Below are 144,179 nucleotides of genomic sequence, written 5' to 3' on the forward strand. Positions count from 1 at the left end.
AAATGGTATGTACATGACTCTAGCTATAGCATACAATCTAAGATAAATGGTATGTACATGACTCTAGCTATAGGACACAATCTAAGATAAATGGTATGTACATGGCTCTAGCTATAGCATACAATCTAAGATAAATGGTATGTACATGACTCTATCTATAGCACACAATCTAAGATAAATGGTATGTACATGACTCTAACTATAGCACACAATCTAAGATAAATGGTATGTACATGACTCTAGCTATAGCACACAATCTAAGATAAATGGTATGTACATGATTCTAACTATAGCACACAATCTAAGATAAATGGTATGTACATTATTCTAGCTATAGCACACAATCTATATAACATATGATTCTAAGATTTCTGATAACTATAACATTACTATCACATACAATAATTAATGGTAACATTATAACATTTTCCGTAAAATACACATTTGTTGGAGAAATGTTGCCTCAACATTCAATCAGAAACAGGACAACAACTTGGATAGACTTTTTACTTGGACCCCGTTCAGGCATCTTTAGCATTTCCAATGATAGTTTTCTGAGTCTAGTTTATGAAATGAGTTTAAAAAATCTGTTTATTTGTTTCCTTCAATTAACTATTGGCAAATTTGTTAACTTCTATTAAGTATTTGTTAAATTGTTAACTTATATTAGCTATTTGTTAACTTATATTAGTTATTTATTATATTCTTAACTTCATTAAATAGATTTGATAGATGGTTTTAATTTGATATTAAAATATTCCTGTAAAGCCATCCTACAGAAATTGTAATTGTCTCCCCTTATGTGAAATTACCTTGGGCATTATTGGTACACACTCAAACAGATACAAACCTCGAGGCAGGAATTGAATTTGTACTCTGCCTCAAGCCAACCTTCCTCAGAGGCATATGCTGGGTACTTCCTCTCGCAGTCTGCCACCTCCGACTGTATGTCGTCTAACTTACCGCGGAGAATGTCTAAACTAACTAAATAATCTTTATCAGCATTTGTGCTGGAATCCATAATAGGAACTGAGAGTGGCTCCTTACCTACAGCAACAATAGCGACAATATGTACTATAACTTTAATTTCACTTAATAGAATGTGTAAGATATTCAAATTTGCAAAAATATAGTTTTCGGGTACCTATGACAACTACTATGTGTACAACTCTAAGTACTGCATGAACCTTTTTAAGTATAATTATTTACTTGTACAGTATACAGATAATTGAAGTTAAGTTATAACATGATACTCTACCCATGATTACTAGTATGTATATCATCTGAGCTATAATATGATACTCTACCTATGATTACTAGTATGTATATCATCTAAGCTACATGTATAACATGATACTCTCCCTATGATTACTAGTATGTATATCATCTAAGCTACATGTATAACATGATACTCTACCTATGATTACTAGTATGTATATCATCTAAGCTATAATATGATACTCTACCTATGATTACTGGTATGTATATTATCTGAGCTATAGTATGATACTCTACCCATGATTACTAGTATGTATATCATCTGAGCTATAACATGATACTCTACCCATGATTACTAGTATGTATATCATCTGAGCTATAACATGATACTCTACCCTTGATTACTAGTATGTATATCATATAAACTATAACATGATACTCTACCCATGATTACTAGTATGTATATCATCTGAGCTATAGCATGATACTCTACCTATGATTACTGGTATGTATATCATCTGAGCTGTAACATGATACTCTACCCATGATTACTAGTATGTATATCATCTGAGCTATAACATGATACTCTACCCATGATTACTGGTATGTATATCATCTGAGCTATAGCATGATACTCTACCTATGATTACTGGTATGTATATCATCTGAGCTATAGCATGATACTCTATTTATGATTACTGGTATGTATATCATCTGAGCTATAATATGATCTCTACCTATGATTACTGGTATGTTTATTAATGCATGTTAATGCATCATGAACTTGTTTGACTAAGTATATTTTGTAACAAGAATCCTCCAGTGGAAGGAGTGACTACCAACATTGCTTATAGACAAACAAAGTGCGGTACAGCCATATTCACAAAGAAATTTTTTTCCCTCAGGTCATATACATTATGGTTGACTTGTAAAAGGTAGTCATAGACCCTTTGCTGCTGTCATGTACCTGGTTAACATTGCTTTATATGCTGTTCATTCAATCAGTCATGTGAAATAACATAAACTGCACAGAAAGTGTCTCATTTCATAGAATAGATCTGATTGAAGGAATCCGACTGTGCACAAGGTATTTAGAGCCATGTAAACAAAATGACACTACGTTAGATATTCAAGCTATCTTTGCCTTGTTAGACTACTACAGTATAATCTATACTGTTCTACACACGCTCTTGCATTGCAGCGTCCCGAAGTATGTTACAAAATCCAAATCCTTGAGGATCCTAGCAGCTGTATGACAACACTCGCTAGGTGCTCATAAGTACACAGCTTGTAGATGGGTATATACATAATGACATACAGTAGCTCCGTGTCAAGAAACAGAGACCAATGTTCTGTTAGACGTTAAAATGTTAACAATGACCATTTGGTAACAGCAGATGATGTCCAGCTAGGCCTTTACTAAAACCATGGGTTATTCAAGTTGAAAACACAGCTTACATACTCAGAGGAAACTCTACGAAGTTATTAAATGCAACATCAACCAGGCTTCATGGACAACATGAACCACTCACAAACTTCCACTTGGGCCAACTGTGCGTTCCGGTATGGCTTATGTGTAGCATACTTTAAATGTTACAGGCACATACGGTATAGCTTACTGCTATGCAAATACTAGCCATAAGTTAGGTAAATAAACAATTACCTTGAAAAGCTCGCTAGTAGTAAACCAGCCTACCTCAAGTAATGTGATGTAAGTCAAAACCTGGTGATGACTTACTGCGAGGGCACAGTTGCTCGACAAGAACTTACTTCCAGGTTTTCAAGCCTTAAACATAGATTCACAATGTACTGCTAGAGCTCAAATCATTTGTTGCTAGTGAAACGTACAGGCAGCGGAACCTGCATTTAGGATTTGTCAAAACAAGAGTTCCGCATAAGCTTTGAGTATGAGCAGAGTCAAAACTTAAACTAAGGCTAACATTTGTCACAAAAACTGTTTTATATAGACATAAGGCTAACTACTGAAGGCTACATACCCAATCTGTGTTAATAGATCCAGGAGTTCACCATGAAATAAGACCAACAGCAGATCGTCTTGTAGTCCATCTAATGGCTTCAATTAAATGTTTATTATTGGCATATCAAGCATCGGACATTCCTTATCCATTCAGATTGTAAACACGAAGATAACGTGACTTTGTTCACCGCAGCAATACTCAATGGCAGCTCACAATATGAAATCGTTATGTCAACTTCTTAATCTCTTGCATACACTTGTAAATCTAGCCTCATAATCCGAGCAATTGGACAGCGGTACGAAACGCTACTGCATTTCTCTCACTAATGTGCTTGTGGCTATGTTCTACACCTACATACATACTATGGAGAATTCTTCAATAACAGAGCAAACAATGCTAAACAATAGATTAAAGGGAGCTGGTTTCTGTATGAAACAGTTTCTTTCAGCTGCCTATTTCCAAAACTTTGTTAACAAGTTAATACCACTTAAATTAAGCAGCAACAAAGAAACACATTGTTACCTCTGCAAAGGCACATATTAGCACTTTTTCATATGTCGGTTAAATAGAGCAGCGTATTCTTTTCACCTATGAACTAAGTCAATATGACCGAGAGGCGACCTGTGAGGAGTTGTGCTACCGCATTCAGTTTTATAATCGGCTACAGCGCTCTAAAAAAATACAACACCACCTCTTATTTTGAGAGAATTGCTGGTAGCCATGATTTGCTTCTTTGGACTTGCCAGAAACTGCATGGCATTAGATGCAGAATACTTTAGTGAAAAATCTATAGAGAAAGCTTTCAATGTCTATGCTATTAATATTGATTAGGAACTCAAGTTCTGTCTCCATGTCTATGAAGATTTCTAATTTTCAATTTTGTGATAGTTCTGCGATATGATTTGAAGAACTCTTAGAAATATTTTGTGGCCTTGAAACATGTCATTTGAGGGTCGCCAGGTCAATTGAATTGCGAACAAATTTTAAAATGCCAGTCTTTGTTTGCTTACCAAATGTTACAATTTTCCTATGGCTACAAGGTGGTGCCATACCCTAATTATATTCTCTAGTAGTCATATTTTGCTGGTGAGCGCTTCTCTTGTTATGGCAGAGCTTACCTTCTGACATAACTGTTTTGTAGGTCAAGGTCACAGGATTGTGCTGACCATCTTATAGTTCACCGTTCATTCTACCTACAGAGTATAGACTCAGTGTAGTCTGTAGAGGTACGGTGGCAGTACAGAGCTGTAATAAGTACTTTTATCCTCGTATAGTCCACCAGCTAATTTTATACCAAGACCGCTTGTATTCGAAAGACACAATAATAGGTATGACATAATGAATGACGTAACAGATGACGTAATGAATGACCTAACCGCTAGGTAGTAAACACAAAGACAGCAATCCACACTTGTCCACAATCCACTTGTACACAGAAATGAGTAATAGTATTACATGCAGTACACAAGAGTAAATGATATAGGCTTGTAAAATAATACATTCACACATAGGTTACTATATATACATAGACTACAACTCCCCCTGATCACAAAGATCAATTAAAACCAGCTACATAAAAATCTGGGGTTTCCTAGCCCTACCTGGTCTAGTGGCATTGTTAGCTGCGGTTGAATAGTTGTCGTGACTGTCTTTAGTTACAGGTAGAGTTTCAACGTTCACTAAACCCTCAGTTGATTCGTATGTGTTAGTATTAGCTATGTCTAACTCAGTCTGCAGTAGCTGGCTGTTTATCAACTCTTCCAAAAACCTTGTCTCTTATATGGCGAGTCATGTCATCCACTTTAACTGCTGTGCTGGAGACCAAGGAAGTTACCTTGCCAGTTTTTCACACTGATATGCACTTGGTGTTACCTGGTTTTACATATACCTGGTCGCCCACCTTGTAAGGGTTTAAACTAATGTCCAGTTTAGCAGATATTCTAGTCATTTCCGAGGATTGTAATTAAACAATCTCCTAAGTGGCACAACACCATCGGCATTAGGAGAATTGTTGTACCATATAACATTTCATGGACAGTGCCAGAGGGCAAGCATGCGCTTGGTAGTACGATGCTCCATCCATCTTTATACTAATTTTGCACAATGACAAAAGGGCATTATCTTCCCCTGAACCATCCAAAAATCCATTTGAAATGGTATTGACAGGTGACAGTTTTTGAAGGAGCCATTCCATGGTGTGATCTTTGCATTTAGTAAAGGTTAGTTTTTCCTTTGTCAGATATCTCATCCAATCCATCGTTTTTCAGCCATCATTCAACGATAGTGTTGGCAATATTTTGGAGCATCCAACATCTTACATAATCTTCCGCTCAACATGTCTAGACTTGTTAATATGGATAACCAGATATCATTGCTCTTGTGTAATCTTTACGACATTCTGATGCATATGGCGTAGCAAGCAATTTCTGAGTTTAATATTGAGTACTGTGAAAAAGACCACAAGCAATCAGAATGAGTCCCATAAACCAGTCACATGACGCTGTGATTACAGAACGTTCAAGACGAAGTAATGAAATTTTATGACGTTTTATGACTAACAGGATTTGTGATCAGACGCTGAAGAGATAACATGGTAGCATAACTCTGTTATATCTGCTGAACAAGGAAAATGAAAGACTTCTTTACTAATGAAGTGAAATTATATAGATGAAGACCGTTCGACCTAGACTGTCATATACTGTTCCGTACTGTTTGACCTAGACTATCAATTAATATGTTATTATTTTATTTTTATTGTAATAGTATAGCCGTAAGTACCTTTTATAATTGTTTTAATCTAGCGATGGCAATTTCTTTACGCATTACTCTCGTATTTAACGCATGATATCCTCTCGTATTTAATCTACATTTTATCCACCCAGACTGAAGAGCTCAAGACCGGATATAAGAAAAAAGCGCTTTTTCTTGAGTAACTTTAGATTTTGATCACGAGCTTACACTGGATTATCAACTACGAATCATATTATTACTGCATCACTACGGTTATACGCATATAATATTATTATTATCGTTACTACAATTTTGACTTATAATACAAACATTATCGCTTCTATACAAGACACTGTCTACGCTTGTTGGCTAATTTCTGTGAAGGTTGGGGCAATTTCGCTGAATTTAAACAAATTCCCTTTACTAACAAGTTTTCATTCTTCCAAGTCATTTTTTTTTCTAGAATGAACGATTTTAGAATCTAATTAATGGTAGCTAACAGAATAAGCATGGCTCTAGCTGTGCTACAAATATGAAGAAAGGGGAGAGTAATCTGTTAGTCTGAATTTCTGACTTCGGTGTGATTTAGTCAGATGCCTTCGAATGATATCTTCATACATTTCGCCAACTCTCCTCTCTATTTGTTCAAAGTTGAAAAGACAGTCCTGAAAAGCAGCCTGCTAAGGAATTAAATGAAGCACACCAGTATAACCACAGTTATGGCAGCATTACCAGAATATTAAGATGGACATCCTCTGCGGTAAAAGGAAGTTGTCAAGACAGACAAGATTCGAGCAATTGCGGTGACGATGAACCATTACCCCGAAAAACCAACCTCTCTACAGTACATCTCCATCCAATAAACAGCCAATACCTCAGTATCACAGAAAGTACACCATGAATCAAACAGCTTGTGCAACTTGTACAACTGGGTTAAATGGTTCTGGGACAGCATGACTTGCTTATCCAGTTGGTTGAAATCAAGGCATAAACTTCTCTTCGATCTAAACAGGCACCTTAATGTAAACAGACAAAATTATAAAAATCACCTTTTTTATTGCATACCATACCCTTAAGGGTGCAGAGTGCTTGCAGCAGGTACAAGCGTGCAGATATCACCCATCTGAGTTTATACATCGAGAGAGCCTTTGTTCCGAAAATTCATGAAAAACAAAGGTCAAGCTCACAGGGGAGACCAGCTGATGAAGCTTGTAGGAACTATGACTACAATACTTGAAGGATGCGCGACTAAGATACATAAATATTCCTGTGTATGTCACAGAGTCACAAATCGATTATGAATGTTAGACTTAGAGGTGTCTACACCTCCGCCATAATGTTGCGCAAATGTTACTCCTAATGAAGTGCTCCACGCTCGGTGAGCAGACGGACGATTCAAGGCAAGGTGAAGATTATGAGCTAGGAAACATGATATTATCAGCCGAAACTGAGGCTTTCTAACTCTTCTATAATTTCATCCTCCTTCTGCAGTTTCACCAACTACAATAGAGTGATGAGTGTTTGAAAACCATAGAGATACATATACATAGACATACCTGCTAGATATACATAACAAGGACTATCTTATATCTGTGACAATGTATATACCTACTAGATATACATAATAAGGACTATCTTATATCTGTGACAATGTATATACCTACTAGATATACATAATAAGGGCTATATTATATCTGTGACAATGTATATACCTACTAGATATACATAACAAGGACTATCTTATATATGTGACAATGTATATACCTACTAGATATACATAATAAGGACTATCTTATATCTGTGACAATGTATATACCTACTAGATATACATAATAAGGACTATCTTATATCTGTGACAATGTATATGCCTACTAGATATACATAATAAGGGCTATATTATATCTGTGACAATGTATATGCCTACTAGATATACATAATAAGGGCTATATTATATCTGTGACAATGTATATACCTGCTAGATATACATAACAAGGGCTATATTATATCTGTGACAATGTATATACCTACTAGATATACATAATAAGGGCTATATTATATCTGTGACAATGTATATACCTACTAGATATACATAACAAGGACTATCTTATATCTGTGACAATGTATATACCTACTAGATATACATAATAAGGGCTATATTATATCTGTGACAATGTATATACCTACTAGATATACATAACAAGGACTATCTTATATCTGTGACAATGTATATACCTACTAGATATACATAATAAGGGCTATATTATATCTGTGACAATGTATATACCTACTAGATATACATAATAAGGGCTATATTATATCTGTGACAATGTATATACCTACTAGATATACATAACAAGGGCTATCTTATATCTGTGACAATGTATATACCTACTAGATATACATAACAAGGGCTATCTTATATCTGTGACAATGTATATACCTGCTAGATATACATAGTAAAGACTATCTTGTATCTAAGGCGATGTATAGGCTAGCTAAAGATACATAGGAAAGACTAGGGATGTACGTATGACAATATGTATGCATGCTAGAGCTACATAGCAGAGGTTAAGTTACAGCATCAGATCGAAGGGCACATATCTCATACATCTCCAGTGATCATTCTGAGCCCTCTTCAAAATACTTAAACAGTCTCTATGGGATTTAACGAGTTTTTTGAAATCAAGAAAAAACTTTTGGAAGGTGGGAAGGGGCCTAATGTAAAACTTTATTATTTAAAGTACATATGCAGGTTGGTTTAAAGTACATCTGCAGGTTGGTTTAAAGTAAACCTGCAGGTTGGTTTAAAGTACATCTGCAGGTTGGTTTAAAGTATATCTGCAGGTTGGTTTAAAGTACATCTGCAGGTTGGTTTAAAGTACATCTGCAGGTTGGTTTAAAGTACATCTGCAGGTTGGTTTAAAGTACATCTGCAGGTTGGTTTAAAGTATATCTGCAGGTTGGTTTAAAGTACATCTGCAGGTTGGTTTAAAGTACATCTGCAGGTTGGTTTAAAGTACATCTGCAGGTTGGTTTAAAGTACATCTGCAGGTTGGTTTAAAGTACATCTGCAGGTTGGTTTAAAGTACATCTGCAGGTTGGTTTAAAGTACATCTGCAGGTTGGTTTAAAGTACATCTGCAGGTTGGTTTAAAGTACATCTGCAGGTTGGTTTAAAGTACATCTGCAGGTTGGTTTAAAGTACATCTGCAGGTTGGTTTAAAGTACATCTGCAGGTTGGTTTAAAGTACATCTGCAGGTTGGTTTAAAGTACATCTGCAGGTTGGTTTAAAGTACATCTGCAGGTTGGTTTAAAGTATATCTGCAGGTTGGTTTAAAGTACATCTGCAGGTTGGTTTAAAGTACATCTGCAGGTTGGTTTAAAGTACATCTGCAGGTTGGTTTAAAGTACATCTGCAGGTTGGTTTAAAGTACATCTGCAGGTTGGTTTAAAGTATATCTGCAGGTTGGTTTAAAGTACATCTGCAGGTTGGTTTAAAGTACATCTGCAGGTTGGTTTAAAGTACATCTGCAGGTTGGTTTAAAGTACATCTGCAGGTTGGTTTAAAGTACATCTGCAGGTTGGTTTAAAGTACATCTGCAGGTTGGTTTAAAGTATATCTGCAGGTTGGTTTAAAGTACATCTGCAGGTTGGTTTAAAGTACATCTGCAGGTTGGTTTAAAGTATATCTGCAGGTTGGTTTAAAGTACATCTGCAGGTTGGTTTAAAGTACACCTGCAGGTTGGTTTAAAGTACACCTGCAGGTTGGTTTAAAGTACATCTGCAGGTTGGTTTAAAGTACATCTGCAGGTTGGTTTAAAGTACATCTGCAGGTTGGTTTAAAGTATATCTGCAGGTTGGTTTAAAGTACATCTGCAGGTTGGTTTAAAGTACATCTGCAGGTTGGTTTAAAGTACATCTGCAGGTTGGTTTAAAGTACATCTGCAGGTTGGTTTAAAGTACATCTGCAGGTTGGTTTAAAGTACATCTGCAGGTTGGTTTAAAGTACATCTGCAGGTTGGTTTAAAGTATATCTGCAGGTTGGTTTAAAGTACATCTGCAGGTTGGTTTAAAGTACACCTGCAGGTTGGTTTAAAGTACATCTGCAGGTTGGTTTAAAGTACATCTGCAGGTTGGTTTAAAGTACATCTGCAGGTTGGTTTAAAGTACATCTACAGGCTGGTTTAAAGTACACCTGCAGGTTGGTTTAAAGTACATCTGCAGGTTGGTTTAAAGTACATCTGCAGGTTGGTTTAAAGTACATCTGCAGGTTGGTTTAAAGTACACCTGCAGGTTGGTTTAAAGTACACCTGCAGGTTGGTTTAAAGTACATCTGCAGGTTGGTTTAAAGTACACCTGCAGGTTGGTTTAAAGTACATCTGCAGGTTGGTTTAAAGTACATCTGCAGGTTGGTGTAAAGTACACCTGCAGGTTGGTTTGAAGTACACCTGCAGGTTGGTTTAAAGTACACCTGCAGGTTGGTTTAAAGTATATCTGCAGGTTGGTTTAAAGTACACCTGCAGGTTGGTTTAAAGTACACCTGCAGGTTGGTTTAAAGTACATATGCAGGTTGGTTTAAAGTACATCTGCAGGTTGGTTTAAAGTACATCTGCAGGTTGGTTTAAAGTACATCTGCAGGTTGGTTTAAAGTACATCTACAGGCTGGTTTAAAGTACACCTGCAGGTTGGTTTGAAGTACACCTGCAGGTTGGTTTAAAGTACACCTGCAGGTTGGTTTAAAGTATATCTGCAGGTTGGTTTAAAGTACACCTGCAGGTTGGTTTAAAGTACACCTGCAGGTTGGTTTAAAGTACATATGCAGGTTGGTTTAAAGTACATCTACAGGCTGGTTTAAAGTACACCTGCAGGTTGGTTTAAAGTACACCTGCAGGTTGGTTTAAAGTACATCTGCAGGTTGGTTTAAAGTACATCTGCAGGTTGGTTTAAAGTACATCTGCAGGTTGGTTTAAAGTACATCTACAGGCTGGTTTAAAGTACACCTGCAGGTTGGTTTAAAGTACATCTGAAGGTTAGTTTAAAGTACACCTGCAGGTTGGTTTAAAGTACATCTGCAGGTTGGTTTAAAGTACACCTGCAGGTTGGTTTAAAGTACACCTGCAGGTTGGTTTAAAGTACACCTGCAGGTTGGTTTAAAGTACACCTGCAGGTTGGTTTAAAGTACATCTGCAGGTTGGTTTACAGTACATCTGCAGGTTGGTTTAAAGTACATCTGCAGGTTGGTTTAAAGTACATATGCAGGTTGGTTTAAAGTACATCTGCAGGTTGGTTTAAAGCACATCTGCAGGTTGGTTTACAGTACATCTGCAGGTTGGTTTAAAGTACATCTGCAGGTTGGTTTAAAGTACATCTGCAGGTTGGTTTAAAGTACATCTACAGGCTGGTTTAAAGTACACCTGCAGGTTGGTTTGAAGTACACCTGCAGGTTGGTTTAAAGTACACCTGCAGGTTGGTTTAAAGTATATCTGCAGGTTGGTTTAAAGTACACCTGCAGGTTGGTTTAAAGTACATCTGCAGGTTGATTTAAAGTACATCTGCAGGTTGGTTTAAAATACATCTGCAGGTTGGTTTAAAATACATCTGCAGGTTGGTTTAAAGTACATCTGCAGGTTGGTTTAAAGTATATCTGCAGGTTGGTTTAAAGTACATCTGCAGGTTGGTTTAAAGTACATCTGCAGGTTGGTTTAAAGTATATCTGCAGGTTGGTTTAAAGTACACCTGCAGGTTGGTTTAAAGTACACCTGCAGGTTGGTTTAAAGTACATCTGCAGGTTGGTTTAAAGTACACCTGCAGGTTGGTTTAAAGTACACCTGCAGGTTGGTTTAAAGTACACCTGCAGGTTGGTTTAAAGTACACCTGCAGGTTGGTTTAAAGTACACCTGCAGGTTGGTTTAAAGTACACCTGCAGGTTGGTTTAAAATACATCTGCAGGTTGGTTTAAAATACATCTGCAGGTTGGTTTAAAGTACATCTGCAGGTTGGTTTAAAGTATATCTGCAGGTTGGTTTAAAGTACATCTGCAGGTTGGTTTAAAGTACATCTGCAGGTTGGTTTAAAGTATATCTGCAGGTTGGTTTAAAGTACACCTGCAGGTTGGTTTAAAGTACACCTGCAGGTTGGTTTAAAGTACATCTGCAGGTTGGTTTAAAGTACACCTGCAGGTTGGTTTAAAGTACACCTGCAGGTTGGTTTAAAGTACACCTGCAGGTTGGTTTAAAGTACACCTGCAGGTTGGTTTAAAGTACACCTGCAGGTTGGTTTAAAGTACACCTGCAGGTTGGTTTAAAGTACACCTGCAGGTTGGTTTAAAGTACACCTGCAGGTTGGTTTAAAGCACATCTGCAGGTTGGTTTAAAGTACATCTGCAGGTTGGTTTAAAGTACATCTGCAGGTTGGTTTAAAGTACATCTGCAGGTTGGTTTAAAGTACATCTGCAGGTTGGTTTAAAGTACATATGCAGGTTGGTTTAAAGTACATCTGCAGGTTGGTTTAAAGCACATCTGCAGGTTGGTTTACAGTACATCTGCAGGTTGGTTTAAAGTACATCTGCAGGTTGGTTTAAAGTACATATGCAGGTTGGTTTAAAGTACATCTGCAGGTTGGTTTAAAGTACATCTGCAGGTTGGTTTAAAGCACATCTGCAGGTTGGTTTAAAGTACATCTGCAGGTTGGTTTAAAGTACATCTGCAGGTTGGTTTAAAGTACATCTGCAGGTTGGTTTAAAGTACATCTGCAGGTTGGTTTAAAGTACATCTGCAGGTTGGTTTAAAGTACATCTGCAGGTTGGTTTAAAGTACACCTGCAGGTTGGTTTGAAGTACACCTGCAGGTTGGTTTAAAGTACACCTGCAGGTTGGTTTAAAGTACATCTGCAGGTTGGTTTAAAGTACACCTGCAGGTTGGTTTAAAGTACATCTGCAGGTTGGTTTAAAGTACATCTGCAGGTTGGTTTAAAGTACATCTGCAGGTTGGTTTAAAGTACACCTGCAGGTTGGTTTAAAGTACATATGCAGGTTGGTTTAAAGTACACCTGCAGGTTGGTTTAAAGTACATCTGCAGGTTGGTTTAAAGTACATCTGCAGGTTGGTTTAAAGTACATCTGCAGGTTGGTTTAAAGTACACCTGCAGGTTGGTTTAAAGTACACCTGCAGGTTGGTTTAAAGTACACCTGCAGGTTGGTTTAAAGTACATCTGCAGGTTGGTTTAAAGTACATCTGCAGGTTGGTTTAAAGTACATCTGCAGGTTGGTTTAAAGTACACCTGCAGGTTGGTTTAAAGTACACCTGCAGGTTGGTTTAAAGTACACCTGCAGGTTGGTTTAAAGTACATCTGCAGGTTGGTTTAAAGTACATATGCAGGTTGGTTTAAAGTACATCTGCAGGTTGGTTTAAAGTACATATGCAGGTTGGTTTAAAGTACATCTGCAGGTTGGTTTAAAGTACACCTGCAGGTTGGTTTAAAGTACATCTGCAGGTTGGTTTAAAGTACATCTGCAGGTTGGTTTAAAGTACATCTGCAGGTTGGTTTAAAGTACACCTGCAGGTTGGTTTAAAGTACACCTGCAGGTTGGTTTAAAGTACATATGCAGGTTGGTTTAAAGTACACCTGCAGGTTGGTTTAAAGTACACCTGCAGGTTGGTTTAAAGTACATCTGCAGGTTGGTTTAAAGTACATCTGCAGGTTGGTTTAAAGTACACCTGCAGGTTGGTTTAAAGTACATCTGCAGGTTGGTTTAAAGTACACCTGCAGGTTGGTTTAAAGTACATCTGCAGGTTGGTTTAAAGTACATCTGCAGGTTGGTTTAAAGTACATCTGCAGGTTGGTTTAAAGTACATCTGCAGGTTGGTTTAAAGTACATCTGCAGGTTGGTTTAAAGTACATCTGCAGGTTGGTTTAAAGTACACCTGCAGGTTGGTTTAAAGTACACCTGCAGGTTGGTTTAAAGTACACCTGCAGGTTGGTTTAAAGTACATATGCAGGTTGGTTTAAAGTACACCTGCAGGTTGGTTTAAAGTACACCTGCAGGTTAGTTTAAAGTACATCTGCAGGTTGGTTTAAAGTACATCTGCAGGTTGGTTTTGCTGTTCAGCAATAAAAAGGTGAGGTGCCTTCAAAATAAACTTGCACAAAATGTTAGTAGATTTTATTAGTAATCGTAAATTTATTAGAAAGTATCGGCGTTGTTCTATCATCTGCGATTGTTTTTGATGTTTGAGGTGATCTGACTGCCAGGATGTTTTAAGAATAAAATCAACAAAACTTGATCATGGTTAAAAAGCTTAGAGAAAAACTACAGGCAAAATTGCATCACTAGTTGCTATCACTGCTATACAGTAGACGCTCCTGTAACGTAAATTCCAGATAACCTAAAAAATTTATGAGAAGTTTTTGCTTCCTACTATGTACAAATTCCATGTAACATGAAGTGTCAAGTCAGGAAAGTTTTCAAAACCTTCCTTGGTTTTGAAATGGATTTGAATGGTAGTTTATTTTGCCGCCCTTGCAGAAGAAAAACCGCCGTGCGTTTAACGGCATATCAATTATATATAACTTTCGCGACATTCTAGTTTGTCGTAATAGATCGTTAAAAGTGTCAACAAAAAGGACAATAGAATAGCTTCGCAATTTTTGATAAATCCAAAGGCGATCGATTGGTGCAGGTGTTACAGCGTCGGTCTACCAGTCTTAATGTCACGAGTTGGAGTATCGTCAAAAATTATCTTAATCCTAACCTTGACCCCTGGATAGCGATAGACGATGAAAAGGTAGAACTGCTTATTATTGTAAAAATATTTTGTTGTTTTGCCTTATTGTAGACGTACAGAATATTTGTTATTAGCTTTACTTTGCAGAATAGACTTTGCTGTTTAGAAAAATAAGCAAATCGTTGTAAATGAACGTTGAAAATGTGCAGTCCCCATCAACTTGTTGTAAATTTACCGTAATAATGGTCTATAACACCAGCAAGATTGATCGTAAAAAGGAGACAAGTTGTTGATGCAAACCAATAATGCTGCAGTTACGGTACAGCCTACAAACTAGAAGAGTTAAGTAAGTTGTTCCTTTTTGCATGCCAAAAGGTTGAGTTTGGAAAGATCTTAGAATGGATTAGGCAATTTACATGTATTTTACTGTTCTTATAACGTAAATGCTCCTGGAACGGATTGTTTACGTTATAGGAGCGTCTACTGTAGTTGATATCGGCTGTTGCATTCAAGTTGTGGTGTTACGTGTCTCTATTCTGTAGGTCTCTTTGCAACTTTGATCTGAGCATTACAAAATTCTGTCGATTTTAATCTGGAAACATCCTGGCAGTCAGATCTTCTCAAACATCAAAAACAATCATGAATGATAGGAAAACGCCGATTACTACTTTCTAATAAAATCGACTAAAATTTTACGCAAGATCATCTCTAATAATAATTTTTAAACGGAGCCATATAGGATCATGCTAGCATATGTGGACAGTAAATAGATTGTAGACGAACAAGTATTTCCAAAGTTTGGCCCAGGAGCTACTTCAGAATCCAACAATGTAAAGAGTATCATGTGACCGTACCAACAAACTTCTGCTTGGGTTTCTTAGGAAGCCAAAGAAAATAACATAGTCAGTATAGATTGCAGTTTCACATGAACAATTTAAACATGCCTCTATATGTGACTGCAAATGGGACAGATATTATATACATATCATTGGCAATTAACTGTGTATACGAAAAGGAAGAGATATGTAAGGGATGACGTGGATGACTTGTTATGACAAGCAGGTATTGCTCACCTGGTTGTTTTGAAGAACAACGCCTGATGCCTGGTCTTCCCGCAGCTTTTGAATCTGTTGAAGCTTCTAGAACCAAAACAATAATAGCTGTATGAGTGTGGCACAAAGAGTGGCTGACAGACAAGTACTTCACGAGCTGCCACAGCCGTGATTGAGTGAAGCCCACGCTGTGGCAGCCACGAACAAGTGTCACCTGCGAGGTGGCAGACATGAGCACCCTGTAGCACAAGCTGTGGCAGTTAAGAACAAGTGAAATTTCACAAGTAGCTGACAAGAACAAGCGATCCACAAGCAGTGGCAGACAAGAACAAGTGCTTCACAAGCTGTGGCAGACAAGAACAAGTGTTTCACAAGCTATGACAGGTATGAATGAAAAGTAGTAAACATGAGTGAATATCCCCAAACAAAGCAGATCCACGGTTAACAATACTCACAGCTTCTCAATATTTGGAGAAGTCAACACCAAATATTTATCAAAAATATGTGTGAATGAAAGCAAGAGTGAAGCACGAATTAAATACATAACTAACTTATACCGTACAGGATGAAATTATTCGCAGAGTTATATTTCGCGAAAATTGTCTTTTCATGCAAATTCGCGGATGAATTTATTCGCGGCTGAAAACTGCCACTCTCTAGGAAAAGTTAACTATATTACGCCTAGCGATAGAGTTAACCTTACGCATGCGCGACTACGCGCATATCGCATTTTGTTTTCTAGTTAGCTTACAACTACGGGTGGATCGAACGAAGCTATAAATTCTTTGCTGCGTTCAGAGGTTTTCACGAATATTCATAGATTTGGAGGCCTTTGATGAACCAACAATTTGTGGTAAGTAATGAGTTTTTCACATTTACTAAATTAGTTGAATTTTACTTTGGTTCATCAGTAAAACGCAATATTTATTTTTCCATCCCTACCGCTTCATTATTTGTTTTAGTGTGAGAGAGAAATTTTTCATCAAACACGGAAGAACAATGATTGCAAGGGTGGTGGATGTCATTCTTAGAAGATCACCAATCATTCAGGGAGGTCTTGAAATTGAAGTAGAAGTGGCCGCAGCTGCTAACGAGGAGAATATATCTGTTTTAAAAAAGGAACAAAAACGCCTTTACGAGCACAAATCTTTGGCCAACCGGCAGAACTTTACAATAGTAAGCCACGAGGAGAGTTCTGATGATAACTTCCTTACCAGTCATGTAGTAGCGAGAGAATCGCCTTTAACATCTACCCAAGAAAGTGACAGAGCTGCTATTACCAAAATAACTAGTCAGAGAGCACCATTACACGCTAGTATTCACTTATCAAGAGTACCAGTTTAATTTTATTGCTAGATAACCGCCATAATGACTAAACTGTTTATATTTACTCCATTCATCGTTTGTAAAATTTTATTTGTATTTGAAACATTTTATTTGTACACTCAAGTTTGTAATAAATTATAATATATCTATACATGAATAAAATATATAATTTAATCATGTTTGCTGCAACGATATCAATGAGTTGTTGTCGATGAAGGGGCCTAAGTTGACTAGTTGCTTCTCTGCCAATATTCCTGCCTTGATGAATATTACTACTTGTCTCTAGTTTTCGTACTCGGAGTAGGTTGTTTCATTCTCAATCTGCAGTAAACACAAAAAAGAAAAAATATTAGCAAGTGTAAAAGAAGTACAAAAACAATAGCTGAAGTATTTAATGAAAGCGATCAGTTTTTAAACAAAAGAATTAACTAATGCAGTTAATTATGGAAAAACCTATCTGCACTGCAAATCAATTACATACCATAATGTCCAGATCAGAATCATGATCGTCCTCAACTTCAGTATTGGAGATTGATTTCAATGTAAAAAAACTAGGAAAGATTTTTGCAATGACGAAGCCATGCCAAATAACTTGTGAAAACCTTGAATAATTTTGTAAAGTTTGATGCAATGGCAATAAAACTTGAAGCCCGGCGATGATTTTAAAGAAATTTTGGAACTCGGCTACGTTTAGTACTTCTGCCTAGTGGCTATTTTTGCGATGACGCCATTCTGCATATCTTGTGACAACCTTGAATAATTTTGTAAAGAAATGTGATGCATTGGCAATGGTGTTAGCTCAAAGCCCAGGCAATGATTTTAACAATGTTTTGAAACTCAACTACGTTTAGTATTTATATTAAAAACCAGCCTAGCGGCTAGTTTTTAATTTGATGCAGTAGTTATTCTCCCTTGTGATTAAAAATAGAACTAATTATTCACGGAATTTTATAATTCGCGGAGTTGTCTGTTCGCAAAATCGCGAATTTTTATAACCAACGAATATTTTCATCCTGTACGGTATTTGTTTCTACTATCTCTAGTAACTACTATATCTAATACAGGGTAACTCATTGTTCCTCTCAAGGCATCTATAGAAAACCTCTGCCATAAGACAAAATCTTTGGGAGTAAATTGTTGCCACAGTGTGGCCAGAGCTGTTAAAGATTAATTTGATGATTGATTTAATGTTATAAACTTCCAATCAGCAAGCAGATGATATGATAAAATACTCTCCGCTTGGAGAGCCATTATAAACCTCCCTAATACAGTGTCTAGTATAACCTAGATTTCAGGCTACAAAAAGATCTGTTAATTGTAACCTGCATTGAAAATAAAAGCAATAAGTGGCAACTTACTTTTGATAAGTTTTTGATGCGTTTGTCTTTCTCGGGGTCCCCAGTCAGCTCAACGTAGCGAGCTGTAGAATTGCTTGCCCCTGATGAATTACTAGGAGGAAGACTAACTGATGCTGGGGTGGTAGGAGCTGCTGGAGAGGGTGCAACTTTAGCTGTTTCAGGCAAGGCAGCATCACTTGCCTCCTTCGCTGCAGCCTGTCATTACACAGATCAACAATCAGTGTCAATTTGTTGGACCTCCTCACAGATGCAAATTTAACATAACTGCTTCTGAATTTTTGACAAGTTTTCAACAGCATTACATCAAAAGGTGACACCCAGTCAGCAACATGTGACACCCAGTCAGCAGTATGTGACACCATTCAGCAGTGTGTAACACCCAGTCAGCAGTGTGTGACACCCAGTCAGCAGTATGTGACACCCAGTCAGTAATGTATGACACCCAGTCAACAGTGTGTGACACCTAGTCGGCAGTGTGTGACACCCAGTCGGCAATGTGTGGCACCCAGTCAACAGTGTGTGACACCTAGTCGGCAGTGTGTGGCACCCAGTCGGCAATGTGTGACACCCCGTCAGTAATGTATGACACCCAGTCAACAGTGTGTGACACCTTGTCGGCAGTGTGTGATACCCAGTCGGCAATGTGTGACACCTGGTCAGCCATGTGGGACACCCAGTCAGCAGTATGTGACACCCAATCAGCAGTTTATGACACCCAGTCAGCAGTGTGTGACACCTAGCCAGCAGTGTGTGACACCTAGTCGGCAGTGTGTGACACCCAGTCAGCAGTGTGTGACACCTGGTCAGCAGTGTGTGACACCTGGTCAGCCATGTGTGACACCAAGTCAGCAGTGTATGACATGATACAGAAATAAATTTCCGGCAGATTCTTAGAAGTAGCCATGTACTCATAATATTATATCCAAAATTATCCCGAGTTCACCTTAGCTCTTTTTCGTTTTTGGTTTTTTGATAGTGGAGCTGCGCTCGCCACATCTTCTGCTGGCTTCTTCTGATTGGATGGAGGTTCATATTCATGTATCTTTGTAATGGCGGCTTTACCTCTGGCCCCTGGAGGTCTGTATGCGGGAGCAGCATCTACCGGGTGCAAAGCCAGAAATGACTAAACTTGACATTGTTCAGATAGAATTCTTGATGAGCAGCACCTTTGGTTTGGATTTTGATTATGGCAAGCATTTGTAGTTGTCTTCTCTTATAGGAAAATATTAAAACAATATGAGCAACTAATAGCAATGGCAAATCAACTGAGATATTATAAGCATTCAAAGCAACAGCAACATATGCTAAAGCTGATTTGCAAATAACAAGATCTTCTTACAATTGTTCTGTTATTACAATTAAGTATATATATAAATAATACATATATATATATATATATATATATACATACAGTATTAAAGGATATTAAAATATGAAATACGCATAATAGAATAGCAGATCATTAATAATGTGTGATGACCGGATCTGACACAAGAGAAGATAATTCTTAGTTTCATCCACCATTTAATGTTTGATGAGACAATACAAATATGCTATATACAGAAAAAGCTATGATGCATACTCAGAGAAGCAAAGTTCAACATCGCTTCTCTAAGTATGACTGGAGTCACATGACGAGTATTATAGGATAGGGAAGACAACTCACTAGTAGCTGGGACTTTCTCCTTGGTCTCGATAGGTGTGTATGAAATGGTCGGAGGAGCAAAGGTGCCAGCAGGCACAGGGGACCACTCTGCCTGCCAAAGCTCCATATTGGCTGAAAGCGTTTCCTGTTTCATGAGGCTGCCCGTGTAGTGCCAAATTTTGTACCTGCATCAGAATGTCAACATGACTTACCAGCCACCTGCACACACTTTCCTAACTGCATTCACTTCATGCTGTTCAATCACACGATAATTAACAGCAAAACTAAACAATTTAAGATTTTCATGCAAAGTAGACTAAAGCTTTCCAAGTTGATCAAAGCTTTCAGCACAACCAAAAAGAATGGAATAACAAAAACCCCATTTAATTTTTTTAGTTTTAATTATCTTAGTGAGTTTTAATTATCTTAGTGATTGGAATGCGCAAATCAGAGCATTGTTTGGTTATTTCTAGCTGCTTTGCTTATTTTTAGCTTATAACATGTTAACAAATTTAATAGTCAAATGTGATAAATAAAATTTAATTCCAAATTTCTGACATGAAATACTAGGCAATCATGTTAGCATTTGTTATGAGCAGCTAACCCACAGCTCATAATGATCTCTGCAGTGATAATTCTGTCAGCACCAACATCTTGTTACATCTAGCAAACCGCATCGCTAGAGATGCAAAACGCTGTCAAGCTCAGCAACATAGACATTTAATTTTACAGCTAATATATGCAAACTAGCTTATATACAAGTACTAGTGGAAGATCCGGCGTTGCATGAGTATTAGAAATCACCTTATAAACAGTGAAAGGTAATGTAGTTGCCTGCCACTTGCCATTAGCCGAGGACATCGCCAATGGCAAATTTGAGTAAGATTACTAATAAGAGCCATGAGGGCAAGCATAAAATTATGTTGCGTCGTAACAGAGAGCGGTAGCGTATGTTCACCCACATAGTGACATATATTGCCCAATGAATTCATTCATTTCACGTAGCTTAATAGGTAAGGTATTAGCGTGGTGAATGGGAGGTTCTGAGATCAAATCATCTGTGATATGTATTCTTCTTTCCAATATTTTAATAGCTATAGCTGGACAAACTGACGTATACACAGACACAAACTTTGAGATATATATAAACTAGACTGTGTTTGTCGGTAATTCAAATGCTTCATTACAAGAGTAGACAATCACAAAATTAAAAACTAAAGATATGATCTAAGTTTGATAAAAAATAGCCTTTAAAAGCCGGCAATAATAACTTCATTATTCACCTAACAACACACGCCAGTTGTCAGACTAGTGATTTCTAGGTATATTGGGTGAAACAAATGTTTAAATACAAATAACATTTCGCATAATGCAACTCTGAACAGCTCTACCCTTTCCATCATTAAATTCTTGGGTGGAGCACCATAAGCATGGAGATATCTTAAAGTATCCACTCCACTCTAACTTCTGGAACATTCATTTCCAGGAGCAGCTAATGCTGTCACGTATTATACAGGTACTCAGTGGTGAGAGAGTGATTTCCTAGTCATTGCAAGACTCCTCGCAGAAATGGCCTATCATAGGTTTTAATGAAGCGGTTAGTTCACAAGTTTGCATGCGCAAGATGGGAATGAGCCATAAGTAAAGCGAGTTTTGTTACTCGTAAATTTTATTGAATGTTTCATGTTTGCGAAAGATGGAAACAGTACCGGCGAAGGATGCGCAAAAAATGCCACGCAAGCTACTCCATTTCAAACATTTTCTCCACTTCTGTCCCTCTTGTTTCAATTTGGGCATTTCTGAAAGCGCCGCTACGACCTCTGGTATAGAAATCTTTATCTTTTGTAACAAAACGCCAGAGCTAATCCACAACAAGTACGTGTCCACTGAAACACTTAGCGCACGATAACTCAATGTGTGCACAACTCCACATTCACATCATACGCACAATAGAAACAGTGATTGCTATTGCAAAAGTTCTAGCTATGAATTCCGACTCACCCGTTGCCAACACGAATGCGAGGGGAAAGAGTAGCTGTCAGGGCATGACAGCCATCGGCTGACCATAGAAAGCAGGTGGCATCCTTGGCTGACACGGATGATATGAGCTTCTTTGCCTCCACATCCCAGAACTCGAGGTTCCCCTGAAGGTTACCAAACCCAGCCAGGCAAAGTATGTTACCTGCGGTAGAGCGGGTTAGAATAAAAGACAAGTCAGCGATGCCTGCTGACTTCACAGAAACAATACTTCAGAGTCTCTCACCAAATGGGTTATAGAAGAGCTGGTTTCTTGGTCCAGTGCCAAAATCGAATACAACATCATTTTTCATGTTGAATATAGTGCACTTGGCGGGCATGTAGCCATAGAGAACCGTGAACTCTGTGCCAGATGGATGCCAAGCTATGTTGTACACCGGACCATTTTTATCTGCAAGCACAATGATAGCAGCTTATGACCTATGATGGTAGAAAGTCCAATACCAAATCACCGTAAAACCTCTATTTGAACGCCACTCTCAATAAAGCACATCTCTAAAGGAAGGGTTGCAAGATAAAACACTGTGGCGTTCAAATAAAGGTTTTATGGTATGTAGGAATACATTTCACAAGTGGTCAGAATCATTGCGATAGTCAAATGAGAAATATAGCTAAAGCTAATAGTGATTAGGGAACAACCCACTCCCCAGGATTTGAAATGTATAAGATGTATACAATATAGCAAAAGCGGAGTTGTCCTTCCAAAAACCTGTTTAGGAAACTATAACTTTTTACTCCTCTAGGAAATGTTAAACTCCGTTTCACCCAGGTATAATATGGTATTTGCTGGGCACAAGAAAAACATAAATAGAATAGCCTTACAAGCGCTCCTAAATCATACAGGTAGAGTAAGACGCCTCTCGCATTACCAGCGTTACAGAAAACTCTAGTCAGAAGAGTGATGATTTTACAAATGTTCTGATTGCTTGGAAGGTGTCAATACAAATCTTATTTACAACGGACATAAATTTACTCTTATATACATTAAATGACGGCTAACATACTCAATTATATTAAACTGGACTCTAGCAGCAAGATAGAGAAGACGACTCCATTCACGCAGACAGTATTGCATAGCGAGTATTGTATCGATGGGTATGCAGCAAAGGATGTTTGCTGGAAACTGGAAGCTATCATATAACCCTATATATTTTCCATTCACTGGTAGAGTCAGTGTGAATTATGCCTGTACAGCTATTCAAGCAAACTCAAAATTATCAAAACTTCTCAATATTTCAACCCCAAACAAAGTCAGCATCTGAACTGAATGCTGATGAGGAAACAAGTGAGAGTAAATCGAGTAGATAAATACAACAAACAGCGACAGGTGACAGCAAGTGAAATGACCTTTCTTGAGACTTACTTAAAGGAACCACACAGCTGTCACCATTGACAGCTAGAAAGTGTAGACCCTGCTCTCCGTAGTATGACGAATCACTGGACTCCGTTGAGGTCAGTATCAACATGGCAGTGCCTGCAAGACAGTCAGACGCTAAAAATCTAAACTATTATTTTCTTTAAAAACATATTGGCAGCATAATAAACCATCAAGGATCCTTAATCAACGCATCGTCAACAAACTAATCTTTTTGACTCCAGCATCTGGTCAGGGTGAAGGTGGTGATAGTAAAGTTTGACATTGATAGTAAATCCCAGCATAATTTACTGTAAAACCTCTAAATGAATGCCACCTCTAATAGAAATATAAAAACATACAATTAGAGCTCCATGGCATTCAATTAGAGGTTTTACTGTGAAAATGGTAAAATATGAATTCTTTAAAGCACATAAATTACATAATTTTTTTATTGTATATTTCAATACATCAGAGTCTTGGCTTTCGAACGAGCTATTGTTTGCCATGGTGAGACAGACATTGGTTGGTGTTTATAGGATTTCCCCAGAGCTCTACCGCGAAAAAGTTTACTGGCATAGTCTCGAAAATTGTGACGTCACAATTCTCATATTCGTTGTTGTGTGCTCTTACCGCTTATTTATCAACTACGAAAGTGACGATAATGACGCTAGTGGCAGGCGAAGGTAGGACAACTCCAGAGAACGAATGAAGATGACAAAGGAATCAGTGTCATTAGTTCTCCTTGTAAATATTATTTCTATGATAAGCACCTCAGACTCCAAGAACCATACTATATTTTCCTGATGATATTATGCACTAGCTCTTTATTTTTAATGCGATGTTAAAAGTGACGACTGAGACTAATTAATTTCAAGCATTGCGTGATCTCACGAAAGTGCGATTGACATTTAGTCTTAGGGCCACGCAACCGCAGGTCATAATTTAATCGATGTGATTTCATTACCTTTATCAACGACAGTACATTTATTAAAGCACAATTAATTAACCCAGAACATGTGTTTGTATTGGTCGGGCGGATCGTGCTAACGCCCGCCCGACCAATACAAACACATGTTGATTATCTAGAATCTTAGTTTATTATTGGCGCTCTCCGGGTTTGACAGCACCAAATGTCACAGAAAAACGCAGCCTCAATGGCAGCGAAAGGGATTGACGACCTAAGGCTAAATGAGAACTATGACGCCACATTTTGAGTACTTGAACCGAGTGTTTTTTTTTGCAGGACCTACTTTTGACACCCTGTTTTTCATAGTTCTATTATTCTTTGTGTATTGAATATAGGCTCATTCGAAAGCCAAGACTCTGATGTATTAAAATATAAAATAAAAAAATTATGTAATTTATGTGCTTTGAACTTTATTTGGCATTAGTATCACCTCCGAAAAACTTAGTTTCTGATATTATTATAGTCTTATAATCTTGGTAGTTGCACCTTATGGTGTTGAACACTAAGTATGTGCTCTTTAAGTGGTTTTTTAGAATTTATATGAAGTAACAAGTGTTTTGTTGATCTTGAAGAACTGTCTTCAAGATCAACAAAACACCTGTTACTTCATATAAATTATACAAAACAAGTTGAAGGGTACATACCTAGTGTTCAACACCATAAGGTGCAACTACAGCGACTATATAAACAAAAATTCGAACTTGGACTGGTCTCTCAGGTTTGATGTCAATTGTTGGCACCCATCTGCCTTTTATAAAACACACTCCGCCATTAAACAGACATTTTATATTAGAACTTAGTGTTGTAATTAAAAAAAGTATGAATACAACATAAAACCTATTAATTTTCTGTATCAGAAATTCATTTTCTAAACAATGTTTTATTCATTGTACGAAATTCTAGAGAGAAGATATCTTCTGATAGCAATTGTTTGACTAGCATGCAGTATGGTATTATAATAATATCGTGAACAGCCGAACACGTGACACTACCAGGATTGAGAAGGCACCACAATGGTAAAGAAATTAACTGCAGCTGCAGGGTTGTTGGTCAGTATCCATAGAAGCGCGTAAAACCCTCTTAAGTTCAGTTCACGGTGTCACATCACCTGATAGCCAGGTCACGGTGAACATTGCTGAAGAAGGCTTCTAAATGTCATTAACTCCTATTATAACACAATGCATTTAGACAACATGGGCAAGTAAGAAAAACTCACCAAGGGAATTCCACTCCAGTGTAGCTCTGTCTGCTTTGAAGAAACTTTTGCTAGCAATAGCAGCACTGTGCCCCCCAAAGTTGGGGTACCTGTATATCTGAACAGATAGTACAAAGAGATGTTATACCTTTATCTCTATATGTATAAACCTCAAAGTTTGTGTGTCTGTGTGTCCAGATATAGTTATTAAAATCCTGGAATGAAGATTCCATATCGCAGAAGATTTGATCTCGGAACCACCCATTACACAGGCGATATGCTAACCAATTGAGCTACGTGAAATAGATGGAATCATTGAGCGATATTAGTAGTTAAATTACGCACAGGGACTCTGCATCAAGTTACAATGCAACGTCAGTAAAGCTTGCTCTCACGGCTCATATTAGTAAGTTTAGCAATACAGACAGCAGCTTACTCAAATTAACCATTGGCGATGTGCCAGACTAATGGCAAGTGGCAGAGAACTACATTACCTGCAACTGTTTATAAGCTTTTTTTAATACCAATGCAACGTCGGACATTTGGCTAGTCTAAACATATAGTACGAGGAGTTACTATACCTGTATATCTAGACAGAACAAGGAGTTGTTATACCTGTATATCTAAGCAGAACAAGAGTTGTGATACCTGTATATATACACAGAACAAAGAGTTGTGATACTTGTATATATACACAGAACAAGGAGTTGTGATACCTGTATATCTAAGCAGAACAAGGGTTGTGATACCAGTTTAGCTGGATTAAAACAAACTAGGTGTTGTTTTACAAGTGCACAAAATATTGCTAATTATATCACCTTTATTTATTCGCTTTTGAAAACGCCCAACACATGTTTTGATTGTAACAACGGAAGAGATAAATGAATGACTTTCTTCCAGTTTCTTGAAGTTAATAATGGAAAGTAAGACTTACTCTTATATTACTAGGTAATCCCTTGACTCCAGGTACATAAGCAGCGACAGCATACGGGGGTTTGCACTTGGCCAGACTGTACTGAGCGACTTTTTGCAGGTGAAGCTTAGTCTTGATCTCATCTATAAATCAATGAACAATCAGATAATCAAGGCTTGCTAGGCATACAGTAATATACTTGAATGTATACAGTAATATACTTGAATGTATACAGTAATAGACTTGAATGTATACAGTAATATACTTGAATGTATACAGTAATATACTTGAATGTATACAGTAATATACTTGAATGTATACAGTAATATACTTGAATGTATACAGTAATATACTTGAATGTATACAGTAATATACTTGAATGTATACAGTAATATACTTGAATGTATACAGTAATATACTTGAATGTATACAGTAATATACTTGAATGTATACAGTAATATACTTGAATGTATACAGCAATATACTTGAATGTATACAGTAATATACTTGAATGTATACAGTCATAGACTTAAATGATAGGCGAATTGATAATCTTTGTACACCAGAATTGTAAAAGTAGATGCTGCGACAGTTATACACTATAATATACTATACCTGGTACAGTTATACATAGCCATTATACTGCACTAAACCTGCTACAGTTATACGTTAACAGTGAAGAATTCATCGTAGTTGAAATTATGAGAATTTGAGTTGCTGTGTTTTGTCAGATCAGGGCAGCATAGCCACTATACTGTAGTATTCCTGATACGGTTATACACTGTATTATACCTGATACAGTTATACCCTATACTGTACTATACCTGATACAGTTATACACTATACTGTACTATACCTGATACAGTTTTACACTATTCTATACTATACCTGATACAATTATACACTATTCTATACTCTACCTGATACAATTATACTACACTATTCTATACATATAGGTGACTATAAACGAAACAAAAGAAAAACTTTCTGACTGTAATCTGTCTACTTGAACTAATGATGTTAAGTGTGACTCTTGTATCAACATCGAGAACACCAACAAAGGAAAGACAACTGCTACTTTGAATCTTTTGATAAACCGGTAGTCCTGACAACACGTGAAAACTGTAAAAACTGTCAAAAATATATCTAAAGAAACAAGCTTAAAACCTCGAGTAAGCGCCATGGTGCTGCATTTTCAACCCTTCTCTTGTAGTGGTATTCTATTAGATGTGTTTTTCCAATAAAGATGGCATTAAATGAAAATTTTATGGTATATAAAAATAAAATATGTTTCTTAAAACCATTAAAGTAACCATGAATATATAGATACCAGACAAGTATGCTAGCCATGACATTGGTTTGATGTACATATAGTACTGGGTGTTAGGCTAATATCTGTCATTTAGACACATGGTACCAGGTTTTAGGTTAATATCTACCACTTAGACACATGGTACCAAGTGTTAGGTTAATATCTACCATTTAGACACATGGTACCAGGTGTTAGGTTAATATCTGCCATTTAGACACATGGTACCAAGTGTTAGGTTAATATCTGTCATTTAGACACATATGGTACCAAGTGTTAGGTTAATATCTGCCATTTAGACACATATGGTACCAGGTGTTAGGTTAATATCGGCCATTTATACACAAGTGGTACCAAGTGTTAGGTTAATATCTGCCATTTAGACACATGGTACCAAGTGTTAGGTTAATATCTATTATTTAGAGATATGGTACCAAGTGTTAGGTTAATATCTACCATTTAGACACATGGTACCAAGTGTTAGGTTAATATCTGTCATTTAGACACATGGTACCAAGTACAGTCAAACATGGATAACTCGCCCACGGATAGCTCGAACACAGGGTTAATTCGAACAGTTTATTTGGTCCGTTCCCACGCAATGCTAAATTGCTTTAGATAACTCGACCTTAACTTCGTTAACTTGAACAGTTTTTTGCCCAACGGCTACCGAGACGGTTGTTATCGCTTTAGAACATCACTTTATTCCAAGCCATAGAGATAAACCTCAACTTTTAGTCGTTCTTAGGCATAATTATTACCACTGTCGGCAAAATATTTCTGTCAACGACTTTTTTAAAGGTTTGGTGAAATTTGATTTATACCAAACATCCGCTTAGCGATCGCCCTTCGGAAGCGAGGTAACGTGAGGTAATCTTTGCATAAACTTCAAGAAAAATCGGCAAAATTGATCGTGGGTAAAACGCTCAAAAGAAAAAGATGTCTTTTCTTTTGAGCATTTCAACAACGATCAAGTTTTGCCAATGTCAATCTAAAAAACGTCCTGGCAATAACATCACTTCAAACAACGAACCAATTTCAAGTGATAGAAAAATCTCTATACTTTTTGATAAAAACGTTTTAAACTTTACATTAGAAGCATTTAATTTGAAACAAGCCATTTGTGCTTTTGATTTATATTATAGTTTGTATATGTACATGTATCTACTAATAAATAAGTGAATACATGGACTTGTGACAGTGCTCTGATAACTTGGACGCTCTGATAATTCGAACACTTTTGCTCGGTCCCGTGAAGTTCGAATTATCCATGTTTGACTGTATTAGGTTAATATCTACCATTTAGACACATATGGTACCAGGTGTTAGGTTAATATCTGCCATTTAGACACATATGGTACCAGGTGTTAGGTTAATATCTATCATTTAGACACACATGGTACCAGGTGTTAGGTTAATATCTACCATTTAGACACATATGGTACCAGGTGTTAGGTTAATATCTGCCATTTAGACACATATGGTATCAAGTGTTAGGTTAATATCTATCATTTAGACACATATGGTACCAGGTGTTAGGTTAATATCTGCCATTTAGACACATATGGTACCAGGTGTTAGGTTAATATCTGCCATTTAGACACACATGGTACCAGGTATTAGGTTAATATCTACCATTTAGACACACATGGTACCAGGTATTAGGTTAATATCTACCATTTAGACACATATGGTACCAGGTGTTAGGTTAATATCTGTCAATTAGACACACATGGTACCAGGTATTAGGTTAATATCTACCATTTAGACATATGGTACCAACTGTTAGGTTAATATCTGCCATTTAGACACATATGGTACCGGGTGTTAGGTTAATATCTACCATTTAGACACATATGGTACCAGGTGTTAGGTTAATATCTGCCATTTAGACACATATGGTACCAGGTGTTAGGTTAATATCTACCATTTAGACATATGGTACCAGGTGTTAGGTTAATATCTACCATTTAGACATATGGTACCAGGTGTTAGGTTAATATCTGCCATTTAGACACATATGGTACCAGGTGTTAGGTTAATATCTGTTGTAGTTGAAGCATTGTAAAAGGACCCATGGTCTATAGAAATGCTAAATGAAAAGAGAAATATCAAGTAAACATAAGGAGTAAGTAAGAGGACTGTAGTGACCATACTCTATGGTAGCTTAACATTTGTTTACATGCTGGAGCGCGCGCTAAGGCTATACAAAAAGAAAAAGTTAAATTAAACTGGCAAAGATTTTACACTTATTACTAAAAAACTGATAGTTACAGGAAGAGAAAAGAGAAAGGGAGAAGTACAGTACAGTGTAAATAGCCTATATGTATGCAATGGAGGCTCCGACAGGATTTATTTAATGGCGAGTCACTTAACGACAGGATCTTCAGAACCTAACCCTGTAGTTAAGTAAGGACTACCTGTACACAGGATCACAGGATACAGAGCTAAGATCACAGGCTAGAAAGCTGGTTGCAATAAATCAACCTTTTTGAGTGAACTCCTGTCAAGCTAGAAACTATCTTCGGTATAGAAAGTGAAGTTTCCTAAGTGACGAGAGACTATATTCTGTTGACAATATGACCTAGCTAGCCAAAAACAATGATATTATTATTATTGCTCTTCGTATTATATCTTAAAAAGAAGAAACAATAGTCTAACAGTGCCCCAGTCACTTACTAAAACAGTATCAATATTACGTAAGCTGATATTTTCTGATGTCACATCTGGTAGCCAATTTACACGAGACGATTGTATTTAATAGCTATTTGTTGATATTGCTGTTTGTAATAACACGGATCATATGATAGGACAAAACTACTGACCAAAGTTGTTCTTCTCATGAAATCGCAGCTCATTGTTCACATTTCTAGCGCATATCTCCTCGTCAACAGACCACTGCGGGTGCCTACAAATGCAGCCAAATTTAAAACTAGTGATACGACAAATGACAAAAACAGTCTGAATCAAAAGGCAGACAACTCTCACTTGACAATCTTGATGACATACATATTTGTGAGGCCTATGGCACCTGGTAAGATTAGGCAATTGCACCAAGTCATTGGAGTATCTCTGTTAGTCATACTGTTGATCTAAACTGTCAATTTTCCAAACTTCCTGTTTAGCTTTTAAAAAAGGTGAAAGGAGGGAGTCGCCAACTAAATGGATCGAGATTAGTAGCTGATGTACTAGCTAGAACTGCTAGATGGAGGTACTAGCTACAACTGGTAGATGGAGGTACTAGCTACAACTGCTAGATAGAGGTACTAGCTAGAACTGCTAGATGGAGGTACTAGCTACAACTGCTAGATGGAGGTACTGGCTACAACTGCTAGATGGAGGTACTAGCTACACCTGCTAGATGGAGGTACTAGCTACAACTGCTAGATGGAGGTACTAGCTACAACTGCTAGATGGAGGTACTAGCTAGAACTGCTAGATGGAGGTACTAGCTACAACTGCTAGATGGAGGTACTAGCTAGAACTGCTAGATGGAGGTACTGGCTACAACTGCTAGATGGAGGTACTAGCTACAACTGCTAGATGGAGGTACTAGCTACAAATGCTAGATGGAGGTACTAGCTACAACTGCTAGATGGAGGTACTAGCTACAACTGCTAGATGGAGATACTAGCTACAACTGCTAGATGGAGGTACTAGCTACAACTGCTAGATGGAGGTACTAGCTACAACTGCTAGATAGAGGTACTAGCCACAACTGCTAGATGGAGGTACTAGCTACAACTGCTAGATGGAGGTACTGGCTACATCTGCTAGATGGAGGTACTGGCTACAACTGCTAGATGGAGGTACTAGCTACAACTGCTAGATGGAGGTACTAGCTACAACTGCTAGATGGAGGTACTAGCTACAACTGCTAGATGGAGGTACTAGCTACAACTGCTAGATGGAGGTACTGGCTACAACTGCTAGATGGAAGTACTAGCTAGAACTGCTAGATAGAGGTACTAGCTACAAATGCTAGATGGAGGTACTAGCTACAACAGCTAGATGGAGGTACTAGCTACAACTGCTAGATAAAGGTACTAGCTACAACTGCTAGATGGAGGTACTAGCTACAACTGCTAGATAGAGGTACTAGCTACAACTGCTAGATGGAGGTACTAGCTACAACTGCTAGATGGAGGTACTGGCTACAACTGCTAGATGGAGGTACTAGCTAGAACTGCTAGATGGAAGTATTAATTGGAGGCATTAACTTGAAAAACGAGTTAGATGTACTAAGTACAAGACCTAGCTAGAGGTCTTAGGTGAAGTTGAGGGCAGCATACCAGAGCTGAGCTTTCTTCTGGATATAGCTGGCTACTTGCTGACCAGACTCCACATTGTAAATGAACATGTTGGGTCTTGGCTGCTTGTCCTTGCCTGCAACAGGATGGTTACAATCTGAGACAGACCAAGAAGTAAATAATCCATATGAGAGAGAGAGAGAACAGTCGATGAGGGCACTCTATTCTTTATACCTCCTAGTATTGATGATGACACTACTAAGCCTAAGACAAACTGTATAATTATAGTGAAAAAATAACCACACCAAAACAGATGCATGTTTACCAAGAGTTGTCCGTCCTATATTGACAGTAGTGCCGCTGTCCAAACACCATATACTAGCTGCTAAAACCTCGTATATAAAGTTTTCTTACTGACAGGTGTACAGAATGGCCGAAAAACTGTTTTATTACGGTAAACTTGACTGCCAGTGGTGTAATAAGGGTAACATCTTGTGGTAGTCCTGTTTGTTATCAAGAAGATATATGTGTTTCGGAAGATAACATTCGTCTGGTTTTACCTTTAACACACAGTAGGCTGCACCATAGTAAGCATAGAGTTGTTCTGTAGAAGTCATAGAGTGGTACTAAACCTTGCCTAGTTATAATGAGCCAAAGTTAATCATTGAACAAGAATAAATTATGATAGCCAATCATTTACCTTTGAAACTGTTAAAATTTGTCTTCATTTAGCCTTTCAATGGCACAACAGCATACAACATACAAAGAACAATTTGACAAGGATAAACAACTCCGAAAATTGTTGTAAGTTCCGCACTTGATAGGGCGTGTTGACTAGACAAACTAAACTACTAAATCTGTTAGATTGAGCAGCTCTAGCAGCAATGACACTGTTGAACACTCATCTAACTAGATATGACAATGTATGGCTAGAGTGACCTCCAGGAAACTGTAAAGCAAGTTTCGTACATCTCAGCTAATGATCTATAAGTCTGCTTGGTTGTTTTAGCTTGGGTTATGCATGTTCACTCGCACTCAAAGGACTAGCGCTTATAATCCATGAATGTAATCATATTAATAAGCATAATAATATTAATAACCATAATAATAATAATAACCATAATAATACTAATAACCATAATAATATTAATAAGCATAATATTAATAACCATAATACGTCTAACCATAATAATATTAATAAGCATAATATTAATAACCATAATACGTCTAACCATAATAATATTAATAAGCATAATATTAATAACCATAATACGTCTAACCATAATAATACTAATAACCATAATAATACTAATAACCATAATAATATTAATAACCCTAATAATACTAATAACCATAATAATACTAATAACCATAATAATACTAATAACCATAATAATATTAATAACCATAATAATACTAATAACCATAATAATACTAATAACCATAATATTACTAATAACCATAATAATACTAATAACCATAATAATACTAATAACCATAATAATATTAATAACCATAATAATATTAATAACCATAATAATACTAATAACCATAACAATACTAATAACCATAATAATACTAATAACCATAATATTACTAATAACCATAATAATACTAATAACCATAATAATACTAATAACCATAATAATACTAATAACCATAATATTACTAATAACCATACTAATACTAATAACCATAATAATACGTATTAATAAGCATAATAATATTAATAACTTGTCCAACTCATAGCGAAAAGTACAAATAAGTAGCCTTTTTATGGCATCAGTTGATGTAAAATCTTGTGTCGATTAATTTGGTATCGAAATATTTCTCAAAGGCTTTCTGGTCCATAAGTTATCACAATTTATATGTCAAATATTAGATCTTACCGAATATTTAACTATGTCTTGGTACAAAAGTTAATTTGGTAGCGAAAGTGTTAAGAGTAAAACAACAGAGAATTTGTAATTCTCCGTCTTTATATTATACACAGTTTCATGTAAGCTCTGAAACTAAGAGCGATAGGAGAATGAAAAAAATTCTTATTCGCGTAATCTCTAGCATACATTCACACTTATTACCAGAAATCAGCCATTTTGAAATGATGAAGTGTGATATACAAATCAGCACTTGGTTTTTTTCTAATCTTTAACAATTGGGGAACGATTTCAATTTAAAGGGTGTGATAAATCGTCAAATATCTAAATCTGAAGTTGACCCGTTTCTGTTATTGAAAGACATTGTAATTCGTCTATTTCTTTGCAAAGCCCTAAAAACCTACATTAATTCTTTCACAATTATTGCAGGCAAATACACACAGTATTAAACACATACATTATATAAAGCATGTAAAAAACTAAAATGCTAGAAGTCAATAAAAAAGGTATTTAAGACCCCGAAGACACGTGAACGGAGTAAAGGCTCAGCCATGCGTAGAAGCACCTTATAAACTACCTTACGTATCTTTTAACATGGCTTACATTTTAATTTTTTTATTTGCACCAGTCTCCTGACCTTCCCTTACAAAACTGAGATGCTTTGTGAAAAACGGCGCGTTGTATGTTGAACATTGCTCAAGGTTTAGAATCAAATACTTACTTTTATTTTCTTATTATTTCCATTTATTTTATCACTATACTTTTATTTCACTATTTATTATTAATCTGCATTTTGAAAAATTATAGGCCAACGTAAGCAGAGATTTGACTGTAATTTGAGATAAGAATATCAAATAGTTACATCTATAATTACTACGATATACTGTACCTGTACTATAAACCTGCCAGGTGGCAAGAGTAGACGACTTAGGAGAGAAGAGCATGAAAGAGAGAGAAGCGCATTCAATAGAGTGCAAGAGCTTGTCATTCACTGTATCATATATGTTAAGTGCCCGGCCATTGCTCCACGCCAGCCTATCACCAGCGGGAGAAAACTCCAAGCAAGAACAGTCCTTGGAGGAATCTCTACAATAAACATGAAGACATACGTATGTACTGGCTGTAGGACAAGTAGAGCCGTTATAAATCCTCCTGTCTATTTACTTATAAAATACTAATCGCCTGGTAATCTTGCTCAATACCGCCGACCTCTTGCCAACCTGAAGAAATAACATACCCAGTAACTAAAGTGATTATAAAAGATCGCTGTGTACGAGTTGGACCCGTGAAAATCAGCTTAGAATACCAACACTACCAACTGCAGCACCCAGATTTGTAGAATAATTTTACTATAATAGAGTGGTTGTCAGGGATGTTAGTAAATTCTCAGGTGAAGGAAATGTTATACCCTAGGACACTTATATTTCGCTAGTATTTAGTTTCGTGAGTAGCACACAGAGTAAAATTTCGCTGCAACTTAATTTCGTGGCTCTGATGAGTGCGAAAATATATTGGTGTGAAAATAAATGCAGTGGAAAAAACATTACATTCCTCAGGTCCAGTTCACTAATAAGAAAAAAATTCAATTTGGGAATAGTTCGTATTTGTAAACCACAGGTTGAAATGTGTGGGTGAGATCGACAATTCAATTTGATCACTTGCTGCCATTTGTTTCTTAGACTATCAATGACGTCTAGGTCCCTCCTGCCGTGACTTTCACACTCTAATCCCAAGAAGAAGAAAATAGATAGGTAACAACCAACTTCACAACCAAAAATGTATAACCCTTACAACGCCATAAACGCATTTATGCGTTTTCTAGGGGTCACTGACATAAACGCATTTTCTGACTTTCTCAGCAATTGTCTGGTAACCTGATTTTATTATTTGTTGACCACATAACCCACGGTCTTTAAGTGTTTTATGAAATTGACTGTGTTGTCCGAAGATTTCTCTATAAAATCAGCCTAAAACAACGAAGCAAGTTTAAACTTTTGTTTGAGAATTTCTAATCTAAAAACGAACATTTTTCTGGGAGTTCATTAACTACCCCGCGCGAGTCATAAAACAGGTAATTAGTTGTTGATGGCATAATAGCCAGTTTAGATTTTCGTGATTATACAGATAGTTAAAGTAGAACTTAAAAAATACTGTATACATATCATGAAGCAATATCGGCAATTTCGGTAAAATGGCTGGCACTAGGCCGGTAACGAATTTGTACATGATTGGCAGTGAAAGAGATAATGTGGTTGGACCTGATGAGGGTTGATATTGTTTTTGGATGGTAATAAAATTCATCACTGCAATAATTATTCTTCAATTTTACGACTTCACCTACCAGACTTTCATTCTCACCAGTTACAAATTCGGTGACTAACCTGATATTGCTTTGCCATGCTGCTCAGTTGGTGTATTAGCTATAATGAGTTTACCAGAAATTTCCCATTTATCCTAACCACAGACGAAAGTTGCCTGCATTTCTAATATTACGATTTTATTGTGGATATCAATGAACAAAGCTATTTAACTTCGCGTTTTCGCTCGTTCGTTATGATAGTTTAGTTTCGCTCATTAAATTTTCGCGAAAGGATTACACCGCGAAAACGCGAAAGTTAGATGCCGCGAATACATAAGTGTCCTAGGGTAAGAGTAGACCCACTACAACTTATTTAATGTATAAAATCATTCCTACTCTGAGCAGCACCGAGTTCAATTATCAATCTTAAAACTTTCTATTTTAACATAAATTTAAATTAAATTAGCCACAAAATATCTGATTAGAAACGCAAGATTACATCTCACATATAAAAACTCAGACAATTGCCTTCAATGAACACATTCATAGATTGTTGTAGTGAAAGCGGTGTAGCAATTTGTGTTAAAGATGAAAGAAATCGTGAACAGTGCCAGGCTTACTACTAGTATATAATAAATATAATATAATAAATGTAATGAGTGTAAAGTTACTAGATCGAACAACTTTAATCGTTAAAAACATTTAGCCAGTTTAAATCGATGAACCTGTTTGGATAAAATTCTAAAAAACTAAATAAAGGTTCTGCAAAAGAATTACCATCTGTCAACCATTTTTTCTATTGAGAGTAAGAAACATTTTCAGATTAGGATTAAAAGAATTTTGTTAGCAAAGGTGATCAAAGCCCACGAGAGGTAATACCTAAATAGGAACTCTTTCATCTTCAAGTTCATCTGTAAGACATACTTAAAGGTTGACTTGCAACAAAATTCACATTACCGCTATTTGATATAAAAAGATTCACCATGTCTTACTCTGTTGTGTTGTAGGTGCAAAATATGTGGAAAGGTGATTACAAGCTCTTAAAAGCTTAAAAACAAACAGAAAATCGCAGCCACACGAGACCGCCGTAGTTTGGATTCGCTTTCCAAAACGGCTCAAATGTGATGTAGTTGTGAGAGATGGTTTCTGTTTACACTTTCTTGCAACCTAATTCGTCGAAATATTTTCACAAATATACTTCACGCATTCAATAAAACTATGTCTATTGTTCTTACACGTCTGTTTTATCGTCATTGTAATGCTGTCACTTTTAGCACTGATATCTTATAACTTACCGTAAAAAATTGTTAAATTTTTTAACCTTAGCTCGAAGGAGTACATATCATTGTCTGATAATCATGACGAGCCTGTTGGTCACCTGTGATAATCAAAAAGTGCTGCAAAAATTATTTGCGAAGTATTGGGTCACATGATCAGAGAACGACTTGACAATTGAATAATGCCGAAACAAAACTGTAAAGTAGCGAGCATCTATATTTGATACAGGGTCTTCGGTAAAACCCGAAGTGTTTGTCATAAACTAGTACTACGATAAGTTTTATATTGAGCTTTTTATTGGCCTTTCAATTCACGTGAGAACATACGTGACAAGACGACAACCAAATTTCGTGGCTACGTCATCGAAATAAAGAGATTCCAATCTATGGCGGCTTTTCGTTTTTGAGCTATTAAGAGCTTGTAATCACATTTCCACATATTTGGCACTTACAACACAACAGAGTAAGCCATGGTGAATCTTTTGATAGCAAATAACTGTAGTGTGAATTTTGTTTCAAGTCAACCTTTAAGTAATCATACGAAGCTTGAAATAAAAATGAACAGTTTTAATAATTACATTTTTAATGTATCTTGATGGCCCATACTTGTTTTGTGGTGAAAGTAACATTGCGCTAACCAAGGAAGACAGAGTTGAGTAACAAAAAAAGGGAACACGAGCAGTTTTGACATCATCAAACAAAGTAGGTAACATCACTGCATATTTTCGCCAGTTACCAACAAACCCGCTAAAAGAAGCATCTTTGCTGTAGGGCTCTGATGTGCCATTCACTCTCCAGATTCCCTGATTTCCTCGACCTGCAATAATAAATATCTTAATTAAATAAAAATTATAACAGATAGTTCGTATATTTATATCTATGGGTTTAGAAACCTGAACCATGAAATTTTGAAAAAGGCTTAATATTATATTTTGAAAGGCCTAGTGTTACACAGCTAGGCGTTTGGCTTGTGACACCTTGGTTACCAATTAAACACCTTACGCATAGAAAACTTATTCGAAATCTGAATTACTGTAAAGTATTAAGTTTCCTTTGCCATTAACAACAGCCAAAAACACAAACGACAACAGCGCTGAATCAACGACTAATTTGCTCAACCTTTTGCTACTCGTATTCAATGTGAATTGGAAATTAAATTCGCTTTCGGCCTGAAATTCTTTCTTTTTGCCCAATAGGTGGTCAGCAACTAAATCACTACATTAGCGATAAAAACTCGGATCAAATTTACGACCATTACGAGAAACAGTTAATATAACTTTGATGCAGTAGATAAAATAAAACGTCATAGCCATTAACGTCGTGCTTGTTTGACTTGACTAGGGATACGGCCAAAGCTCACTCTCACTTAACCTTCAAAACGCGATCCTTCTTCGTATAAAAAATAACAGAGCTTGCGCTGAAACAGACGCTATTAATGATATGCTATACCATTATTCGCAATTGAAAAGGATAGTATGGCCAAACTGTCTATTAACTATGTATATTTGTATCTCCAAGATATCCTCAAGCTCAACAAAGCATCATGTGCATTTAGATATATAACAAAATAGCTATTTTACGGAGGTCATTTAAGAATTTCAGTTGATTTCTAACAATTACATACAATAAAACTTCACGTGGCTGGACATCTTCTACTTTAAATAAAAATTCGCATTAGTCGGTGGCTTTCACGGTTATGTTTCGGCGATTAGACACTGCACAAACGTCTTAACAGGATCCAGGATCGCAGGCAAACATCAGTTTCCGCTGGCGATTTAGTGAGCCCTCTTTCATTAACTTTTTAGTTGTATGGAAATCCTGTAGGCCTGCGCTACTGTATGTCTATACCTCGTATACCTCAACTTTGTATTGTTGAAGGATTTTTGAAGTGCACTGGATATCTTTTTATATACTTCGTTTTTGGTTTGACGTCCACAAGGCAGTAAGTAATGTATTATCAGTTACTTTAAAATAGGATGACCACGTCATGATCAAATGAACCAGCTTTAGTAGGCTATTGTATGCTTGATTGAGAACTGAAAGTAGTGCTCTAGATTGTGTACGAAAAGCAACTGTTCATGATAGTGTGTTTAACCTCTCAGTTTGTGAATATCTGGTAACTTGTGTTTGAAACAAACAATTGTAGTTGTGGTAACTGTGCTATGTGGCTGGCTCAAACCATCTAATTTGATGGCTTTGGGGATTCAAGGTCATCGAGCAAATTTTTCTGCCATCACAAAAGGGTTTTTGAAAAGTAATCAAATCTTTTAAAAAGTTTTAATCGTTTTGACAATCGTCTATGAATAGCTCATTCTCACTGATATGCACAGTATTTGTGGGAAAATGTTGTGTTTGATAACTTATTATTTTATCGAGCGTTGTTTTTGATGTAGGGCCTGTACTCCTAAAATATTTTGTGGGTTTGTGGGCAACTAGCAACTGGAATAAAATTGCTTTCCAGAAAGCATTAGTATAGCAAAGAAGAAACTATTAGTAAATTTATGAGTATGGCCTATGTAATGACCCTTTATATTCAACCTAAGATTAAAACTCATTAAGTAAATTCTGTTTTCAGACTAGATTTATTGTATGGGTATGGTGCTTTCAGCTGAAAGGATCCTGTTTCAAGAAATGGTGATAAAAGTCTCTGTTGGTTCTCTATGATTGCATTCAGGGGTTTGAATAAACCTTATGACTTTCAGTTCTTCAAGTGATTTGGAGATCTTGGGTTGAAGGTTACATTTGATAAACTTGCTCTGGGCTGTGACAAGGCCTGTAACTGCACTCTATCACCCAGAAACTAATTACACCTACCTTTATTTGAACGCCATGGCGCTCTATTCTCAACTCTTCCATTAGAGGTCGCGTTCAAATAAAGGTTGTGTTCAAATACAGGTTTTACGATAGTTCCATTTACTTGTAGGTTTTTATAGTTAGCACCACTTTAAAGTGTGGCAAACATGGTAATCTAATTGTCGGTTCTCATTTCATTTCAGATACTCAAATCTAAGAATCTACAAATTACAATGTAAGCTTTTTTGTTTACAGGCCTGTCAGTGAAGTATGAAATCTGCTTTTTTAAAATCCAAGGTGCACATATAGGGTTTATAAAAACATTATTTTTTAAAAGCTCAATTAGAACTTAAATTTGCTTCAGGATAGTGTAATCTAACTAAAATATTGTTAAATAAGACCCACCAGTTGCACTCACTCAAATGATTCAATGTAAACAGTTTTTATAAGAGATTTAGCACGCTTGGCAAATTGTTTGTATTTCTTTAGGCCTACTAGATCATGCTCTAGACATTGGTTAAAGTTCCCTAGTCTGAACAGATCTCTTGCACATTTCAGCAAAAACAGTCACATTGCAGACAGAATTTAGACTTCAGAATCATTATGATGAAAAGTATCCATCATAATATTAGTTGTTATCCGCGTGATCCTACACTGATAAGCAAAGGTCATGGCAAGTGCCACTAGCGATACTTATCTATTGTGTCAGTTTACTAAAGTAATGACCTGAACAGAGGAGAAGCGCGATTTGATCCTTTCTACGAGCATTCAGCCAATCGCCCATCAGCTATTCTTCTATTCAAACTACTAAAAGATTGCAGAACTCGTTGTTTTGTGGTTGATTCATTAATCTGTGTCACATGAGTAGTTCACACAAACGTGTATAAAATTTAGCCGTCTGTGACGCGATCAGGCTTGACGCCGGATGCGGCTTTCAATTCCTTATTTTATTGTTGTCAGAGTTAGGGCAAGATCCCTGTTTAAAAGTTATCATTTCTTTGAAAGTTTTTTGCCCAGCATATTTGCAAACAGTCAGAAACGATGGTGCCCAAACTAAATTTCCTTACTTAAGGGTGATGACTGTAGTAAGAAGCTTGCTTAACAACCGATTAGCAGATACGATTAGCAGATACGTTGAACTTTTGTTGGTAAGTTTAGTTGTTTATGATTTCAGTGATTCATTTTGAAGCTTATGAACTGTTGAAAGATATAGCAGTGATCAGTTTCGCTCCAGCAACAACAAAACCGACCGTAATTAGAGCTAAAAATTATATGCAATCTTTAATATAGACAAATAATCATTGGTAGCTTTCGATGTCATAAGTAACTGTTGATGTCATGAGTATATCAGTATTTAACACTCTATATAATCTCGGACTACAACCAAATAGGTGCTGTATCGCTGCATTATTCAAGTGTTTTAGCGGACATCCGTAGCGAGAGGGAACACTGACATTTACTGTTTACATTGTTTTAAGCTTGTCATTCTCATCTGTGGCCATTTATCAGCAATATGATGAACAGCGATTTGTGTGTGTGATTTATTTTATCATTTAGTAAAAATATAACATTAAGCCAAAATAAAGATATAGTAGGCCTAATAATATTGATTAGGTTGAACAAAAAATGAAGCCTAGTTTCTGTTGTTAAGGCGTGATGAGGCCCACATGCGCAGTAGCACTGCAGCTAGTCGAGGCGCTGAGCCCAGTTCTGTGGTTTTAAACATTAAATGAACACTTCACTTCATACACTTTGTTTCCATGGTGCGGATGATGTGGATTCGGAATCGCGCACACGTTGAGTTACCGTGCGATGATTGTTTCGATTGACATTCGCATGTTGCGCATTAACTCAGGCTTATTGGTAAAAATATGAGCATTTCTACAACAGAAGTCATAGCAGTGCACTACTGTCTCACTTAGCAGCATGCTTTCTATTACAGAAGTCATAGCAGTGCACTACTGTCTCACTTAGCAGCATGCTTTCTATTACAGAAGTCATAGCAGTGCACTACTGTCTCACTTAGCAGCATGCTTTCTATTACAGAAGTCATAGCAGTGCACTACTGTCTCACTTAGCAGCATGCTTTCTATAATAGAAGTCATAGCAGTGCACTACTGTCTCGCTTAGCAGCATGCTTTCTACAACAGAAGTCATAGCAGTGCACTACTGTCTCGCTTAGCAGCATGCTTTCGAAATAAGAATGACGGAAGTGTGGAAATGTTTAAAATGGAATAGCTAGTGTGGCATTTTTGTGCGCATCACTCGCAAGTGCCGTTTCTATCTTTTGCATATGTGAAACATTTGATAACGACTTGTGAGTACTAAAGGTCGCTTGATTTGTGGCTTGATGCCATTTCTATCTTGCTCATGATTTGGATTAACAGCGTCATGGAAACATAGTGACATGGAAACATAGTGACATGGAAACATAGTGACGTAAACTGCTATAGAATTCTTCTCTGATAATAAGATTAGTGTTGGATCATTATTGTCCATATTTGCTTGTGTTCATGGGGTCTCGAGATAACACCATTTTATTATGATACTTTCTCAATGCTCTAGGTTGTTTCTACCATCACTATCACCGCTATCACTGATGGAAAGTGCTTTGATGGGATATAATAACTAGAACATTGTTAGCCAGTCGAGGGTTTGTCACCATTTTACTAGGTATATCTATGTATATGCGATAAAATAGTGACCAAGTTCTGGTCAAATTAAGTAAAAGTAGCATCTTCTTGATCAGAACTTCACGCTTTTTCACATGGAACGGTTCAAAGTTGTATATTTTCAAATTTAAAAACAGAGTTTAGTAAAAACCTCTCTGACTATCACGCCATAAATTTTGGACTTTCCCATACATATAATGCATAAGTTATCAGCCCTACAGTGAACAACAGTTACACATTAAAAATGTAGAGTGGTAATACAGCTATAGTGTTACAGTCACCTGATGAGTGCTGTCACAAGAAACTGACCTATCGTGACAACATCAGGAGAAATATCAACTCTAGTTATCTATACAAATATATATAGGCCTACAGTTAGTAGTACTGAAATGCTCACTAAACAGAACTCTACATCTTCCTGTTGGCATGCTAGGCGTTGTATTCCCGGGATTACCTACATACAAATACAACATAGAGTCCATTTCAGACATTTGTACCAACAAAAACTATTAAGTCAATCATTCACAGCTTCTCAGCTGAAGAGTGTGGTTGCGTGAAACACATTTGTAGTGACTTTTAGCAAAGTATTTTCTCTTTTTACCCTTTTATGGATAAGACAAAAGACCATATCCTTTAAACTGACTATTTTTTAGACACTTTAGATATTTAACTTCACACTTCGTGTTGAGCTAAAGCTATGAATTGTTGAGAACTCTTTATTATCTTTACTAAACTAATTGTCCTTTAGTTAATTATCTACTTCAGCAGTATATATATATATATTTATATATATATAGCAGGACAGATAGCGCAATTGGTAAGGTATCGGGACAGTGATCATTAGATCCTAGGTTCAAACCCCAACAGCTGCACCCTTCTGGTGGTCCTTAGACAAGACCCTTGCTTGTGTAATGTCTATAACCCTATGATGAGTGCAATAACCAATATATATATCTACATTACATGATTATTGTTTAACCTCCTCAAACACTTAAGGTGTATTGTGAGTTGAACGTATATCAAATATATACCAGTTATCTATCTACGTATGATGGCAGGTAAATGGAAATTTGCTTAATTGTGAAAGCGACACCTCTGTACATTCTTTTGCACAGCTCACCGTTGCGATATTTTAACGCTTTCCTAGTGCCACTTATTTCCTTATTGCAAAATTATTGATAATTTATGCTACCCAGACTATGACTATGACTGACCCAACCTTTTACGTGCGATAATGTTCATAACTGTTTGATGAGTTAAAAGTGGCTAGAAATGTTGACACTACTGATCTTGGTACTGCTTTCAGGTTTGTGCTCATTTTCATTAATCCTATATATTCTGTGTGTCATCGTTTTTTGTTGTTTGAGATGGTTTAGGGTACATTAAGAAATCATATTTAGCACTCGCCCTAAACTTTGATACCTTTATGGGAACTTTGCCAGTTCATAGAGTTTTAATTTATTTGTGAAACACAAAACCCACCCAACAACTAGCATCTAAGTAATCTAGTTGTTTGCAGTGGGTTAATATCCACCACATGTCAAGGTACAAAGGGCAGAGCATGCCCGTTAATAAATGGATTTGTAGAGGAGTAATTTTCCACTGCTCTACGAACATGTGATCGCACTTTATCTCAGGCTGTTTTCACTTATTGTCATTAAAATGAGGAAAATAAATAACTATTGGAGTGGCCCCTGCGTCAATAAATAAAGTTTCTTTCAAATGCATACGCTTTTGTGCACTAGCGAAACCAGTCCACTTCTTAAAAGTGTCCGGCACATCACATGTTGCAGTGTCACATGACTGCCTAGCTTTGTGTGCTAATGATACCCATTATACTGCTATAAACCAGCCCTTCCAGCTGCACTTAGCCGTATCTCGCAGGTACTTCCTTGATGTGACGATGTGACGACTAGTGAATGAGTCAGTACATTCAAGAATGTGTTACATCTGTTTTGTATTTTTCAAGACTAGTACAGTTCCTGATACCTACTCATCCTCCAGCTAATGCTTTTGGATATCGGTTACAGTAACAATGTAAAGTAGAATATAAAGATTCTTTGACACATTGATGCGGGCCTGAGATGGTCCGGGAATCGTTTCCCTCTGAATCCTGTGTCCTAATCAACTCGGCCACATAGTTTCGCTTTTATTCTTCATTTCTGCAGGATACAAAAGTTGGTTATTTTGTGCTTAATACCTGTTCAGGATAATTCTGACATTTCGTAGTACGTTTCAGGTTGTTTAGACCATTAGTTCTTGAGATATCGTAGCAATACTGGAGGGCATTTCTAACCGACAGAAAAATGAAAACGGCTGACAGAACCCTAGTTTCTAATGATACACTGATTGAACTTTTTAGTAATGAGTATCAAAAATAGTCGAAGCTAGAAGTTTTCTTCTCCTCGGCAACAAGAGCTTTACTGCAATTATTCCATTTCTTCAGTTACCTCTAAGACACAGGTGTCAAACACTGGCCCGCGGGCCACATGTGGCCCGCCACCTCATTTTATGTGGCCCGCGAGGGCTTAATTACTCATTCGCACGAGACTCATTCTCCTGTATTTATAACGTTGCTAGGCACACCAACGCGAGTTATCTTGCCTCTGAAATTTATCTATTCCTTGTGTTGTTATTTTTACATTACATAAGAATAATCTTGATTAGTCAGAAAAACATTTTTCTGGCCATCAAACAACGTACATATATACCTCAATGGTCTCTCTGGCAAAAGTTATAACTAAATTACTATGCCCATTGCGACATCTAACTGAACCGAAAATCATCGCTGTCACTTTAAAATTTATCGTTCGCGATCAATTTTTTTCAACTCCAGAAGTAAATATGCATATTCAGAAGGGTAAGACAGTGAAAGACTGCATAAATCAAATTGAAAAAATTATTTTTAATGTTTCCAAGTTTTTACTAACTTAATTTTGTCAATTTGAATCGTTACACTCGAATAAAAATGCACTTTTTAGGCTGTCAACCGTAGTCAGACAAAAGTTATTATTCAATCTCGATAGGATCATATTCATTCTTAGAGCGGCCCCTGAAGTCTGAAAAGTCAAGAACAGAGTTACTGAACATAATGTTATTGTTTGAAACATGTTTATGAAAGTTTATTTGAGTTATATTGAGATGTAGATTTGCTATGCTTTGAAGATAATGCTCGCGAGGAAAAATTCGAAATTATAGTTTCGTGATTTTCATGTTCATGACTAACTGTACATGTATAAATAATATTCATAACTTTGTATTGTATGTAATAAATTACTAATTTTAGTCAAACACTGTATATTTTGTAATTTCTTTGGTGCAAGTCTAACTTTGTTTCAGCAAATAGCAAATAATTTTTTGATTTTTTGCTGCTTACGTATTGATTTTGTGTTGCTGCTGTTGCAATTATTTAGTGTTTGCAGATTTAATGTGTGTATGCCAACAAATTAATGTTCTTAGCAGCTCACAATTTTTGATTTTACTGAAAGTATGCCCATGTTGATGGGTATTGTGTAACTTTTCTGATTTTTTTTCGAAAACAAGTGTTCTGCATGTTTTGCTGTGCAACTGTTCTGTTTGCAACTTTAAGTAATAAAGTCAGAGTTATTTAATATCAAAGACTAGTTTAAGTTATTTTATATTAATGGATTACATTTCATTACAATTATAAGTTACATCTGGCCCTTTGAGGACAGCCATTACGCTGATGTGGCCCTCGGTGAAAATGAGTTTGACACCCCTGCTGTAAGACATCACATCTTTGAGAGAGTGTAAAAAACTATTCACTCTATTTGATTTCTGTTTTTTCATCGAGTTCTACAAGCTTGGAGCTTCTAAATGATATTCAGCTCAAAATGTAGTTGTGTTATTCTAAATGCTTTGCCAGTCAGTAGAATGTTGTTAGTATGGTCTAGGATCAGGGATACAGGGTATATAGGAGTATGTATGAATGGTCTAGGATCAGGGGTACGGGGTATATCAGGGTATCTAGGATCAGGGGTACAGGGTATATGGGGGTATGTATAGCATTTTATTGGCATTGGTAATCTTCAACAAAATTATGTTTTTCGCTATTTGTCGAAAGAAAATAAAAAACCAAAACAACACAAATCGGTTAGTATTAAGTGAGTCGAACAAACGTGTCTAGAATTTGGTAATATGCACTGCGTAGGAATCAGGATAGTGAATTTGGTCGTAGTTGTAGAAAGGTTGTAGTAATAGAAAGTTCATGGACTCATACACGCGACGGTTGATATAGTATGTCGGTGCCACGAAATATAAGACGATGTTTGTCATATGTGTGGAAGGATAAATACATCACACATGTATATTAAATACATATGCGTGGAAGGGGGTCCTGTCTGTATATGCAAGATCAGGCATCAGGGTGTTAACGATACAGTACATCTCCTCGAAGCTTTTTTCACTATCCCTTCTACTTATTAAACTACACACATATTTAAGCTTTTGCCTGTTCCCAACCCTGCTGCCAAAAATTGAATTTGAGTTAATCGCTCCTCTTCCTAATCACTCTCAGTAATCACTCAAGTTTCGTAACTACCTCTGTACATAACTACCTGTGTGCGTATCAAAGTACAGAGGTAGTTGCGGAAGTTATTCTCACTTTCTATAATTACCTCTATACTTTCTTAATCTGTTTGCAGACCCTCAGCGATCACTATGCAACATTTATAAATAGATTACAATGCAATATATTTCTTTCTCTTTTGTGTGTTGTTATTCATAGGCCTAATATAGAATATGCCTAGATAGTTAAGGCATTTATTTATTTAGGTTGCTGATATTAAAAAATCTCACGAAGTATCGGAAAAAGTTGTTGGCCTTTTTTGGCAGGCCTGGCTTTCTCTAAGTGGAATAAAGTATTACCCCCCCCTCTGAGAGCTGTTCTGAGACTACCATTGTGGTTAAAATGTGGCTTACTAAAATGTTGATGCCTTTTATCATCTAAACTCTTATTAAAGTGCTTATTACAAATGTATAAAATGAAAGCATTCAATTTAGGTACACAAAGGGTTGGCAAGGCAGCTATGATAATCAATAATCAGTATCACTTTGATTTCATTATTATTTGTCTTTTTTGTTTTACATCTCTCGATAGAAGAGTTTTCCTACGCAGGAGATGCATATGCTACCACTGAGCGAATATTTCTCCATCCAACTTTTCAGATCTCTGCTATTGAAACAATTTCATTACATATGAGAAGCTATGCTTTCTAGTTGATCGCTGTGCTTGTCTATAGATATAAATCTCTGTGTTTATCTTTTTGTTAAAATTAAAATCTAGCGATGAAAAATCTGCATGGCATTGGATTTGATCTCGGGACCTCCAGACCTGGAGGCGGCAAACTCAACCATTAAACTACACGAAATACATGAATTCATCCCGCAAATAGTCATTACATTGGTTAGGGTACTCACGCTGCTTGCTTGGTTAATAACTAGCACTTTCCAAAATGTGGGTATTGTTTTAGTAAAGATTTTAGTAAAGATTTTAGTAAAGATCTAGTTTTCCAGGTAAGTTACTCAAATTCATTAGGTAATTATTCTATTACCTGTGCAACGCCAGAGATTCAGTAGTATAGGCCTATATATAGATTTGACTTCCACTGTGCATCTGATCTGAGATTGGTGTGGTGGGCCATAAAAGAGAATCTGAATCATCAGTGAATTACTGTCGGTGTAATTACTGTGGGCATTCAGTAGTACGCCCATAAATCACAGCAAGCGTCTCTATTTCGAATATGTCACTACTAGAAGTCTTAAACTTATGAATTGTTTCACAGAAACTTGTCATAATCTCCGAGGCTCTGAATGTGTACCATCAACCATTGCGGTTATCGTCAAACTCACAGACAAGGCTGCAGCTATGCCTGCGGGTGAAGAACAGCGACCCCTTCTTAATGATGACTCTTCACCATCTCAGGATGAACTGTTCTCAGAGGATGAAGTTTCACACTTCCCGGGTGGATCATCTTCCTCCGTAAACTCCCAGCCTGCGCGGATGAGAGCAGCGGGCACCACGTGAGTGTTTCATGACCTGTTTAAGTTGACCTTTTACTGGTGCGACAGCGGTTACTTTAGTTCCTCTGCAGCAGTGGGGCTAAAACTATCTTTTTTTCGCCAAGATATTTGTACTGAGATGTATGAAGTAGTCAACTAATGTGCACTTACACTAAGTGATTCTATCTGAAAATATTTGTATGTTTTTATCATTTGTGATTATTAACCGATGCTTTTAGATAAAATCTACTAAAGGTTTTTGCTACTTTCAAACGCTAGGCTCCGCCTATAATTGTGTGTCAACAGGAAGTCATGTGTCCTACATGTATTGGGAGCTCCGAAAGCCTCTAGTAAAGCTCAACAGATGGTCTGATTAACTTGTAGTTCTTTATTAATCATAACACATTATGCTGTCAAACATGTTAGTAGTACATACATCGACAGAATAGTTAGATTCATATGAGTTCCAAAACTTGATAAAACTAAGAAAATTTGTTTCAAAATACAAAAATTACTGGTCCTTTTAGAGTGGTTTTGAGCAATTGTAATTGAATTCAAATAAACTGATAGGCAGCAGCTTACAAATTCTTTGTTATTTCCAACACTAAATGAACGCCCCCTCTATTTGAACGCCGCTTCTATTTGAGCGCCACTTTTATCTGACCGATACTATTTGATATTCTTGATGTTTGCAAGCCGATAATGGCGAGTAATCAGTAGAAAAGTGTCCACAGAAACTGTACCATAACGACTCGATTACCTAAATAACAATTAATCGGTTCCTTGTTTCTGTTCGTATCTAAGTCGGTTTTCCAACTCCAGGTCTTTAAGTTTTTTGTTAAAAACTTGAATTGCAACATAATTGTCATATCATTGATACAATCATTACATAGTAATGATTAATAACTGGATCAGGCTAATAGTAGTTCCATTTTTAATGCGGCCTAGATACTTCGATGTATGTGGGAAAAGGTTTTCGTATTTACGATAAAAATTGTGCTACTATGTATTTTGAGGCTAATATTTTGAGGCAACTTTGATTACACCGCCGTGTCTCTTTATTTGTTCTTGAAGTTTCTACTCAAAAGCTTTGCTCTGCTAAAAAATTGTTGGAACGCTCATATTGACTAGCTTAGCTGTGCAGAAGATAGGTTGAGGTCAAAAGACCTTGTGGATTGATATTGAACAGCCAGAAGAACATGAAATGGTTCCAAACAGAAGCAAAATTTATCTTCTCAGTATTCTGATGAGGTGTTTGAAAAATACAACGCCACCCTTTATTTTAATGTCATTTCAATGAAGGGCCAATCTTAGAGAAGGGTTGAAAAATAGAGTACCATGGCGTTCAAATAAAGGTTTACAGTAATGTTCGTTCGTTACTGGTTTATCTACACAGACGCTTGTTGTTCGCTTTAGCCGATGATAATGTCCATAGTATTCAAATTTCTTGCTCGCTGCACAATAGAGTCCTTATCCAAAATGAATGTTAACTAGCCTTCAAATTCATCATGTTATAACATGTACTAACCATTATAACTTTTAAACTTCATATCTTGAGAAAAGTGTTTTGTGCAGTTCAAACAAATTAGGAGAAAAAATAAAATAATTGTAGCGCCTAAAGGTTTTCAAACAACACCAACTTTTTAAATTGATATCATGAAAAAAGTGTTTTGTGCATTTTGAAATAAATTAAGAGAAAGAATAAAACAATTGTGAAGGTGTTTAAATGTAAATGTAAAATAATTACTTAATTAACATATAGTTCTAAAAAAGTCTGTGTTGCTATGATTATGATGAAAAATTATTTGGTACCAAATTATATGATTTTAATTCATTTCAGTGTTGGCATAGTCAGACGGAAATGTGGTATAGACCTATAGTATAGAAACCCATAGTAATTATCTAACGCAAACATCCCCTGATGAATATCGCCAAAATTTTGTATACATACTGTACACATTTGAAATTAGTAACAAAACAATATGTTAACCTTACTAATTACCTACAGTAACTTTAGTGTATTTAGTGGTTATGATCTGCAAAAATATATTTGTAGGAAGAAAGTTGAAAAAATTTCGTTCTCGCAGCCAGGACAAAAAACATCGTTTTCCATGTAGCAAAGTAAAACAAAACTTATAACACGGACATTGTAGCCCGAAAGCGCATTGTATCAATTAATAATTTATCATATGCAATCGCGAAAAGAATATACAATATATTGTAAGAGTGATGGATGTGATAAAATTGGTTTCGCTTTGTGGTTACGCATGTTTGTTAGTAGACTCGCGATTTGAATGTCCCGAGTTCAAATCCAGTATGAAGGCGATTTTTTGTTGCCAAAACTTTATCCCTATAACTGGACAGACAAATGACAGACAAACATTGAGATTTATATATAGATCATAATCTATATATTATAATAATTTATGTATATTTATATATATATAGATCATAATCTATTATGTATTATTGTATGCTATTGCTTTACATATATTCTATTTATATGGATGCAAATCAGCTGCCTCTAGTCCTATCAATATCAAGTCAGTTGACTCTAGTCCTATCAGTATGAAGTCAGTTGACTCTAGTCCTATCAATATGAAGTCAGTTGACTCTAGTCCTATCAATATCAAGTCAGTTGACTCTAGTCCTATCAATATCAAATCAGTTGACTCTAGTCTTATCGATATGAAGTCAGTTGACTCTAGTCCTATCAATATCAAGTCAGTTGACTCTAGTTCTATCAATATCAAGTCAGTTGACTCTAGTCCTATCAATATCAAGTCAGTTGACTCTAGTCCTATCAATATGAAGTCAGTTGACTCTAGTCCTATCAATATCAAGTCAGTTGACTCTAGTCCTATCAATATCAAGTCAGTTGACTCTAGTCTTATCGATATGAAGTCAGTTGACTCTAGTCCTATCAATATCAAGTCAGTTGACTCTAGTTCTATCAATATCAAGTCAGTTGACTCTAGTCCTATCAATATCAAGTCAGTTGACTCTAGTCCTATCAATATCAAGTCAGTTGACTCTAGTCCTATCAATATCAAGTCAGTTGACTGTAGTCCTATCAATATCAAGTCAGTTGACTGTAGTCCTATCAATATCAAGTCAGTTGACTCTAGTCCGATCAATATCAAGTCAGTTGACTGTAGTCCTATCAATATCAAGTCAGTTGACTCTAGTCCTATAAATATCAAGTCAGTTGACTGTAGTCCTATCAATATCAAGTCAGTTGACTCTAGTCCTATCAATATCAAGTCAGTTGACTCTAGTCCTATCAATATCAAGTCAGTTGACTGTAGTCCTATCAATATCAAGTCAGTTGACTGTAGTCCTATCAATATCAAGTCAGTTGACTCTAGTCCTATCAATATCAAGTTAGTTGACTCTACTTGTGTCAATATCAAGTTAGTTGACTCTACTTGTGTCAATATCAAGTCAGTTGACTATACTTGTGTCAATATCTAGCTAGTTGACTCTAGTTGTGTCAATATCAAGTTAGTTGACTCTGGTTGTGTCCATATCAAGTCAGTTGACTCTAGTTGTGTCAATATTTAGCTAGTTGACAGGACCAATAAATAAGGACTATGGGATAAGTAACACATGTTTGTTATCTCCGTCAGCTGGGTTGAGTCATTGTACTATCTGATGCCTAACTGATGTTAGTCTTCAGCGCATTGTAGTTTGAGGAATTCTAAGGTCTGGCTACACACGCCCGAAATGCATCGGTAACAAAATGAACATGCTAGTCTAAGTCGGTAGAGATAGAATAAAAGAGAGAGAAGAACATTTATTGCAAACAGATAATGCATAATTAAATGTTTTATGATAGACGGCTGGTTTAGCAGTAGAATCTATAACATCGTAGCTTGGTTTACTCCTTCATAGGAAATGCAACTAGACGTTTGATTTTATTAAAGTTAACATTTCAGCGTGCTAGTAACCAGGCTTATAGTTAACATTCTGTTTAATTTGGAATGCATTTGCCAACATACCTCCGGTAAATACGTTCTCAGGAAAACATAATTTTACAGTGAATGTTCTCTCTTCTCATGTTCAGTATATTGCCAACATAAAAAACTTGTTTCAGTTGAAGAGCCGTTTTTTAGTAAACACACACACCACACCACGCACACACACACACACATGAGGATTGTGGGGTGGACTAAGTCTTAACTCTTTTGTTCACACCGCATGAAACAAATAGCAATGAAGTATTTTCTAGTAGTCATTTTTACATCTTCATTTTATTAATTATTTTAGACCACATCTTTGCCTTTTTATTAAAGTAATATATATTTTGCTTCTATAAGCAGCAGTTTCTTGTTTCTTCGGAGTCGAGTACCATTTTATACACTGGTACTCTTGCTTTTTGGCCTTGCTTCTTGGAGGCTTGCCGGATTTTCTTTGGTGAGGCAGTTACCTATGTGTTTGTATGTATACCGCTGTGCGATACCTATATATATATATATATACTGATGAAGAAGGTTGCAGTTGTCTTTTCTAACTCGAAAAAAAAAGCAACTCGAAGTTGTCTTTTCCAACAACTGTTATAAACAATACATTAAAGAAGAAAGTGCCCATAAAGCAGCGTTTAGATATTATCTATCTACTATCTATAGAATGTATATATATATATACATTCATATATACATTCACGGAGAGTTCATCACGTATTTTGTGTTTCAAATGCCGAACAAAAAAGAAGTCTAACTTTAAATTAAGCAATTAGATACTTAGGAGATTGCCCAGATTCAAATTGTGTTTTCTAGCTTTGTTACCTACAGGCCATTATATCACTTATCTAATATAACTAACCAGAAAGTCATGTGACGTTATCATGTGAGGTAACTAACCAGGAAGTCACCCCGTCCCTTTTATAGATTATTTATTTACTATGACTTCGAATCAATGACCATTTTATTTGTTTTTGTTGAACAGCTTTTGTTGAAGTCGTATGGGCAGACAGATCTATGACTGCTCTATAACGCACGAGCATAGTAAATATACTATAAAAGCCAACTAGCAGATATTATTATTTCTCAATGTTGTCTACTGACACTAACAGCTTCATGGTGAGCAAAAGCGGGTGTGATGTTAGCCATTCGTGATATCTTGATCCAATCAGCTCACAAAATACAATTTTCTGACGCCTGTTTGAATTAGTTGGTTTGATGTTGCAGGAACTTTGAGACAATTATGCACATCATAAAGGGAAACCTTGGAACAGGTATTCTGGCCATGCCCCTCGCAATATCCAATGCTGGAATCCTGGTGAGATGTAGCACCTTTCTCTTTTCTTCTCAATTTAAAGTTATATAATTTGTTAAATTGCGCTTACTTTCAGCTCTAACCATTTTGACAAATAGTGATGTAAAATTTGCTGGTTTTTTATCACTGTTAAACTGTTGATATAAAAATAGCCAACTTATCATGAAGGAATCGTTGGTCATGGCACTCTCCCTTAGCATGTGGACCAGGTCAGACTGCTCAGGATTATATCATCATCATCAGAGTTTTCACCACTCATATAAGCAACCGCAAAAACTTCCATTTGAACGCCACCTCTATTTGAACACGCCACTACGAAAGAAAAGTTGAAAAATAGAGCGCCACCCTTTAATTGAACACCACCTCCATTTGACTGCCACATTGACACTTTGCCACTTTAATCTTTATTAACCCATAATAGCAAGTGATCAGTAGAAAAGTGTCCACAAAATTGTACTAATAATGGCTCGGTTATATAAATAACAATTAATTCTTTCATCATTTCTGTTCATATCCAAGTCCGGTTTTCAGCTACAAAGCTTTTCTCTAAAGTTTTTTGTTCAAACTCTGAAACCAATGCCATAGAAATAGTTAATAGCTGTAACAGGTTAGTAGTATTTCCTTGTTTAACGCGGTCTTGATTGTATTGTTTCCAATGTATGTGACAAAGGTTTTACCATTTACGTTGGAATCCATACTATTACGTATTTGGAGGCTAAAATTTTAAGGCTATTGTGATTAGTTCTCATTATTTGCATGAGAAGTGTATATAGACGCTAATATTGGCTAGCTCAGCTGTGCAGAAGTAGAGTTTAGGTCCGAAGACACTGTGAAATGGATTGGACAGCCTGAAGAATCTGAAAGGGTTCCAATTAAAGCAACAATCAGAATGCAACTAGCTAAGCGAATGATGCTAATATTTTTGATTCTAAAATGTTAATTTTTATTTCTGAATGTATTATAAATATGGTTTGTTTATGTCACTTGTTCTAGAGTATATATTTGTAGCAGTTTATAGATCATCATCATATAACTTATAAGTTTGCAGATTTACAGCATATTATTTGATAGCATCATTGTGGTAATCTGATCTTAGCTTACAATGAATCGACACTTGTAACTCCTTTTCTTTTGCGCATAAAAAAGCCAGTTTTGGCTGCAAACTGTGGCAAAAATATTGATGAGTGCAACAACCTTTTATGCAACTTTGTTAAATATAGTTATAAAATGAAAATATGCCTTCAATTTTAGAACAAAAACGATAGAAATCTCCAACCAATTGCAACGCAGGCTATAAGATCGTTGTAGGCTAATTGCAAGCAATAGATACCAACCGGTAGAGACATGTATCAGCTTCCTTGCGCATATTTATGTAGAGGTCTATGACAAGTTGGAGGTAATTTAGCAAATTTCTTGCATCCAAAAGGGTTAATGTCGCACCTCCCGAAGGAGAGTGCCAAATATACCGTAGGTGACATTCGATTCGCTTGCGAAAGGGTCATGTAGCCATCTTATGAATTCTGATGTCAGCAAGTTACCTGAACTTGTGGCTGGTATATTTGGTAAAATATTGTGTTGTTTTTGTTATGACGTGATTCTTATGCGTCACATTTCGTTTTGTTAGTGATAACAAATTATAACAAGCAATTGAAAGGATTAATTGTTAACCATGTTATCAACCAAAACTGCAGAATAATACTTCTATTTTTTATTCATTTATATTTTCTACAAGATTAAACTCATTTGTTTGTTTTTTAACTGCTAATAAATAAATGAATATATATTTTATTTTCTCTGGCAAAAAACAAGCAGCCTTGCAACACACAAGATCTAGATTAAGTATCAATGTATCAGATTCGTATCTTGTGTTTTGGGTTGATCCTTCTTTACCATAAATACATATATATATATATATATATATATATATATATATATATATATACCCATATTTCCGAGTTAGGAGTTGAATAAATATATACCAGTTAGGAGGTTGCGGAATATAAGGGATTAGGAGTTAACGCAAATATATATGGGTAAGCCTCCTATATGGTCTAATTTATCTACATTGTAGATATATATATATTTATTCACCTCCTAATTATTATATATTTTTATGGAAATTTTAGGAGAATATGGTATCATACAATATATATTCATCGCCTTATCATACTTTGTATATATGCATACTAGAAAAACTGTCAAAACTTGGAGAATGTCTAGATGGTTGTTGTAAATTACATATCAATTTGAAGGTAAAATAATTCATACCTCAATGAGTAAGCAAAAATAATGATTACCAGTTAGCAGATTGCTACAAATTACACATAAATTAGAATGTTACCATTGTAACTTATGTAATAGTTACAATGGAAACATTACATAGCATGGCATAGCTTACATACCCTTTAGTAAGATGCTGTAACGTATATCATTTAGGAGTTTGCTATAACTTGTTTCTTTTAGAAGCTGCTCTGATTTACATATAATAAAGTATGTTGCTATAACTTATAGATCATTTGAGAAATTGATATAATTTGAATTTCACATAGTTGGTAGCAATTATCTATATATCAGTTAGGAGGCTGCTATGGATTATATATTAATTAGGAGGTAGCTGATATTTATATATCATTTAGGAGGTTGCTATAACTTACATATCATTGCAGAGGCTGCTATGAGTTACATATAATTTAGGATGTTGCTATCACTTATAGATCACCTAAGACCTTGCTATAATTTGAATTTTCCATAGTTGATAGCAGTTATTTATATATCAGTTAGTAGGCTGCTATGAATTATATATTAATTAGGAGGCTGCTGCTATTTATATATCATTTAGGAGGTTGCTATAACTTAAATATCATTGCAGAGGCTGGTATGAGTTACATATGATTTAGGATGATGCTGTCACTTATAGATCACCTAAGACCTTGCTATAATTTGAATTTTCCATAGTTGATAGCTATTATTTATATATCAGTTAGGAGGCTGCTATGGATTATATATTAATTAGGAGGCTGCTGATATTTATATATCATTTAGGAGGTTGCTATATCTTACATATCATTGCAGAGGTTGCTATGAGTTACATAGAATTTAGGATGTTGCTATGACTTATAGATCACATAAGAGTTTACTACAATTTGAATTTCATATAGTTGGTAGCTACTATTTATATATCAGTTAGGATGCTGCAATGAATTATATATTAATTAGGAGGCTGCTGCTATTTATATATCATTTAAGAGGTTTCTATAACTTACATATCATTGCAGTGGTTGCTATGGGTTACATAGAATTTAGGATGTTGCTATGACTTATAGATCACAAAAGAGTTTACTATAATTTGAATTTTATATAGTTGGTAGCTACTATTTATATATCAGTTAGGAGGCTACAATGAATTATATAGTAATTAGGAAGCTGCTTTTATTTATATATCATTTAGGAGGTTGCTATAACTTACATATCAATGCAGAGGTGCCATGGCTTACATATAATTTGGGATGTTGCTATCACTTATAGATCAACTAAGAGTCTGCTATAATCTGTACAATAAAACAACAATCTGTATAAAACAACAATAATTGTTGTTAGAACCTACATATTGTATAGTATGTTAAACTTTAACATAGGAATCAATAAATTTGTATTTAAAACAACAACAGCCACCATGCTTGATACTAAAAAATTCAACTAGTCAAGTACCATAGAATGGTCATTGCTTAGTCACCAAACGGAGTAAATTTATTCAGACGTCAAGTTTAATGCGATATTACAAAAGCCTCAACAACAAGAAGACCCTGCTGCCAGTTTAATTTTGCAGCTTCTTGAGTAAGTTGTCGGCTCGGGCATAAGTCATCATTATAATTTTCAAACACCAATTTCTTTTAACAGTATACAGCTCTGGCATTTTTGGTAGTTTGCCTCAATCTTCCGATCATGGCTTTTTGAACTCTCAATTTTCTTTTAGGCTGCATAACTTTCTGCTCACTAATATAAACGAATAATGTAACTCAATATTTGTAAATATGGTCTATGTTATAGTTTCTTATTCAGTCACATATCGCTGCTGCACTGCATACAAAAACTTAAAAAAAATTAGTTGGTAACAATGCATGGACGCAACTCAGTTACTGTGATTGCTAAAATGAAACACACACATTTTTGCTTGCTGTGCATATTATCTACAGTAATAATATGAATTACTTGCACAACATACTTAGTTACTCAATCTAACATACAATAACAGCAATGTCTTTCTATTCATCTTAAGCCACTCTTAGAACGTTAAGTAAAAACATTTCCCCACTCGGGAATGGAGTGTCAGGTTGCAAAACCTGCGCAATACCACAGCACCATAAATTGGGTAGATTCCAAACAAGCCCATTGTGCCTATGTAGAACCCAGGGAAAAACTTAATGTCACATAGAGAGCCAATAAAAATACAATAACATTCTATCTTGAGGGCATTTTCGCTTTTCAAAACTTCTTTCTTACTGCAATTTATTGTTAGCAATGATCAGTCGGGCTGGACCCAGCACAATACCAAATTTTTTCTAACTTTAGATCTCTTGACTTTGGGTGGTTTTATTGATCAATAGTAATACTGAGTGCTATTATTCACATTTTACCAGTAATAATAATGCCCTGAACTGACAAGAAATTAGATAGAACATTCTACTCAGACACATTCACTTAAATTTGGAAAATGACCCAAAAAGATATATTTCTCATTGTGTAGTGAATTTCTGATTGTTTTTAGTCAAGCACAGCGTTCTAAGTAATTTTTTGGGCTTGTCGGTTTGACAGTAAGTTGTCAGTAGACTGGCTGCTGCGGCATATTTCCTTATATTTAGTTTTTCTTTAAAAGAATTATTATAATTTATCTTAGAGCTTGTTTCTTGAATAATACATCATAGTGTAAAGTGCAGTACAACAGATAATATCTATTGTCGGTATTGTATTATCTATCATAGTCATTGTTTTATGCACATTTTCTGTACATAAAATAATAGCTAAGACTGCTTGATACAAAATAACTATACAAGTGCATTACTGCGGAGTTGGTCTCTTTTAGTCTTCAAAAAGAGCACATTTATTGACAAATACAACGCAATGATAATAAGAAGGTTCAACAACATAAAAAATTCAGCTGGCATTTTTTTTCGCAGCCTTCTTTAGCAAGTTGTTGGCTCGAGCCCGAATCACTGTAACACTTCTGTTAGGCAGCGTTGAGTGTTTAGCATCCAACACTGATCTTGTTGGCAGTTTGCCTGATTTTTCAGTCCAGTACTTGTCAAATTCTGCTATTTCCTCTGCACTTTACCGTTTTCTGCTGACTGAAATAGTAAATAATGCGAATTATCATTTATAAAAATCTGATAAGCTATGGCTTTGATGAATCACATATCATTGCTCAGCTCCATTCAAAAGTTAAATAAGCTGGTTTACGTGCTGCAAGTCAAAACAGAATTGATGGTTTCTAAGATACAAGTGAACAATAAGGACATTAATGCTCGTTAGTGTCATTTCTCATTTAGTAATATAATACTTAACCAATGTATTGTTATTCAAAACACACATATACTGTAGAAGGTACTTTGATGACCACTTCTATATACTACTTTAGTAGCTAATTATGAAACTAAATGGTGTGCCACTTGCATGCATGCGATAGAGCAGTTTGGATTTCTATTTGCTTCAAATTATTAGAGAAATGATCAGGATTAACATTCATTTAGCAGTCTCAATGGCCAGTGTTCAGAACGATTGCTGCTAAGCTTAGTGTGACCTGACTGGGTAGCTATTTATTGAGTCATTAATTAGGCTAATACTTGACCTATGGGGTCAAACAATGTGGTTAAACACCATTGTTCAGGTGTTCATTGAAACCACTAATGCCTAGATTGCTCTAGATACCTAAATGCCTCTGACTAGGAGAGCTATGTTTTGTAACCTGACAGCAGCAGAACACAAAGACTAGTGTCAGCATTTATGTAGGCAACGAATTTGACTGAAATACTTGAAAAGTTAGACACCTTTATTTTTTCTACTGCATTTGAGCTACAGCAAAATAATCACGCTTGGTTCCCTAGTACATTGTGTTAGTTTAAAGCCACTTATCATAGCATCACCGACATTTAATCTGATGTCTGAAAATCACTCTTCGGTGTTGATAATCCATGTATGTCACTCTGCACTTATTTGAAATCAATGCATTTTTGATTAGATGCTACTACACAAAGAGAAATATACCCTTGGGTTCTTTTTTTAAATTCATGCATTAGTGATTTGCAAATATATGAAAGCAGAGCCTTATTTAAAACTAAAATCTTGTTGCGTCAATATTTGCAAAGTTATGCTTGCTATTTTAACCTTGACCCAAAACTCCAATATTATAACATTCTGAAATACAGCTAAATTGACATAAGGTAGAATCTTAATTTGAAGGCCATGTTCATTCGAGTGCTATTCTAGAAGTGTTGAAAACTAGAGTGTCACCCTTTAATTGACAACCACATCCAGCTGACTGCGACTTCAACATTCTTTGATCTTTGGATCCGATTTTGGATAGGATGGATAGAAAAATGTTGACAAATTTTTACTAACAATGACTCAGTTACAACAATAGCAATTAATACTTTTGTCAATGCATATTGAAGCGAGTTTTCTAACTTCTAAGCTTTACAGTGTTTTCGTTAAAGCTTTGAAAGCAGCACCGTGGAAATAATTAATAACTCTATCAGGCTGATAATAATTTTATTGTTTAAGCGGCCTTGATAGTTCGGCATATATGAAAAAACGGTTTAGCAAATATGATGAAATCTGTACTACTATTTGAGGCTAAAATTTCTTGCACATGCTACAGCATTAGAATAAGCAGTTAACGATGGCATTTTGCAAGCTCAACGCCCAGTGTATATGTTATCACTGAATCACAGCTTAGTTTGTGTGTTTTATAGTTTTTTATGTGTTTTTTTCAAAAGAAGTAACGTTCACTTGAACGGCGGCGTTCTATCTTTAACCGTCATCTATTATAGTACAGGTCTAGTAGAGGGGCGTTTAAATGAATGGGGATTCAATTAGAGATTACATAATATTTTATTAACCCTTTCACCGCTGCATGCGCATTTAGGCGAAATCAATGGACGACCGGCATATGTGCATGTTGCGAATTTCCTGGCAATTGCGTAGTAACTTAATTTTATTATTCGTTGACAACATAACTAACAGTCTTTAAGACTTTTTATGGTATTGACAGTGTTGTCCAAAAGTTTCCCTGTAAAATTACCCTAAACTCACGAAGCAATTTTAAATTTTTGTTTAGGACTTTTCAATATAAAAAGAAACATTTGTTCTTTCTGATTTTCGAAATATTTAGTGCTATTATAGCTTTCGCAAGTACATCCAGAATTGAAAACAGATAATTACTTATGTTGATAACATTATTGATGATTGTTGATGACTGACGGATTAAGATTTTAGTGATTACACATATAATTAAAGTAGCAGCTCCAATAGTGACTCCAATAGTGGTCAAAGTAATAGTTTTTGTAAGAGTAAGGAACATGGTAGAGCATTGTTTTTCGAGATTCGAAGGGATCGTAGCTTCACATAGCATTAGCAATGCAGGAAGTAGGAATGCATTAAGTTTTTTGAATAGTACTATTTTTTAACGTGTTGGAAAAATAAAATCTATAACAAAAAGGTTTTAGATAGAGTTGAAGCTAATAAAGATTGAACATATATTATGAAGCACAATCGACAATTTTTGCCACTATAATTGGAAGGGTTAAAAAATGCAGTGCCATGGCATTCAAACATAGATTTTATAGTAATATTATTTCTTATAAATTTTTTGAAATAAAACTTTTATTAATGTGGCACGCTCTTGTGGAAACTAACCGTTAATCAGCAACATACCCCCTTCAAGAAAGCGTCCAGCTGTGCTTCGTACCATTTTCCATCTGGTGGATATAGTGCTTGGATGCGGTGACCAGGTTTCTACCAAAATAAGCAAAACAATTTTAATAGCCCAAACAGATGTTATGCAGATTAAAAAGTGATGCAAAAGATGCCTGTTGTTTTTAGGTTTTTCAGCAAACCCGTGTCCCTACCTCCCATTACTAAAATTCTATGAAGCTGTAATATTTTATCTCATGCGATATTCTTCTACAAAATTGAAACATAGATTTTAAAGCTTCAACAATTTAAAGGAATTCATTTACTTCAGTCACTTACTTATGACTCAGCCTCTAGTTTAAATCCGTATCAAATTACGACTAAAATGCATCAACTTGTTAATTACAATGAAAATAATACATTATCATAACTTTATACTGCCCTAAGCAAGCAAAACCCCCTATCTGAAAAGTTTTTCAAAATTCACTTTTTTGTGCATATATGTAATTTAGGTTGAGATCTAACATGTCTCGAAATTTCATATATCTGAGACCACCAGAAATAGCACTTTTCACAATGTGCAAAACGCCCTATCCACATTTACCACACATAAAGTGGCAATCAAAGCGCTCTATCTGCAGATACAGCGTTTTGATTGGCCTGAACATACACAAAGTTGGACATTATGAGCAGCATTATGTAATCAAAGAGTATATAAACAAAGGGAAGCGAAACTGAAGCATATATATTTGGTTGTTTCAAGGCAGCTCATACAAGCTAGTGCACTTCTAAGTGCTCAATCTTATTGCTATATTTTTTATCATAATATATTTATTATGACAAGACGATATCTAAGTGACAAAAGTCTCGATTTAAAGATCCGACTCAGAGATTTGATGAAAAATTTGTTTTAATTACATGTCCATTGGAAGGTTTTGCTTTTTTTAAATACTGACATTATTGCACTCAGTTGTTTGTTCTAAATTATTTTCAATAAAAGCTTTTGATCTTTTTTAAACTACTATTTTACTTATTCCTTTCATTTCATGACATCTGGTTTGAAGGATACCTAGATCTTTGATCATCTCTTAACTTTTGAGCTAAATATGGCTATTACAGGGTTTTAATCCATGTGTTGACTGGATGAGTAATAGGAATTGCAACATATATCATTTTGTTGACTAATTGCGGGTTAATATCAGAATTTAAACTTGTAATCATTTGATAATCTAGTCATGGCAAATGGTCTTGTGGCAAACTAACAATGAGAAACCAGTCCAATTAAGCAATCAAAAGGCCCTATCTGCAGTGATAGGGCGTTTTGATTGCCTAGTGCCAGCTTAGTAAATTGTCAATTTAAGCAAACAAAATGCCCTAAGTGAAATAACTCCTTTGATTTTAAAGTTTCACGAAAAAAAAATTCAGTAAAGATTGTTGGATATCTCACCATAATAAATAAAAAAAACAACTAAAATACTGCTAATACTGATGCCAGGCTTGACCAAAACGCGTTTGTGCTTGTGCTGAACAATTTACAAATATCAAGATACAGCGTTTTGCTTGCTCAGGGCAGTATAGTATAGGCTACTAATAATTCTGCCTGTTGGTGCTATCAATCAGCTAACACTACTAATCAGAATAAAAAGCATCCATAATTATTTTAATGCTTTTTAAAAAGTTACAAAAGTTAGGAGCATCGACAGAGTCACAGATATTCATCAATTGCTGGCTACTGTGCTATATGTTACCATAACTATTTTAATGTGTGTCGGTTAATCTCACAAAGCTACCCTTGTGTATAATTACAAAGTTATCATTTTATGAAAATTAGTAATAATTTCATTCTTTTAGCATTATAAAGTTGGGGTTTCTTGACCATTTTAACTTGACAATATTACGATCTTGCAATTAAGGCAGTAAAATCCAAATCCAAATTAGCTGCGAAAACCTATGCATTGTTGTTTGCCGTCACAATTTGATGACATGAGTAAGTTTCTTAGATATAGTATTTAAAGTGGCTCGCCCTAAAGGTCAAAAATGGCCACTACCGGTCTAACCTTTGGCATTGGTATTGAGGCGAAGTAAAATACTTTTTCATGATGCCTTTTCACCATAATATGGTACAATTAATTCAATGACAAAATTGGCAAAAGTAATATAAAACAATTGTGACAAACAAATATACCAATTGTGACATGATTAGTCTGTTCTTCTGCTGCTGCAAAACCCTAAATGGCTAGACGCGTGGAAAAAGCAAAATGTTTAGCGGCTACAATCTCGCTAGAAGGTTGAACTTATGTGATAAGTCTTTAGGTTGTGTAGGAATGAGAGGTTGGCTTGTTTCTTACAATCTATTTAATCAATTGACTAGCATGCAAGAAGATAGCAAGCCATGCCACATTAGGAGAATGAGTCACTTTAAGCACAAACCACAATTGCATAAGTACATAGGTCATTTCTGCTAGTGAGAAGACCTTGGAGAATAAAACCACATTATGCAATTCTGTGAAGATTTTATTACTGCAGTTATACTTGTGCTGCAATATTTCTAATAGAGTGAAAAGCAAATGAGCTGCCCAACCACAACCTCCTTCATTATAAAGTTACAAAGAATAGGAATAACAACAATAGCTTTCATTCGGAGGCTGAGGCTATTGAGAAGTAGAAAGTGAATTAGCTAAGCAGGCAATAGTAGAACACACATAATAAGAGCATAGGCATCATGATTGATGTGTATGCAGGCAATGAATTTATGTACAATTTCACTACCAAATATTTTAGTAAAGCTAGACACTTTTGGCTAAAGAGTGCTAGATATAGGTCAAAACAAGCCAGTGACAAATCTCATGTTACGCATCCTTGTTTGGACACTTTATTTCTAAAGTGTTTAATGCATTGGAAGTTTAACATAAAAGTGTGCCAAGAATGCACAAAGAACATTGACAGCAATAACTGCATAGTACTGACAGCAATAACTGAATAGAACATGATGTTTAATTAAAATGTAACATAAAAATAAACGTTTTATTTTGTTTTGGTAAGCTTGCAGCAAAAATGTTTGCTGTGCACATAAAATATTGTTTTGCTCCAAATACTTTACAAACAAGTAATAATAACTTTATTGATGCAAATTGTACTGAAATTATATTTGCTACGAGCACCAATGAAAGTCAAAATAAGTAATACAATTCTTACAGACCTTTTAAAAACAATGGCCTTTGCTGCTACAGAAAAGTGAGTAGACCCATAGGAAGAGAAGTATATGTTCTTATACTGCTAAAACTACCTTTGGTTCAGAAATCAGATTTGAAAAGAGCAATGAATTATTATAAGCATTGGCAAAATGTTTGGGATGGATAGGAAACAAAGCTGGGTATTGCACATGCTGGTAATTTAGCTAATGTAAATAGATTTCCTACACTACCTAATTGAAAACATCAATGCAAAATCTAAATACATGTAAATACTTACTAGCCATAGTACAGAGTGACCTTTTAATGTTTGTCAACATAACATCCGTACCACTTTGAGCATCTTGAAATTATATTAAAGTTGCTTTCATTATGAGCTCCCTTTGACATTTTAAAGTATTAAAATGGGCAAATACAAGTTGCATTTTCAGAGAACTTTTAAATTCAAGTCATATGCCACAAAAAGTTCCTCTGCGTTGTTTGTAGTATATTCTAAAAGTGCTAACACTACATTTGTTTTAAATTTTAAAGTTGACACAAATAATTGAGCAAATTATGTAGCTTATTAGTAAAACTTTTGTTAACATCAGCAAACAAACTGCATACATGCTGCCCGATACCGAAGGCCAAAAATAATAATATATATTGCTATTTATATTTTAACCAATAGTTTTGCAGTTTTGTTATTGTACAGCAATTTGTATAAAACCTACTGTATTTCAGGTTTGAGTAACTATGACTTTTAGTAGTGTTCTGGCCCTTCCTATCGCGTGTTTTCAACATTTTGAGGTAATAATTAAAAGCCATGAGTTGAATTGCGCAACTTCAGCAGCATCTTATATATATATATCATTCGCCAAACTCATTGTCTTGAATCATCAAAGTTCACTAAATCATTCAAAAGGAAATACATACACTTGTATCTCTAATTCTTTTATAGCTTTACCCTTTTACTGCCACCCATGTACAAACTAAGCTACCGGCCTACCGCCAGCCATTTCACCGAAAATTGCCAATTTAGCTTCATGATATGTACATGAAGCATGTATACTATTTTGTTTCAACTTCAAAGTTTATCTATAAACTTTTTGTAATATATTTTATTTTGCTAAAATGTTAACATATAGTGCTATGCAAAAATCAATGTACCTTCACTTTGTGCATTGCTAAAGCTATGTGAAGCTACAATCGCTACGAAGCTAAAACGATGCTCTACAATGTCCCTTACACTTAAAAAACTATTATTTTCACTATCATCAGAGTCACTGCTGCTAATTTAATTATCTGTGTAATCACAAAAATCTGAATTTGAATTGACTATAGTGTCATCAACATACATGTAAGTATTTCTATGTTTTCTGACTTGCGCGATACTTAACAAAACTTACACAAAAAATGTCCATTTTTATTTTGGAAATTCTCAAAAAATAATTTGAAACTGCTTGGTTATCTTAGACTAATCTATTAGAGAAATATTCGAACCACACTGACAATACAATCAAAGTTTTAAAATCATCCGTTATGTTTTTAATGGATAATAAAATTAGGTGACCACGCAATTGTTGGAAAATTCGCAAAAATGTGCATACGGCAGTTGCTGATAGATTTAGCATAAATTCGCATACGGTAGGGTAAGAGTAAAAACCAACAAAATATTTGTCAATCTCCTGCCTCTAAACATGATATCTCAAATCTGATAATTACTCTCAGTGTTGACTGAGTAACTAAAAGTGGTAATGGGTAACCATGGAAAACTATTCATTTTATATAATTATGCAATTGCTCAGCAGTTGCAACCATGACTCATAAAGACTAAGAAGAGCAATACTAAATCTCTTTGCTATGCTACATTCCTTTGATTGGTTTGCGCTATTTATATTATGTAATCTGCCAATAATAGATGAATAGAACACAAAAGTGGCATAATGGTTTATGTAAGCGTTTAAATAATACAATGCCTGTAAAAATTAACAACTTTTCTTACTGAAGCTATGACTATATCAAATTATTACACTAGTTTTTGGCTCGCATGTATAATGTGCTATTTTACAGCAACTTATTGCAATATCGCATACCTTTAATTTGATGTCTGCAAATCAGTCTTTGGTGTGGGCCATCAATGCTTCTCATCCAGCAGCTATCTATAACTAAAGCGTCATTGATTATTTGCAACTATACAAAGAAAAACTACTTTTGGGCATGCTGTTACATTCTTACGTCAGGTATACAATTGCTAGTTACAGTAAAACTTTGTACAGTATATTTTGTGTTGGTGAATTTCAAGTTTTGCTTATCATAGTGACTTTGCCAAAACGTCAAACTTTACTACATTTCAAACTACAACCTTACTGATATAATGTTTTATAGTTTGTAATCTATAATTATGTATATGTTAAAAAATATTATAAATTTCGGTAGATGAAACCTTGATTATTTTGACATATTTTTTATGCAAACCAATGTGTAATTAGCAACATACCTTTTCTAGAAAAGAACATCCAACTTTGTCTAATACTCTCTGCCATCTGATAAATATGCCATCTTGGCAATAATGCTTACCAAGTTTCTACAAAAATGAAAAGATAATTCAAGTAGCATAAACAGATATACAAACCAAAATGAATGCAAAATACACATTTTAGTTCACTGGTTAGGTTTTTTTTGGCAAACTTGAATGTCTGCCTCCTACTACTGAAGCTCTATAAAACAGCTAAGCTCTTAATTACTACACAATTACTACACAAGATTCAAACTAAATACTAAAAGTTTCACAATTCAAAGGCTGCATATACCCACTTACTTGCTTATGTCTATGCATGTACTACTATTACTTACAAAATCATAACTGAAATACGCAAACTCTCACTATTCATGATAACAATAATACAATTACTTTATGATCCTGTTACTTATCATTATAAAAAACATCAAAAATTATAATAATAATAATAACTGAAAATAGATTAAAGTTGGAGAATTAACTGGTTCACTAAAATAACTATTAATTGTCAGCTGGCGTGTCTGTGTTGATGTTACAAAACTGAACATTCGTGTAACAATAATAAAGTCAAAAATTAGTACTTTACAAAAAGTTTTGATTTTTTCCTTTTTGGTAATATAATGCTGACCTTTCTTGACTTTTCTATGCAGAACAATATCAGCAGTTGGATGACATAAACGGATGTAAAAATATATCAAACGTGTTCTATGCTACATTCCTTAAAAATTATAATAATTGAAACATACTTTTTTCACGCTAGTCCTATTTCAATATTAAATAAAATTTATACTGCTTTTCTACAACTGTATGTTTCAAGTAAATAAACTGTAAAATGACTAAAATAGCATGAACAACTTACCGAATGTGACTTGCTCCCTTACATGTAGTCATTCTGCTGCTACCAAGCTCTAGTAGACTACATGGGTGAAGAACTAATAGTCCTAACAGCCACAGCAACATTATAACAGCCACATCTCTCTAGCTGTTATATACTGTGGTTATACTTTTGCCACTTTACTTCAATAAATTTAAAAAATCAATTCTTCGACTAAAAAACCATCTCTCAGGTATTGCGTTTGGATGCAAAGTTTCAAAAAAAGATTTATTTTGTGGCTGGATGCAACGGCATTGAAAATATGAATTGTACTGATTATAGACTTATTTAAACTTTTACTACAGCCATGCTTAAACATCAGTTGAAACCATAATGTGCAATTATTGTGAATTTTCACAAAAAAGAGCAGATCAATGAGAAACCTTGCAAAAAAAGGGAGTGCTTAAATGGCAGTCTTGAAAACTATAAAGAGGGTCAGCAAATAAATTGTAATGTATTGTAGTTTGTTAATATACAACTTTATTTCTCAAATCTAATAAAGCTATCATGAATATTAGCAAAACTGACTGTATCCGACATATCTGCTAATTCTTTGTATTTGCTGATGCTTAGTCATAAACTTATTGCAATATGTTTTTAAATAGATTGTGCTATTAACTGAAACGATACCAAAACAGTTAAAAGTAAGAATGTTTTAAAATTGATATATGCCTCCTAGTTCCATATATAAGAGCCTCCTAGGGTTTATAATTTATTGATAGAAAATTACACATTTTTGTTGGAGTTGTCTCCTCTTTTCCATATATATGAATATAGATATATAAGGCGATTATGGGAATCATGTTTAAAATACTTCTATAGGGTTGTTAAGCACTATAAACACTGCTAGAATTAGGAGGCTCCCTGGACGCCTCCTAATTTTTCAGAGCCTCCTAACATGGATTATATATTGATAGAAGCCTCCTAGTTGGGAAATATAGTTCTATATATATATATATGCTATAAATACAAGGCTTGGGTTAAGTTATTAATATACCGTACATTGAATAAACATTTTGGATTTGTCTTCTTCTGAAAATAACATGTTGGCCTACATCTGGACAAGTTTGTACTGCCATACAGTGTATATGCATGTGTATATTGTAGGTTGGTACAGTTGGTCTGCTATTGTTAGGCATGATATGCGTGCATTGTATGCATCTGCTAGTCAAGTGTTCACACTTCCTCTGCGCAAGGTTGGTTCTATTAATATGCTATCACTAAAGTCTTACGTGTCTTCTAGATCTTTTCAAGCTGGTCTTACACAAAATTTTAGTAGATTATGTCAGAAAGTACCGGTAGTTTTCTATTGATGTTGAGTTTTCTATTCTATTTGAGATTGCTTTGATGTTTGAAGTGATCTGATTGCAAAGATGTTTTAAAATAAAAATCAACGAAACTTGATTGCTGTTAAAACGCTCAGAAGAAAAAAGTGCAAAACGACATCACTAATTGCTGTTCTTGTTATAGTTGATATCGGCTATTGCGTTCAAGTTGCAGCGTTACACTTCTCTATTCCGTCGATCTCTTTGCAACTATAATAGATGTCATCGCACTTTCGTTTGATCTGAGTGTTTTGACTTCGATTGAGTTTGATTGATTTTAATCTTGAAACATCCTGGCAGTTACTACCTCAAACTAGTACCTCCTAAACTAGACTAACTCCTAAACTAGTAAATCCTGGCCTACTACCTCAAACAGCAAAACAATCTCAAATGATAGAAAAATACCGATACTTTCTGATAAAATCAATTAAGATTGGGTGTAAGTTCATCTTTGAGAAGCTTTCATAATCAGGATTCAGTTCACATATTGATATAATGATATAGTAAATGCATTGGCTATCTGTACAATGATCACTGCTCCACAATACACTATTTCTCTGTGTTGATTGGAGCGAACATATCCATGGCACAATACAGGCAACACTTGTTAAAATGGATGAATAGGGTGGTGAATAACCTGTAACTGTCACCTCACTGCCCTGACTGTCACCTCACTGTCCTGGCTGCCACCTCACTGCCCTCACTGCCACCTCACTGCCCTGACTGCCACCTCACTGCCCTGACTTTCACCTCACTGCCCTGACTGTCACCTCACTGTCCTGGCTGCCACCTCACTGCCCTGACTGCCACCTCACTGCCCTGACTTTCACCTCACTGCCCTGACTGTCACCTCACTGTCCTGGCTGCCACCTCACTGCCCTGACTGCCACCTCACTGCCCTGACTGCCACCTCACTGCCCTGACTGTCACCTCACTGCCCTGACTGTCACCTCACTGCCCTGACTGCCACCTCACTGCCACCTCATTGCCCTGACTGTCACCTCACTGCCCTGGCTGTCATCTGACAGCCAGGAGTCAGATGACAAATCTACATGTGAATGGTGAGTTGTATGTCTCAATTTTCAACCATTTCTATTCACACTGAAAACAAGCAATTATTGGTAATGTATGATAAGGCTTGGTTATTCTTCCTGCAGGTTAAATCGACCAAATATGGACTATGCTGATGTGGCAGAAGCAAGTTTTTTTGCCTGTCCAGGGCGGCTTTCCAAATATTCTAAAGCTGCCAGGTATGTATTTTATGTTTGGTTTGCTTCGATGGAATTCCTTTTTCATTGTGTTCGCACCATGAAAAGTTGCTCGCAAAATGATAATACTCATTATGACTTTGACATCTTAAACCCCAGATCAATTCTGGAAGCACACAAGCATTCCTTCTCTCTTTTCCGTTAAACCTCAACAAACTGGTCTTGTGTATCCCCAACATATTCGACAAGCCTCACCCTTTCTCCTCAGACTTTTTTAAGTCATTTATTCTGTCTAATCACTGTTGGTATTTTGACAAGCTATATGAAATATAATTCATGATATGGCGATTTAATTATTTAGCAGGGATTTTTAAAGGTTGACTGGCAACAAAATTCACATTACAGTTATTTGGTATCAAAAGGTTAACCATGTCTTACTCTGCTGTGTTGTAGGTGCAAGATATGTGGAAATGTGATTACAAGCTCTTAAAAGCTCAAAACGAACAGTTAATTGCAGCCATCACGTACTAAAACAACGACGTACTAAAACATTGTGGTTGTTGTTTTTGATCATGTTAATTGAGAGGCCAATAAAAGGCTCGATATAAAACGTCTTGCAGCACTAGTTAATGACAAATACTTCGGGTTCTATCGGAAAGTCCGTATCAAATATAAATGTTCGCTACTTCACAGTATTGTTTTAGCCTGGTCTAATCATCTAGTCGTATTCTGCTCATGTGACCCATACTTTCTGCCAAATCGAGAGAACATTTTCTGCAGCATTTCTCGACTATCGCAGATGACCAACAGGCTTGTCATGTTCATCAGAGGATGATATGCACTCCTTCGAGCTAAGTTTAAAAAATTAAACAAATGACAGATTAAATCAAAACAAAGATTAAAACAAATTAATTAAACAAATTAAATGACAGCTTTACAACTATGATAAAGTAGACACGTAAGGACAATAGACATGGTTTTATTGAATGCGTGAAGTATATTTGTGAAAATATTTCGACGAATGAGATTGCATGAAAGTGTAAACAGAAGCTATCTTGTTCAATTACATCCCATTTGAGCTGTTTTGGAAATGGATTCCAATCTATGGCGTGTTCGTGATGGCTGCAATTAACTGTTCGTTTTTGAGCTTTTAAGACCTTGTAATCACATTTACACATATTTGGCACCTACAACACAACAGCGTAAGACATGGTGAATCTGTTGATATCATATAACTGTAATGTGAATTTTGCTGCAAGTCAAGCCAGGTGGTTCAGCTAGTTCTAATTATTTCCCATACAATTAAAAATCACCTAAAACAGGATATTACGATTAAAAATTGTGTTTTCGCTGTTGCAATTCACCATCTAAACCTATAAGTAACGAATATCCATTTAGTGGTTATGATCTGCAATAAAATTTAACATTACTATGTACAGTAGGGAGTTCTTACAGACGTACTGGCTCATGACAGTGTGAGAGAGGTTTGATAGCAACTCGTTGGGTACACTAGACTTTTGTTACGCTACATAACATAGCATAAGCTTTGAATTCAACTTAAATGAACTTAGCTTATTAAAGCTAAATTATAGATAAGTTTTATTTTTTTACTTAACTTAACTTTAATTGTGATCTTCATTGTAATCTTTTCTTTTTCTTGCTTGGCACCTTTTGTCTCGCGTTCACTAGCCTTTGAAAACTTTTTCATACTGACTCGACGAAAAGACCGAGTGAAGTTGTTCTTGAAAGCAGCCTCTCGCATCTTGGCCACTTGGTGGTTGCATAAAGTACCTGCTCGTACGCTCGTATCTCAAAGGTTTCTGGTATCTCAAGGTAGAAACTTGCTTCAAGTTTTGCATGTATTTTGAATCTCTTGTATGTTTGAGTACTTGTATGTGGAGGTATGACTGGACACGCACGGATCACGCTGTTTCCAATTTATTACACAAGATAATAGGCTCGTGTTTTATTCAGCCCGTATTGGTTTGATCGTGACACAAAAGGCTGTACTTAATTACGATTTTAATTTTTTTCAACATGGTATCTCACCGTTACAAATTTTACTCTCCATCCTCGGACCTTGAGGATGCTTTCAGATCTCGCACTTCTACTCATCTAATGCATGCATGAAGACTTGTTTGTGTTGTTATTTGGAGGTAAGTGATGAAAGGTTATTGAAGCCAACGCTGAAACGAATACCCATAAATATGGAATTATTGTCTAATTACCAATTTCCATGATAGTTATTGATATGGTAAAGCCCCTATTACAGTAATTCATGACCATGCTCCGCTCTGTACCCCAATTACGGGAGACTACCATTATATCCTGCAATTAATACGGGTATGTGATTTGAGTACAAATTTCATATGCATCCCCCAGCATTCCTGTATTATTGGTGAATTCTCTGGTCCTTCATATCGGCCTACGCATACAACATAGTAAGGTCTACCAATCATTGAAAACCAACCATAATGTCCTACAATTGAGATGGGTATGTAGTTGAAATCCTACAATTGAGACGGACATGTAGTTGAAATCCTACAATTGAGACGGGCATGTAGTTGAAATCCTACAATTGAGACGGGTATGTAGTTGAAATCCTACAATTGAGATGGGTATGTAGTTGAAATCCTACAATTGAGACGGGTATGTAGTTGAAATCCTACAATTGAGACGGGTATGTAGTTGAAATCCTACAATTGAGATGGGTATGTAGTTGAAATCCTACAATTGAGATGGGTATGTAGTTGAAATCCTACAATTGAGATGGGTATGTAGTTGAAATCCTACAATTGAGACGAGCATGTAGTTGAAATCCTACGATTGAGATGGGTATGTAGTTGAAATCCTACGATTGAGATGGGTATGTAGTTGAAATCCGAATGCTCTATACCTTCCTATACTCCTAGGGAATTTGAGAAAAACCTAATCGATATAATCTTAGGAGCTACTGTCATTGTAAACATACTAGTCGGCTGGCAGTTCCATGCTCTGTGAGAGATATGTATATGTAATAACTATGTGCACAAGTATTCTTAGACTTGGTAAAGTGGTGCAGCTGGTAATGCGCTTGAATGGAAGATGGATGTACGAGTTCGACTTGCCTTGTAAAGCGATATTTTTTATTAAAGCTCTTAGCGAGGCTTCAGATGGATGGACACGGCTATCATTATAGGTAGTGAATATTATATTTGTAAATAAACTTCATTTTGAATTTTATAGTCAATAAGGTTTAACTGATAACCCTTTGTTTACCTATAACGCGGGATTCATCGCCAATAACAGCTGTATGCTCTTCCCTGATTACGCTTGCAGGTACGCTGTCAATACGTTCCTCTTCATTACTCAGATTGGATTCTGCTGTGTCTACATACTCTTTATAGCTCAGAATGTAGATCTGGTTAGTAGAGAAATTTAACTTATCTTAGTCATATTTTAGTCTGTATGTTGGTGTCATGTTATAGTAGTCTGTATGTTGGTGTCATGTTATAGTAGTCTGTATGTTGGTGTCATGTTATAGTAGTCTGTATGTTGATGTCATGTTATAGTAGTCTGTATGTTAGTGCATGTTATAGTAGTCTGTATGTTGGTTTCATGTTATAGTAGTCTGTATGTTGGTGTCATGTTATAGTAGTCTGTATGTTGATGTCATGTTATAGTAGTCTGTATGTTGGTTTCATGTTATAGTAGTCTGTATGTTGGTGTCATGTTATAGTAGTCTGTATGTTGATGTCATGTTATAGTAGTCTGTATGTTGGTGTCATGTTATAGTAGTCTGTATGTTGGTGTCATGTTAGAGTAGTCTGTATGATAATGTTTTGTTATAATAGTCTCATAGTCTGTATGTTGTTGTCATATTTTTACAGTGTGTATGTTTGTGTTATATTAGTATAATGTAATTGTGTTTACTTTAATGTTATTTCAATGCAAAAATGACATCACTGTATTATGTAGCTCTCTATATCACGTATCTCTTTATATCATGTATCTCTCTCTACAACATGTATTTCTCTATATCATGTATCTCTCTATAACATGTATCGGTCTATATCATGTATCTCTCTATATCATGTATCTCTCTATATCATGTATCTCTCTATATCATGTATCTCTATATCATGTATCTCTCTATATCATGTATCTCTCTATATCATGTATCTCTCTATAACATGTATCGGCCTATATCATGTATCTCTCTATATCATGTATCTCTCTATAACATGTATCTCTCTATATCATGTATCTCTCTATATCATGTATCTCTCTATATCATGTATCTCTTTATATCATGTATCTCTCTATAACATGTATCTCTCTATAACATGTATCTCTCTATATCATGTATCTCTCTATATCATGTATCTCTCTATATCATGTATCTCTCTATATCATGTATCTCTCTATATCATGTATCTCTCTATATCATGTATCTCTCTCTATATCATGTATCTCTCTATATCATGTATCTCTCTATATCATGTATCTCTCTATAACATGTATCTCTCTATATCATGTATCTCTCTATATCATGCATCTCTCTATATCATGTATCTCTCTATATCATGTATCTCTCTCTATACTATGTATCTCTCTCTATAACATGTATCGGTCTATATCATGTATATCTATATCATGTATCTCTCTATATCATGTATCTCTCTATATCATGTATCTCTCTATATCATGTATCTCTCTATATCATGTATCTCCCTCTATATTATGTATCTCTCTCTATAACATGTATCTCTCTATAACATGTATCGGTCTATATCATGTATCTCTCTATATCATGTATCGGTCTATATCATGTATCTCTCTACATCATGTATCTCTCTATATCGTGTATCTCTCTATATCATGCATCTCTCTATAACATGCATCTCTCTATATCATGGATCTCTCTATATCATGTATCTCTCTATATCATGTATCTCTCTATATCATGTATCTCTCTATATCATGTATCTCTCTATAACATGTATCTCTCTATATCATGTATCTCTCTATATCATGTATCTCTCTATATCATGTATCTCTCTATATCATGTATCTCTCTATAACATGTATCGGTCTATATCATGTATCTCTCTATATCATGTATCTCTCTATAACATGTATCTCTCTATATCATGTATCTCTCTATATCATGTATCTCTCTATATCATGTATCTCTCTATATCATGTATCTCTCTATATCATGTATCTCTATATCATGTATCTCTCTATATCATGTATCTCTCTATATCATGTATCTCTCTATAACATGTATCGGTCTATATCATGTATCTCTCTATATCATGTATCTCTCTATATCATGTATCTCTCTATAACATGTATCTCTCTATATCATGTATCTCTCTATATCATGCATCTCTCTATATCATGTATCTCTCTATATCATGTATCTCTCTCTATACTATGTATCTCTCTCTATAACATGTATCGGTCTATATCATGTATATCTATATCATGTATCTCTCTATATCATGTATCTCTCTATATCATGTATCTCTCTATATCATGTATCTCTCTATATCATGTATCGGTCTATATCATGCATCTCTCTATATCATGTATCTCTCTATAACATGTATCTCTCTATAACTTGTATCTCTCTATATCATGTATCTCTCTATATCATGTATCTCTCTATATCATGTATCTCTCTATATCATGTATCTCTCTATAACATGTATCTCTCTATATCATGTATCTCTCTATATCATGTATCTCTCTATATCATGTATCTCTCTATATCATGTATCTCTATATCATGTATATCTCTATATCATGTATCTCTCTATAACATGTATCTCTCTATATCATGTATCTCTCTATATCATGCATCTCTCTATATCATGTATCTCTCTATATCATGTATCTCTCTCTATATTATGTATCTCTCTCTATAACATGTATCTCTCTATAACATGTATCGGTCTATATCATGTATCTCTATATCATGTATCTCTCTATATCATGTATCTCTCTATATCATGTATCTCTCTATATCATGTATCTCTCTATATCATGTATCTCTTTATATCATGTATCTCTCTATAACATGTATCTCTCTATAACATGTATCTCTCTATATCATGTATCTCTCTATATCATGTATCTCTCTATATCATGTATCTCTCTATATCATGTATCTCTCTATATCATGTATCTCTCTATATCATGTATCTCTCTCTATATCATGTATCTCTCTATATCATGTATCTCTCTATATCATGTATCTCTCTATAACATGTATCTCTCTATATCATGTATCTCTCTATATCATGCATCTCTCTATATCATGTATCTCTCTATATCATGTATCTCTCTCTATACTATGTATCTCTCTCTATAACATGTATCGGTCTATATCATGTATATCTATATCATGTATCTCTCTATATCATGTATCTCTCTATATCATGTATCTCTCTATATCATGTATCTCTCTATATCATGTATCGGTCTATATCATGCATCTCTCTATATCATGTATCTCTCTATATCATGTATCTCTCTATAACATGTATCTCTCTATATCATGTATCTCTCTATATCATGCATCTCTCTATATCATGTATCTCTCTATATAATGTATCTCTCTCTATACTATGTATCTCTCTCTATAACATGTATCGGTCTATATCATGTATATCTATATCATGTATCTCTCTATATCATGTATCTCTCTATATCATGTATCTCTCTATATCATGTATCTCTCTATATCATGTATCGGTCTATATCATGCATCTCTCTATATCATGTATCTCTCTATAACATGTATCTCTCTATAACTTGTATCTCTCTATATCATGTATCTCTCTACATCATGTATCTCTCTATATCATGTATCTCTCTATATCATGTATCTCTCTATAACATGTATCTCTCTATATCATGTATCTCTCTATATCATGTATCTCTCTATATCATGTATCTCTCTATATCATGTATCTCTATATCATGTATATCTCTATATCATGTATCTCTCTATAACATGTATCTCTCTATATCATGTATCTCTCTATATCATGCATCTCTCTATATCATGTATCTCTCTATATCATGTATCTCTCTCTATATTATGTATCTCTCTCTATAACATGTATCTCTCTATAACATGTATCGGTCTATATCATGTATCTCTATATCATGTATCTCTCTATATCATGTATCTCTCTATATCATGTATCTCTCTATATCATGTATCTCTCTATATCATGTATCTCTTTATATCATGTATCTCTCTATAACATGTATCTCTCTATAACATGTATCTCTCTATATCATGTATCTCTCTATATCATGTATCTCTCTATATCATGTATCTCTCTATATCATGTATCTCTCTATATCATGTATCTCTCTATATCATGTATCTCTCTCTATATCATGTATCTCTCTATATCATGTATCTCTCTATATCATGTATCTCTCTATAACATGTATCTCTCTATATCATGTATCTCTCTATATCATGCATCTCTCTATATCATGTATCTCTCTATATCATGTATCTCTCTCTATACTATGTATCTCTCTCTATAACATGTATCGGTCTATATCATGTATATCTATATCATGTATCTCTCTATATCATGTATCTCTCTATATCATGTATCTCTCTATATCATGTATCTCTCTATATCATGTATCGGTCTATATCATGCATCTCTCTATATCATGTATCTCTCTATAACATGTATCTCTCTATAACTTGTATCTCTCTATATCATGTATCTCTCTATATCATGTATCTCTCTATATCATGTATCTCTCTATAACATGTATCTCTCTATATCATGTATCGGTCTATATCATGTATATCTATATCATGTATCTCTCTATATCATGTATCTCTCTATATCATGTATCTCTCTATATCATGTATCTCTCTATATCATGTATCGGTCTATATCATGCATCTCTCTATATCATGTATCTCTCTATAACATGTATCTCTCTATAACTTGTATCTCTCTATATCATGTATCTCTCTACATCATGTATCTCTCTATATCATGTATCTCTCTATATCATGTATCTCTCTATAACATGTATCTCTCTATATCATGTATCTCTCTATATCATGTATCTCTCTATATCATGTATCTCTCTATATCATGTATCGGTCTATATCATGCATCTCTCTATATCATGTATCTCTCTATAACATGTATCTCTCTATATCATGTATCTCTCTATATCATGCATCTCTCTATATCATGTATCTCTCTATATCATGTATCTCTCTCTATATTATGTATCTCTCTCTATAACATGTATCTCTCTATAACATGTATCGGTCTATATCATGTATCTCTATATCATGTATCTCTCTATATCATGTATCTCTCTATATCATGTATCTCTCTATAACATGTATCGGTCTATATCATGTATCTCTCTATATCATGTATCTCTCTATAACATGTATCTCTCTATATCATGTATCTCTCTATATCATGTATCTCTCTATATCATGTATCTCTCTATATCATGTATCTCTCTATATCATGTATCTCTCTATATCATGTATCTCTCTATATCATGTATCTCTCTATATCATGTATCGGTCTATATCATGCATCTCTCTATATCATGTATCTCTCTATAACATGTATCTCTCTATAACTTGTATCTCTCTATATCATGTATCTCTCTATATCATGTATCTCTCTATATCATGTATCTCTCTATAACATGTATCTCTCTATATCATGTATCTCTCTATATCATGTATCTCTCTATATCATGTATCTCTCTATATCATGTATCTCTCTATATCATGTATCTCTATATCATGTATATCTCTATATCATGTATCTCTCTATAACATGTATCTCTCTATATCATGTATCTCTCTATATCATGTATCTCTCTATATCATGTATCTCTCTCTATATTATGTATCTCTCTCTATAACATGTATCTCTCTATAACATGTATCGGTCTATATCATGTATCTCTATATCATGTATCTCTCTATATCATGTATCTCTTTATATCATGTATCTCTCTATATCATGTATCTCTCTATATCATGTATCTCTTTATATCATGTATCTCTCTATAACATGTATCTCTCTATAACATGTATCTCTCTATATCATGTATCTCTCTATATCATGTATCTCTCTATATCATGTATCTCTCTATATCATGTATCTCTCTATATCATGTATCTCTCTCTATATCATGTATCTCTCTATATCATGTATCTCTCTATATCATGTATCTCTCTATATCATGTATCTCTATATATCATGTATCTCTCTATATCACGTATCTCTCTATATCACGTATCTCTCTATATCATGCATCTCTCTATATCATTTATTATTGTATCAAAGCTTTGGTAGTTTTTATGCACTTATACTGTTTAGCAGTTTGTATTAATAAACGTATTTATAGTTATTAAATTATATTGTTTACAGATACGAATGCTATAACAAGTATTTCACTCACAAGCATATCAAACTTTTCATATAGTAGGATAACTTCAAAGGACGAATATTATTTTGCGGCTGGCTAAATGACGTTTGCATGTAACGCCGCCTTATCAAATCAAGTTCTTTATTTTACAATAGTTCTTTCATTTCTGCGTCAGCTTTCCATTTATTACCTCAGGTGGTGCGAAAACTTGCATACGGTAGCACAGACGTGGCAGAAGACAATCCTATTCTGATAAATAGACCCATGCCCATTCAGTTGTTTGAACTTTGTGTGGTCGCTCTTCTCATTCCTTTTGTCTTCATAAAGGACATGAAACACATGGCTCCCTTTTCCTTTCTAGCCAATGTGGCCACCTTCGTCGGCCTTGGTTTCATATGTAAGTACATCAGGAAACTGCTGGTTTCAGGGCTATCACTAGCTTTGATATCTATGTACACACTATTCTTTTTCATAACAAATATCATTTTTCTGTACGCATGCACTTAGATATATCTAAATCTCAAAGTTTGTGCGTTATTCGGTTTGTCCAGCTATAGCTATTAAAATATGGTAATGAAGAATCCGTAGTGCAGAAGATTTGATCACGGAATCTCCTGCTCTCCAGACACGTTGCTAAACCTTTGAGCTATGCGAGATCGATGGATCTTTTGGCTGATATATGTCGCTATGTGGGTGAAAATAAGCATCGCGCTCTCTGTCGCGGCGCAACATTATTTTATGCTTTCTCTCGCGGCTCTTATTAGTAAGAGCCGTAAATAACTAGCCTACTCAAATTAGCCATTGGCAGTGAGCCAGGCTAATGGCAAGTGTCATAAGCTGATTTTTACTACCCGTGCAATGCGAGGCATTCCACTAGTACATATATATGTATGTATGTATATATACCGTAAGTCCTCATGCTCAAGCCCCGCGGCTTGTGCTTAAAACCAGATGACTCACGAAAGAAAAAATAATCCTCTAACAAGCCGCGTATGCCCACAGACCGCGGCTAATGACTGAGGTTTTGTCGTCCTTGACCCCTTCAGGAGCGAGAGTGTTGAGAAGAGATTCGCTATACCCCCATCCTCTTGAATAAGAAAACAGGCTACATCAGTACGCGTGAAAAGAATTTTCTTTTACTTCCAAGTTCGAATTAAAATTCCTAAACCCTTGCATCAAGAACTTACTTGCCATGTCTCAGCTAGATTTATATTGCACTGTTAGAGGCTTCACGTTTATGGAAAGATGCGGTCAGGAAAGAAACGGTTTTAATGACTTATGACTGTGGTAAGTTAAACATTAGCGATAAATTATTCGTTAGTCTAAAGTATTCCATAAACATGACCTTGAAAATAAACGAGTAGCTTGCCAAAATCCCGTACACAAAAGTGTATCATGGCTGCGATTCTATGGTTATAGCGCGGAACTGAGCAGAGACCGCATTTATCGAGAAGCCGTCCTAAGCCTCGTGTAAGTTTTAAAAACTTGGCTTTAGCCGCGGCCTATGACTTTGAACCAGAAGCCGCGCCCAACGACAAGTCGCGCAGCTTGAGCATAAGGACTTACGGTATATATATGTGTATATACATATATACATACTTGTATATGAGTACTTTTATATACATACTTATATATATACATACTTATATATATACATTCTTGTATATACATACTTATATATATACATACTTATATATATACATTCTTGTATATACATACTTATATATATACATACTTATATATATACATTCTTGTATATACATACTTATATATATATATACTTATATATACATACTTATATATACATACTTATATATATACATACTTATATACACAAACTTAGATATACGTAATTTTATATACAATGTACATACTTATTTATATACTTATATATACATACTTATATATACATACTTATATATACGTTACATACTTATATATATACTTAGATATACATACTTATATATACATACTTATATATACATACTTATATATACGTTACATACTTATATATATATACTTAGATATACACGCTTATATATACATACTTATATATACATACTTATATATACATACTTATATATACATACACATGGACCCTTTGTATATAATGTAAATTTCAAACTGCTCTTCTTTGATTACTTATGAGCTACTAGAGTGAATTATGCAGTAATAAAGTAAATATTAAATATTTACATGTATAACCTGATGGTTTCTCTAATTGTTTGGAATTATGGATAAAGTTGAAAATTCTCTAAAGTTACTTTCAACAGTAAAAATAAATAGCAATGCACTACTGATAATGTAAAGTTGTATTTCTTGTGTTGCGATGTTTTACTGACTCTCAATGCACTGATTCGTCGCTTTATGAATCAGTGCGATGAATCAGATTCGTCGCCTGTACTCTCATTACGCCAGGTTCACATGTCTTATTGCTTGGTTGGTATTTCAACTGTCCTTCACTCTTGTTAATGTTCTACATATATGTATAATCTATAGGGTTTATCATTATTAATATTTTCATTTTATCAGTACTAGTACGCTGGCAGTTCAGTGTGCCATGAGAGACCATCATGTGTAATAACTACGTGTACAAGTATTCTTAGACTTGGAAAGGTGGTCGGGCGGCATGAATGGTAGCGCGCTTGTCGGAAAGCCGAATATTCGGGTTCAATTTGTGTGCGCTGCAATATTCTTTCTGAATGCTCTTAGTGTGGCTACGGACAGACAGACACAGCACTCATAGTAAAGAACATTACTGTAAAGATTTTCATACTGCGATCCTTGACATCCTATCACTATGGCAACCTTCTTTTTACAATTTTAGTGTATTATATCTGGATAGATCAAGAATTTCAATCTGTGAGTCGTCTTCCTCTGTTTGCTGGCTGGGCAAAGCTGCCGCTGTACCTTGGTACCGCTATCTATGCATTTGAAGGCATCGGAGTGGTGAGCACAATTACACATATTTAAACGAGTATAATCTCTTCTCCTACTTTTGAATCATTATCGAGCTTAAAAATTTGCTGCATTATAAACTCTATTTGAATATTTTGATTATATAACTGTATTTGAGTATTCTGGCAGCGTGTGCTTACTATGAACGACTTAGCCGGAAGTAGATAGTCCATATTCTTTTAGGTATTCCTATATGCTGCTTGATCAGGAATTTGCTATTTGGCTGCCTCTGCTTGTCAAGTGAAGTGTAATATGTGCCATATGTACTCTGTGTATGTCGGTCTTATGTGTAATCGATCACATGTATAAGTCAATAAGTATTTTTAAGACAAAAATTGCATGATAATATGTATTACTCATGTACAAGTCGACCCTGTTATTCCAGAATATTCTGGAATAATTATGTTGAATCGAAATCCATTTTTGCCATTAAATATAAAAACATAACTTTCAAAGTTTAATGTTTTTTGTTTGCTATAATAATTAGAGTTTTAAATATTTTAGGCAATGTTTGACTTGACTCGATCTGACTTGATCTGACTGACTCGATCATAGTACCTATTATTTGTGTAATGACAGCATGCTAAAGTGTGAGCATAAGTGTAGCCTGTTCTCGATCACCTGTCTGCTGCTCCATAGCAAACAAACAAACCAAAAACAAATATTAATAGTCACGTCTATTTGGAATTTACAGTTGTAATGTTTCATTTAACATTTTTCCAAATATATCACCTATTAAATCTACAACTGGCAGGTGGCAGTACAGCACAACATTGGCGGCTGCAATTGTATGATTAAAAGTGCCATTCTAAGCTCATGTACTGGTAATATATTCTAGTAGTACTTTTACTAGTATTTGATAGCTGTAATTCTGTGAGGTAACTTTAACATTTATATTATGAAGTACCCTTATTATGAGTGTTTATTATGGCTTTGTACTGCGATGTGTATATTGCATGTATAATAACGGATTTGTCTTCTCATATTGATGTTTTAATCGACTCGGCAGCGACATGTTCATAGACATTACCCATGTAGAAGTCAGTCCCAAAAGATTTGCCATAAAATCGTCTCCCAGAAACTCGATTTGACTATAATATTGACTATACAGGGACTATATATATTGACTATAATACTATACTATAAATAGACATTAGACTTATACATGGGTATATAGGGTAATAGACATAGACATTAGACTTATACATGGGTATATAGGGTAATAGACATAGGCACTAGATTTATGCATGGGTATATAGGGTAATAGACATAGACATTAGACTTGTACATGACTACATTTAGGTAATTCAAATTGACTGACTAACCAACTGACATTTAGCTTTTCATTCAACTGTCATCCTTTTTGCGTGTCCATCTTGAAATTTTCACCTTTCCTATTTCCAGGTCCTTCCAGTTGAAAATGCAATGAGGGAGCCAGCAGCTCTTCCATCTACCTTTGGAGTACTCAATGTCTCTATGACAATAGTTTGTGTTCTCTACATTACTGTTGGCTTTTATGGATACATCGAGTTTGGAGAGAACTGTTATGGAAGCATAACTCTGAACATTGGTTCATGGTAAGTCCAAGCAAGAGTTCTTTCAATGCACTATATATACCGTAAAACCTCTAATTGAATGCCATGGCGCTCTATTTTTCAACCGTTCCTCTATAGTGGTGGTCAATTGGAGGCGGCGTTCAAATATAGGCTGGCAGTGTATTTTTCAATGGCTCGTCAGAATTTTTATAAAATAAATTTAGCCTTTTTACGGGCAAAGCGAATGCCGCCTATATTTTGCTCTCTTTTTTCCGGTGGAGCGAGATTAAACCTTTCAGATGCAATAAATCTGCTTACCTCCAACTTGTCAGAAATCTCTAAATGTTGTTAAAGATCTCTTAATGAATGTGCATCTAGAAACTGAGAACTATCTCTACCAGTTGATATCTATTGCTTGCAGTTGACCTGCGATGGTATTATAGCCTGTGTGTTGTTTGCAATTTGTTGGAGCTTTATATTTTATATTTCATTCTAAACTTGAAGACATATTTTTATTTTATATCTATATTTAACAATGTTCCCTAAAAGCTTATTGTAATCATTGGTATGTTTGCTACAGTTTGCAGCCAGAACCAGCTTTTTATGTGCATTAGAAGAGGAGTTATGAGCATCGATCTATTGTAAACTGTGTTAGGATAGCCATAAGGATGCTATTAAATAACATGCTATAAATCTGCATGTTGTATATTATATGTTATATAATGATAATCTATCAAACTGTACAAATATATATTCATGAACAAGTGACCTATATGAACCATACTTATATTACATGCAGAAACAAAAATTAGCGTTTTTAAAACAAAAATATTTGCATCGATTGCTTAGATAGCTGCGTTCTGATCGTTGCTTTTGATGGAACGAACATCTTCTACTTGTTTAATACCATCCAAAATATAATCTGGCCTCAACTCTTCTTCTGCACTGCTAAACTAGTCGATATTAGCATTAACAAAACAATTTTTAGGCAGAGGAAGACTTTTACGCGTTGCATTTAGCACAAATGCAACGCGTAAAAGTTTGTTCGCTAAACTAACTCATGTCCTAAAACTTGCAAACCCTTTTTATATGCATGTTCTTCAAAGTATTAAGACTGCGTTAAACAAGGAATTACTAATTAGCCTGAGACGATTGTTGATTATTTTTATGGTGTTGCTGTTAAAGTTTTAACGAACAAAAAAGCTTTGGAGGTGGATGACGAAAGAATCGATTGTTATTAATGAAAGCGATTCATCAGCAACATGATTTTGTGAGCATTTTCCTATTGATCACTAGCTATTATAGGTTCATAAAGATCAAATATACTCATAGTGGCAGTCAAATGAAGTTGAGGTTCAAATAGAGGGTGGCGGTCTATTTTTTAACCTTTTACTCGTAGTGGCGGTCAAGTAGAGGTATGTTCAATTAGAGGTTTTACGGTATATATATACAGTCAAACATGGATAACTCAAACTTCACGGGACCGAGCGAAATTGTTCGAGTTATCAGACCCTTCAAGTTATCAGAGCACTGTCACAAGTCCATGCATTTATTTATTTATTAGTAGATATATGTACATATACAAACTATAATATAAATCAAAAGCATAAATGGCTTGTTTCAAATTAAATCTTCTAATGTAAAGTTTAAAATATATTTATCAAAAAATATAGAGATTTTTCTATCACTTGAGATTGGTTTGTTGTTTGAGGTGATGTTATTGCCCGGACGTATTTTATATTAAAATCGGCAAAACTTGATCGCTGTTGAAATGCTCAGAAGAAAAGACATCTTTTTTCTTTGAGTGTTTTAACCAAGATCAATTTTGCCAATTTTTTTTTAAGTTTATGCGAAGTTTACCTCACTTTTCCTTACTTCCGGAGGGCCATCGCAAAGCGGATGTTTGGTAAAAATCAAATTTCACCAAACCTTCAGAAAAATCGTTGACAAAAATATTTTGCCGATGATGGTAATAACGAAGCCTATGAACTACGAAAGGTTGAGGTTTACCTCTATGGCTTGGAATAAAGGGATTTTCTAAAGCGATAACAACCGTTTCGGTAGCCGTTGGGCAAAAAACTGTTCGAATTAACAGAGTTGAGGTCGAGTTATCTAAAGCAATTTATCATTACGTGGGAGCGGACCAAAAAAACCGTTCGAGTTAACCATGTGTTCGAGCTATCCGAGGGCGAGTTATCCATGTTTCACTGTATATATATATATATATATACAGTATAATATATAGTCATATATATATATATATGTATATATTTATGTATATATATATATATATGTATATATATGTATATATTTATGCATATATATATATATATATACATATATATATATACACCCTAGGACACTTATATTTCGCTAGTATTTAGTTTCGTGAGTAGCTCACAGAGTAAAATTTCGAAGCAACTTAATTTCGCAGCTCTGATGAGTGCGAAAATATAGTGATGTGAAAATAAATGCAGTGGAACAAACATAATTATATTCCTTAGGTTCGGTTCACCGATAAAAAAATTTCAATTTGCGACTAGTTTGTAATTGTGAACCGCAGGTAGAATGGTGTGGGCAAGGTCGATAATGCAATTTGATCGCTTGCTGCCATTTGTTTATTGAACTATCAACAGGCCAATTTTCACTGAGGCAGCTGGCCGGCTGAGCCGCCCCAACTTTTTGGGAATTTTTTACGGTAAGTACAGTCCAACTCGAAAAACTCGCCCTCAGATAAAATGTAACATTTCATCTCAAACGCAAGTTCGACTCAAACGGATTTGTTTGGTCAGTTCCAACGCAATGATAAATTCCTTCAGATAACTCGACCTCAACATCCTTTATTCGAAAAGTTATTTGCCCAACAGCCATGGACGCGGTTTTTATCGCTGTAGAATGTCACTTCATTCCAAGCCATAAAGACAAACATCAACTTCTAGTAGTTCTTAGGCATCATTATTATCATCATCATAGGCAAAATATTTTTGTTAACGACTTTTATAAAGGTTTGCAAAAGATTAAGTTTTATCAATCACCCGCTTGGCCGTGTCCCATCGAAAGCGTAAAAGCCTCCGAATGAACTTAAAATAAAATCCGCAAAATTGATCTTTGTTAAAACGCTCAAAAGGAAAAGATGTTTTTTTTTCTGAGCGTATTAACTGCGGTCATGTTTTGCCTATTTTAATTTAAAAACGTCTCGTCAGTCACATCACTTAAAACAAAACAAATCTCAAAAAATTACAAGTTATTGAAGAGGTGTCAGTGGTGAATCCAAACCTTTCCAGAGCCATGCTGCTTGTGTAGTACTGCGAGCGTCAGTGCATGTGTCTTATTTTCTTTCAACACACGGTGCTCACTGCATTGATTGATGTCCCCAGCAAACGATAACGCTAACTAATGCATGTGCATTGACATCAAATTCCTATCATTATAAATCATTCCTAATGGGAAAATAATCCTAAATAATTGCAAAATAATAACGTAATAAATTTTGACAGCCATATTATTTTGTCGGTTTATATTTTAACGATGCTATAGTGGTCGTTAAAAACGTTAAAATAAATGTCGTTATAAAATTCAATTATACAGTATCAATGAACAAAGCTATTTAGTTTCGCTTTTTCGCTCGTTTGTTATGATAGTTTAGTTTCGCACATGAAACTTTCGCGAGAAGATGACACCGCGAAAACGCGAAAGTTAGATGCCGCGAATACATAAGTATCCTAGGATATAGGCCTATATATATGTATATGTATGTATATATATATATATATATATATATATATATGTCTATGTATATATATATGTATATATATATGTATATATATATATATGTATATATATGTATATATATATATATATATATATATAGATATGTATATATATACGTATATATGTATATATATATGTATGTATGTATGAGTAATGATGCAAAAGGTTTCCTGTGGAAATTCTGTATGGCTAAATGTAGTATTTCAAGGATTTAATTTAATATGATTCTCTGAGCAATCATTCAATGGAGGGTTGAACTTGGGTGGTTGTTGAACTGGGGTGGTTGTTGAACTGGGGTGGTTGTTGAACTGGGGTGGTTGTTGAACTGGGGTGGTTGTTGAACTGGGGTGGTTGTTACTGATGCATACTGTAGTTCATACTGTAGTTGTTCGTAGCTATAGCAACTGCTCGAACGATTTACCTTTACTCCATTTGATAGTTGAGACTGGTTTATGAAAAAAAATTTTCCCCACAGATACAGATTTTCATAGAGAAAGTTGTCCGGTAAGATGTTTGTTTCCTTGTTATATGTTAATTCAAAAATTTATAAAGGCTTATTCTTTATGATACGTATAACTGAGTACATAAATATGAAGTTAGTAAGATTATACGTATGACTGTGTATATAACTACTAGTTTAGTAAGATGATACATGTGACTGAGTATATAGGTAACTACTAGCTTAGTATGATGATACATATGACTGAGTATGTAACTACTAGGTTAATAAGATGATACATATAACTGAGTATATAACTACTACGTTAGTAAGATGATACATTTGACTGAGTATATAACTACTAGGTTAGTAAGATGATACATATGACTGAGTATATAACTACCAGGTTAGTAAGACAATACGTATGACTGTGTATATAACTACTAGCTTAGTATGATGATACGTATGACTGAGTATGTAACTACTAGGTTAGTAAGATTATACATATAACTGAGTGTATAACTACTACGTTAGTAAGATGATACATTTGACTGAGTATGTAACTACTAGGTTAGTAAGACGATACGTATGACTGTGTATATAACTACTAGCTTAGTATGATGATACGTATGACTGAGTATATAACTACTAGGTTAGTAAGATGATACATATGACTGAGTATGTAACTACTAAGTTAGTAAGATGATACATATGACTGAGTATATAACTCCTAAGTTAGTAAGATTATACAAGACAACTTTGCAGTCACTAGAATCATGAATGATTTGCCTACTTTGTAAGCAATTTTTAATGAATGAGCCATACTGTATTTTTTTCAGTATCCATAAACATCACCTTTACCACTTCTGTATAAGTACCACCTCTGCTACCTGTCAGCCAATATGTGCTCTTCTCATTGTAGGTTTGGAATAGTCGTACAGTTGCTTTTTAGCATCGCTATCTTCGTTTCTTATGGGATTCAGTTTTATGTTCCTATGACATTCATCGGTCCCAGGCTGGCTGAAACATCACTCTCCAGAAAAATAGGACCAAATCTTCTCAATGGAATTGTTAGAGTCTTACTTGTCTTCTTCTCTTGTAAGTAACTGCAGACTTTTGGCTACCTCACTTTAATCATTTTAATACCTCACTTTAATCATCTCAGTACCTCACTTTAATCATTTCAGTACCTCACTTTAATCATCTCAGTACCTCACTTTAATCATCTCACTACCTCACTTTAATCATTTCAGTACCTCACTTTAATCATTTCAGTACCTCACTTTAATCATCTCAGTACCTCACTTTAATCATCTCAGTACCTCACTTTAATCATCTCACTACCTCACTTTAATCATTTCAGTACCTCACTTTAATCATTTCAGTACCTCACTTTAATCATCTCACTACCTCACTTTAATCATCTCAGTACCTCACTTTAATCATCTCAGTGCCTCACTTTAATCATCTCAGTACCTCACTTTAATCATCTCACTACCTCACTTTAATCATTTCAGTACCTCACTTTAATCATTTCAGTACCTCACTTTAATCATCTCACTACCTCCTTTTAATCATCTCAGTACCTCACTTTAATCATCTCAGTACCTCACTTTAATCATCTCACTACCTCACTTTAATCATCTCACTATCTCACTTTAATCATCTCAGTAGCTCACTTTAATCATCTCAGTACCTCACTTTAATCATCTCAGTACCCCACTTTAATCATCTCAGTACCTCACTTTAATCATCTCACTACCTCACTTTAATCATCTCAGTACCTCACTTTAATCATCTCACTACCTCACTTTAATCATCTCAGTACCTCACTTTAATCATCTCAGTAGCTCACTTTAATCATTTTAATACCTCACTTTAATCATCTCAGTACCTCGTCCATCGTTATATCATTGAGAACTTTTGATTGGTCATGTCAGCACTTAATCTGTCATTTTAACAGGTACATTTTATATAGCAAATTCTGTATCCAATTATTTATATGTGAGATAACTGTATGTACTCTACAGGAAACTTCGTAATTATTTTATGATATATTGTATGTACACCACATGAGGTCTTGTATGTATACTACATGAGGTGTTGTATGTATACCACATAAGGTATTATATGTGTATTACATGAGGTGTTGTATATATACTACATAAGGTGTTGTATGTATACTACATGAGGTATTGTACATGTATATACGCTACATGAGGTGTTGTATATATGCTACATGAGGTGTTGTACGTATGCTACATGAGGTGTTGTATGTATACTACATGAGGTGTTGTATATATACCACATAAGGTGTTGTATGTATACTACATGAGGTGTTGTATATATACCACATAAGGTGTTATATGTGTACTACATGAGCTGTTGTATGTATACTGCTTGGTGTGTTGTATATACATGTACATGTATGCTACTTGATGTCCTGATTGCTATATACCTGTGTATTTTGGTCATTTTGTGCCGAGAAAACAATTTTTCATTCGTAGCGGCTGTTTATGGCTGAGATTAATATTCCTAATTGTAGATGGGGTGGCGGCCATCTGTGGAAAGAACCTTGGACTCCTTATCTCTCTCATCGGTTCAATGGCTTCAGCAGCTCTTGCCCTCATTTTTCCTCCACTTTTTGACGTCATCACCTTCTGGCCAGAGCGGCAGAACATCAAGTATTTCTGGTTCATGTTTGCCAAAGATCTCGCCATTGGAGTCTTTGGGATATTCTGTTTCTTGTTTGGTACAATTTTCGCCCTTATTCAACTGATTACAACGTTGAGTAATCAGTCTAACACTCATTAGCGATGAGACGGGTCGGAGGTAAAGACGCAATCTGCATTTATATTTGCATAACCTGACCAATAGTTTGGAATGTTTGGGATGCTTTATAAGAGATTAAACCTGCTCAGTTTTTGAAACAGTCTTTTGTGCAACGCAATTAAATATTATAGTTAATATTGCATTGCTAGCTCATTTTTAGATAATTTTAGTTCTAAATAACTATGAAAGCTCCGAGCCTAGAAGAAATCAAGGGATTTCCAATAAGCAATAAGAGTGACTATGATAGAGAGGCTGTATATAAGCTAATTATACCTGCTCTTAGGCAAAGCAAACAAGCTGAGACACTCAGATATGCTCAGAGAATATTGCTCCATTTGGCACAGCTGATATTATGTGACCGTTCTGGTCGCTATAGCAACATATTTTTCGTAGCTTGTACCAAGTGACTACCTGGACATCCACGCGTATTCTGATCTTTTCGCACATGTTTTTCATGTAGAGAAATTTCAGATTGTTACTTTCTACAGGAAGTTGTGTTTTCTCTTAAAGATTGTGTCACTGATTGAAGCAGTTTTTATGCGACTCTGTAATATTTACGGACTCTTCCTGATGCATGGGCCAAGTTCACATTTTATTATTGTAGACTATTTTTCATATTCACAAGTATATTTGTTCGTTACACAAATACAATGAAACTATTTAATGACTTTCACCCCTTCTAATTCCATTTATTGTATTTATGTTACTGCACTCGTATTCAAATGCTCTGTTTGACCTATTTACTGTTGTGTGTTACGGTATGAAGTCAAATGTGACTCAGTTTGAACGTGCCAAAAATATTTTTGTTATCACTCAGGCGGCATTTCGCTCATGCGACTCCATGTCTCATGAGATTCCATATCTCATGCGATTCCATGTCTCATGAGATTCCATATCTCATGCGATTCCATGTCTCATGAGATTCCATATCTCATGCGATTCCATGTCTCATGAGATTCCATATCTCATGCGATTCCATGTCTCATACGATTCCATGTCTCATGCGATTCCATGTCTCATGCGATTCCATGTCTCATGCGATTCCATGTCTCATGCGATTCCATGTCTCATGCGATTCCATGTCTCATGTGATTTTGCGCTCACCTAATAGGCGCTATAAAAATGACAAGTACTTATAGAATTTATTCCAAACTTGCCCATTTCTACATAGTGTCGCAGGTTTTAAAATCCTTATTAAACTATGCCCAGAATAATTGAATTTATCTTTCCACACGTATGGCAAACATTGTTTTCTATTCGGTAACACCAACATATTACATCCACCATTCTATGTTTCAGTTTATGAACTTTTTATTACTAAAACTTTCAATTGACTCCAACTCCTCCGTAATATTATTAGTTTACCAACTTTCAATTGACTCCAACTCCTCCGTAATATTATTAGTTTACCAACTTTCAATTGACTCCAACTCCTCCGTAATATTATTAGTTTACCAACTTTCAATTGACTCCAACTCCTCCGTAATATTATTAGTTTACCAACTTTCAATTGACTCCAACTCCTCCGTAATATTATTAGTTTACCAACTTTCAATTGACTCCAACTCCTCCGTAATATCATTAGTTTACCAACTTTCAATTGACTCCAACTCCTCCGTAATATTATTAGTTTACCAACTTTCAATTGACTCCAACTCCTCCGTAATATTATTAGTTTACCAACTTTCAATTGACTCCAACTCCTCCGTAATATCATTAGTTTACCAACTTTCAAAACACTTCACTGTTCAACTCACTTAGTATTTCTAGATGTCTGTCAGCTCATTTTGTTTTTATTGACAAGTAATGAAAGATATCGTATTGGTGGTGAGTAACAATGCCAATTAAAAGGTTATACATATATTGCACTACAACCATGAGCAAATAAAAATGTTCAATAGAAAAGGCGTGATCGCAGTATCATTTTAATAGTCACACAGCATGACATTGCTATATCCTTGTGAAGCATTTATTTTAATTATTTGGAAGGCAATAACTTATCATTTCACTTTGCTAATGCTCTCACACTACCGAAAGATATTTTAACTTCTCTACATCTTCTGAACAACAATAATTGAGCTAAAATAATTGACTGCAGCATCCGCAGAATTCAATTTGTGTATTTTGCGCAGTTATCTTACAAACTGGCTTTAAAAAAATTGCTTTTTCTCAAAGAAAGAACATTGATATATCAATTCAAATCCGACTTTCGAAGCTATGTCTATATAAATTTCCCATTTTCTTGCATAGCATCACTCATTCCAAGAAACTTATCATGTCCAGTTAGCAGGGCTCTGGCTGAATATGGTTAATAGCAAAGCTAAATTTAGTCAAGTTGTTCCATGTTTCTATTGCTGTTAGAACCCTTGCAGTTCCTAACTATTACAGTTCCTAACTCTTACAGTTCCTAACTTTTCCCTACCACACGCAACTTTATTGCGACTTGGCACAATTTATCTCATGCAGGACGCCTCTTACGAAGCTGTTCCATCTGTCCTTGGGAAATAGTGTTTGGCTTGACATGTATGGGGTCTAGACCTGCAATTTCTTCTTTTACAACAAATAAACAACCAGTATTTCATCTGATCGTTTCTTATGCTTATTGTAAAACTGGACATTGGAAAACTGAAATAATTTGAACTCAATACTTTTCTTTCAGTAAGATGGATGCCAATCACAAAGAAGGTACGTCTCAACTTTATGCAGAACGTGCTGCAAAATTTTTGTTTCATCAGAACTCTGGGTCCTCGTTTAGTAGTAAAAGTAGCAATAAATCTGATGATTAGACGGCTACTGTAGATTTGTGGTAACTAAGGTTTCTAGGGAAGAGGTAGCAGATAAAAATATTTCATCGCAAATTTCCGGTTATTTTATCCCAAAATTGCAAAAAGTTTAAAAATCTTACTATTATTTATACTTGCTAAAACTAGTTCATCTTGTGGTGGAAAATGTACCATTCACCCTCATTTTTATTTTGTGGCATTTTGGATCAATACTTTTCAAATTACGGTACCAAAAACTTAGGCCCATATCTGAAATAGCAAATTTCTATAAAATTAATTTTGTCCCAGCAAAAGAAAAATATGTAAGGATATATTCAGAGGCTGTGAGTCTTTCACTGAGCAATGTTGTACAAACAATGGCTCTATGACATTGACTGAAGGTGTCAGTGGCAAGGGAACCCCAACAACCGCAGGCATGACCAGTTTCAACAGAAGCAATTTAAGAGTGGATGCCATCTCTGTCACCACCAGTAGCCCTTTTTGGGTATTGAACCCTTGCCCTGTTCCTTGCCAGGCATTCTAGACTACTAGGCCATGGCTGCTCTAAAAATGGTGGAATATAGTTACTTGCTCACTCAGCTTACAAGGCATACTAACAATGAGATCAATGCGCAGTACATACAAGCATTCAGATGAAACTTAATAGTCAGTTGTCATAACACAATTCTGAATTGATTGCTTTCAGGCCAATCAATCTTTTGATGCAGCGTACTTCCCCTTCTATTGAGCACATGTTTTTGCCTTTTGAAAACTATGAATCAAACGAATTCTTTTCAAGATCATTCATCGCTAGTTACAGTAGTGGTCTAGGCTTATTAGAAGCCACTCCAGTAAAAATAATGACAATCAGTTATTGTAGCACAGCTGGTCTACCAAAGCACAAAGACTCCCAGGAGAAAGCAGTTACAATTTTCTTCACATAATGATTCACTCGTTCAAGCTCTGTGTCTTTGACATTATAGCTCTGGTTAGTTTTTCTCAAATGTAAACGAATAGCGTAGGGTGCCGATCAGCACGGTCAGTACAGCAATTTTCTGTTACGGAACTCAACTTCTTTTGTTCTTCATGTACCTGAAGTCTGGGTGATGAAGTTTTTTGTTTAAAGCTTAATTACTTTCACTGTTGCTACCAACGTTCCTTGAAGACTTTTGACTGTGTCAATCACAAAATATTATATCATAAACTGAAACTTGCTGGTTTTAAAAATAAATCGTTGCAAATACTTCAATCCTATTTTCACAAAAGGCGCCAAAAGGTTGTCATGAATGACAAGGAATCATTGACACAAGAAATAGATGTTGGTGTTCCACAGGGGTCACTTATTGCTCCAGTATTATTTTTAATATATATAAATGATCTTCTTAGACTTATTCCAAAAGGCTTTGCCTACGCCGATGATACTGTTTTTGTAAGTTATCACAAAGATGTGCAACTTCTTGAGGCGAACTGCAATCTCATGCAAAATATCAGCAACTGGTGTACCTCAAATCATATGACAATCAATTTACAAAAATCACAATTTCTTCTTTATAATACTGATGAAAGCCTTCGAAACAGCTTACTCTCAAGTTTAACACTCAATCCATACTTGTAGACATGAGACAAAATTGTTAGGATTTGTTTTGACAGATCGACTCTCTTGGAGTAATCATGTCGACACTATTTGTAGTAAGGTCACGAAGTCATTGACTGTACTCCAGTTTTGCAGGCCATACATGAACTCCAAATCTGCTATTGCATGTTATTATCAGTTTATATTTTGCCATATTATTTATGGTATCTACATTTATTATAATCTAGCTCCAAGATATGTCACTAAGGATTTATTTTTGTTGCAAAAAAGAGCATTTCAACTCATTGCAAATCTACATCATATTCCTGCATATATTATTCCAACGAATGATTTTTTCAAATCTTTGCGTTTTCTTACTCTACCTATGCTAAATATTTATTTTACTTCAATTCAAGGTTTCAAGATTTTTCATGGTTTGTGTTCTCGTTTTTTACATGACAGTTACAGGTTCTTAACTCATTTCAACTTACGTGATAGGAACAAATTGCATACAATCACTAACAATCATTTTGAAAATGTCATTGCCAGCTGCTTTAACAATCTTCCACCAAATATCCGTTCTCTTAGCAGAGAAAGGCATTTTAAACACTATTTGTCAGACTATTGATTCAATTTTAATGGCTAACTGTTGCTTTTTCCCTTTTTTTGTTTTACTACTGTTGTATGGCCTAATTTAAAAACATTTTTATTTTTGAAATGAAATTATTGCAAATGAAGTACTATACATACATATACATATATATATACAGTGAAACTTGGATAACTTGCCCTCGGATAACTCGAAAACACGGTTAACTCAACGTATTTGTTTGGTCCGTTCCCACGCAATGATAAATGGCTTTAGATAACTCGACCGAAACTCCGTTAACTCGAACAGTTTTTTGTCAAACGGCTACCGAGACGGTTGTTACTATCGCTTTAGAATATCACTTTATTCCAAGCCATAGAGATAAACATCGACTTTTAGTAGTTCTTAGACCTCGTTATTACCAACATCGGCAAAATATTTTCATTAACAACTTTTTTAAAGGTTTGCAAAAATCAAATTTTACCAAACATTCGCTTAGCGATAGCCCTCCGAAAGCAAGAAAAGCAAGCTAAAATTTGGATAAATTTAAAGTAAAATTGGCAAAATTGATAATGGGTTTTTAATGGTAAAGCAGTTTTGTAATAACTGACTTACTGCAAAATTGATCTTGGTTAAAACGCTCGGTAGAAAAATACGTATGTATTTTTTCCGAGCGTTTTAACCGCGATCAAGTTTTGCCAATTTTAATCTGAGAACGTCCTGGCAGTCACATCACCTAAAGCAACAAACAAATCTCAAGTGATAGAAAAATATCTATACTTTCTGATTAAAAATATTTAAAACTTCACACGAGAGACCCTTTAACTTGCAACAAGCAATCTATGCTTTTGATTGATATATAGTTTGTATATGTACATGTATCTACTGATAAATACGTGCACTTATGACTGTCCTGATAACTTGAACGCTCTAATAACTCGAACACGTTTGCTTGGTCCCTTGAAGTTTGAGTTATCCGTGTTTTACTGTACATATATATATATATATATATATATATATATATATATATATATATACAGTCAAACATGGATAACTCAAACTTCACGGGACCGAGCAAAAGTGTTTGAGTTATCAGAGCGTTCAAGTTATCAGAGCACTGTCACAAGTGCATGTATTTAACAGAAGATAAACGTACATATACAAAATATGTATAAAGCGAAATCATAGATTGCTTGTTGCAAGTTATAGGGCCTCTCATGTAAAGTTTCAAAAGTATTTATCAGGAAGTATAAATATTTTTCTATCACTTGAGATTTGTTTGTTGTTTTAGGTGATGTACTGCCATGACGTTTTCAGATTAAAATTGGCAAAACTTGATCGCCGTTAAAACACTCAGAAAAAAGACCCATCATTTTCCTCTGAGTGTTTTAACAGAGATCAATTTTTCCAATTTTAATTTTAAAACATCCTGGCAGTCACATCACCTAAAATTACAAACAAATCTCAGCTGATAGAAAAATATTTAAATTTTCAGATAATTTTTAAAACTTCACACGAGTACACATTTACGACCAATGCAAAAACGCATGCTTTACATCTGATCAGTTGTTTCATTTAAAAAACTTATCGAGTGTAGTCTGTGAAAAGATGTTTTGTTGAGAAAAATCAACAGTGTAACTGAGTGTAGATATAGCTTTTAAGCAGTTATTATAGTCCTTGACCTCTCTCATATCTATAAAACGTCTGAGGACATCTAAAGCGTTGTTTGCATCAGCCATGGTAGGTGGATTAGGTTCAACAATCTCAGCCTCATCTTCTCCATCAGAATCATCCAGAGTACCCCAAGATGTCACAGACTGCACAATTTCCGCATCACTCAAATGCTCAGCAACAGTGACATCTGCATCAACCGCTAAAAGCTCATCTGCAAAACAAAACTCTATTTTAAGGGAAAGTAACACTACGTTTAAAACATTTGTTAGGCACTATTGACGGTCATAAATGTAGCCCTTTATTGGGTCGAATTCATAATAATTTAACAGCATAGGCTATTTCAAGATTACCTACTTGCTGTCACATTTGATGTAGGATCTATGGTATGTAGTAGCAGATTTAGATTTCTCACAGTGTCACCTTCTTCATTATCATCAACAGTTGAAGTCACATCTGTTTGATCAAGGTTGGTATGACCAAGCCCGTGGTGAAAACAGCGAGCTATGGTTTCTTTCGTGACACAGTGCCATGCTTTGTGCACCCAGCGTATAGCTTGTAAAACATTAATAGATGCATCTGGCTTCTTTCCATGAGTGTCAATGTAATCAACGGTAAATTGCAAAACTTGCTGACGATAGTAAGATTTGAAATTTCGAATAATTCCTTGGTCCATAGGTTGCAGCACACTTGTGGTATTGGGTGGTGTGAATAAAAGCCTGATTGACATAAGCCTATTCATAGTTGGGTGTGATGAACAGTTGTCAATGATGAGAAGCACTTTCCTGTTTTTTCTGGTCATCCGCCGATCAAAATTTCTTACCCATGCTTGAAAGATGTCACTCACCATCCAAGCCTTCTTGTTGTGGTAATACTGACATGGAAGGTTAGTAACATTTTTGAAACAGCGGGGCTTTCCAAACTTTCCTATTACAATAGGAACTTCCTTCTCGGTGCCCGACATGTTAGCACAAAGTGCCACAGTCAGTCTTTCTTTCGACAGCTTCCCTCCACTACACTTCTCCCCTTTAAAGTGCAACGTTTTGTCAACCATGAGCTTGTAAAACAACCCGGTTTCGTCCATATTGAATATGTCATCATAAGTATACGTTTGAAGTAATGGAGTTAGCACCTCTTCCTTCCATTTTTCCACCTCTCCAACATTAACTGCAGCTGACTCTCCAACAACTCTCTGACCGCCAATAGAATGCCTTTTCTTCCACCTGTCGATCCAACCGCGAGAAACAATAGTATCTTTCCCTAAATCCTGTAAAAACTTGTTAGCCTTTTCTAATAAAATTGGCCCATCGATAGGTACGCCTTTACCACGCATTTGTCTAAACCAAGTCAATAACACACCATCCAAATCATCGTGCGACGTTGAACGATCTCTTAACCTTGATGAACTTTGGTCACATAACGATCTTATTCTTTCTTTCTGTTTAATCCACGTTGACAATGTACTTCTTGGAAGATTTTCTCTTTTTGATATTGCAGATGACTTTTGTCCTGCTTCAATTTGCTCGATTATTTTAAGTTTTTCAAAAGGTTTCTACGCTTTTCCTTGTTTTCGTGAGGCCATTGCAAAGCGGATGTTTGGTATAGCGGACGCCGGGCCACGAATATATTTTTGAAATTTTTTCTTTATATATCCACGTAATTATAATCACTTTTACAATATGCATTTTGCTTGTTGTGTCGATCTTTATTAAATTTTTATCGCTAATACTTTTTAACGTTTTTAGTTTGGCCGTAACTTAGCCGACGCGTTAGCGACCCCATTAATCAGGTTTTATACGGTTTCTAAATCAGTTCCATTATACGGTACGGGGGAAATATAAATACACTATACACATATAGAGAGCGCTTTCCTCGCTAGGAAGGCAGAGTAGTCGTAGCTCCGGGACTAATGTAAATTCCTTCGGATTAAAACCAACTTCGATTTGTTTTAAGTTGGTTCCTTTGGCACAAAAACTGTTCGAATTATCAATGTAAAGTTCGAGTTATCTATAGCAATTTACCATTACGTGGGAACGGACCAAAGAAACCGTTCGAATTAACCATGTTTTCGAGCTATCCGTGGCCGAGTTATCCATGTTTGACTGTATATATATACTCATGCTACAGACAGTACTGTTTTGGCTATTGAAGCCTCATCAGTGCAGCTCAGAGCTTAGGTAAGGGACACAAATCCCGTTACCAATGAGAGTTGATTTCCTGCCATGAAACAACTAGGTTGCCAACAATATACAACAACTATATATATATATATATATATATATATATATATATATATATATATATATATATATATATATATATATTAGAGCTGCACAATGATCGCGTTAATTAAACGATTAACGCGACCAATGCAAATACACGATTAACTCCGTTGAGCCAATTAATCTTCAAATAAAATGCAACCGAGGTAATGATCATGATGTGGTTCTTTTGTATTGTTTAATATATTGTAAAGGATTTTGCAGGTCTTTCCTAAGGCATGATTTAGATAGTAATAAATGTTGCATAAATTGTAAGAGAAGTGAGTATGGTTTTTCGTTTGTTTTATTCCGAAGGAAATTAGTTGTGGAACTGCGACTACTCTGCTCTCCTAGAGAGCACTCCCATATACCGTACATATATTTTCCCCGGTCCGCATAATGGAACCAGGTAGGAAACCGTAGAAGAATAAATGATTTATAGAGTCGCTAACACGTTGGCTTAATTACGGCCGAACTAACAAAGTACATGTATTAGCGATAAGACACATAATAAAGACAGACACAACATGTAAAATATATATATATATATATATAAAAGTAATTATATGCAAATAAAACACATAATAACAACAGACGCAATATACAAAATATATAAGAGTAATTATATGCGAGTATGAACTATAAAAAAACATAAGAAATAAATTCGTGGCAATGCGCCTGCCAAATATAACATCGACATAGCAGGTTACTACCATTTAATTTAAGGCAAGCAACACTTTCTTACCAACTAAATACAACCACAATTACTTTGCACTCAACTATAAAAACACTAAGTGAGTCACTAACGTAAAACTTGTTCATGCAACGATGTATATTATATATATATATATATAAATATATATATATATATATTTTTTTATATATATATAAGAGATAAATGTGAATAAAGAACTTATTAACTGGAGGAAAGGATAATTAGCCCTCACCACTCTCTGTTCTTTAGAGTTGGAGGAGATGATTACCTGCTCCTTACCAGTCCTTTTTTTGAGCTAGAAGAAAGGATGACCAGGCACACTACTAGCTCCTTATTCTCAGAACTACAAACTGCCACACTACAGTGCACATTGTATAGCAATAGGAGCTGCAGTGTAAGCCCAGGCTTTACCAGAAATGAGATCACATTCTCCTAAATTGCCTTTAGTGAGTTGTTAGAATGTATTTTTGATTACAGAAATATACCATTTGTAGCTTCATAGATAGAAGAACAACAGGAGAACTACATATCTGACAACCACGCTTCAGAGTGGTAATATAAAAAGAAACATAAAATGTTTGGAGATCGGGCATTTTGTATCGAACACCTTATGATGTATTTTGCATCGAACTTTTTGGACATTCAAGTTATTGAGAGGGGCCTAGCTAAACAATAAAAAATGGCTAAAAGCACACAATTAAATGCTGTGCGATTGATGGAGGGTCCATTAAATGGTTTTACTTTAAAATGTGATTAACAATATTTAATCTTCCTTTATAAACGCGTTAAAAAGTTTTGTTGTTCAGCCAGGCTGGCCAATCAACTTGCTAGAAGAAAAAGCAAACCAATCAGAAGATGATATTTTGAACTTCTTGCCAACAACCCTAAAGGAGTAAAAGTGACGGCACACATAGACGCCAGCAGCTTTCTATGTACCTGCTTATTGGTAACGTAAGCTCCTCAAGTCCAAGCCTCTTGGTTGGACCAATACTTATTAGTATCCATTGACCTTGTAATCTAAACTAATTCAGAAAAACTCCTATTCTTGAGTGGGTTAAACTGCATTGCACCACCTGAATGAGCATGTTAAAATTAAACTGTTATTTCTTCATAAATATCAACAATAGATGAGTGATCAGCTGTTCTTATGTATTGTGTATATCTTTTCCATGTAACTAAGCTACACTCATATATTCTTTGTTTTAGCTTTCATTAACTTGGTTATTCTGTTCATCAAATCAGTTCACTACCTTGGCTCATGGAAAATGGACGAGAATTTACAGCCGTGCCTTAGCCAATACTCATACCATGATCACTACTCATGTATGCGAGTTTCTAACTTCAACTTCGAGACTTTGTCTTCGTCTATGTTCTTTCCATCTTTGCTCATAACTTCATAGAAATATCAGCGTGGTTTTTATATTGAAGATACTAATATGTCCAAGGAGTAGCTCGCCATGACACCGGGCACAAACAGCACGTCTCCTACTGTTGTTATTATTATTCAAATTTCCGACAATAGTTTATCATTGAAAGCGATCATTTGTAAACAGCATTGTTATTCACAAGGAGCCTGTTTGTTCTGCATACAATAGTAGTGTATGGTTACTATAACGTTGCGATAGAATTGCCAAACTGGTTTTTCCATGAGTCATGGAAATTTTCCTAACCTAATTTCCATAATCATTGGAAAGCACATCAGTTGCTAGTAGTCATCCCAATTATAGCTAAGTAACACACAAGAGAAATAGCTCGTTCAATAAACCATTAGGCCATTCCTAACCGCTCTTCGCCTAGTAATACCATATACAGTATATGTAGATAAGTTATAATGTGACAAATCATATGTACATGAATGCATAAACCACTGATTGTAACTCTCCCCATTTACTCTTACTTGCCAATACAAACTCACACTTGCCCTCACACCTCTACCCTTTTGACATTTACTCACACTCGCCCTCACACCTCTACCCTTTCGACATTTACTCACTTTGACATACTCCAGGCAGATATTGGTAACTCAACAAGATGGAAAAGAACACTATTAAGTTCTGCATGACCTTGCCTTACATTATCAGGCACGCAATAAAAACTATTACAAGGTAGTGCGATTGATGGAGTTGACATCATTTCAATTTGCTGTTTTTTTAAATGCGTCAAAAATTCAGTTACTCTACCAAAGGTTCATCGGTAGAGTAAGTAACCACTTCATACCTCATTGAGCATGGCAGACTAACACCTGCATCATCCACCAAGATATTAAAGTTCAGTCATCTAGTCTGAACAGTGTGCCTATACTTATTATCGGTGTTTATTGGCATGCGTGACAGTCTCTCACAGTACACCAGACTGCCAGGTACTATCTAGTAGATAAAACTTGGGAGACTGAAACAGATCACATGGTCTTGATCCACCATAACTGATAGAAGCTAGTATAACATCTTAGGCAGTGGTTTGGAGGATATTCCCAAGGAAGGGATTAAGTTGAGCCATTTGCTTTGTTTTTTTTCATCCCTTCTTTGAAGAATTATAAAACCATTACACACTGATTATGCAATACTCAAATTGCGTCAACATTCCTCAACACATTTGAGAAATTTTTTACAGTAGGAAAACCATAGGAAACTTTTAGGAAGCTAACTTGCCTGGTAGTTGGAGCCTTATTAACTGTATTCAACTTTCAAATTATATAAACGAGGAAACGATCAGTTGTAAAACGCATGATTTGAAAATGACAAAAATATTTTTATAGATTTACAGCCAGTGTAAAATTTATGAAAAGTTCTGGCATTATTTTCTTAAAGAAACCAACAAACAAAAGCAAAATAAGAAGCAGCCTTAGCTCAGCGGTTAGGTTAGCCTTAGCTCAGCGGTTAGGGCGCTGGCTTATAATTAGTAAAGTGAAAGTTCAAGTCACTCAAGGACCATTAGTGGTGTTCAGGCTGATATCCAGCCTCAATTGCTCCTGCGCCAAATCATACGAGCAAAAGGTCACAAAATACCATTTGCAAAGGTGACCTCTAGCGAACAGTGAAGGTCACCATAATGGACAGAGCCGAAAGCAGGAGAAAAAGCTGTAGAAACAAAGAAAGCATTTTTCAAGAGTCCATCAGGAAGGCTATAACAGTGTTAAATAAGTTTCTGCAATATCAGTAACCATTAACTCGAGGATTTATTGTGCAAAGAAACCTAGGTCTAAAGATCTTATGCATATTATATGTGTGATATCTGTGATATTTTAGAAAATCTCTTTCATAATATATATTCTTTAAATAGATATATTTTTGACAATTTAACTTTTTTACCTTCTGTACTGCATTGCTTGCAACTCATGCCAACTATTTTGTGTGTGCATCCACATTAAAATTTTGTTTGCAAGGTTTTGGAAGAGTGGTTAGGCTTTTGTGAAATATCGGTGGTAAAATACAGATATTTTAATATTGTATTGAAATCATTCAAATACGGCTAAAAACAATACAATGTTGTTACTACGGTTACTTTCATTGTTAACATATCAACACTTAGTTTATTTAAATTTTTAATAGCTGTTCGGCTGAAGGCTTAAATTTTTTCCTGCCTTAACCATATATTGTAGATTGATCGATATATTGTAGATTCATCATTATATTGTAGATTGATCGATATATTGTAGATTGATCGATATGTTGTAGATTGATCGATATATTGTAGATTCATCATTATATTGTAGATTGATCGATATATTGTAGATTGATCGATATATTGTAGATTCATCATTATATTGTAGATTGATCAATATATTGTAGATTGATCGATATATTGTAGATTCATCATTAAATTGTAGATTCATCATTATATTGTAGATTCATCATTATATTGTAGAGTCATCATTATATTGTAGATTCATCATTATATTGTAGATTCATCATTATATTGCAGATTGATCGATATATTGTAGATTCATCATTATATTGTAGATTGATCGATATATTGTAGATTGATCGATATATTGTAGATTGATCGATATATTGTAGATTCATCATTATATTGTAGATTGATCAATATATTGTAGATTGATCGATATATTGTAGATTCATCATTATATTGTAGATTCATCATTATATTGTAGATTCATCATTATATTGTAGATTCATCATTATATTGTAGATTGATCATTATATTGTAGATTGATCGATATATTGTAGATTCATCATTATATTGTAGATTGATCGATATATTGTAGATTCATCATTATATTGTAGATTCATCATTATATTGTAGATTGGTCGATATATTGTAGATTCATCATTATATTGTAGATTGATCGATATATTGTAGATTGATCGATATATTGTAGATTGATCGATATATTGTAGATTCATCATTATATTGTAGATTGATCGATATATTGTAGATTCATCATTATATTGTAGATTGATCGATATATTGTAGATTGATCGATATATTGTAGATTGATCGATATTTTTGATGGCTTTTTTCTTCAGTATTTCATCATCAACTCATAGAGTTATTATTGTAACAAATGGTGCAATAGTGATGGTTTTTTCAGCATTTCACCATCAACTCAGAGTTATTATTGTAATGCATGATACTATGGTGATGGTTTTTGTCAGTATTTCACCATCTATTCATAGAGTTATTATTATTTTAATACATGGCACTATGGCGATGGTCTTTTTTTTGCTATTTCACCATCAATACATAGAATAAATATTGTAATACCTGATAGTAAGAAGATGATATCTTTTTAAGCATTTTGCCATCAAACAGAGTTCATGTTGTAATGTATGATAGTATAACATGATAGAACAATAACGGTTCCTTGTCTGCATAAAATTAGTAATCAAGTCATGAGGGTCCGAATGTTTAGCAAAATAAACAAATGCTGCTTATAGGTGGTATAACGTAATTTTTATTTTATTCTACTTGATGAAATCACACAGCAAAAGCAGCATACAACCATGCTAAATAATATATTGATAATAATAAAGCAGTGTAATGTATAGCTGTAAAGCAAATGTATATATATGACATATTGTTTGTTAGCCGTGACTGTACCCTTCCCACGGATGGCGTGTAAGAAAATACTAAGGACCTGCTTGGTTGAAAATAATGTTTATAATCTTATCTTACGTATTCACTTGAGTTATGGATGCACTAGCTATCATCAACTTGAATGAACCAGCAATATTGAAAATCAAAACAGAATTCTACAGGAGCATTCCGATGTTTATATGCCAAGTTTCAATTAATTTTTATTGTTGAACATGTGTAAAAACATACACTGATAACTGTCCATATATCAATCAAGGGGAATAAATTGGTTGCTAGTAGAAGCCATATAGTGGTTAGATAAGAATTTAGAATAACGTGTTCCCTAACAACTTACAATTTCAAGATGTTTTTAAACAAAACCATCTTATGTCTTCAACATTTCCACCAGATTTTCAAAAGTTGGTATTTGAGACAAGATAAAATAGTAGTTTCAAGCAAGCCCCATCTTTAGCATTTTCTTACACGTCATCCGAGTTTACAGATGGGTTCGTATCGTACCACGGATGTGCGCTCGACAAACTGGACATTCAAACAACGCCGCTGTGCAAGAGACGCATGTTACCAGATGTCCACAAGGAACAAATGTGACAGCGACTTGGTTGTCAAAACAAACCTGCAAAAGAAAGAATCCCCTGTCTCATACCCATACGCCAAACTTCCGACAATGTTTTTCTTCGTCTTGCTCAATACAACAATCAGAATAAGCTACATTATGTTTGGTAAAAAACTAGGGTAAACAGACAAAAAATATTTTAGACACAACTATACTGAAATAAATAAATAAAAGTGTTTTCTTTATTGTTTAAAAAGTTTTACAAGTCGGTTGGTGGAACATCTTCAGTGTTTAAACCTTGTAGTATTTTAATGACTTCTTGATTGCTATACTCAGCATTTGTTTAGAAACAAGGATAAATCTTTTTAGGATTTTGTCAAAGCAACTTGTAAAATTCTCCAATTAGACTAAATCAACCTTGGTCAAGGTCAACAACATTGATCCAATCTTAGCAATATCGAATGTTTGTATGAATGTTGGACAAGCGCTAGTTCGAGGAAAATCCTGGGACTTGACATGATTTATTTGATTATTGCATCTGTTTTATATTCATGAATGACTTATGAATGTGCAATTGCATACAAATTACAATCATTCTATCTGCATATAGCCAGTATTATTCCACAGTAACCTGCGGTTTTGTTCTTCAGCTTAACGTTTTAGCTTAGTCAGTTGATGATGTTTCATTGTGAGTCTGTTTACTCATCTGAAGAGAAGAAGCGATGTCAAGCTTTTGAAATTATTTTATACTTTCAAAATCCTTTTGAGTACTTTAGCTACTCTTCGTAATATCCACAAGTTAACTGATTATTTCTGAGAATTAATACTCCTCGTAATATCCACAAGTTAACTGATTATTTCTGAGAATTAATACTCCTCGTAATATCCACAAGTTAACTGATTATTTCTGAGAATTAATAGGCCTACTCCTCGTAATATCCACAAGTTAACTGATTATTTCTGAGAATTAATACTCCTCGTAATATCCACAAGTTAACTGATTATTTCTGAGAATTAATACTCCTCGTAATATCCACAAGTTAACTGATTATTTCTGAGAATTAATAGGCCTACTCCTCGTAATATCCACAAGTTAACTGATTATTTCTGAGAATTAATACTCCTCGTAATATCCACAAGTTAACTGATTATTTCTGAGAATTAATACTCCTCGTAATATCCACAAGTTAACTGATTATTTCTGAGAATTAATAGGCCTACTCCTCGTAATATCCACAAGTTAACTGATTATTTCTGAGGAAAAATCATTGGGGTATGAGAATACAGTCTGGGGTTTTCACCAAGGTTCCGAAATGGTCATATTTTTACTATATCTTTTTATTTCAGTGTGTTTCTAATAGATTTGAATAAATTGATTTGTTAAACACGCTTAATGCTTAACAACATGTGCTAGTTTAGTACATCTAGTACTAGTTTAGTTGTCAATCAAAGGACAAAAGAGTATTAAGTGAAAAAAAACAAAGAGTGAAGACTTTATTTTTGTTGGAAAAAGCCCTGTAATAAATATTATGACAAATATACACAAAAAGATGATATCAAGCTTTCAACTTGAAATTGGGAATTGATTGGGCAAAAAGTCTGAGAAACTTACTTTGCAAATTAACTCTGGCTTTAGATCTTTCAAACCTGAAACAGAAAAAACAGTTGTACAGACAGAAAAGCTAAGTTGTAAATTCAGCATGCATGTGTTTGATTTCATCAATTACTACAAAAATAGTATTAAGCAAATATTCAGATATAGTTACAATATTGATTAAATGAACAAAGAAATAAATGAGAGCCTAATTCCTACATATTAAAGTCTGATGAGGCCCACATGCACACATGTAAAGTAGCACTGCAGCTAGTCATGGCGCGGGTACCACAGAAGTTGACATTTGACCAGAAGCAGTATAAAATATTGGTAATGGTAGATTGATTTTAAAAATCTGGTATTATAGTGAGAATCTTTTTCTACTGTATAATAATTTAAATAAAATTCTAAAAGCCCTATCAAGAGAACTTTATACTGATAAAGTTTATCAACAGACAACATAAAAAGCTGAACAAACAGGGACTGAGATGAAATTAGTCAAAGATGGTTTATCAAAGATTATGTGCATTAAACGCTTTTGTGATATTAATATGTTGTTAAAACAACAAAATGGAGGATTTCCCCATGTCTCCAAGCAGTAACTAATTTTAGAGTTGATAAATGTGTTGTATATTAGTTTCATAACAATTCTGGGTAAAAATTTGGAACCTCTACTTATCAGACTCGAGATCGATCTTATCTGCTTATTTAGCTTATCAATGTGTACATCCCTCTACCAGGCATCTGTCCACATGAATTTCGAAGAATTTGATTGGAGATGTCTCCTGAAGCTTGAAATCAAATAATTTTATTGGTTTTTCTAACATAATTTTGTTTTGATAATTTCTCATCACAATGTACATTGTTTCATCTATATACTGTATATACTCATGTGTACACTCTATATGCATGAAATCTAAAGAAACTAAAAAGCAATTCTAATTAAAACTCTGCGCTAAAAATCGTTGTCAATGCTTACGTTCATCTCTCAGCCTCTTTTCGATGGCAGCCTTATCGGCGCCACTTGGACCTGCCACTGGGTCTACATCCATTTCATTCGTTGATGCAGTTGGAGTGGGAGCCTCAAGACTGGTAGAATCTTGAACAAATACAAAGTATATGTGTAGTTATAAGGTTAAACAGTAGTTGTAGCCATAGCCAATATGCAATTCAAACTGCTGCTAAAATGCTGTCAACAGAACGTAAAACATCCATAAAACAATATGAGAAATGCAAATTATGTGCCAAAAATAACTTTTTCAGAAAATTGCAAGGGTCTTAAGTGTTGTTTGATATTAGACCATGTGAAGGCCCGACTACTAACTCTGACAAAACTCCAGTTTTATAGTGTAATTTGTGTCACAAACTTAAGTATTTTTGTACTTGACTGTTCTCATCGTTAGCGTATAACGATTTTTCCTTGAGTAAAATATAGCAATGCAAACAGCTGCCCAAGCCCTATCACAAATCTTTGATTACCTATAATACAATACAACTATTTTCACAATAATTTAATTATGGTACTGGAAAATCCAACAAGGATAACATGGTTTTCACACAGCTGAGACCAATTCTCGTTGGTCTATCTATTTGTGAACAAAACACATTTCAGTTTAGTATTGTAGTTTATAGTGTAGGATTATAGTTTAGTATGCTAGTGACACATGATGACCCATCATTTAGCAATTCTGTTGTGTGCTGCAACAGTTAACTTCCAGACTATAGCTAATTTAGTGTCGGTGATGTCGGTGCCTGGTCTTAAAGCAAAGAGCAAGCTAGTTATGTTAACTAACTTACCGTTGGCGTGTCTCTTCTGACATGTAGCGATCACGCTACTCATCGCCTCATTCTCTTCTTGTACTTCATAAAACATGTCAACTAACTCCGTGATGTCCATCTTTAAATTGGGAATTTCCTTTTCAATCGAGTTGCAAAGCTCTTTTAACAATGATACCTCTTCAATGCCTTTAAACTTGAAAACGGTACTGAGCAACGCAGACAGCAAAACCCTTACAACTCCAACTGTTGCACTTTCTTCCTTTGCCTCAATTGGCCCTCGCAGGTTTGCCTCCGGTGTTATAATCTTATTGGGTATATTTGAACTTGATGGGAGAGCATCAATGCTGTAGCCATTCGAGAATCTTCCAGTTTCATCCATCTCTCTTGAGTCTACCTAAATCAGTTTGTAAACTAGCCTTAGGTGAATAAACAACATGGAGCTACAGTACAGCCACCTGCACTGTCTACATTAACGAGGACATTGACGAAACTTGATGTTTATAGTGAAACGCCTGTGTATGAATAGTTGTTAAAATTAATACAGGATTATACAACTTTGCTTGTGTCTTTAAGAGCATTTGAGATTAATTTTGTACTTTATTATATAATGGCAAACATGCTGCCCAGTTTGCAAAATCAGTGCAATGCTTGTATGTTCACAATAGGTTGGAAATACAGTTTAGACTCATGTAATTTTACAATTCTATGTATTGTAGAAACTGAATAGAAACAGTAGAAACAGAATCAGCTACTATTAGCTTAAGATTGTTAACTAAATGATCCTTTAAATAACATTGCTTGAAGAATACAAAACAGGCAACTTCCCAATGGAAACCATATTTTTCAAACACTAGTTACTGCTTGTTCTATAAAAAACCCATTTACCTTCCCCGGGTAATTTGATGTAAGGTCAAATTTTGCATTCCAGTAAAAGATTCCTATAGTTCTATCTAGATTACATCGACTATAAAGTTTTGTCCCACGACCAAACACAAGCTTTGAAACTTCTGGTGTATGGGATAATAATTATAATAAAACTACGATGGTAGACAGGGTAATATGAGGCAAAGATCCAAAAGGGTGAAGGCAACCCGTTGGGATCTTAACTGCGTATATTACTAAACCTATTTTGCATGTGTGTGTTATAGATAAATGAAGGAGCTAATAAGAGGTGTAAAGAGATTGAGACGAGAGAAAAGAAGTCATAGAGCGGCAAACTATAGAAAGGGCCAAGTGTTGGAAGGATAGCGAAAACATGGATAGAGCTTATACAATAGTAAGAAATGGTATTGTGAAAGACTTACAAGTTGGCGAGTGCAGAAAGCTGGTGATGTAAAGGTCAACTCTGCGGAAGAAAAAAGAGCTGAAGGGCAAAGACCTAAAATAGTGTAGTCAGGGATTCTGGACAGAGGAGCGGATGCGGTAAATGGTGACAAAGTAAATGAACATGTTTACTATTACAAAAAGTGGCAAACCCAACGTTTTTAACCCTTTCACTGAAGTAGACTCATTTATGCGTTTTCTATGGTCGATCGCTGTAGACACATTTTTGCAACTTACCAGCAATTGCTAGTAACTGAATTTTAGTATTCGTTGATAACATACCCAACTATCTTTTATGGTAGTGACAGTGTTGTCCTAAGATTTTTCTATAAAATTAGCCTAAAGTTTAATTTTAAATCTTTGTTTGAGATTTTTCAACTTAAAAACAAAGATTTTTGTGTGCAAGTTCATTAAATGTGTCCGAGTTAGAAAACAAATAACTACTTATGTTGATGACATTATAGCCGATTCAGATTTTTGTGATTACACAGATAATTAAAATAGCAATAACAGCACTGACTCTGATGGTAGTGAAAGTAATGGTTTTGTAAAAATAAAGAACATTGTAGAGGATCGTTTTAGCTTTGTAGCTTCACATCGCTTTATCAATGCACAAGTGTTTATCAATGCATAGCAGTGTTTGTTAACATGTTGGCAAAATGAAATGTATAACCAAAATAAACGTTCTAGATGGAGTTGCCAATAGTTAAATTTGTACATGGACGCAAGTGAAAGGCTTATGTAGTGGAGGTGTGGCAATCCATAGACAATACAACATTGAATGAGAAGGACTCACCTTTTTGTTGTATAAATTTAGTCGGTGAGAACAGCGTGTTTTCCAGTGGCCCAAGAAACAAACGTTCACATGACCTTCTCGGTACACGTTGGCAGTAAATATTAATTACATGTAAAGTACTACTAATTAATTTATTTTATTTAATGAGTAATACCTTTGTATAGCTGTCTAGACACCTTTGTATAGGCCGCAGAACTCAGGACGGTGCTTTTTAACACGGCAGCAACGTTGCTGTTTAAAACAGAAACGGGCACCGTAAAGAGGTGCGCTAACCAGAGATTACATGATTTTTGTGTAAAAACGATGAACAGGTTATGTATAGAGGCGCACTAACCGGAGATTCCCGTTAATGTGCCCTAGATACCTAGTAGCGGCTAATAGTCCGAAAAGTACGGTACTCTATAAGGCGGACACACAATTACACACACACAAACAACGAATGCCATTTATATAGTAGATGGCGCAGTTGACAAACTCTCAGAATTTTTTTTTGTGTTGTCGTTATGGATACTCTTTTGTCTTCGGTGTAAGTTTAACATTTGATAAGACCCTTTCACAGGCGTGCAGGTGAGGCGATGTGTGGTAGGGTAGTATCGTGCAGACGAGTTGTGAGGCTGTGAGGTGTCGAAGCGGTGAAGTGTCGGTGTTGGAAACGTGCAATTAATTATTAATTGTTCCGAGAAGGTAAGAATTACAAAGATTTGTACGAGAGGGGTAGAGTGAATTTGTGGCGAGAAATAGACGTATTGTGTTGAGGCGTGATGGAGAGCGGTTATCCAAAGCTGGTGTTTGAAGAGTACGGTGATGGTTCGTGGAAGAGATTTATAGAAGAGATGAATTTGTGTATTGAGAGTGCAGTTGAGAGGAGAGGTTATGAAATTGATGATGGTGACAGAGTGGCTATTATGAGAGGTAGAGCTAGGTTAGTGCCACTATTGAGAGCTATTGGCATAATGGTAGAGAAGTATTGAGAGCTATTGGCATAATGGTAGAGAAGTATTGAGAGGTGCAGAGTTTGATGTAGATAGTGCAAACTCAACTTATGAAGAGGCAGTGGAGATTTCGCATGAATATTATGATAGACAGGAGAGCATGTTTGTGAAGGAGCATAAGTTTTTGATGGCTAGACAAGCACTTAGGGAAAGTGATAAAGAGTACTTGCAACGAGTAGAGTTTGAGCAGATATGCTGAAGTAGTGAATAAGCAGGATAGGATAAGGTTTGCCCTTATAATGGCGGTTAACGGGTTAAGAGATAGAGAAGTGAGTAGAGACTTGATGAAAAACAGCAATTTGACCTGTGTATTATTGAATCAGGCCTTGAGGGCTCGTTACATGGCGACTCATTCAGACAGGTTCTTGAGAGCAGATAGTAGGGGTAGCAACTTGAAAAGTGAGGTTAATAAAGAGGTAGTAAGAGTATCAGAGTGCGACAGTCGCGCGCAGTACCAGAGTGGTGGTGATAGAGGGTATGACTCAGGAAGTAGATATTCTCTTAGAAGTAGTCCTAGGAGTGGTAAAAAGTATTATGGGGATAGTAGTGATGAGCGTGATGTTAGGAGGTATGAGGCAAAAAGTCGAGAGTATAACACGGACTGGGACAGTAGGAAGTACAGAGACAATAACAGGAAAAGGTATGTCGCTAGATATGGAGCAAATAGTATAGAAGGTAGTGAGGATAGAGTATGCTACCATTGCAAGCGTAGTGCCCATAAGATGCGGAGTTGACCTTCCATTAAATGTTTTTTTTGTGGGCAACGAGGACACGTATCCCGATATTGTAGGGATAAGAGTAGAGAAGTAAGGTATGGCAGTCAAGATAGCAGTAGGAAGAGGTATTGGGGAAAAGAAAGTGTTCATGATGTAAGGGATTAGTGGAGGAGACCCAGAAGTAACAGTATGAACAGGTATGAGAGAGATGGTCAGTATGAGAAGCGAAAGATGGATAGGCATGATAGAAGGTACAGTGACAGTAGCAGGGATAGAAATTCAAGATTTGCTCGCTCTAGAGATAAATATGGTGAAGATCAATGACTAGGCCAGAGAATTGTGCAGAATTTAGAAGTTAATGAAGTAAATGTTGAGTTCACGTTCGATACTGGAGCTGAAGTGTCAATAGTAACCGAAGCAACAGCCAATAGGTTAAACCTACGATTAAAGAAGTCATCAACAGTTTTAGAAAACGCTGAAGGTAGTGTGTTGAAAATGGTTGGAAGTGTGGTAGTTCATTTAGAAAGTAAACACACGACTATACATACCGAAGTTTATGTGGTGAAAGGATTGAGAATGAACTTTCTGGGCATAACTGAGTTGAAGCAGCTAAAATTATTTGCTGTTGTAAATGCGTTATGCGGGAGCAAGTTTGAGCCTGTTATGGAGTGTAAAGGTAAAAAGCCAGTGAAGCCGTTTTTGTTGAGAGCCCTTACTGCTGGCTCAAGTTTGTTTCAGTTGATGCCAAGTTGCAAAACCTGACAATTGAGTCTGACAGAGAGCACGATGTTAAGAAAGGCCACACATGTCAAAATTGGTAGATTTGTGAAACCAAAGAAGTGAAGAGTAGCGGATATGTAGAAACTGGTAGTCAAGGGGGACAGCCCAAGGCACCAAAGAAGTGCAAGTGTCTATGGGGTATGATAGAGAACACAGTCATGATGAGGTAAGTGAAGGTGCTAAGAAAGTAGCGGAACCAGTATCTGTAATAAAAGTTTGCTCTTTTTTAGCTGAGGGGTCCAGCAATGGAATGTTAGACAGATATGGTCATGAGAGAAAGGTAGCAGAGATAGAGAGGGAAGAGAAGGGAGGTTTATGAAAATCGCTAGGCTAAAAGCGAAACGTAAGGCAGCAGTCATGGAGTTGGAAAATGTCAAGGCATTCAGAGTAGCTGTGCAGGTGTTAGCGGAGGTTCAGAAGAAAATTGCTGGTAGCAGATCAGCACTGGTGGATGGTCTGGTTGAGCTAGATAGGTCTGGGCCTATGTCAACTTCCAGCTCTGTGGTGCCATTCCGTGTGCAGCCGGTTACGGTTCAGGTGAAGACCTCCCACAGGAGGCCTGTCGAGCCTGCCTCTTACTGGGGAGAGCAAGGTAAAGACGGAAGAGAGGGAGATGAGGTTGAGGAGTCATTACTGACCAAACCAAGCCTTCGGGCTAGTCGGGGTTGGTGGAAGTAGTGTTGGAGATGTTGGTGGAAGTAGTGTTGGCAGTGACAGTAGTCACAGTGAAATTATTGGTAGCGGCAGAAATCAGTGTAATAGAAAAGTGAGTACAGACTGGCAATGGAGAGCTGGCAGTAATGAGTAGAGTCGTTTTGGCAGTGGCACAGGGTCAGACAAGCCAGAGGCATAGCCGATGGAGACTACCCTAACGGAGTCAAGTAACGAGCAACACAAGGTAACTAACTACATCTGCTTGTTGGTAGTGATGGGTGGCCAAAAAAAGAAAAGGCACGTTGTATTAAGGAATTTGTTAGGCACAGGCTATATTGGTCTCTGAGCTCAAGGCAGTACAAGGCAGTCTTGGTAATTACGGTGAGTGAACCAAGCTGGATAAAGCTAGTGGGTAAAGCTAGTAGATCAAGTAGTAAGGCAATATTGGGAAGATATAAAGAAGTGTAAGAAAGACGGACGCTCTTCTTGGTCTTCTTCACATAAATACATGTAAGTACACTGATTTATACAACAAACGGAGGACTAAAAGAGAAGGAGAAAGATACGTGATAATATGCTGAAGTAGAAGATAACTTACTTGAAGGTAAGAGCACAACATAAACGTTGTCATTTGAAAATCAGATGACAAAGCAAATTAAACAATGATATTTGTGTAAATTCGGATTGTGTATAACGTAATTCCTTCCAAATCCCACACATACCTGCCAACTCTCACGCATTGGGCGTAAGACTCACGCAATCGCCCCAAAGAAAAATGAAAATGCATGAGAAATGCGTGAGATTTTTGCCCCAATTTCCACAGTTTCATATATACTATCATTGATACATCAATTGCCCCAAAACCAAATCTTACGCATTGTCCCACTCTTGGGTTGGCAAATCTGAGATTCCCACATAACAGACACAGCAACAATCTATCGTTGCCTGTTTCACTCAAACTTTTTCCAATAAACTTTAAACAACTAAAAATTGATTGATACAAATATACAACAACATAAAGGAAGGCGCATGGCTGATCCACAGTCCCGAAAGCCAACAAATCTGATCCGTATGATGATGAGCTCTTTATTGATTAAAAATAATACAAAAACAGAAAAATACCCCTCTTTTGCGGGCCAAGATGAAAGGTTAATATTTGAGAGTGTATAAATACAATCTACAGTGTAATTGTTCCTGTACAGATTTTTACAGTGTTATAATGGTATAAAATTTACAGAATTATACTTGAAAAATAAAGATTGTATGAGTATTAGATTGGCAATTTTTGAGGTTTATATTCTATCATTTTGATTGAGTATTGTTAGAACATCAGTCTTTTCGTGAGATTAAGGAATGAGATGACTGATTTCCAGTTTCCTGTCGAGGGGTATGATGGGCTCTGGCGACATCATAGTCTGCCCAGAGTATTCAGAGTGACTCAGAGGCATTTTCCCAATAAGTAAACCAATTTCTTTAAAGTAAAATAGCTGATGATAAAACTTACAAAATAGAATCTTCTCAACTGCTGAAAACGACTAACGAATCCGATAATTATTCGAGTTTTGAATTGTATAGCTAGCTTCGAATTAGTCACGACAAATAATTTGCGCATGCGTCATCAAATTTCCCAGACTCCTTGGGGGGAAAAACAGAACCGTAAAGGAAAAACTTATCTAAGCCCAGAGCCGTATAATTTCAGAGTCTCGTGACCAAAAAACCAGAAACGGAAACGTCCGTTTCCAAACAAACTCGATCGACATACTGAGCTCTAATCCGTATATTATTTATACCTCACTTTCAATACCTCACTTTTTTGCAAAGAAAGAATATATGAACTTAGACCTGTACAAAACCATTTGAATAAGCAAAGATTTTACTGTCTAACTAAATACAAAAAGTGTAGTTTCCGACTATTTTTAAACTGAATAAAACCTGTCTAAGCAAGAAGAGGCGCCAAAATTTCCAAAGGCTCGTTCGACAGGTTTAGTAAAACGCGAGGCCGCGTGGCGAGGCGTGATGGTCAAAAACACTCATAAATAACGTAGAATCATTCTAGAACACTCATAGATGATATGTTGATGGTTTTCAATAAGGTCAAAAATTTTCGTGACAACGCATAATGGCTAAAATTTTGCCAAATCGTCATAAAATCGCTCCCAATGGTTTACTGGATGCATTTCACGTAGTATTTCGATAAACTTTGAAAAACGCGTGATGGTCAAAATCGGTTTAAAACAACTTAGAAATATTTACAAATCTATTCTACATCGTCAGGAGTCATATTCACACATGCTTGACAAAATGTCGACATGTACTAACTTGTAAATCCTGGTGCGTTATAGTAAAACGGCAACCGCTTTACACACGTTTTACTGAACCGGTTGCCGTTTTAGTAAAGTGCGTGATGATTTAAAATACTTCTAAATAATATCAAATCATTCTAAATCAGCCTTCAAATAATTTAACTTTGATAAAAAGCTCACCAGTTTGTTAAGACATTATTTAAAAAGCACCTAGAATGCCATTGGGAGTAATTTTATGACCATTGAACTTCAAACCCCTGGAATGGCAATTACGTGACTTATACATTGATAGCGAAACGTAATGTATGCGCCTTATTGGAGAGCTAATTGTGTACTAGTTTCGTATGTAAACAAACTGTGAAAAATGATATAAACGTACATGTTGAATAGATTTTGAAGTAAATTCTGCTCGACGAGGATAGACAACTCCCAACTCAAGAGCGAGTTCACGCAAACTCGATGAGTTGATGAACAGACTCGTGGGCGAGCTGATAAACCGACTCGTGGGTGAGCCGATAAACAGACTCGATGGTGAGTCGATAAACAGACTCAATGGGGAGCCGATAAACAGACTCAGGAGTGAGCCGATAAACTGACTCGATGGTGAGCCGATAAACAGACTCATGGGTGAGCCGATAAACAGACTCGATAGTGAGCCCATAAACAGACTCGATAGTGAGCCAATAAACAGACTCGATAGTGAGCCGATAAACAGACTCGATGGTGAGCCGATAAACAGACTCATGGGTGAGCCGATAAACAGACTCGATAGTGAGCCCATAAACAGACTCGATAGTGAGCCGATAAACAGACTCGATAGTGAGCCGATAAACAGACTCGATGGTGAGCCGATAAACAGACTCGATGGCGAGCCGATAAACAGACTCGTGGGTGAGCCAATAAACAGACTCGAGAGTGAGCCGATAAACAGACTCGATGGTGAGCCGATAAACAGACTCGATGGTGTCTTTTCTCAACTGTTACACCCTAGCAAGCCAAGCGAAATAATTCTTGATGTTCGGTCAATAGCACTTATAGTGAAAGCAGCTATGATACGCTGGCTAATATCACAATGCTAAAGTCAGAAACAGTGACAAGAATTTTATACCCTATTTGCTTTTGAAAATCGAGCAGAGCTTATTGTAAAGAGCGCAGTATCTTTATTGGTGTTATATCTCTCAGTACCAAGCAGTAACACACCAGCAATGATAAAACTGACAGGTTATATAGCAATCCCAGGGGAAAATCTACAATTAATTGGCTGCACAGTAATTAGGTCAACCAATTCCACAATAACATATTTCGAATACAAAAACGATAACATTTGTCACTAACTAATCACGCAATACGAGTATTAATAATTTTTAGTGTTTGTATAGTAACATACAAATCTTAGAACAATATGGTAATAAATGGTTAACATAAAAAAATTGCTAGTGTAACCCATACACATACACTACATTGGACAAGTGTTAAGCGTGCGCCTTATAAATGACTATTCAAATTTGTCTGAATTGCGACGAACATAATATAGATCCATTGAGTCAGCAGTTTGAAGCTGCCGGATTATAGGCTTAGAAAAGACGTCATCAACTCTCTTACGCATGCTGACTGTCTATAAATACGGGTACACACTGATTTACAGTTCATTCGCTTTTACAAGCATGAAGCACTCGTGTACTTTTTGCGATTTTTCTTGCAACAAGGAGCGTGACCTACAGAGGCACGCTCGTGTACACAGACACCGCTGCTCCTTTTGTGATGAGGTGCTCACCACTCAGCCTCTCCTGCATGCGCACGTCTCTGCTGAGCACCGGAGAACACAGTCTACCCAGACTGAACCCCAGAGACCGAGGGCGTGTTCACCCCGTCGCCAACACCATCACCGAGGGCAACGCTACCAAAGGCCATGGCAGGACCGACTGCCGTACTGGAAGCCAGCCCGTGATGCTTGCCCTACTCCACGGCATGAAGTGGAGTCCAAGATCGTCCGCCCATCGGTAGACTCCATCGGGGATGATAGTGACTCTCTCGGGCTACTGGACTCACCAGTCAAAATCGACTTCTGAGTGCCAGTAGTCCCACCAACCACCTCGGCCCTTCTCAGGGCCACCATTTCCATTTTAAGGGTTTTGTTCTGCGTTGACAATGGCGGAAACTCAGTGTCGTACTTATCATCCACTTTTTTTATTATACTGTCCTCTCCTAAGACAGAATTCTGTCCCAGAATTGGTCTATCTGGTGGCGAAACACGCTTCATCCTATTTAGCCAATAATCAGAGAGATGTGCAGGCTGTTTGACATTCCGGCCAGAACGACGTGCGGCCAAAGTTGCCCGCTCTTCTACCGTTACTGGAGGGTTATTCTCCTCTGGGAGAGGATGCTGGTTGTCTTGCACTGATCCAGACACTGGCTCATTCAAGTGTCCTCGATAAAGCTTAATCCTGCCCTCGTGCTGAACTGTCAGTTTGCCTCTTCGCTCCATCTGGTAGGTCTGGAATGGGAGTACCTTAGTTATGGAATATGGCCCGACATATTTAGGCTGTTACTTAGCTCCTCGACCCTTTCCTTTAAAGTATGACTTGAGCCAGACTCTGTCGCCAATCACAAACTTAGACTCTTCTTCACTGTCATAAGTTCTAGGGGCACGGAATTGTTGCTGTCGTAGTCTCTCATGCACTGTCTGTAGATCATTCTGCAGACGAACTGCGTACTCATTTTCAGAGCAGTCTACACCAGTCGGATAGTTGAGGAGTAGATCATGGAGCAGGCGTGTCTCTCTACCAAGCATGAGGTAGTTTGGAGTCTCACCAGTACTCGAATGGAGGGTGGCGCGCACTGCACGCATAATCTGGGGAACCAGTTGGTCCCATTCCAAGTGTTCTGATTCAGCGAGCATAGCTCTCAGAGAGTTTCCCATTGTTCGGTTCAACCTCTCGACCACAGAGTTTCCTTGAGGGTGGTATGGAGCGGATTGTGTCTTGTCACAATTCCACAGCTTACAACATTCAGCAAGCAACTCCGGTTGGAATTGTGACCCCTGGTCTGTGTGGATGATTTCTGGTATGCCAAAATAGCTAAAGATCCGCTCATCCATCACACGAGCCACTGTGCTGGCCTGTCCATCGGGAATGGGAATGGCATCATACCATCTCGTAAAGTGATCAGCCAGCACCAAAATTTCTGTATTCCCTCGTTTAGTCTCCGGTAGTGGACCACACAGGTCTACAGCGATAATCTGCCAGGGTCTTCCTGCCCAGAGTTTGTTCCTGGTATTGTGGCTCTTATGAGAGGCAGGCTTGGACTTCTGACATGGTAGGCAGGCTTGGATCCACTGCCTCACTTGACTTGTCATGCCTGGCCAATACCACCTTTGACGCACTACCGCCAATGTTTTGTTGAAACCTAGATGAGCTTCTGCATGAGTGGCCTGTATAACTTCAGCCCTCATGCTCATAGGGCAGACTGTCCTCCACATCCGCGAGCTCCTCTGAGGCAGATTTACCTGTAGCACACCCTCTTCAGTTAACCTCAAATGCTCCCAAAGTCTGAGCAGCTTTTGTGCATGCCAACCAAGCTCTCTACCGGAAATGGTAGTCTGTTCCCTCACAGCCTGATAAACCTCTTTGATTTGCTCATCTATCTTCTGCGCCTGAGCAATATCCACAACATCAATCCTCCCCTGAGTAGCACACGCAGCTGTGGAACAATCCAAAGGTTGGCTGTCAACCTGTAGTTGTTGCATCATCGGTTTCTGATCGGGGAACATTCTTTGGCACTGCTGGCAATCATGGCAGATCTGCCGGCTGAGTCCATCGGCATTGCAGTGTTTCAAACCTTTGCAGTGCAGCAGTTGGATGTTATACTCCGTCAATATCTCCAGCCACCGTGCTAACTGACCTGCAGGATTAGGCATACGGAGAAGCCAGGGTAGTGAGGCATGGTCGGTACGAATGGTGAATTCCCTTCCAAACAAAAGAGGACGGAAATGCTTCACAGCGTTAATGATGGCCAGAAGCTCCTGACGCGTTACACAGTAGTTTCTTTGCTCTTTAGTATACATTTTAGAAAAGTAGGCAATGACTCGCTCGTGGCCATCCTAGATTTGCGACAGTTCTGCTCCGGTGCCAACCCCACTGGCATCAGTGTCCAAGAGGAAGGGCAGTGAATGGTTCGGGTAGGCAAGGATGGGTGCGGAGGTGAGTCTCTCCTTAAGCTCTTGGAACGCCAGCTTACATTTCTCTGTCCATTCAAACCTTGCATGCTTTGAACTGAGCTGGCTCAATGGTCGGCTGATGTCAGAGTAATTGTGGATAAACCTCCGATAGTATCCGCAAGTGCCCAAAAAGGCCCTCTCGTCGTTTTTGTGACGAGGTACTGGCCATTCCTTTACAGCAGTAACCTTGCTCTCTTCAGTCTCCACACCGCTAGCACTTACTACATGCCCTAGGTAGTGGACTCTATCAGCAAACAATCTGCACTTTGCTGGCTTTAGCTTCAGCCCAGTTTCTTGTAGCCTTACAAGCACCTCTTTTAGACGCTCCAAATGGCTATCTAAATTCTTGGAGAACACAATAATGTCATCAAGGTAGATTAATAGTGTCTTCCAATGCAATCCTTTTAACACAGTCTCCATCAGTCTTTCAAAGGTAAACGGAGCTGAGGTCAAACCGAACGGGAGGACTTGCCACTCCCATAATCCTGATCTTTTGGCGAAGGCAGCCTTTTCCTTTGCATCATCTTCCATTTCGACTTGCCGGTAGCCGCTAGTGAGGTCCAGGGTGCTGAAAAGACAGCTGCCCCCCAAAGCATCAAGGGTGTCATCTATTCGGGGTAGCGGGTAGGCATCCTTGTGAGTGACCTCATTAAGCTTAAGGTAGTCAACGCAAAATCGCCAGCTACCGTCCTTTTTTTGCACTAACACCACTGGGAGCTCCAGGCACCATGTCCTACCCGGATCAGGCCCTGCCCTTGCAATTCCTTGACTTGCTTTTCTATCTTGGCTTCCTGAGCCGTCCCATGTCGATAAGGTCGCTGTTTTAGGGGTTTTGCTCCTGGCACTAGTGAAATACCATGTTTAATCACATTAGTCTTGCCGAAGTCATATTGGGAGCTACTGAACGCACTCTGATGCTCCGTTATCAGCCCCTGAACTTTCTGCGTCTCCTCGGGGCTAAACCCTTGACAACTCTCTTCTACTAGCGTCGTGAGGTGTTCAGGCAGCTGGCCACGGCTAGCTGATTCCGTAAGGGCCGGTCTAGTTAGATTAGCAGCCTTACACGTAGCCACTATTTTCTCCGCTGGAATTCATATTTCCCGATCTGTGTAGTTCATCAGTCTCAGGTGAACTTGTTGCTCATCAAGATCTTGAACAGTGATGGCGACAAGCACCCCTGGAACCCTATCAGCTGATTCAATGCAAGCAGTCCCTTGAACCCACTTAGTGCTAAGCCGTGCCATGCTAAACTTCTCTGTGCGGGGAGGCAACACTGTGTCCTGGCGGACCTGAACATTCACTTTCAATAGGTTTCTCTGGCTGTCACAGCACTTGTCCGCTGAATCACTGATCTTCAACTGAGCATTTTGAAAATGTAAAAGGCACTGATGGTTCTCGAAGAAGTCCAATCCAAGCAGAATAGCATTGTCGATATCCGCTATGACAAACTGGTGACTTATCTTCTGAGTTCCCAACTGAAACTGTATATAGCTTAAGCCCTGCAGTTGAATCTCTGTACCATCTGCCAAAATACCTTGCCCGAGTACTGGCTGGAGTTTGGTGCAGCTCTGAGCCGAAAGTTTCTGGAACTCTTTAAATGGAAAGGCGAACTGGGTGCACCCGCTGTCCAACAGCATAACGTTCTTTCCCTGATCTATAGTGACAGGCACATAATAAGCAGTTGTCATATGGCCTCCATGTAATTGGCATTTGCCCAGGTTTAAAGGTATCTGTCCAGAAGGCCCTGGGCCTATGACCCCTGGACCTTGGAGTTTCCTTCCGTTGAAGCCTTGTTGGAGCCTTTAGTAGGACAATTCCGAGCAATATGACCAATCTTCTGGCGAGTGTAGCACTTCCTATTATCAGGCTCTGAACGGTTATTAGGGGGCCCACGTCGCTGCCTTTGTTGTACCAACATTTCCAGCATCTGCTTTTGCCCTTCAGCAATTTTCTTCTGTCCCTCTGCAAGTTGCTGCATTAGGGTTTGCATGCTGGCCTGTGTGCCCTGCATCATGGCCATCATTTTGTCAGAAAGGTTTGACAATGACTCGGTCGCATCCAGTTGATTCATCTTTCGCTCAACGCTTGGATTAGCTTCATGAATCCTACGGACAGCCTCTTCCAAACTATGAGGTGGTTGTGCTTTAAACAGCCAAGCTGCTTGAGAGCTTGGAGGTAGCATAGCAATTAACTCTCTCATGGCATGTCGGTCCATCGACTCATGTTCTATTTCAGGGAATGCCTTACGAGTTTACAAAGTTTGTCTGAGAAAGAGAATACATTATCCCTCGGCCTCGTTTTCCATGCTAATAGAGTGGTTGGCCACTAGGTTGTCCTTCAACTCTAGGTAGTTACTACCATGTAAATTTATACTGGCTGAGCCCATCACTGACAGTCAGAGACGGATAGCCATTTCCCCAACAGACCAGCCATTATGCATGGCTATGTTCTCAAATAACTCCAGAAAATCTTCCACATCAGTAGAGCCATCAAAAACAGGTGGAGCAATTGCAGGTGCGTGCCTGGTATGCACTAATTCAGTCATGCCTCTGACTTCATTCATATGCCTCATGTCATCATTTTGAGGGCGCATGGCTGGGCGTCGCATGGCTACATCCTCCTGAGTAGCCATCCCAGCCTCTGCATCATTTAAGTTTTGCCGTATATGGTGCTACAGGTGTGTTATCCTCCATGTTCGTTCTGATTTTGGACCAGAATATCCCACTGCTGCCACCAGTAAAGTAAATTCTGCTCAACGAGGATAGACAACTCCCAACTCAAGAGCGAGTTCACGCAAACTCGATGAGTTGTTGAACAGATTTGTGGGCGAGCTGATAAACAGACTCGGGGGCGAGCCGATAAACAGACTCGTGGGTGAGCCGATAAACAGACTCGATGGTGAGCCGATAAACAGACTCAATGGGGAGCCGATAAACAGACTCAGAAGTGAGCCGATAAACAGACTCGATGGTGAGCTGATAAACAGACTCGTGGGTGAGCCAATAAACAGACTCGATAGTGAGCCGATAAACAGACTCGATGGCGAGCCGATAAACAGACTCGATAGTGAGCCGATAAACAGACTCGATGGTGTCTTTTCTCAACTGTTACACCCTAGCAAGCCAAGCGCAATAATTCTTGATGTTCGGTCAATAGCACTTATAGTGAAAGCAGCTATGATACGCTGGCTAATATCACAATGCTAAAGTCTGAAACAGTGACAAGATTTTTATACTCTATTTGCTTTTGAAAATCAAGCAGAGCTTATTGTAAAGAACACAGTATCTTTATTGGTGTTTTATCTCTTAGTACTAAGCTGTAACACACCAGCAATGATAAAACTGACAGGTTATATAGCAATCCCAGGGAAAAATCTACAATTGATTGGCTGCACAGTAATTAGGTCAACCAATTCTACAATAACATATTTTGAATACAAAAACGGTAACATTTGTCACTAACTAATCACGCAATACGAGTATTAATAATTTTTAGTGTTTGTATAGTAACATACAAATCTTAGAACAATATGGTAATAAATAATTAACATCAAAAAATTGCTAGTATCACCCATACATATACACTACATTGGACAAGTGTTAAGCGTGCGTCTTATAAATGACTTTAAATTTGTCTGAATTGCGACGAACGTAATATAGATCCATTGAGTCAGCAATTTGAAGCTGCCGGATTATAGGCTTAGAAAAGACGTCATCAACTCTCTCACGCATGCTGACTGTCTATAAATACGGGTACACACTGATTTACAGTTCATTCGCTTTTACAAGCATGAAGCACTCGTGTACTTTTTGCGATTTTTCTTGCAACAAGGAGCGTGACCTACAGAGGCACGCTCGTGTACACAGACACCGCTGCTCCTTTTGTGATGAGGTGTTCACCACTCAGTCTCTCCTGCATGCGCACGTCTCTGCTGAGCACCGGAGAACACAGTCTACCCAGACTGAACCCCAGAGACCGAGGGCGTGTTCAACCCCGTCTCCAACACCATCACCGAGGGCAACGCTACCAAAGGCCACGGCAGGACCGATGGCCGTACTGGAGGCCAGCCCGTGATGATGCTTGCCCTACTCCACGGCATGAAGTGGAGTCCAAATTCATCCGCCCATCGGTAGACTCCACCGGGGATGATAGTTGTTGTAATGATATTAGTACAAATGCGAGTTATCCTCTCATGTTTATGTTTTCATTAAGAGTAGACAACTCTTGCATTTAACGAGCACATTATATTCATGTCTGGGGATGACCATGCGTTTTCGGTTAAATACAAAATTAAAGAAAAACGATCTTATATCGCTCTCGTTATAATCCAAGCCATCCTCTCCATCTGTGTAATACAACATGGTGGCAGTGGTCTAAACTTGTTCCTGGGTGTCATGCAAGGTGTTTCGCCTCCACACGGCTTAGATCTGAGGGCTGATGATCTCTCTGGAGAGTGGAGAAAATGGTCCAGATCATTTGAAGATTATTTGCTGGCCATAGATTTGGTGGCAACAAGCAAGGCTGCAGAAAAAAGGAAGCTTGCCTTGTTCAGACATGTAGGAGGTGAAGATGTAAGGGAAGTATATTCACAGCTGGAATTTACAACTGACCCTGATGAAAATGGTCTGATTCATGAGATAGAAGAAGGAACAGAGGGGAGGAAGTTAAATGACGTGTTAAAGAAATTTCAAGATTATTGCAACCCAAGGTCCGGAACTATAGTGAATAGATTTCAATTCCACGGCTGCACTCAGTCAGGTGAGTCATGGGATGTATATCTTATGAGGCTGAAGAGGCTAGCTGAAGGGTGTCAGTTTGAAATACAGAGGGATTTACTCATCAGAGATAAACTACTCTTTGGAATGGATGATGTGAAGCTTCGTGATAAGCTAATGAGAGAGCTTGATGAGAAGCTCACTTTAGAGTACGTTGTCAAGGCAATTCGAGTGCAAGAAATGGCAGTCAAGTTCAAAAATGTGACTGCCACCCCACAGCAAGAAAAGCAGGAAATCAAGGATGGAGATATTGAGGTAGTAAGGAGTGAAAGGAAAAGCTGGAAAACCAAACCAGCAATAAAAACAGTTGGTGGAGGCTTTTGTGGCAGATGTGGAAGGAATCATAGCAAGCAAGTGAGGTGCCCCGCTATGGGTCAAAAATGCAGAAACTGTGATAAATTTAACCACTTTGCCAGACAGTGCAGAGGAAGAGCAGAAATAAATGCTCTAAAAGAAGATGAAACTGAGGTTCAGGAGGAGGTTTATTTAGGGGAAATAAACCTAGTGGAATCCATCAACACAGGAGCATGACATTCTACAGTCAAAGTAGACACAAGCTTGAAGAAGGGGCAAACAGCCAGCTTTAAATTGGACACTGGGGCTGCACTAAGTGTTTGTGGACCAAATCACTTCAAAGGGAGATTGGAGCCTTCAACTAAAAGATTATACGGGGCAGGTAAAACACAGTTAAATTGCTTAGGGGTTATAAGATGCCACATCCAAGCTGGTAAATTTGCCACAAAAGAAGATATATATGTAGTTGAGAATCAACAGACACCATTGCTGAGCAGAAAAGCCTGTGAAACACTACAGTTAATATCAGTGGATGTTGACAGATGTGAAGTGAGTGATGTGAATGTGGACCAGCAGCTGTTCAAGGGTCTAGGAAAAGTGAAGAGTGAACATTCCATCACACTAAAGGAGGGTGCCATACCTTTTGCCATACACGTCCCTAGACCAATAGCATTCCCGCTAAAGAAACAAGCAGAGCAAGCATTAGATGAGATGGTGAAGGATGGAGTCATCACACCAATTACTGAAGCAACACCCTGGGTTGCATCAATGGTCGTTGTACCAAAAAATGGCCAAGACAAAGTTAGAATTTGTACAGACTTCACCCAACTCAACAAATATGTGATGAGGGAAATTCATCCAATGGCCACTGTAGAGAGCAGTCTTGCTAGTCTGGGAAACGGTGTAAAGTTTTCAAAAATTGATGCTAACAGTGGATTTTTCAGATACCACTCAGTCAAGAGTCAAAAAAGTTGACTACTTTTTTGACTCATAAGGGAAGATACATGTATGAAAGACTTCCCCAAGGCCTTTGTAGTGCCCCGGAAATATTTTCAGCAGAAATGAATAGAATGCTGAATAGGATTGAAGGAGTGATAGTTCATATGGACGATGTGTGTGTATTTGGAGAAACGGAAGAGAAACATGACAAAAGTTTGGAGCTGGTCCTGGCCGCGATCAAGACGGCGGGTATGACACTGAACAAGTCAAAATGTAAGTTTGGTCAAAAAAGTGTGGAGTTTCTTGGGTATATCATCTCCAAGGAGGGTATAAGCGCTGGACCGCGAATACAAGGAATACAAGACTTTCCCACACCCACTTCCGTGACAGCTGTAAGAAGTTTCCTTGGTCTTGCAAATCAATATGCACGCTTCTCAGAGAAGCTGGCTGAGAAGAGTGCCCCTCTGAGGGCTTTGCTGAAGACAGGTATTGAATGGCACTGGGGTTATGCGCAGGAGAGTGCATTTCAAGAAGTCAAAGAGCTGTTCAGCAAACCAAGCATTCTTGCTCCATACAGTACAGAAAAGCCCACATTTGTGACCACAGATGCCAGCAATCAAGGACTAGGAGCTACTCTGAGTCAACTTCAAGGTGACGGCACTCGTAAGCTAGTGGCGGCTGCTAGTAGATCCCTTAGTGAAACTGAGCAACGTTATGCAGCAATAGAAAAGGAGGCGCTAGGAGTGTGCTGGGCAATGGAGAAATTTTCTCATTATGTCTTAGGAATGAAAGATGTAACGATTGAAACAGATCACAAAGCCCTCATTCCCTTGTTCGGTAATCAGTTTCTAGATAAGCTGCCTCCCAGAATTCAAGGCTTCAAATTGCGACTACAGAGATTCCACTATGATATCAAATATGTGAGTGGAACTGACAACAAGGCAGCGGATGCACTATCACGATATAACACTAGGGAACCAGAACAGAGTGATATAGTACGAATAGAAGTGATTGAGAGCTACGTACGAGAGAGTGTGCATTGGAATGGAAGCTGCGACAGATTGGAGAAATTCAAAATGGAACAAAGGGAAGATGAAACTTTGAGACAGGTTATTCATTATGTTGAACAGGGTTGGCCAGTTTACCTTTCATCCATGGACACAATCCTGAGGCCGTACTTTGAAAGGCGAGGACTACTTACTATGAACAAGGGACTGCTGATGCTAGGCATGAGATTGGTGGTTCCCCTATCCCAGAGAAGTCAGGTTCTTGAAGATATACACAAGGGACATTTAGGCATTACTAAATGCCAAGCAAGGGCTAGAAACAGTTTGTGGTGGCCGTCTATGGCAAAGGCAATAGAGGTACAGATAGCTAATTGTGAAGTGTGTAAGAGAGAATTGAATATAACATACGAACCCCTGAGACCTTCCGCTACCCCTGATCGCCCTTGGCAAATGTTAGGCACTGACTTGTTTCAACTAGAGAGAAACAACTACCTGATAGTGACAGATTATTATTCAAGATACCCTGAGATAGCTTTACTAGGTAGAGATACTACATCAAAGAATGTCATATCCCACATGAAAAGTATGTTTTCCCGGCACGGTATTCCAGATTGTTTAGTGTCTGACAACGGACCGCAGTATTCATCTGAGGACTTTCAGATATTTGCAAAAGCATATGGATTCACCCATGTCACAAGTAGCCCGAAGTATGCTCGCGGCAATGGTGCAGCTGAGAGAGCGGTTGCAACAGTAAAATCCTTGCTCAGCAAGGAGAAAGATCCATACATAGCTCTCCTTGCCTACAGAGCATCACCACAGTTAGGAGTATACTCTCCTGCTGAATTGCTTATGGGACGGATGCTGAAGACAACTTTGTCAGTACATCCTGATAGTCTAATGCCAAAGCTACCCGATCATGAGAAGTTTAAAGCCAAGAATGAGCTTTACAAAGAGAGAATGAAGATGAACCACGATATCAATCCTAAGGTAAAAGATCTTCCAGCAGTGTGTGGTGGAGATCGTGTTATGGTGAGAGATAGTAGCCAGGAGGGCACAGTACTCAGAGCTAACCAAGATGGCGATCGAAAGGTTAATGGATAAGGATAATGGTCAGCACTTGGTACGGAACAGGTCAGCAGTAATCTCAGTTAATGACTCTAATGTAAATGCGGAAAGACGCAGAGTTAATGTCAGATCAGCTATGACGGCAACCCCGAGGATGAGTATGCGGCTCAGGCAACAGCCAGATAAATATGAGGCATAAGCTTAAGAGTATGGTAACTACCATACTGCGACATGCTGCTACATCATATCGCTGAGCAACAAACTATGAACTATGGTAACTACCATACTGCGACATGCTGCTACATCATATCGCTGAGCAACAAACTATGAACTCTAGACAATCACTATTGCATATTATTACGTACCTTATCTTGACAAATATTCTTGTTGTTTACTTGCGTTGCATTTACCCATACGAATTTACGATAGCTTATGTGGTTGTCATAGGTTTTATGTGCCGATTTATCTTAGTAGATCATTATATAGATATGCTAGCTTTTGAGCTTGTGAAGGGATGTTGTAATGATATTAGTACAAGTGCGAGTTATCCTCTCATGTTTATGTTTTCATTAAGAGTAGACAACTCTTGCATTTAATGAGCACATTATATTCATGTCTGGGGATGACCATGCGTTTTCGGTTAAATACAAAATTAAAGAAAAACGATCTTATATCGCTCTCGTTATAATCCAAGCCATCCTCTCCATCTGTGTAATACAACAATAGTGACCCTCTCGGGCTCCTGGACTCACCAGTCAAAATCGACTTCTGAGTGCCAGTAGTCCCGCCAACCACATCGGCCCTTCTCAGGGCCACCATTTCCATTTTAAGGGTTTTGTTCTGCGTCGACAATGGCGGAAACTCAGTGTCGTACTTATCATCCACTTTTTTTATTACAATTTTATCCACCTGGTGTTAATGAAAACTACTCCTACACAGCGTTTAGAATGCCTGAAAGAAGAATTCTTATTGATAACAAATGGAATGGAATATAATAAATGAGAAGTGGAAGTAAAATAGATTTCTGTGGACCATATTATTCATACAAACGGTTGTATAACAGATGCATAAACCCAGCAAATGATATATTCAGGCAAATAACCACTGTTCCATTATATTAAAAATTATATTACATATGCATAAACCATAATGGAGAAACTTAGCACATGAAGCATTTTGATAAAAACAACGCATATGCTGCAAAAACAGAAACGGTTTTTAAGATGTAAGTGATAATAGCTCATGAATGTATGATATGTAGAATACAGTATCTGTAAAAGATAGAATAAACTATTGCAACAACTACACGGAAATTAAAAACAGTTATAATAGAGGATAATCGAAATAATGCAAACAAGGATATGCAGGAATTAGTGTAATCATATATACGCACGCCTTACAGAAACTGTGTAAATTGAGAGATGAGATTGAGAGGTGAGATTTGTATACTACTGAAAATTGAGCCAGTGTCAGAGTGTCTTACAACTAAATCAGATTATAAATAGGAGTACAACAACAGCTACAGATGAATATTATAGTAATTACATTATTACTGCCCTTTAAAAATTACTGCTTTAGTATTTTATGCCGCAAAGATGCACTTTGCAGTTTGAATGTACGATTTTAGCATAATTATGCTGTCTGAGATCATAGAACGACTGAATAAGGTTTTTCATCAATGAAGCAGTGGTTGGATATGCTATTTGCTGTGTCCGTAAGGTGTTTCCCAAGGCACAACACATCACTAGATCCTACACTACTGGTAACATACACCACACGATAGAGTGGATCTGGCTTTGCATTAATTCGAAAGTATCGCTCTGTAACTAGCAGGATCGTGATGACACTGTCTGATGGACGCACCAATCCTCCATTGCTTTGTAGCTCGAGTAGAGTATAGAGATGTCGGTAATGGATACTTGACTTAGTCGTAATCAGGGACTGACGGCCAATGTTACATGACAGCACTTAAGTTAGCTTTCGCACAATGTATCCAGCTATATTGAATGTACTGTTACCTATAACAGAAATTTGACATTTGTAATCGTTGTGACTTGTGAGCTCCAAAAACTGATTAATTCTGGAGTAGCCTGTATGATGAGAATCTCGTCTCGAGCACTAACATTACCTGTCTTACCAGCATCTGATTTTGCACCACATTTGCTGATAAGTTTGCGAAAGGTAGCCTTAAACTGAGTAACACTAGGATTATTATTCCAACCACCTAAACAAAAGCATCAATTATAACAATTACGTATAATCAACCAAAATGAATGTTTTATTCATATAAAAGCTAATACCCTTAAAAGTTGTCTTGGAACAAAATTCAGATTACAGTTATTTGGCATCAAAAGATTCACTAGTCTTACTCTGCTGTGTTGTAGGTGCCAAAAATGTGGAAATGTGATTACAAGCACCTAAAAGTTCAAAAATAAACAGTTAATCGCCGCCATCACGAGACCGCAGTAGATTAGAATATCTTTCCAAAACGGCTCAATTGGGACGTAGTTGTACAAGATGGCTTCTGTTTACACTTTCACGCAATCTCATTTGTCGAAATATTTTCACAAATATACTTCACGCATTCAATAAAACCATGTCTATTGTCCTTACGCGTCTATTTCATCATCATTGTAACGCTGTCACTTTGAGCACTGATATCTCTAAACCTACCGTGAAAGTTCGTTTAATTATTTCACCTTAGCTCGAAAAAGAGCATATCATCCTCTGATAAACATGAGGAGCCTGTTTGTCACCTGTGATAGACAAAAAATGCTGCAGGAATTATTCGCGCTGTTTGGCAGAAAGCACAGGTCACATGATCAGATTACGACTAGACGATTAGACCAAACTGAAACAAAACTGTAAAGTAGCGAGCATCTATATTTGATACGGGGTCTTTGGTAAAACCCGAGGTATTTGTCATAAACTAGTGCTACAATAAGTTTTATATTGAGCTTTTTATTGAGCTTTCATGTGAGAACATCACGTGACAAGACAATAACCAAATTTCATGGATACGTCATCGAAATAAAGAGATTCCAATCTAGGGCGGCTTTTCGCTTTTAATCACATTTCCACATATTTGGCACCTGTAACACAATAGAGTAAGACATGATGAATCTTTTGATACCAAATAACTGTAATGTGAATTTTATTGCAAGTCAACCTTTAAGCATTCTTAATAGTCTAATATAAGCAAACAGTGTTTTCATTTGTTTTATACACAACTATTTTTTAATACAATATGCCTATTTTATGTTGTTTTTTGAAAAATGCCTCTACTATTTTGCTCTGGATGACCTCGCAAGTTAAAGCATTCTTGAAGTTTTTTTCAAGCACGCGTGAATATTCATAAACATATGCACTCACCAAATATTCCACAAGGGAAAAGCCCTGTCTGCAGTCCGCCACATGGTTTTATAGTTCTGCAGCAGTCCACTTGGTCAACTCCTATATGTCCACGTACTCGCGGTGTGACCCCTCTATACTAGACTGTCACGCATAACCTAATATCCTGCAATACAAACGGGCATGAGGCAGACGCACGCATATACAACAAATATGACTCCTGACAATTTCTAATAAATTTTAATTTCTTTGTCAGCTTTCAACTAGTTTTGATACATTTGGACCAATTTTGAACTACACATGTTTCTTAGTTTGTTGAGATATTACTTAAAATGCGTCTGGTAAGCCATTGGTGTGTTGTTCGGTGATTTTAGATGTAATTTGCAAGGGCAGAAAATATTTATTTATTTATTTCCCCACGAGAGCCGATACACAGCCAGGGCGTCTTTTATAAAACACAAGTAAATCCAATATATAAGCATAGAGCGAATAGTTTAACTGCTTGCTACGAGTAATAGCCATTACATGCTTGCTAATGCAATGCTAATGCTTGCTTTCTGTTACAGATCGCTGTCAAAACCATTCTACATTCACAACACAACCAACTTTCAAACTGTATATTACACGGCAGCTTGCCGTTTCATTTGTAATATTGTATTTCAGAGATATAATAAACATATTTCTTTATTGTTGTTGTTAGTTAAATTACGTACAGTAGGTTAGGTCTACAGCTTGAATTAGTATTTATTTCATTGTTGTAAAACATAACTTTGAGATAGTAGTAGATTAGGTGTGATTTTTATACAACCTTTTGTTTTGCATAATTGACCTTTCGAAATTCATTTCAAAACAACTTGACAACTACCATGAACATACAACCTCCCAGAACACCACGTCGTCGCATTGGCTGTTCACGTGTCCCCCAATTATTACGGAGGAGGAGAAATAGAAGGTTTTCACAGCAACCATCAGCATCAAATGCTAATGTTCAACAACACGCTACTCAAAATAATAACAACAATTATCTGATTCAGAGAATTCTTTAGTAGATGTTGTAGGCTTCGCCTACAACATCTTACTAAAGAATTCTACTTTTGTAGAATTCTGACCTTTCGTAACTATTTTTTCAACAACCAGCAGTACCCTTTCTTTTTTCCATCATCACTTTGGTCGTGGGCTGTATGGCAAGAGAATTTCTAGTCTCACGACTAAACACGAGCGAAGCGATTGGTTGGGAGATTTATGATAAATGCACATGTGCACACAACTCCAAAAAGTATTCATTAACGGTCTTCGCAAACCCTTGTACTAAAATCTCATCAACAAATTTAACCATTTTTGTGTAGAGTCGTTTAAATATAATAACAATACAAAACACATATAAACCTTTTTAAATATGTTACCAAGTCTTTGAAAGGTTTGCTTATCGTCGCTTGTTTGCTGCTAATATTGCAGGTATGTATATGCATGTAGTGTAGCAATCCTTACCTTTTCCACAGTTAACTATGGATTCACTTGTATGATTAACAGCGGCATTGAAGTACCACAATGTGTTTTGTGCATGAAAGTGCTCGCTAACGACTCCATGAAACCACATCAACTTAAGCAACACTTAAGAAGTAAACATGCAGAACACATGGATAATTCAAAGCCGTTCTTTGAAGCTAAAGAGAGAGAACTCAAGCAGGCAAAACTGGATTCCACTGGCAGCTTTCATATCCAGGCACAGGCCATTACCGAGGCATCCTATGCTCTGTATTACCGTATCGCCAGAGATAAGAAGCCACACACCATTGGTGAAACATTAGTTAAGCCTTGTCTGCTGGAGTGTGCGAAGATTATTCTCGGAGACACAGCCGCTCAAAAGTTAGCTGATTTATCCCTCTCAGACAGCATAGTGAAATCGAGGATCGATGATATGCCTGCGGACATAAAGAGGCAAGTAATTGAAAAGATCAAGTCATCTCCCATGTTCGCCATTCAACTTGATGAGTCCACTGATGTTGCTAGCATTTCACAGCTGATGGTGTTTGCACGCTATGTACACAGAGAGACAATTGAGGAAGAATTTCTGTTCTGCAGTCCTCTAACAGAGACCACCACAGCTGCTGATGTTATGAACCTGGTTTCCGACTTCTTCAGCAAAAAACATGGACTGTGGCAACTAATTGGAGTTTGCACTGATGGTGCTCCAGCCATGCTTGGCTGTCGTGCTGGATTTGCACAGTTGGTAAAAGAAAAGAATCCTTCAGTGGTGAGTACCCATTGCTTCATTCACAGACAAGCGCTAGCAGTAAAAACTTCCAAAAGTATTGCAGGAACACCTTTATTCAGTGATTAAAGTAGTAAACTTTATCAAAGGCTCTGCCTTGCAAACACGTCTCTTCCACAAGTTATGCGAAGACATGGATGCTGTGCACTCATCACTATTGTTCCACACCGAAGTTCGATGGTTATCAAAGAGTAACATGCCTCTGCATTTCTTCAATCTACGAGCAGAGGTCAATGAGTTTTTGAAAACTCATAACAAATCCAAACTACTAAATTCAATGCAGGGGGAAGGCTTCCATCAGTGTTTTGCTTACCTGGTTGACATATTTGGTTCAATCAATGAAGTGAACATAAAGATGCAAGGTAGAGACAGAAATGTGTTGTATGTAACTGATAGTATCAATGCATTCAAGGACAAGCTCAAACTCTCGGTGGAAAGACTGGCTACGGGGAATGTAAGAGTTTCATTTCCAGTTCTGCATTCATTAGTTGACAAGAAAGCTCCTTCCGCTTCTTTGCTAACAGACATAAAACATCACTTGAGCAGCTTGATAGCAGAGCTTGAGAGATGTTTTCAAAGGTTAGATTCTAGGACAGCGCAATTGATGAGCCTGACCCGAGACCCTTTCAGGCACAATGTTCCCGAGATTCCGGAACAGCTTCAGGAGGAATTTTTGGAGCCGACAAACAATTTTGCATTAAAAGATGACTTCAAGGAGCTATCTATAGAGCACTTTTGGGTTCAGGCCCAAAGATTGTATCCCAACATTAGCCTGGCCGCTTTCATTATGCTCATACCATTTGCTTCCACATATCTTTGCGACTCAGCATTTTCAGTAATGCTAACCATAAAGAGCAAATCTAGAAACCGTCTGGAGGTAGAAGCTGACCTATGGTGTGCCCTATCTGCAACAACTCCTAACATCAAAATTCTGGTCAGCTCTAAACAAACACAAAAATCGCACTACTCTGCTGACTGTCTTACAATGATAGATATATTGAGTTTCAATATACATTCATTTTTAATATTCTATGTAAATATGACTGTAATAAATGCATATATACATGTATATATATGTATATAAGTTATATATGTAAATAAAATTCACTATCTAGTTGCAGTGCATTATTTGAAGGAGTTGGGAGGGGGGAGGAATTTCTGTCTTTAGGTTTGGAAAAGGGGAATGGGGCAAAAAAAGCTTAAGAACCACTGTTGTAAACCGATTTTTACCATCACGCGTTTTTCAAAGTTGGTCGAAATATTACGTAAAATGCATCCAGCAAGCCATTGGGAGCGATTTTACGACGATTTGGCATGATTTTAGCCGTCATCCGTTGTCACGCAAATTTTTTGACCCGACTGAAAACCGTCAAAATATTATCTAGTGTTTGTTTTGTTGGTGGTGGTGTGTGTGTAAGATAGTGTTATATGACTGGTGGTTGTTGACAGAGCTTGATCATATGTGTGTTTGACTTCGAGTTTATTTCTTTACTTCAGTCTCACAATTTTAAGCCAGAGAATGTACTGAAAACATAAACAAAACGGAGTATCAGTATTTGAGTACGATATTGCACAGGTAGTGTAACAGAGTATGGAGCATAATACATCAACTGTTCAGAAATGGTTACGAAACACAAGAATACCTTTTGTGTGACGAGGACCAGTTTGTAGAATGTAGAATATTGGACACGATGTGAAGAACCCAAATATTTATGATAAAATGTTTTGAACCAAAGTAAATATTCAAAACTGCATTTTAGAAGATAACTCCAAACTGTTCAAGACATGAACATCTCCTTTCAACGAAATGAACAATGTATAACAGTGTTTATGATTTTTCAGCAATGGAACGAGAGTTGTCGTTTGTTAGACTAGTATATTCGGATTGTCAGTTAGTGCCTCATATCAAACTCAGCGTATTTGAAAGGAAGCCGGGTGTTCCTGCTAGATCTGCGAAGATTATCCCCTGTTGACATATTAGTGTTATCACCGTCAGTGTTTTTTGGGGTCTGATCAGCTGCTACAACATCGTTATTGAGATCTCGTGTTTGGTTATTATCGCTGATCGTATCGGGAAGCTGGTTTTCATTAGTGTTATGGTCTGAGTCATGTAATTCTCCATGGTCATTGGAAGACATCTGTCGTAGATCTACTCGATTACATCTGAGGATATTGCCGGTATCTTCATTGAGCACTGAGTAGGATCGGTCGGACAAAATCTCGAGGACTTTACCTCTGTTCCATTTGTCCTTGAAACTGTTAACACTTTTGATGAAAACTGGCATTCCTATGCTCAGCATGGTCAGGTTCTTAGCGGTCTTGTCAGTGTTGCTGAGTTACTAGTTTCTTGTGTGCTTTCTCTTGGAGAACTGTTTCAAATGATGGACCGGCTGACTTGTTGTTGGTGGGGAGAATTGACCTTGTTGATCTACTGAACATCCTTTGTGCAGGCGAGGATGACATACTTGCTGTAGGTGTATTTTTGTATTCTAACAGTGCCAAGTATGGGTCAGCTGATCTTGTCATTATTCTCTTCATTATTTTGACCACCACTTCTGCTTTCCCATTTGATTGAGCGTGTCCTGGAGAGCTTGTGGTGTGTTGGAACCCCCATTCTTCACCAAATCATGCGAACTCTGCTGAAGTGAACTGTGGGCCATTATCTGACTGTATGACTTTAGGTATTCCATATCGTGCAAATATCTTCTTGCATGTCTTTACTACTTCTCGAGTGGATGTCTCCCGTAGGACCTCATATTCGGAAAATTCGCTGAAGTAGTCTACTATGATCACATAGTGTTTGCCCTTGTGAGTAAGCAAGTCCATACCAACTTTCTCCCAGGGATATGCCGGTATGTCATGGTTTTGCAGAATTTCCTTTGTTTGCTGCGTAGCATCCATCGCACAGCTGACACACTTATCCACGTGTTGTCGTATCTCTTCTGCCATGGATGGCCAGTAGACACAGGATCTTGCTTTCCTCAGAGTTGCCGCCGCCCCTTGATGGCTGGTGTGCAGCTTCTGTAGTATTGTGGGTCTGTATAGATGTGGTATGACTAGCTGTGGTCCTTTGTATATTATGCCATCCAAGACTGCCAGCTTATCCCTGAGATGGAAGTATAGTTTGAGCGTATCTTTGACCTTCCCAGCTTTATCAGGCCACCCAATAGTTACAAGTGCACTGACTGTCTGCATTTCTTCATCATTCTGTGTGGTGGCTTTGATCATTTTATAGATTTCTGTGCTTACAGGAAGGTCTTGACATGGGTCTGAAATATCCAGATCCGAGAGAAATGGCTGAATCTGAAATATTTGGCCCTTGGGTATTTGATTTTCAGTAGGTTTTCCTGTAGGGTCCCGTGAGAGCATATATGCAGTCACTTGTTGACATCCCGGTTTGTAGAAGAGTTTTGCTGAATACCTCTGTAGAGCCATCAGCATGGATTGGAGTCTTTTGGGAGCTTTCAGTAAAGACTTGTTCCATATCGGACTTAGTGGTTCATGGTCTGCGTGGATGCTGACCTCGGGATTTCCAAAAACGTATTGATGAAAGTGTTGCATCGCATATACAATCGCCAGCAGTTCCAGTTCTATCGAAGCGTAGTTATTCTCACTGTCATTTAGACTGCGAGATGCGAAAGCTACTGGTTTGTCTAACTGGATAAGGGCTGCGCCTAGTCCATCTGTGCTGGCATCGCATTGTACAGTGACTGGTTGATTGACTTTAAAGTACTGTAGAGTTGTCTCCGATATTGCGAGCTGCTTCAGTTTCTCAAATGCTCGCTCTTGGTCTTTTCCCCAGAGGTATTCATCTTTCTTTGTACCGAGTAATCTTCTGAGTGGTTCTGTTTCCGCTGAGCAGTTTGGTATGAATTTAGACAAATAGTTGATATGGCCTAGGAATCTTCTTACTACATCACTATCTTTTGGTGCTTTCATATCTTGTATTACCTTGGTTTTACGAGGATCCTTCTTCACACCATCTCTGGATATAATATGGCCAATGTAGGTCAGTTCACTGAGAAGAAACTGGCACTTATCTTTGTTGAGCTTCAGATTGATCTCTTCAGCTTTCTCCATCAGCTTCTTCAGGTTATGGTTATGATTCTTTGTAGCTTCTTCTGTGGTTTGGCCCATGCCATATACTAAGATGTCGTCGGCAACTATCATAACCCCCCTGTAGACCAGACAAGGCATCTGAAAGCCGTCGTTGAAAATCCTCTGGACTGGAGGAGAGGCCAAAGGCCATTCTAAGCCACCTGTATGTGCCAAAAGGTGTCCAGAAGGTTGTCAGGTCGCTCGATTGTTTGTCTAGCTTTATCTATAGAAACCCATCCTTGGCATCGCACAAAGAGAAAACCTTAGCTCCATCTAGCTCAGGAAGAACGTCTTCTAGCGTCGGCATGGGTAAGTGATTCCGCTTGATGGCCTTGTTTAAGTTGGCAGGGTCTATACACAACCTCAGTTTTCCATTCGGTTTTCTTCTGGCCAGAGTGTGGCTGATCCACGGTGTGGGGTAATCTACCTTTTCTACAATAACAGCTTCGGTGAGTGATTGTAGTTTCTCTTTGAGGTCATTGCGCATTGAAAGCGCTACCTTGCGGTTCTGGCATTGGGTCGGCTTAACACTTGGGTCAACTGTGTGGTTGTTTTCTATACTGTACTCGCCTGGTAGACACCCCGTGCCCTTGAATATGGACTGGTGCTGCTCTAGTATGGACTTGAGTTCTATATGACCATCCTGATTGACGACATTCACCCATTCCTTGTTGACTGAGAGTAGACCCAAGTCCAGACAAGCGTCTAGCAACAATAGTTTCATGTTGGAAGACTTGACGACATAGAATTTAAAGTGTTGACCTTGCATATTGACTTCACACTTTCCCATGGTTTTGGTTCCATCATATAGCTGCAATGTAGGCAATCTCTTTGTTGTTGGCGGGGGTTTTCCCAATGATTCGTAATCTCTGCTGTTAAACACATTACACGAAGCTCCTGTGTCTAACTGATATTCTATCATGCGTCGTCCTGTTATGGTGTCAGTTTCTATGCTGAAAGTAAGCCTTTTGTTCTTCCTGATCACCTGAATGCGCAACAGAGACTCTGTTGAATCACTATCAGACTCCTGAGGCTGGTGTTTTGTCAGAGCGTGTACCTGTTGCTTCCTTTTGCTCCTGCATACGGCCTTGTAATGATTATATTTCTTGCATTTCGCACACTGCTTACCATATGCCGGGCATTGACGCGGCAGGTGTGAGCCCCCACAGTGTCCGCAGCCTGAACGCCCGCTTTCTCCATTCTCAGTTTTCATCTTTCTGTCTTTACTCGAGCGATCTCGGAAGCTGTGGACTGATTCTTCAGTTTTGATTGATTGAAGATCTGCATTGGAGGTTTCTGAGATCTTACATTTCTTTACTGCTGCTTCCAGAGTCAACCCTTCAGATTCTTCAAAGAGTTTTCTTCTCAGCCTGTCATCTGTGATGCCAAGCAGCAAGGCTTGCATCATGAATTCCTCGTACATTTCTCCAAGGCTACATTCTCTGGCTATCTTGTGTCATTCATTGATGTACTCATCAGCAGAGAGACTCCCTTGTTTCGTAGACAACAGTTGGTGCCTCTTTATAATCTTGTTAGAAGTCTTGTTGCATGTCTGGTCAAACTTCTCTAACACATCCTAGTAGACCTCCTCTGACTTCCCTTGTCCAAATTTGAAACTTTTGAAAATGTCAGTTCCTCTTGGCCCAATAGACCTCAGAAGGAGGGCGATCTTGATTTTGTCATCCTTGTCCGATTTTTCTGCAGCTATCAGGTAGTAACCGAACTCTTCTTTGAAATGAGTCCATTGAGTTGACAGATCACCTCCTTCTTGCAAAGGCTTGGAAACTAAGAAACTGTCTGCACCTGCCATCTTGGACGAAATGTTATAGCATTATCTGTGGTGGCAGTGAAGTTCTTATTCTTGAAGGTGGAACTCACTCGATGGCACCATGTTTGTTTTGTTGGTGGTGGTGTGTGTAAGATAGTGTTAAATGACTGGTAGCTGTTGACAGAGCTTGATCATATGTGTGTTTGACTTCGAGTTTATTTCTTTACTTCAGTCTCACAATTTTAAGCCAGAGAATGTACTGAAAACATAAACAAAAAGGAGTATCAGTATTTGAGTACGATATTGCACAGGTAGTGTAACAGAGTATTGAGCATAATACATCAACTGTTCAGAAATGGTTACGAAACACAAGAATACCTTTTGTGTGACGAGGACCAGTTTGTAGAATGTAGAATATTGGACACGATGTGAAGAACCCAAATATTTATGATAAAATGTTTTGAATCAAAGTAAATATTCTGAACTGCATTTGGGAGGATAACTCCAATTTGTTCAAGACATGAACATCTAGGAGTGTTTTAGAATGATTTGATGTTATTTTGAAGTATTTTAAATCATCACGCGTTTTACTAAAACGGCAACCCGTTTAGTAAAACGTGTCCAAAACGGTTGCCGTTTTACTATAACGGTTTCCGTTTAGTATAACGCATGACGATTTACAAGCTAATAGATATCGAAGTTTTTGTCAAGCAAGAGTGAATATGACTCCTGACGATGTAGACTAGATTTGTAAATATTTCTAAGTTGTTTTAAACCGATTTTGACCATCATGCGTTTTTCAAAGTTTGTCGAAATATTACGTGAAATGCATCCAGTAAGCCATTGGGAGCGATTTTATGACGATTTGGCATGATTTTAGCCGTCATGCGTTGTCATACAAATTTTTTGACCTAACTGAAAACCATCAAAATGTCATCTAGGAGTGTTTTAGAATGATTGGATGTTGTTTTGAAGTTTTTTAAATCATCACGCGTTTTACTAAAACGACAACCCGTTTAGTAAAACGTGTGCAAAACGGTTGCCGTTTTACTATAACGGTAACCGTTTTATTAAAACGGTTACCGATTAGTAAAACGCGTGACGGGTGAATATTTTTAAGCTAATACAGGTCAAATTTTTTTCCAAGCACTGTAAATATGTTTACTGACTATGTAGAATCGATTTTTAAGTGTTTTTAAGCAGTTTTAATACATTTTGATCAATTTTTATTTTCAAACATTTTTTTGGTTTATCGAGATATCACGTAAAATGCATCCGGTTAGCCATTGGGAGCGATTTTATGACGATTTGGCAAGATTTTAGCCATCACGCGTTGTCACGAAAAAATTTTGACCTTACTGAAAACCATCAAAATATCATCTATGAGTGTTCTAGAATGATTCTACGTTATTTATGAGTGTTTGTGACCATCACGCCTCGTCATGCGTCGAGCGTTTTACTAAACCTGCTCATTCGATCATTTGCCTCGTAGACGCGATTGCGGTTTGATGGTAAATGGTGAATTGCTGGGCGGTTAAGTGCACAAACCGATCTGAAGCTGGTTTCCAGTTTTTTCGGTTCCCTCGAGATAGTTCATTGAAAAAAATATGGGTTCAAAATGTCAGTAGGTTGGACGCAAGCAGCTGTTATGTGTGGTTGTGGAGAAATTATTTTATGCATAACTAATCCAAATTCAAACCCAACATCGGTGTCGAATTTGCTTGTCATATTGTTCTATTTTGACTATGTTTAGTTTGTGCACTTTTACTTAGCTTGTGGAAACTAATTTAATTATTAGTTCAGGTACAAGTGAAGGTGTTGAGCTATTGTAAGCAATGCTGATATTTACCAGCACAAGTTACTTCTTTATTCTATAAGTCAAACAATTAAAGTACACAACTAAAAAATTCTAAAACAATAATGTTAATGACAAAACAATTAGAAGGGCTAATAAAAATTACATCCTTACTCGAACGGTCATCTATGCTTGTTGATCAGTCCTGTACAGCTGTGAGTTTC

General features: G+C 36.6%; 4 protein-coding genes across 4 annotated transcripts; 1 reads left to right on the plus strand and 3 right to left on the minus strand.

Annotated features, from left to right (window-relative positions):
- Positions 1-6,965: 6,965 nt before the first annotated feature.
- On the minus strand, positions 6,966-39,183 carry LOC137401423 (eukaryotic translation initiation factor 2A-like). The gene is made up of 15 exons (XM_068087758.1): positions 39,136-39,183; positions 38,256-38,328; positions 34,825-35,021; positions 32,101-32,194; positions 30,634-30,716; positions 26,521-26,642; positions 25,608-25,704; positions 23,431-23,541; positions 22,294-22,458; positions 22,032-22,212; positions 20,052-20,215; positions 19,329-19,483; positions 18,386-18,580; positions 15,723-15,788; positions 6,966-7,427 (listed from the first exon to the last, which is right to left on the minus strand). The coding sequence occupies exons 1-15, from the start codon at positions 39,158-39,160 to the stop codon at positions 7,365-7,367; spliced, it is 1,791 nt and encodes a 596-aa protein (XP_067943859.1). The 5' UTR covers positions 39,161-39,183; the 3' UTR covers positions 6,966-7,364.
- A 128-nt stretch (positions 39,184-39,311) lies between these two features.
- Positions 39,312-92,929, plus strand: LOC137401475 (proton-coupled amino acid transporter 2-like). The gene is made up of 11 exons (XM_068087839.1): positions 39,312-39,453; positions 48,781-49,018; positions 54,187-54,277; positions 69,852-69,940; positions 71,227-71,319; positions 74,596-74,680; positions 80,917-81,118; positions 83,549-83,670; positions 85,084-85,256; positions 90,347-90,522; positions 91,970-92,929. Exons 2-11 carry the CDS (start codon positions 48,864-48,866, stop codon positions 92,236-92,238), a joined length of 1,455 nt encoding a protein of 484 aa, XP_067943940.1. The 5' UTR covers positions 39,312-39,453; positions 48,781-48,863; the 3' UTR covers positions 92,239-92,929.
- Positions 92,930-98,751: 5,822 nt separating this feature from the next.
- LOC137402831 (tigger transposable element-derived protein 6-like) lies at positions 98,752-100,184 on the minus strand. Its single transcript, XM_068089340.1, has 2 exons — positions 99,209-100,184; positions 98,752-99,065 (listed from the first exon to the last, which is right to left on the minus strand). Exons 1-2 carry the CDS (start codon positions 100,182-100,184, stop codon positions 98,752-98,754), a joined length of 1,290 nt encoding a protein of 429 aa, XP_067945441.1.
- Positions 100,185-106,719: 6,535 nt separating this feature from the next.
- Positions 106,720-117,709, minus strand: LOC137401570 (inhibitor of apoptosis protein-like). Its single transcript, XM_068087999.1, has 5 exons — positions 117,577-117,709; positions 110,830-111,205; positions 110,012-110,131; positions 109,051-109,085; positions 106,720-107,498 (listed from the first exon to the last, which is right to left on the minus strand). Exons 1-5 carry the CDS (start codon positions 117,682-117,684, stop codon positions 107,361-107,363), a joined length of 777 nt encoding a protein of 258 aa, XP_067944100.1. The 5' UTR covers positions 117,685-117,709; the 3' UTR covers positions 106,720-107,360.
- Between the last annotated feature and the right edge of the window lie 26,470 nt (positions 117,710-144,179).

The sequence above is a fragment of the Watersipora subatra genome, chromosome 8 (genome assembly GCF_963576615.1).
Source record: "Watersipora subatra chromosome 8, tzWatSuba1.1, whole genome shotgun sequence".
Taxonomy (NCBI): domain Eukaryota; kingdom Metazoa; phylum Bryozoa; class Gymnolaemata; order Cheilostomatida; family Watersiporidae; genus Watersipora; species Watersipora subatra.

Bases quoted from the DNA above. Each gene is read 5' to 3' on its own strand.
- LOC137402831 (XM_068089340.1), bottom strand. From the start codon at position 100,184: ATGCGTGGTAAAGGCGTACCTATCGATGGGCCAATTTTATTAGAAAAG. The intron at 99,066-99,208 runs GTAGGTAATCTT...TTTGTTTTGCAG, and splicing joins TACATCAAATGTGACAGCAA to ATGAGCTTTTAGCGGTTGAT.
- LOC137401570 (XM_068087999.1), bottom strand. From the start codon at position 117,684: ATGCGCAAATTATTTGTCGTGACTAATTCGAAGCTAGCTATACAATTC. The intron at 111,206-117,576 runs GTAAGTTTTATC...AAACTGATTTAG, and splicing joins AGTTGAGAAGATTCTATTTT to GTAGACTCAAGAGAGATGGA. The intron at 107,499-109,050 runs GTAAGTTTCTCA...TTTCTTTTGCAG, and splicing joins AGCCAGAGTTAATTTGCAAA to GTTTGTTTTGACAACCAAGT.
- LOC137401475 (XM_068087839.1), top strand. From the start codon at position 48,864: ATGCCTGCGGGTGAAGAACAGCGACCCCTTCTTAATGATGACTCTTCA. The intron at 49,019-54,186 runs GTGAGTGTTTCA...TTGATGTTGCAG, and splicing joins ATGAGAGCAGCGGGCACCAC to GAACTTTGAGACAATTATGC. The intron at 71,320-74,595 runs GTATGTATTTTA...TTACGCTTGCAG, and splicing joins AAATATTCTAAAGCTGCCAG to GTACGCTGTCAATACGTTCC.
- LOC137401423 (XM_068087758.1), bottom strand. From the start codon at position 39,160: ATGTCCAGCCACGTGAAGTTTTATT. The intron at 19,484-20,051 runs GTGAGTTGTCTT...TGCACCCGGTAG, and splicing joins GGAGAAAGTCCCAGCTACTA to ATGCTGCTCCCGCATACAGA. The intron at 15,789-18,385 runs GTAAGTTGCCAC...TTTTGGTTCTAG, and splicing joins GCATCAAAAACTTATCAAAA to AAGCTTCAACAGATTCAAAA.